Source organism: Phyllostomus discolor, chromosome 7 (genome assembly GCF_004126475.2).
Source record: "Phyllostomus discolor isolate MPI-MPIP mPhyDis1 chromosome 7, mPhyDis1.pri.v3, whole genome shotgun sequence".
Classification (NCBI taxonomy): Eukaryota; Metazoa; Chordata; class Mammalia; order Chiroptera; family Phyllostomidae; genus Phyllostomus; species Phyllostomus discolor.
In genome coordinates, this window is record NC_040909.2 from 6,697,473 (window position 1) to 6,837,061 (window position 139,589).

A 139,589-nucleotide genomic window follows, 5' to 3' on the forward strand; every position below is an offset into this window, starting at 1 on the left:
ATTCAGTCTCCACCTCTGTTCAGTCCCCCTCCTGGAATTCCTGAGCCTGCAACACCCCGATTTTTCTCAGAGAGAACAGTAATAGATGAGCAAAGCGTCCCTGCGGTGAGCCCCACGTGTAATGGGCACCATGCCAGCCAGTTCCCTCACTGTCTCCACACTGTGTCTTTCTGTGGGGACAGCAAAGAGGGCTGGGGGCCTGTGGACTGCCAGGTGTCCCAGCTGGCCCTCCTGTGCCCCTCTCAGGGTCTCCAGGTCCAGCCCCATGGCCCCTTGCATGGCTGTGCTTAGCAGCTGCCACCTTGGCCCTCAGCAGGTATACCCTCTGGTTAAGGGTTTTCCCCAAAGAGGTTGCACAAACGACAAACCCCCACCGGGTCTCTGAGCGGTGGGCAGGGCAGGTGTTACTAACGCACTGTGGCGACCAGCCTTCAAGGTGACCCCCCCCCCCCCGTCGTTCGTACCTCCTGGTATTTGCATCCTTCAACAGGTTGGCTTGGGTGACAGATAGGATGGAGCCTAGCCTCAGCAGCTGGGTCACGGATGACAGGACGGCTTCTGTCCTGCTCTCTCAGACTGCTCACTGTGGGGAGGCCAGCCGCCACGTCATGAGGACCCTCACGCTGCGCCATGGAGGGCCTCCTGCCGTTGAGCCATCTCGAAAGCAGGTCCTCCAGCCCCCATGAAGACTTCTGACGACAGCGGGCCCGGCAGACACCTTGACCTTGTCTCATGAAAGACCGTGAGCCAAAACCATGTGGTAATGAGTTGCTCCTCCATTCCTGACCCAAGGACACCGCGTGAGACAATAAATATTTATTGCTTAAGCTACTAAACTTTGAAGGAATTTTTAAAAGGGTGATCGGTCATCAATCTGCCCGTCGTACAAAAGAGAAACTGGGGTCCAGAGACGTACGGTGACGAGCCCGAAGCCGTGCGGCTAGAACCGGGAAGAGAGCCCTCGTCTTGTGAGAGCTGACTCAGACAGCACGGGTCCGTCACCGCCCGTGACTCAGCAGGCCCCCAGTCTGGCCCCAGAAGAGGGAGCAATGAGGCTGCAAGCACAGGGCAGTGACTGCGCAAGCACCCTGGCCGCGCCCAGGGCCTGGACGCACAGGGCTCCTCCCCAGGAGCCCAGGGCTGGGGAAGGTGGCTGACACCGCTGCTCCCGCTTGCGTGGGGCCTCTGTGACGAGGAGAAACGAGCCAGCACGCGGACCTTCTGACCTGGGCAGCACTCCTGCGTGCACAGGCTCACAGCGCTCCGGGCCTCGGTGCAACAACCCCCCCCCACCCCTACCACAAAGGAAGCTGCTCAGAACCACGATGCTGCAATTCTCCTGGGCTGTGGCGGACCTGTGGGTGCAGGGACTTGTGTTTAAGACCCTTGACAATGACTCAGGCACCAGCCTGGCCTCCCAGTGTCCCCACTGCTGATTCATGCATCTGTTTTAGAGAAGTCACCCCAGTGAGGGGCACTTTCAGGTCCCATGTGAATCACTGGCCATGTGATGGCCGGTCATCTGGCCACAGCCCAGACCTGTGGCCTACGTGAGCTCTCCCTAGTGACCGTGTGTGGCGGTCATGCGGTCAGCATGGGGCCAGTCCACTGCCTGCTTCTTCATCCTTCCAGCTGATGGGACTTCTTGCAGCCAGAGCTACTGCGATCCCCCCGGGGGCGAGACTGGGACTGGGGGCGGCGCATCCAGAGGGCAGTTTAAGACAAAAGGGTAAACGGTTGCCACTTGCCTTCAGGGTCTCAAGCCTGGCTGTCAGCACCCTGGAGGACGCACCAGACAGCGGCCTAACTCGGGGCTGGGGTTGGCAGCAGGAAGCAGAGAAATGCTCGAGGGGTGGGCAGAGGTTGTGGCAGAGAGCGGCCCCTGGGCCGCGCAGGCCTGTGGAAGGGAACCAGGGACAGACCTGAGGCAGCGACTTTTCTTGATGAAGGACCTTCACAGCCCAGCAGAGGGTCTCGTGCCTACGGCCTGGCGGGGTATCCAAGGACCCCCACGATGGAAGAAGAAACAGCAGGGTATAGAACGCCTGGGTGGTAATCTAAAGCCCAGATTCCCCCGCGTGGATAACCTTAGAACAGCTGTTGGCCCATGTGGGCCTCAGCTTCCTCATGAGAAAGCCACACAAATGCTGCTGTTCCCCGTGGGCCCCCTGGAGCCCGGGGGGCTCTGCAGGCCGGCCTCAGCATCTGCCATCGGGAGGGAGCCTCTGAACCCCGTGGTTTAGTGGTGCCGCCCAGTGCCGCCCGGTAGGAAGAGAGACCGAGTCACATAGGCCATGTTAAAGTGTTTTAGTAGCCGCACTTTTAACGATCTAAAAATATAAATAAGTAAAATTAATTTTAATAGCATCTTTCAACATGTCATCGATGTATTACCTTTATTAAGATCTTTCACATTCCACTTTTTGTACTAAATCGTCAGTAGCCGGTGTATAGTTTGTACTTAAGCGCATCTCCGTTCGGACCAGCCACACTTGCAGCGCCCCATGGTTCCATTTGTGTGCCTGACCCGTGAAAAGGAAGGACGAGTCAAGGCTTTAAGAGAAGACCGCCCCCTGGTGGACAACACAGGAAAGTACAGGGGAGACCAAAGGATTAGAATGAGCAAACACCGGAAAGCAAGAGAAGTAGCGGGGGTGGGGGCATGGGGTTTGGGGGTGTGGGTGGCTCAGTCCAGCCGGAGCGTGAAGGTAGAGGAAGAAGCATGACCCAAGAGGTCCTGAATTCATCTGGACTCCTCCAGCATCATGGGGTTTTCATGACACCTAGTTACCGTCTCAGTTCCTTGGTTCAGTGATCATGTATGTTGGCATTACATGTATGTATATATATGTAGTGAGGGCATTTGGGAAGAACACATGCAAATAGAGACCCAGGTCAAGGCCGAACCCCCGAGGGGTTTGGGAGAGAGATATGATGGCAGAGTCACTGCTAAGAAGAGAGTGACGTGGATTGTTCTTTCCAGACAAAGCAGGATGGGGCACAGACATGGGTATGCTGAGCAGGGAAAAACTATCTGGACAGTAATACAGGCTGAAGATCAATTGTCATGGTCAAGTCCAAGGGCTCAGAGGCATTCAAGAGGCAGAATAGCAGAGCTGGTTAGAAATAGACTCTGGAGCCTGCTCCGCTGCTTCCTGGCTGCGTGACGTGGGGCAACTTACCTCCCGTGCCTCAGTTTCCTCATCTATATAATGGGGAGAAGAGTGGTAGCTGCCCTGTGTTTGCAGCGTGAGGAGTTGTATCTGGTAATGATAGATTCTTCTTTCCTAATACCATGTGTCAAATGCTTGGAAGAAAGATAAGAAAGTCCCATAGATTAGTTACTATCATTATAGGAATGTCTTTGGAGGGGCAACATTCTCTGTGAGTGCTCGCACAGGAGTCAGCCTTTTCCCCAGTGAGCTGAAGTTCAAGTGCAATCGCATGGCAACATCTGACTATGCCCTGCTTCGAAATGACAGTATTGTTTCAACAGAGGGCAGTGGCCAGCAGCCTATTTCTCTAGCATCTTCAGACTGAAACTGACAAGGAGGCCGGCTTTTGGACCCGGGGGAGGAGACATTCAGGACCCCAAGGTTCAGCCCTGGTTTTACATTTCCCTCTTTCCCGGGGAAAATGGGAACTTGTCAGGGTTCCCGATTCTCTCTCTTAACTTTGATGCTGATGAATTCCATGATCTTGTAATTTAAAAGAAAAGAATTCAAACGGCTGCATTTTGTTGAACCACTGGTATATATATTCTATGTATATAGAGAGAGTATATAAAGAGAATGTATAAAGAATACATTCATATTCTATGGATACAGAATATGTATATGTAACATATACACCAGTTACACACCAGTTAGTCCCTGGTGGCTGCAGTCTGGAGCGGTAGCTTCTGTTTCATTCCTGATGTTAGCTATTTGTGTCTTTTCTCTCTTTTGTTGGTCTTTCCAGAAGTGCATCACTTTACTGATCTTTTCAAAGAACAAATTTTTTGCATCATTTCTCAGTCGTTTTTGCTTTCAATTGTATTTTTTCTGCTCTTCTCTTTTCTTTTTCCTTCCTTCTCCTTCCTTTGTATTTATTTTGTTTTCCCTTTCCTATGCCCTCAAGCTAGGAACTTAGACATTTATGTGATACAGTTCCTCTTCCCTGATGGAAGCATTCAGTGCTACAAATTTCCCTCCTGGCACCGCTTTCACTGTTTCCCACAAAGTCCGATGTGCTGTGTTTTATTTTATTTCATTTAATGTATTTTTATCTTCCTCTAGACTTCGTCGGTCCTTGAGTTATTTAAAAGTGTGGTGCCTAGGTTCCAATAACTCGCTTGGTGAGATTTCCAGGCACAGTAAGTTCGTTTACTAGTTCATTAGACAAGGATTCAGCTGTCGGGGTCATAGTGAGGATGTGCTACAGACAGAAGCGCGTCTTCATTGTTGAAGGAGCCTGCAGCTGTGTGGGCTAACTCTGTTGACATGGAAACATGTATGAACCACACACACATGCATGCACACACGTATGTGCCTGGCATTCTTATACCCACACTTCACCAGCAGAGCACAAACTCTCATTTTCAAACAGCAAGACCGATGGCAGACAGCACGGCAGGCAAGAAACAGGAAAAGGAAGCAAAAAAAAAGGATCAGGTCAGCACTGCACCTCTAGAGGAATTAGGCCAAACCAGAAACCTCCGGTGGAAACATCAGATATTTCCTGGTGTGGGCTGACAGTAAACAAGATGTACTTCCCGTAGGTTACCCACACCTGCCTCCGAGTCCTCTTCCTCCCCCCCTCCTCCCCCCGAGCTGCCCCGGCCCACCGAGACCGCTGCACTCATCCTACTTCGAAACGCGGAAGAAATGAAAGATACTGGATTTCGTACAACGACGGAACGGCACTTCCAGGAACTAAAGATGCAGCAAAAAGGAAGAGAGGTGTGTCCGGCAAAACCGTTCAGTGTCTGATAGGTAACTCCCTTCTCAAATGGCGTCCTAGTCAATATTGTAGTTGTGTTTATTTTCAATATATATAAACATATATTTATGAAGCCTCCCTATCCATCTGACAACTATTTCTGTCTTCTAGGTTTTATGGTTTCATTCCTTGCACTTCAACTCATCCATATGGTTACAGCTTCACGAGACATCTGCAAACCCGGCAGTGGCACTCCGAGACCGAGCCAGAGGATGCACCCTCGCACTCTGAGCTCCAGCCGTAGAGGGCAGGATCCCCCTTCACCTTCCCCATCTAAGCTAAGGGCACCCGATGGGTGCAGACCAGGGCTTTGCAACCTCCGCACCACTGCCACCACAGTCATCTCCTGTCGTGGGAGTTTGCCCTGTTTGGCTACATCCTGGGCCTCTACCTGCTGGATGTCCTTAGCATCCCCCTCAGTTGAAATAACCCAAAATTCCCCCAGACATTGCAAAATTGCCCCCACCCTCCTCCGCATGAGAGCCACTTGTTGAGACGTGTGCCTCCTCACTTCCTGCTCTGGATTCTGTAAAAGCCACAATGCTTGGAGCCATGGCAGCCATCTTGCGATCATGAGGACTGATCTACAGAGGTGCTGCGGCTCTGGTACAAGGGATAGAAAGGGCCCTGGTGCTTGATGACGTTGCCGTGTTGCTGCATCAGCCCCAGCACTTCCTTCCTCAGGGAAGCTAGCAGCCTCCCCCCGCTGAAGCCACTGTAGTCAGGTGCTTGCCGCTTGCAGCCAGGAGCACCCTGGTGAGCCTGCAGACCACCTTACCCCTCTGCTCGCAGGCCCCCACTCGTTCTCCAGGCAGGATGGATGCCAAACTCCTGAGCCGAGCACCCGAGGGCCTCTGCCTCCCCCTCCAAATCCCTCCCCAGCCCTGTCTTCTGCAGCCCTTCAGCCAGCCCCAATGTTGATATTGCGGGTCGTGTCCAAGTCACAGGCTTCCTCCTCTTCTCTCCTGCTCACTTCTACTCACCTTTCAAGACTTAGCCCGTGTCTTCTCCCCCCGGAAGTTTTCCCTGCGTCTCTACTCAGGGGCTTTGAGACACGGACCCCAAATTATTTATCACTCCTCTCACTGCGAGTGATCACTGATTCCCCGTGTGGGCATTCGGGCCTTTGTGGCTTCCTGCACACTGAACACCAAGGCAGAGCGCTAACTGACCGAGCCAGGGGGAGTGCAGTCCTTTGCACACGAGGGGACCTCTGTGGTAAGGACGTGCAGTGCGTGAGATGAGTGGCTGGAACTGAAGGTATTGGGGGGCCCAAGCCGCCCCCCACCAGCTGAGGCCGCTCAGCTTTCCAGCCTCCAGCCCTGCCAGTCCTGCCCCCTTACACGAGGCGCCTCATCCGCTCTGAGCCCCCGGGGGGCCCAGGACGTGCAATGCAGCATGGGTTTCCCCAACTCCTGGCGTTCTGCCCCCTGGGTAACTCCTATTTGCCCTTTAGGATTTTCCTGGACATCACCTCCTCCAGGAAGCTTTCCTGGCCTCCCCAAGGCTGGTGTACCTGTAGCCAGCTCCTCACAGCACACTTACTGCACTGCGTCGCCACCGTTCGCTTCCACGTCTGTGAGCCCCGAGCATCAGAGGGGCAAGGGCATGATTTATTCCTTTGGAGCCCCCCACACCTAAAACAAGGCCGGACCCGACAGAACACAGTCAGGGAGGTGGAGGCTGCCATGATCTGCAATTCATGCAGGGAGGCTGAGGCACCACAATCACATGGGCACGGAATCCTGAAGTCTGAGTCTGAACGCCAGCAGTCCAACTCCAGAGTCCGTGATGTGAAACCCTACACTGCCCGGGCCCCTCCTCCTGGACGCCCTGGACCCTTGTTGCAAAGGCAGAGCCCCGGGCCCATGGGCAGGCCTTACTTCTCTAGGCCCGGGTAGGGCCTAGGAAACTGCATCCGCCACAAGCCTCTCAGGGCACCAGCTGCCCGCTGAGGAACGGTGGCTGTGCCCTGAGAGCTCGAGGAGCATCCGGGACTCTACAAGGTCCCGCTTTGAGGTGCCCGTCTCGCTAAATCACCAACACATCCTGGACGTGCTCTTCTCCACACTCTTGTTCTCTCTGCCAAGAAGGCTGCCACCAGCGCCCCCCGCCCACCCCAGCAGTGGGGGGAGGGAGAAGAGGGGCTCTCCCCACTCAGGATGAGCTGGCACATGCTCCGGGCTGCAGGGACATCCCTACAAGGCCCCCTGCCAGAGGTCCTGGAGTGGGCTAAGAGTCCTTGAGTTTCTCAGCTGTCCGTTTAATTATGAGTGCCACCAGAAACGTCACAAGGCTCCATCCAGGAGCCTTGCTAGCACATTGCAAGCATGCCCACCAGGGTTCAGTCCTCAGACTGCCCCGCCCCATCCACGGCTGCCCTCTGACCCCTCTCCCAGGTGGTGCTGCTGATTCCAGAAGCACTTTCCTCTGCAACCTGGGGAGGAGGCCTCAGTGCGGCCAGGGACAGCCCCGGCCAGCCGCCTGCGTTGCCCCAGCTCTCAGCATGAAAACCCTCGAGCCAGATCCGTGTGTGGTACGTGGGCAGAGTGTGCTTCTCAGGAAAGGCCCTCCCCCGGAGCCGGTGAGTCTGCTGTCGCCCAAGGCTGAAGGGGCACCGTAGGAAGGTCTGGCAGGGAGCTCCCGAGCCACTCAGCCGCTGGGGCTCTGGTCTGAAGCCGGCAGCGCCCTCACTCGGGGGATTTCCCGGCTGTGTTGCAAATGGAAGCGAAGTAGACAAGGCTCCTCTCTTAAAGCCACATCAAAGCGGAGTTGCCGGAGCATTAGCAGAACCCTCGGTGATGGCAGCGTTCGCAGGTCACCCGAGAGCGTGGGACGGCCGAAAGCAGGGTGGGGGTTTCCCTAACCACTGTTACGTGGTCCGACTCTTGCTGGCTAATCAAGCACCCACAGATGGAGGCTTACCATGGGAACCGTGCTATTATTTCTTATAATTCTGTGACTCCAGAACCTGAGCGGGGCTCTGCGGGGTGATGGTGTTGTGTGCGGTATCGGCGGAGGCCCCTTAGGTGGTACTGAGCCGAGGGGTGGGCTACCCCAGGGCAGCTTCCATCAGGCGTCGGCTTTTTCGGCAGAGGAGGCTGCAGAGCCGGGGCCCGGACACTCCCCCGTGGCCTCCCCAGCAGGGCGGCCTCGTGAAGGTGGCCTTCACCAGTGGCGGTTCAGGGATCCCAGTGAGAATGTCCCGAGGGATCCCACTGAAGGCTATGGGGGCTTCCTATGACCTAGAAGTCCCAGAATGTCACTTGCCCTCATTCTATTAGTCATGCTGGTCACTAAGGCCAGCACACACCTGGGAAGAGCAGAATTAGACTCCGCCTCTCAACAGAAGGAGCAGGAAAACATTCACACGCATATTTATTCTTCCACACAAGAAGGGAGCTGGAGCCCTGGCTGGTGTAGCTCAGTGGATTGAGCTTGGGCTGCGAACCAAAGCGTCGCAGGTTCGATTCTCAGTCAGGGCACATGCCTGGGTTGCAGGCCATCACCCCCAGCAACCACACATTGGTGTTTCTCTCTCTCTCTCTCTCTCCCTTCCCTCTCTAAAAATAAATAAAATATTAAAAAAAAACAAACAAGAGAGCTGGAAAACGCTCGCTGGGCTCGTGGTGGGGACTCTTGACTCCGCGCCCGCCTGCTGGGCCCCTGGAATGGGCCAGGCCCTATCCCAGGCACCGGGACAGGCAGAGCATGGCCCCTGCCCTCATGGAGACTGCAGTCCCGACCACAGTCTAGCAGGTGGTGACACAGAGTCTGGCAGGTTAGAAGCGCTCGGTACATGCCGGCCACTGGCATTGTGGTCGGCAAACGGATCGTTATTGGTAAAGGTGTTGCCATCGGCAGACAGAGGCCCTGAAGACTGACAAGGTGCGAAAGAACCCGAGAGCCTGACGTGTTCAGGGGGTGCAGCTGGGGCCCAGGAGGAGGGGGCTGAACGAGCGGGAGGGTGGCCGGCAGAGCTTTCGGGCAGTGTGGTGGCCGAGGGGAGCGTGCAACAATCCTTTCCGCCAGCAGGACCCAAGGCTCCAGGCTCCCCAGGCCGAGGCTGCGTCTTCTGAGTCTAAGAAGCCTGTCCCAGAGGGTCCTTGGCACCCAGGAAACAAGGCATGAGAGTGGCCCTTACAGGTCACGCCAGACACCAGGCTTCAGCCCGAGGCCTCTCCACGCCGGTGCTGAAGAGCATCGAGTCAGAGAAAAAGCAGGGGGACATCTTACGTAAATGCTCACCTACGGGTGAGCTCTGCAGAGGGGGGTCTGAATAGTCCAGGGGACAGGCCGGCCCAGTCTGTGGGTGCCAGTCAGCTCTTCCTCCAGACCCTGCCCCCGCTCACTGCCCAGCGGGCTCACGAACCAAGTGTCCATGGCGGCAGGGATGGCGGTCATGCGAGGGCTCAGCCACGTGGACCCCACTCACTGAGGCCGATGTGGTTACAGTCACCACTGAGGGCCCAGTCTGCCAGCGGCAGAGGCCCACGCTGAGTCCCCAGCAGGGACGAAGCCCCGGAGGGGTCCGCCGGCTTGTTTAGTGGTAGGCGGACCCCACGGGCTGCTTCCGTCGCGGAAGGAGCAGCGTTCTGTTCTTCCTGGACTCGACACTTACTCCGCATCAGGTTGCCTTCCTCGCACGTGGTGTTCCTGCAAAAACGGCCCTCCCTGGGTTCACAGAACACTCTATCCCGCATGAGGGTATTCCACATGGCATTGCTTCTCATTAAGAAACTTCCTTCACAGCCTAAGAAGGGCAGCAATGCGCCCATGTCCATGGAATTCGCTGGTCTCATCATGTTCCCCTAAAGCTGCTGGCTTGACAGAACAATGGAAAGGCCTTTTTTAAAGACCCAGTTGTGATGCCAGCTAGCCGGCAATGCCTGGTAGCCCGGGGGCAGCCTCCTGCAAGATGCTGAAAGCCAGCATCCAGTATATGGTGCTATTCCTCCCGGGGCCAGGAGTCACCGGCCCAGGCGTCGAAGGGCAGAAGTGAGGGTGGCACCACTCACTGCTACCCCCAGTGAATCACCAGCAAAACGTTTGCCTCTTATGCCCCTAGCCCTCTGCTCGGCCCGTCTTGTGGTCTTGTTTGCAAAGGGAGGAAAGCTTCCACCAGGAGAACATTCCGTGGAAGCAGAAGTTATGACAGCCATCCGGACACTTTGGGCCCCTTCTGCCTCTGAATCAAGAGGCAAAGAAAGGAGCCGCTGTGTTGGCTGCAGAGGTCGATCCTGACTGCCCACGGAAGCTGACCGGCCACTGTGGTGGACACTGGCCAGCAGAGTTCCGCCCTGTTGTGGCTGAAAGAGAAAATAAATGCACAGGCGACAGCAATCCTGTGGAGAAAAAAAGGAACGGCACGGCTACTCTCTCAAAGGGAGAGCGAGCCTATGAGTGCCTCGGCCACTCTCGCAAGAGGAGAGCGCCCCAACCCTTGCCTGGACTGGCTTTTATTGTTTTTCTCGGGGCTCATATCAGAGAAAGATGTATTATCTATTACATAGAATATTGTTGTCTACATTTGAGGTACAATCAAGGAAATGAAAATAACGTGCAGAGGGGAATGGCGGCGAGCTGATGAGCCCTGTCTTTGGGTGAATTTACACAAGCTTTGGGAATTACCTTGAAGATAGACAATACACACTTGTTGTTTCAGACCAGGGTTTTAGCAAGAGCAAGCCATAACAACCAGTATGCATTTTCTGGGCCTGAGTCCCACGGGAAAACTCGGTTTGAAGGTCTGGCTCCTGCCCACCAGCTCGCTTCTGTAGGTTTTTCCATACAGAGCTGAGTCACATTGGCCAGATTGAAACAAACCGGTCCCCTGTGGGCCACTCCTCTCCACAGTACAAGTGTGGAAGGTCATGTCTGGAATACGGGCGATTCCTTAGGGTGTCTCTTAGGACCACCTGCTGAAGTGCTAATGATCCAGGTTCTAGGAATGAAAGCTTGGACCGCCCATCAGCCCAAGAACCACGACCAGCTAAGGTGCTTGCCCAGAGCGGTGAGCCCACGGAATGGGTGGTGGGAGAAGGTAACGACGTACCAGCTGTGGCCACCTGGTCGCGTGCAGAACTGAGCACGGTAACAGGGAGAAGTATCTTCTCCTTATTTTGTCACGAGTATGTCTACATACATATGTATTCGGCAAATAAATGTTTCTTCCCTCTTATCCTCGAACATAAAATATATTCATAACAAATAACTTCGCATTATGGATTCAAGTTACTGGATAAGCAGAAAAAATAAGTATTGCTCAAGAACTTTGCAACCTATCTGGGGAAAGGTTAGCACATTTGCAGCTGTGAGCAACACAGTTATGTCACGTTAGGCAGAAGTCTGACTCTATTCTTGTACACAGGGAACTGATTGGCGTGGAATGGCAAATGTAGCCCAGCCCTAGGGGAACGCCCACAGGTGTGTGGTGGCACGCAGGATGCCAAACCCACGGATCGGTTCTCCCGTGGGAGACCAGGCCTGCATTGTACCTAGCACTTGCTAAAGAGACTGCTTTGAGACTAGCTCTTGCTAAAACTCCTTCACCCCGAGTTGAGGCAGCAAATGCTTACTGAATATCTTTAAAGTAACTCCCTGAAGTCTATGCTAATTCTCCCAAGGACTGAAGTGTAACCAAACCAATGGTTCTTATCATTCCCTTGCATTTGCAACACTTTTTCCTTGTTAATCTGTAAGAAGGAATCAGTAGCATCCTTTCCTCTGCTATCTGTAAAAAGTAATTACTTAAAGCAAACCAAAGTATAATGAATGAAACCCTTCTTGGACGTATGCTGTTAGAAAGCCAATAAAAGCCTGTGAAGGCAAGGGTCGGGGCGCTCTCCCCTTGAGAGAGTGGCCGTGCCATCCCTTCTTCTCCACAGGACTCAGCACTCCATGTGAAGCTGTGTCGTCTCAGCCCTGGCTGGTGTAGCTCAGTGGATTGAGCACAGGCTGGGAACCAAAGTGTCCCAGGTTCGATTCCCAGCCAGGGTAGATTCCTGGGTTGCAGGCCATAACCCCCAGCAACCACACATTGATGTGTGTCTGTCTGTCTGTCTCTCTCTCTCCCTCCCTCCCTTACCTCCCTAAAAAAATAAATAAATAAAATCTTTTAAAAAAATGTTAAAAAAAAAATCTGTGTCGTCTCATCCATAATGCCGTGGACACTGTGGACAGGTGTCTGCATCAATCATAAATGTGTGCATACATGTTCTTATAAATGTATCTATAATACATATGTATATTGGTAAATGTATATATCTACAATTTATATTACATAAATCATATGTTATACATTAGATAAATGTTTACCCAATTTATAGTATATAAAATACACGGTTATATTTCTGTATAAATATGTGATTTATAATATATCTAAATATCATATACATATAATCTGTATATATTTTTAAATGCTGCTGGTTCTCTTTCTCCGGTAGAACCCTGATTTACGCACGGCCCGATAAAGCTGAACGAGAAACAAAAGTCTTGCGGGCTACGGCGGTCAGAGGTACTTGGACCTCGGTCAAGTGGAAGTGAAAGTGAGCAGGCACCTTTCCTCTTTTCTGCCAGAAGTGGGAAATGGAAGCCGCATGTTACGTAGAAGTAAAAGTGAAAGTCCTTTACCTCTTGGTCCCCAAATCTGGGAATCCGGAACCGAGATTTCCCTTCCGGAATCCACCAGCCAACCTGGCGTGCGCAGGCTGACATCGGTGGGACCGCACCCACAGGCTGTCTCTACACGACACGCCTGCGAGTGCGGGTGCCCATCGCCTTTTCCAAGCAGGGGAACGACCGGGTGCGGCGCTCAACGTCCTGCCGGCGGACGGATTTCCCCCCACCCCGTGCGTCCGGGACGTGCAGGAAAGACGCTGCAGTTCTCTCCCGCTGAGCGCTCTGGGGTGGTGTGTGTGGATCCCGCAGAGCCACCCACAAACCAGGCATGAATGTGACTCTCCTCGTCCTCTCCTCGTCCGCCTGGACTCAGGGAACTCCTCGGGAGGTCAGACGTGTGTGGGATGGGAGTGAAAAGGCAGAGCAGCAAGAGTAGGGGCCGTGGGGCTTTGGGTCACTTCCTCACCCAACTTACTTGTGCTTTCGGGGTCTGCTTGGTCCCAGTTTCATATAAAACACTTTCGGTTGATGGCGTGGTGGGACGCACAGAGGCTGCTTCTACTGGCAACTTAGGGGTTCTATACCCCCCAGCTTCCTTGGGATCCTCCCGTTAAATTCCTGTTCCAATTTTCAGGGTCTCTTTTTTTCCCAGTCAATGCCCTCACTTTGTGAGAGGACACACTGCAAGCCTGTGGATGTCATTTGCACTGTAATTCCACCACTGCAGGTTGAGAGGTGGTTTGGCTTCCAGAAATCTCAGCCTGCTGGCGACAGGACATAGGCTTTCTTGAAGGACAGACACCAAAGTTTCCATGTCATTTACACAGAGCTTGACCTCACAGTCTGAAGCCCCGAGCTCCTCCTTTTCCTTGCGTCCTTCTTCCAGGACACTGGAGGGCCACCAGCCAGTGTCACTCATTATACACCTTCAGGTGACTAATGTGTCCCACGGTATCAAATACATGGATAGTGACCTAGAACTTTGCCCTTGTAAGTATCTGGTTAAGAACACATGTCAGATGTGATGTGGCAATAGAGATACGTCGCCCAGGCAACCAGGGCTCTGATTTCTGTCACTGCAGATTAGTTTCACTTTTTCATAATGTTATATAAATGGAATCCCACCATGGATCCTCTTTCTCACTTCCCTCATCAAGAGTCATTTCGAGATCCAGCGTGTGTAGTGTGTGTTTAATAGGCTGTTCCCGCACCATTTGTTAATAAGGCTCATCTTTCCCCGCTGAGTGGTCCTGGCACCCTTGTTGAAACCACTGATAGATGGAAAAACCTATCTACATTTACAATCTTAAAGAGAAAAAAAAAAGAACAAACTTTGAGAACGCATACTCCCTGACTTCAGAACTTACTGCAAAGTTGCAGAAATCAGAACAGTGCCAAGTTGGCAGAAGGATAGGCCTGGAGAATAATGGAATCTAATTTGCATATAATTTAGAGTTCGGAGCTAAAACTGAGACGCTCTAGGCAGGCAAGATAGGTACACATCTTTGTGACTTCGAGTTGGACGACAGTTTCTAAATGGGACACCCACACCACAAGAAACAAAAACAATTTATAAATTTACCTTTACCAAAATGAAAAACTTTTGTGTGTGGCAGGACACTACCCACAAATTAAAAAGGAACCAAAACTGGAAAAGTTATTTGCAAATCACATATTTGATCAGAGACTACTGTCCAGATTACATAAAGCAACTCTTGCAGTTTAATAATAAAATTCCAGATAACCCCACATTTTAAAAGGCAAAGGCTCTGCATAGACACTTCTCAAAAAAACAAAAACAAAACAAAACCCAAATGACCAATAAGCTCATGGAAAGATATTCAACATTGTGATTTATTAAGGAAATATAAATGTAAATCATAATGAGTTACCATTTTGTACTCTACTTTTTTTAAAAAAAGAAAGGAAGAAGCCCTGGCTGGCGTAGCTCAGTGGATTGAGCACGGGCTGCGAACCAAAGTGTCGCAGGTTCGATTCCCATCAGGGTACATACCTGGGTTGCAGGCCATGATCCCCAGCAACTGCACATTGATGTTTCTCTCTCTCTATCTCCCTCCCTTCCCTCTCTAAAAATCAATAAATAAAATCTTAAAAAAAAAAAGAAAGGAAGAAAACTAACCCGTGTTGGTCAATATGGGGAGTCACTGAAACTCCTACCCAGCTGGTAGGAGAGGAAAACGGTCCCGCTCTGTGGCAAACAGTTTGTGAATTCCTCCAGGAGTTAGACATGGAGTTTCCCTACAACCCAGACAGTTTACTTCTGGGTGTGTACCCAAGAGAATTAAAAAGATACATCCACGTAAAACGTGGACATGAATGTTCCAAGCAGGATTATTCGTCATAGCCAAAAAATGAAAACAACCCAAACGTCCTTCCGCTGATGAGTGGACACATGATATGTGGTTTCACCGTATGGTGGAATCATTCAACCACATTACTTAATCAGTTATTCAGCCGTGAAAAGGAACGGAGCCCTGGCATGTGCCACAGCAGGACCGCCCCTCGCAGCACCACGCCAAGGGAAAGAAGCCGAACAGAAGAGGTCACGTGGTCTGTGATTCCATTTACATGAAATGTCCAGAGTAGACAAAACCGTGCAGACAGGAAGTAACTTAGTGCTTGCCAGGGGCTGGAGGGGGGTGTGGAGCGGGATTGATTACTAACAGGACTGGGCTTTTTCTGGGGGAGGGAGTGATGACGGGAATGCTCTGGAATTGGATTGTAATGATGACTGTACGTTATATTGTCACTATGCCAAAAAGTTCCAAATTCTACAATTTAAAACAGTACATTTTATGTTACATGAATTTTATCTCAATCTATGACAACCGCAATTATATATAACTGGTACATTAATCCAATAGAATGTTTGATAAAATAAAAATAGAAATTAAAAAAACACACCATCCTAGCCCTGGCTGGCATAGCTCAGTGGATTGCGCATGGGCTGCGAACCAAAGTGTCTCAGGTTCAATTCCCAGCCAGGGTACATGCCTGGGTTGCAGGCCATGACCCCCAGCAACCACACATTGATGTTTCTCTCTCTCTCTCTATCTCCTTCCTTTCCCTCTCTAAAAATAAATAAAATCTTTAAAAAAATACACCATCCTTTAACACCCCTTGTAACTCCAAAATTACTTGAATCTACCGTTGGTGGAACCCAGGGCTCAGATGACCCCTATGCTGTGGACCCCACCTGCCCGTGGAGCCTGACTGGGTACCAGCTCTTCTACATGTGAACAGCGAGCGCTGTAGCCAGGTGCTAACCAGAGGACTAGGAGGGCAGTAAGGGGATGTGCCGGTGGACCAAACCGGGAAGGCCGGTGGTGGGTACGACAGCCTTCCACACCTCCCCCGCCCCGCCTCCTGGCAGAGCAGGTGTTGCTGTTTGACCATAATAGGGAAGCACGACTTCTGCCTCAAGACGTGTGTAAAGAGGTGTCGATATAGGTGAGTTCCTTTTAATGTTACATTTTCCCCTAATTTTTCAAATACTAAACCAATTTCGTATTTCCAGGATACACACCACTGAGTCAAGGTGTGTTATTCCTTTTAAATGTGTGGCCGGATTTGGTGGTCGGGGGTTTCGTTTCTATGCTCATGAGGGATTTGGGTCTGTAGCTGTTGTTTTCTTGTTGCAATATCGTTCTCCGGTTTTGGGATCAGGATGGGGCTGGCCTCGTAAAACGGCTTGGGAAGGATCCCGTCTTAGAGTTCAGATCGTTTCTGGAAGATGGGTGTCATTTCTTCCGTAAAGGTGTGACAGAATTCGCTAGAAAAGCCATGTAGATCTGGAGCCTTCTTGGTGGGGAAGTTTTTCTCTAGAGTTAACGACATGTCTGTGCTAAAATGCGGGATATTTCCATTTGCCATATCATTTCAGATTAGTTTTAGGACAGTGAGAGTGCTGAAAGCTTTATTCCATTTCATTGAAGCTGTTGACTTTGCTCAGATAAAATTAAAGCACTGTTTCATCAATGCGCTATTCTGAAGTCGGTCAGCTCTGCAGCGATGGCTTCGCCTTCGTCCCGGCTGTTGACAGTTTCCATTCTCTTTTTGTTCGCGATCGGTCTGGCTGGAGTTTCAGGGCTGGGACAGATGCTTGTCAACCAGCAGTTTTTGTTCTGTACGTTTTCTCTCTTTTCTGTTTTCTGCTCCCGTGTGTCTTCTTTTTCCTTGATTTCCTTCCTTCGACTTACTCCGGGTTTAACTTGTCCTTCTCTTTCTGGTTTCCGAGTCACTCATTGTAGGTCACTGGTTTTAGACCTTTCTTCTTTCTAATTAAAGCATTGAGAGCTGGAACCTTTTCTCCAAGGGCTGTTTTAGTCGCCTCCCATTAATTTTGATATGTGCTATTTTCATTATGACCCAGTCCAAAAAAAAAAATAATGCAGGGTGTGGCACAAATAATGCCCCCCTCTTATTACAAAATCTTGCATTGCAAAATCATGAGCATGCAATTCTGTAACATAACAATATCACACTCAAGCACACCGTGTGCCATTTTAGATGAAATGTTCAAGTGGAAACGAATTTATTACACCCATATTATTACCCTCCCAATCACACTCCAGCACCGTTATTTCTGCTGGACCCTGTATTTGACAACTTGCCTTGTGATTTCTTCTTTGACTTGTAGATTTTTTTTTGGAAGTTGTACTTCCACATTATTGAGGCTTTTCTACATATCTTATTGTTATTGATTTATAATTTTGGACCTTTTACATAATTTTCTTTTTCTTCTGAAATTCCATATCTCTTCATTCATTATGAATATTTCTCCTTTCTACCTTTGAGCATTGTTATAATAGTTGCATTTTCATCCTTCCTGCAAATTCTAACACCTAGGTCTTCTCACAGTCAGTTTCTGCATTGTCTTTTGTTCTGAATATGGGCCATATTTTCCTAGTTCTTCATACACTGAGTAATTCTGTACGGTATCCTGAATTTCATAAAAGCTGTGTTGTGGAGATTGAATTCCGTTTTATTCTCTTGATAAGTATTGATTGTTTGTGTGTTGCTCATTTGTTTAGCAGACAATGAACATGGCCGACTCAAGTCTTACCTTTGACCCCCCTGAAGCAGACAGCAGCTCAAAAGTTCAGTTCTTTTTTTTTTTTTAAGATTTTATTTATTTATTTTTAGAGAGGAAAGGGAGGGAGAAAGAGAGAGAGAGAGAAACATCAATGTGTGGTTGCTGGGGGCTGTGGCCTGCAACCCAGGCACGTGCCCTGACTGGGAATCGAACCTGTGACACTTTGGTTGGCAGCCCGCGCTCAATCCACTGAGCTACGCCAGCCAGGGCCAAAAGTTCAGTTCTTTTAGCTTGCACTGGTGCGCTCATGGTGGAGTGGCCAGCCCAACATTGCTACGGCAGAGATCTGCACAGAATTCGGGGCTCTTGCTCTCTAGCCCTCTCCTAGGAGAGAGTCATGCTCCATCTCTGTCATCTCTTTAGGAGCCTGTCCCAGGAGACAGCAAGGTTTTTCAAACAATCCTGCCATCAGGACCTCAACATCGTATGGGAGGAAGAAAAGAAGGGAGTGGAGGAAGAAAAATAGGAGAAGAGAGAAGGAGGGAGGGAGGTGGCAGACATAGTAAATGCTCACTAGATATTTGTTGAATAAATTATGGCGTGACTGTGGCCTCGTTAGCTCTGTGTTAGAAATGAGGACCCGCGTTTCAGCGAGCTTCGGTGACTTGCCCAGGAACGCAGTCATGGAGCCAGAATTTGATCTCACATCTTTGAATCCAGTTCCACTTCTTTTTCCTGCACCGAGGAGACCGGTCTAGCTTAGTGCTCCTCAAATACCAATCTTCAAGGAGAAGAGGGACTTAGGATAGAATGTAAATTCATTCACCTCTTTCTTCATCAAGAAAATCTTGCTAAGCAGAAAGTGCTAAGCGTGCTAGAGTACGCTTAATGACTGCATGTTCTGGTAAAAGTTCCTAATCTTACTACAAACAATTCACCAGTCGGTAGGTAGCAGGTCCATGGACCACCCATGTCTGCAACACAAATGCTCTTGCACTCTAGCCTAACCACATGGCTTTAAACTCCATGCCTGTATCCTTTCAGATGCTCCCGGTGTCAGGATGGAGCCCTCAGGCATCCCAGAGTCCACCACTCCTGGGGATTATGAACTTGACGGCCTCATGTGCGAGCTGCAGACCTCCACCTTCGCGGCCTTTAACACCACCATCCTGTACTCGCTGGTCTTCCTCCTCAGCCTGGTGGGCAACAGCCTGGTGCTGTGGGTCCTGGTGAAGTACGAGAACCTGGAGTCCCTCACCAACGTTTTCATCCTCAACCTGTGCCTCTCAGACCTGGTGTTCGCCTGCTTGCTGCCTCTGTGGACCTTGGGCTACCACTTGGGCTGGGTGCTGGGAGACTTCTTCTGCAAGCTCTCCAACATGATGTTCTCCACCAGCCTCTTCAGCAGCATCTTCTTCCTGACGATCATGACCATGCTGCGCTACCAGTCCGTGGTGAGCCCCCTCTCGTCCCTGCGGGTGCACACCCTCTGGTGCCGTGTGTCGGTGACCGCAGCTGTGTGGGCAGCCAGCATCCTGTCCTCCATCCCTGACACCATGTTCCACAAGGTGTTTAATCTAGAAACATCATCAATATGTGAGTATTCTGAAACCAAGTGGTTCCTCGCCTCAGCCTACCAGCACATCGTCTTCTTCCTGTTCTCCATGGGGGTCATCCTGTTCTGCTACGTGGAGATCCTCAGGACCCTGTGCCGCTCCCGGTCCAAACGGCACCACCGGACAGTCAGGCTCATCCTCACCATTGTGCTGGCACACTTCGTCAGCTGGGCTCCCTACAACCTGGTCCTGTTCCTGCAGACGCTGCAGAAGCTGGAGATCATTCAGAGCTGCACGGCCATCGAGCGGCTGCATTACGCCTTGCTCATCTGCCGCAACTTGGCCTTCTCCCACTGCTGCTTCAACCCGGTGCTCTACGTCTTTGTGGGCGTCAAGTTCCGCAGACACCTCAAAAGCCTGCTCCAGACCTTCTGGCTCTGCCGGTCACAGGCGCCCAGCTCTTCCTCGCCACCTCACTCCCCACGTGCCTTCCACTCGGAGGGTGCCTCCTTCTATTAAAAGAGGGCGGTGCCGCAGGTTGAGGTGCACAGAGGAGCTGGGGTGGGAGCAAAGAGGAGTGGAGCGGGAAGGAGCATCGCAGAAGGCGCGACATGAGCAGTGCTACCGGCTGCAGGGGTGGGGACGACATATGTCACGCCGGGCCGTCCTCTATGCCCCCTCTTCTGCAGAAAAGTGGCTCACTGCCCAGAAATTGCATATTGCCCTCAAGAAAAACATTTCTTGGATTCTGAGTTTATTATTCATTCTCTTTCATTCATGTATTCATGCAGGCCTGTATTTCTTATCATTGCTGAGTTCAGAAGGTTCTGAATGAATCAAAACCATGGAAGGCTTCCCTGAAAGGAGCATTCTTCAAGACCTGATGAGGGGCTGAAACTCACTAGGAGTGATAATCGCACAAGAGAAGGCTGCCGGCAAGACGGTCTCTGCCGTTCCTGGCTGTGGGGTTGTCCCAGCTGGTTTTGGGGAGCATGGGTTCTGTCTTCCTCAGCGGCGACTGGATGAGACTGTCCGCAGGACAAAAAGTAACCCTAGTCTCACGTAAGCATAGTTGGAACGAAGTCTGGAGTCTAAAACCCCGAAGCTGGACTGGAGACGTGTTCTGTATCATGACTCCAGTTTCCAGCACAGGAACTGGCTTTGCCCATTTAGTCCATCAGTCTCTTATGGAAAGAAATGGATGCAACAAAGGCTGTCTTCTGCATGGAGCGGGTATCGGGAGGAGATAAAGATAGACAAGGTAGAGCTGCTGCTCCCCACCAGGTGCCAACAGTCCAGCTCCGAAGGCCCCGATAAGTAAGCACCCACCTCGGTGAAGGCGCCTAAGGTGCAGGTGCCTCTGGCATCTCAGTCTCTCCAGCTGGATGTTGAACAGACCCTTCGGATTCGTCACTTCCCACCTGCAATGTCCTCCTCCCGCTCTATGGCACCAGCCTCCCCTCTGGCTGCTCACCCTCCAAACCTGAGTCATCTTTGAGCCCTGCTGTCCTTTCCCATCACTCCCATGGCCAGGTTCCATTGATCCCACCTTCCCAAGGTCTCTCAGAGTTGTTCTTGCCATTGCACGCCCACAGATCCATCCCCAAATGGCCTCACTTCCTTGGTGTCTTCCTGCAGCTCATCTCTTTCCCCACCAGTGTCCTCTGCATTGAAATCAGGGTGCTCAAAACCCTCAGTGGCTCCTTATCACACAGGAAGAACGACCAAACACCTTAGCAAGTGCTCCAAGGCCCCTGCAATCCAGTGCCAGCTGACTTTTCCATTCTCATTCCACCCTAAAGCCCCACCCTCACTAGCTTGGGATCCAACTGCAAAAGACCACGGGCCCTCTTCCAGACACCCTTCTCCCAGTTTCCTCCGGGCCTCTGGCATGCTGTCACCGGGGCCTGGACACTTGTCCTTCTGCTCCCTAATGTACAAGCCCCAGCTGAAAGGCCAGCTCCTTCAGAAGGCCCTCCCCAATATTCAGATCAGGAGAGCACTCTCCGGGCTATCATGGCACTCTGCTGGTCCCTGCAAAAATATTATTCATCCTTTCTACCACATGTCATAGTTACGTGTGTGCATGGCTTATCTCCCTGCCCCAGGAGGCCGCAAACCACCTGAAGGCAGGAATTTGGTCCTACGCCCTGCCAAGCAGGGACCCTGGTGCTCTGTCACAGTGTCCTAAGTGGGAGCAAAGAATGACAGCTGTCACTCTTCTTCTAATTTGTGCTTTTTTGAGGAGCTGTGCCCTGGGGCACTTTCTACCTGCCTTGCCCCAGGCCTCTCCTTTATAGATATTAACCTTCCTTTCCTGGTCTATGCTCAGAGTTCATTGCCTAATCTTTTCCAAGGTCAAGGGGCAATGACTACACTTGATCTAGCTTTTTAGTTCATGGTACACATGCTTATCTCTTACACAGTTCCACAGCTTCACATCCAAGGACAGAAGTAAAAGCCACCCTCTAAACTTTCCCATACACACAGACCTGGTCCCAATCTGTCAACCTGATTCAGCTCCACAGCGAAGCCTTTGGAAAAGCTCCCCGGGTGACCCAGACATGCACCCTAGCCGGAAACATTTGGCTGCAACTCCTTGAAAATGGGAATTCCAGGACCTGCCACAGATCCTTGGGCAGGACTTTGCAGAGTCACTGTGGCACTCACTATATGCCTGTTGAATAAGGTAGCAATGAAGACCGCCCTGGGCTGGAGCCTAGAGAGCTTATATGGCATTTTCCCCTCCATTTCCAGCTACGATGTCAATGATCCAGTTGCCCCTGGGTGGCCAGCCATGGAGGAGTTTGACCTTGCCGGGGAAGAGTGAGGGTCTAATTTTAAGAACTAGGTCAGTAACACCTGCTGGAGAGGGCTGGGCAGTGGACCAGAGGAGGGACTAGCTAACCAGCAGGTGGGGCCGTCACTCACCGTGGATGGAAGAAACAGCAAGAGGAAGGGGACGGTGAGACGGTTTCAGGGTCAGAGCCAAGCCTGTGGGCCTCTGTCGGGCTCATCGTCTGGCACGCCTCAAATGGATAGGATTAAACTTCTGTTCAACGTTCATTTGGACGGCAGGCTGAGCCGAAGGAGCAGAAGGACAGAGGTTTCCAGCTCCCGTATCTACTTGGCCAAACCAAAGTGGGTTTTGAGCCTGTTCTTCTTAGAAGGCAGGTTTGGGAGGTCTTGTATCACCCCGGAGCATCCCCTTTAAGAGGCCTGATCCACCGTCTCCTTGCCCCACCCCATTCCTTCAGTCCCAAGATGCGTATCCAAGTATTTCCTTCAATACATACAGCCACGTCACTAAGAGCACTTTGTGAAATACGATCAGGTTCATCTCTTTACGTTTCTAGTGCTGTTTTGGCACTCCTGGTAGACCAGCTCTCAGAGAGATCTTTAACCAAGAGTCCTCCCCTAATCCAGCTCCTTGAGAATCCAAGGGGAGAGGCCTGGAGACAGAGAGGTATGAATGGGAAGGTGGAGGGACATCCTATCAGAAAGGGAGCGCGGATGAGGCCAGGGAGCACACTCTATGTTCTCTGACCACCCCCTCCACTCACCACAACCTGCTGCTTCCCCCTCCCTCCACCCACCGAAACCACTGTGCGACCTCGGCTAGACTCTTACGGGACTGTCGCTCTCCCAGCAGTTGAAAAAGGATGCCCCGGACGCTGAGCTGCAGACCTTCCCTCCTGGAGCCTAAAAAATCCCCAGTGGTACCCAAGGAAGACCCTCCCCACAGCACTTCCATCTCCACGTTCTCTCAAACAGAAGCAAGAGGAGAGGAACCCTGCCGATTGTCAAGTAGGGACGACCTCCAAGCCCAGGGCAGCCCCCAACCTCCAATGACCCCAGCCAGTGTGGAACTTCCTCGATGCACAATCTGCGTTGCATGTCTAGAACCTTCCTTGGTGCCCCGAACAATTTGTGGTTGGTGGAGTAAGTGAATAGGAGACCATCTTTTTGGTTTGTTTTGTTTTCTATTTCCATTTCCTTTTCTGATCGTTTGCTTATAGTACGTCTGCCAGTCAACTCCTGGTACCACCCACGGGCTTCCCATAATCCTCCTCTTGAGCCCGCCAGCCCAGACATCGCCTGGTGTGTTGAAGTCTTGAAGGCTTCCATTTGGGAAAGCTGGCAGAGGGACCCCCAAGGATGGGAAGCCCAGCAGACAGATTCCCAAAGTAAATGGGCTGAGCAGGCCCTTGGAATGGGAGGCCTGGGCCCAGACACCAAATCCAAGCTCTTTTACTCCCTCACTGTGACCTTGGGTGTCTCAGAGCCTCAGTAAACAGCTATCTCTTAAACTGTACAAATGTCAACAACACAAAGACAGACTGTAACCACACAAGAAAGGTGTGCTGGAGGTCATGTGTGTAAAAATACTTGCTTTGTAAAGCGTTCGGCCACAGGCTAACATGCATTCCTCTTGTGATCATCTTATGAAAACAAAGCTTCATTGTATCATATACACAAATAAATTGCTACCCAAGATCATTACATAAGACTCCTCAAACTTCTCTGCTTGCAGGGGGGGCTGGGCTAGGATTTGGAGGTGAAAGGAGGGATACGGAGGAAGCATTGGAGCTGAAGAGTGGAACAAGGCCCAGGTGCGTCAGGATGGTGGGAAACTGGCCCCATTTAGGCCTCAGAAAAAATTGTCCAGGGCCAGGTCTGCCTTGAGTGCTCTGCGGCTCAGTTTTCTGTCCCTGTCTCTCCGGTGGCCTAACACCCAGGTGTTCTGTCCCCAAGTCCGGGGCTTTTTCCTATTTCCTGATCCAGCTGTGTCTGAACAGGAACCTTCCAGAGATCAGCCCTCCCACCGGAAGGAATGATACTGCTTCCTGCTGGGGATTTCAGGCATCCTGGAGATCTGGCAGGAGATACTTCGCAGTCTGGGGAGGAGTTTGGGAAAGGGAAGTGGGATTATCCTAACTCCTCACTAAGTTATTCTGAGTACAGAGCTCGCCTCTCCACCGTGGATGGACCGGTCCAGATTTGAGGTGTGAGGTTGTTGCAGTATCCTCCCACACAACCTCCCCAGCCCCCACAAAAGGAAGTGTGGCAAGAGGGACCACAGGAAGACAAAGACAGCCCAGTTCCTTGACGTTGACCATTTCAGAAAATCAGTCTTGAGCATCGTTCATAGCTAGAAGAAATGGGCAACAGCTGGGCCTGGGGGATTGGACGATTGCAGGGATCAGAGACAAGGGAGGAGCTGGCGGGAGGAGGTGTGGACCTCGAGGTGGTTCCTGGCCTCCTCTGTGGAGGGCCCGCCAGTGCCCAGCCAGTGCGAAGCCTGTGTTGTGGGGGGAGACGGCAGAGACGAACTAACCCTACTCTCCAGCTGGTCAGCCGCTAGCTCTTCCCATTTGGAGAAAGGTTTCCATAGGACTACTGCAGTCCCAGGGAATTCCTGGCCCCTTTTCCAGACGATCCGAACGAACCCTCTGGACTAAGAGAAAACGACCTGGCCTGATTGTCCACATAGCTGGGAATACACACCTTAAACTTGTCACCAAAACTATTTCAAAGAACTTTGCAATGAACGATGGGAGTTCGGGGAAGGAAGTGCCCACCTGTATCTGTTCCCCCCACTTTGAGTACAACTGGTTCAATAGTCTGTCTCTGACCTCATCCAATAATAGAGAAAATATAAGTTAAAAAAAAACAATAACACCAAACATTGCTAATGCTTCCAAGTATCTTCTACTTATTTCAAAATTAGAGGACCCACAAATTTTGGTCCCAACAGGAAGTCACACCCACTTTTCTGGCTGGGTCCTCAAGCAAGGCACTTTTCCTCCTTCAGAGGTTTGTGTTTGTTTTTGTTTTTGTTTTTCAATTTCACTGGAGGGGTTTGAACTCAGTGATGTCAAAGATCCCTTCCCATGATTAAAAAATAAAGTCTACCCTGGCTGGTGTAGCTCAGTGGATGGAGCGCGGACTGCAAACCAAAGTGTCGCAGGTTCGATTCCCAGCCAGGGTACATGCCTGGGTTGCAGGCCATAACCCCCAGCAACAGCACATTGATGTTTCTCTCTCTCTCGCTCTCTATCTCCCTCCCTTCCCTCTCTAAGAATAAATAAATAAAATCTTTAAAAAACCTGCCTGAAATTTCTAAAAAAATAAAATAAAGTCTATGGGTCTATAATGTCACAGGTTGCATCTCCATTAGTTTAGGGCATGTTATGCGTTGAATTGTGCCTTCCTCCCAAATTCGAGTGTTCAAGCCCTAACCCCCAGCACCTCTGAACGCGACCTTAGCTGGAAACAGGGTAGTCGCATATACCATGAGTTAAGATGAAGTCTTTCTGAAAGAGGGAAAATGTGGACACAGACTTGGACCAAGGGAGAATGCCGTGTGAGGACTGGGGTTGTCCTACCAGAAGCCGGGGAACAGCAACGATTGCCAACAACCACCAAAAGCTGGAGGCGGTCGCGAAACCCATCCTCCCTCATGGCTGCAAAAGGAACCAACTCTCTCAACGCCTTGATCTCTTTGTCTGAGCAAGGTGACACGGGGCACAAGTGCCAGTGGGTGCACGGGGAATTCCAGCGCGTCTCAGACGCCCCCAGTATGGTTTCATTGTCTGCCTCGCCCACGCAGAAGGCTGCAGCTAACTGAAGATGCGTACAGGAGATTGAGAACTGGCTTCTACTGGGACCTACTCTGTGCTGGGTCCATGTATTTCCACATCTCACAGCCACCTTGCGAGGCTTCGGTCTCCCCACTTAGACCGAGCAGGACATCATGGCTCCGAGAGGTCACACTCCCACATCCAGGCCATGGCTCTCAGTTTGGGCCACATGCTAGATCCCATGGGGAGCTCAAAAAAACACTGATGATGCCTGGGTCCCACCTCCACGGATTCTGATGCAATTGCTCTGGGGTGCTGCCAGGCACCAAGATTTCGAAAAGCTCCCCAGGTGGGTCTAACGTAGAGCCAAGTTGGAGAAAACGGATCTGGCCTGTTTACTCATTCGGTCACTCACTCAATACATATTTGATGAGCAACTACTGTGTGCCAGGCATTGTGCTATGTGCCTGGCACACGTCACGTCACAGAGTCACCGTACTGTACCAGCCACTGAACATTTAGTGCACAAGACACAACAGTCATGAAAGAGGAACAGACTCGAAAGGTTAAGGTAGGAAAACCAATCAATATAGCAAAGCAGTACTACAGAGAGGGAACTTTTGTATGTGCGTGACTTCCTCAGGTCACTTCCTCAGGTGTGACCCGCAGAAGCTAAGTTTGCTTTCGGAAGAATAGCCTTTGGATTTTTTTTTTAATTCACATGACAATCTGTTTAGCCACGCATGTGGAATGGACATGTGCTTGTGGTACCCTGCCCTTTGAACTTCTTACCTTTTGTGAAGGAGAAAATATAGCAAAATCTAAAAGCATTGTTTGGCTGCCTTGCTGATTACATCCTGGTGCGCGTTAATAGAGTTCATATAATCATCATCATCATTATTATTGTTATTTTTAAGTGCACCCTGGGTACCAGGAATTTGGGGAACACTTCACACCTATTATATCATTCAGTCTTCACAACACTCTTCCTCGTTTTACTGGTGAGGAAGCAAGCAGACACCCAGAGGAAAAGAGACCTGGCCAGGGTTACACCACTGGGTGGTAGCCAAGTTGGAACCACAACTCCATCTGTTTGATGGCAAGACCTCCCACCCTAACCACACCCAAGAATGACAAAGTGTTATCTACAGCGCTTCTGGGGAATCAACAAGAAAACAAAATGATTTTGTTATTACCTTTCTCACATGCACACTATAAGAGCAGATATTATTGCAGAGAGCCATATTAATGAATGCATTTTGCTCTATCAAGTCCAGCCTCAGAGTGCTTTGCAAATTAGAAAATATAACTTGTGAATGGAAATTGGGCTGAGAGTGGGGTGGAAGTTAGGAATGCTAGTTCATACATGAACACAGTTTTAGATTTTCAGTAGGGTCCTGTGTTAAGAAGTGAGGGAGGTCAAAAGACGGGCCATTAGACCCAACAGTATGTAATGTTTATTTATTTAGTCCAACATATTAAAAATGTTATCATTTCAAAATGTAATCAATATAAAAATATTCATTTTACATTCTTTTTCGTACTAAGTCTTTGGAATTCAGATGTATTCTGTACTTAAAATGCATGCACAACTCAACTCAAACTGGCCACATTTCAAACTCTCAGAAGTCAGGCATAGACAGCTCTGCTTTCAAGAAACAAGCCCAGACCGCGGCTTGCGGACACACAGGCCTTCGAGATTGAAAGGGTTAACCGCCCGCAGGCCAGGGGGACCTGCGGAGTTGTAAACCTCAGCTCTGCGGAGCATGCTGGGAGTTGTAGTCTGCGCCCGTCCACTCCAGGGTCCGGTGGGCGTTGTAGGCCTCGGGCTTGCGGAGCATGCCGGGAATTGTAGTCCGCGCCCGCTTGTGGCGGGGTCTGCGTATCATGGCCGTCTACGCCGCGCTCTCTCAGTCTTCCGCTTGGCCCCAGAAAGTTTCGGTTCTGCCCAGCGGTGGACCCACGAGCGCGTAAGTGCCACCGGGGGACCAGCCGGACTCTGGGGTTGCGTAGGCTGCTCTCGGCTCCCCAGCGGAGAACTTCCTTCCAGGCGCGGCTGGTCACCTGTTGCCCTTCCCGGGTCTCCCACAGACCCCTCCCGGGCCCCTTGCCCAGCGGCCCGGGGAAGTAGCTCAGGCAGGTGATACTGACCCTGGAACCCAGGCTGCCACTGGTGACCAGTTAGAGAGACCCCCCAACACCTGCCCCAAGACCCCCAACGGCCGAGGGGCCGCAGAGGAACCCACCTCGTGAGGGGTCTCAGAACAAGCTGGGATGTTTTAGGCACCGGAGGACAGGTCCCCAGGTTTCTGCTTGCATTGGCCCAGGGGCTGGCCGACCTGAAGAAGCAGGTTCCAGGCTCAGCGGGGCTAGGACAGCGCGGACCTCCACTTGGCGAGACTCCACTGATGTCCCGAGGACGGTTTGTTTATCCCGGGACATGCTCAGGTCGCGGCCCGTCGCGCTTGCCCCACTGGCCCTGTGCCCAGGTGCAGGGTCTCCGGATCGCCCCCGGGCCACCTCTCCCGAAACGCCCGTGGCTTTGCGGGTTGCCTCCGGGTGGCTGCTGCGGACCTGATGGAGCCCGTGCTATTCAGAACCTAGGCTGGGGGATGTGGAGAGGGGGCTGACTTGTATTATTTTTATAAGAAATCATGTGGGGTTGACACATTAACCACGTGCTTGCATCTCCGGATGGCTTTTGCCACTCTTCACCGTTCTCATTGGCTGCCCCCTCCAGAAGAAAAAGAAAAAAGAAAAAAAAAATAGAGCACTAAGTGAAGCATGGCCTGTGGTGGCCACAGGGTCTCTGCCCCTCTGCTTGTCGGGCCGCAGCCGTTTCCTTTTCCGGCAGAGAAACGGGTCAGGGGCTCCGAGGACGGAGGATCAGGCCTTAATCTGCTCGCTGCCCTCCCGCCACCGCCAGCCTTCGGGCCCCTGCCATCTGCCTCATGCGGGTGCTGGGTGATGCGGCCGCCAGCAGAGAGGTGTCAGGCGGAAGGCTTTCTGCTTTCCGTGGCTCCCACCTTCTGCTGCGGGCCCAGGTTGAGTGAGCCGCACTCGGACCCCACCCCCCTTCCGTGACAGGACCCGTTCTTAAAGCATTGAATGCCCCGTGCCTGTCGCGGGCCATTATTGTTGTCACCCCGGAGAGCAGAGTTAATCAGCTGCCTCGGAGATGGGCTGTAGGTTCTCTGATTCAAAGGATCTGCAAGGGCTCTTGCTTGGGGAAATGGGTTTTCTGCCTCTTTCGTTTTTAAATTGCTTTCAGGATTTTATTAGGAAAACAGTTAAACACAGGATCTTTGAAAGAATCGTGTAGTGAGCATATGCCCACCTGTTAGATTCTACGAGTAATATTTTCCTTGGATGGCTTTTGTAGTTGTCTTAGAGTCAGCCCTCTGCCCGCTCCTTGGTCTCCACTCCTGGTGGCTGGTTTCCCGGGAACCAAATGGGTTCCGAAGCCACGTGCTTAGCCTGGTCCTTTTTGGGGGGCAGGATGGCTCCCACAGATGTTTGTGAGGAGAGGGACCACTTAAAACAGATGTCTGGGAGGGACAATTATTCTCTACCCTTTAAGGTTCTTCTGGCTGGACTACTAATCAAATTAACATAAGACAAACAAACAGGAGAAAAAACAAGCTAAAGTTTGATCATACGTAACCCTCCTGTATACGTGGGAGAGACCCAGCAACACTGGGCAGCTCCCCCAATGGTGGAAGCCATCACCTTAAATACCACCCTCAGCTAAAGAGGAAGGCAGGGGTTGGGGGTGGAGGGGCAGTGACGGGAGGTCACCAGGTGAGCCGGGAAACACTGGGGTGTGGTTGTCACGCAGATGTCGGCCCTGCCTGCCCCGTGGAATGCAGAAGCAGGCCCGCACAGGGAGGGGGAACACCCCCACCAGCCAATGGAGATTTCCCTTCCACGTGTGAATGTCCTTTTAGCAAGGGAAGCTTCCAGGTTTTCAGAGCTTCTCCCACATCTGCATTTTGCCCACATCTTTGAGGGAAAAATAAGGATGCGCATTATACATGGGTGGTACCTGACATACCTTGTGTCTGTCCTTGTGTTTTGTAATATCCGTTGTGTAACATTTCTTGTCCCATAATATGTTCCAGAGCAATGCTAAAATTCCTTCATAATACAAAAAAAAACCAAGTATCTAAATATAAATAAGTAAAACAATTGAATTCAAAAATTAAAACAAAAGATTTTTTTCCCTGCAAGTTTGGGCCCAAAACGTGGGTGCGCATTATACACGGCAAAATACGGTAACTGAAAATAATCGGTATCCCAAAGAGGCATCTTTTGGAGCGGTGAACTCTGCTCCCCTTCAAGAGCAAGACCAGAGCAGCTGGTGACTTTGACCCGCGTTGGTTGCTGAGGCCGTGGGCCGCTGCGTCCAGAACACACAGCCAGCACCCACGGCCGGCCCGCGACCTTCCTCCAGGGGAGAGGCTTGGCTGAAGGGTGAACTGTTTTCTGGTGATTCCAGGGCCACCTGTGGTGACTCAGGCCTGGAGAGGACGCCTTTGACTCTCGGCAGAGGAAGTGTGTTGTCTAACAGGGGGCTCCTGGTGAAAACCCCGGCTAGGAACCCAGTGGGCAGCTCCGGGCGCTGGAGCGGCCCGGGCAGCGCAGCGGGTGAGGTTCGCTAGCTGTGTGGTGTCTTGGCCGGGAGCCGCCCGGGATCAGAGATGAGTGGAGTCTGACCTTGTCAACATCGGCTCACCTGGTGGAGGAATGTCATCGTCTTGCTCAAGAGACAAACTGTATTTTCTATTTGTAATCTCAGTGCCAGTTTTTGTTTGTTTGCATGTTTGTTTTCAAGCTGTTGATTGGTGTACGAGCCTCTGTTCGAACGACTCAGCAACCCAGGGCGGTGGGCACTGAGTTGTTTCCACGAGACTGTTTAGCTTGCTGTTTTGGGATGTGTCACTGCACTGTCCCAGCAATAAGAGCTTCACTGTCAGAGCACGTGGGCTCCGTGGCTTTTGGGGGAAGGGGCGGAGCTGTGCTGCCTTGTCCAGGAGGGGAGGCGTGTCCCCCCTTCCTCATGTTGGAGCCAGTCACCCAGGTGGTTGCAGTGGCTGACCACTGGTGGTCCTTCCCGTCCCCGCAGCTCTCGGTGGCATTTGAAAGACACCAAGTGGCTCTTTGTTCCTGCTTTCAGGGACGAGGGTGTGTGTGTACATCCATGTAGTTCTGAGGACAGACAGGAGAGCTTTCGGTCCTGTGGCTCTGCGGCTGGTTCAGGGGCCAGGGGCAGGTTTGACCAACCACTTGGGGCAGGGGCCGGTAGTGCACCCTCAGCCTGGGGCAGGAAACTGTTAGGGAAGTACTTGCAATTTAGAAGAAAAACCTGAAGCAGAAAAAAGCATTCCAAGCAAGTCGTTAGCATGCAGAGGGCTAGGCCAAGAGAATCCCTAGAAGGGTCCATGAGGGGCTGGACCACTGACCCCTTAACGTGGAGCTGGAGGGAGTTTTTCCAGGGTACCCGCAGACTTGGTTAGTCAGGTCGGGGACACTTAGCAGGAGCCTCAGCCCAAGGCAGCCGCTGAGGATGCCTGCTCCTCTCTTTCCCCAGCTCCGCAGTGAAGGCAGGTCAAGGTATCCTCCCCTCATTGTACCTAAAAAACAAACAAACAACCTTCCCCCACCCCACCCCCCCCCACACACACATGCACACACACACTCACACACACAAGGTAGGAAGAGGTCAAATAACACCCTCAGGACAGAGATATTTGCTAAAATTGCCTGAAAATAGTTTGGTGAGCTAAAGACACCGTGGACCTCACCCCGTGCTGGCGTGATCTTTATTGCGTTATTCGTTGCACGATAGGTCATGGGAATTTCACATGATTAGTCTGATTCTAAATTTGAGTAGGTCCAAATTGGCGAGACTCAGCTATAGTTGATAAAGAAGACTGCTTCCTTGCCCACTGCTACAACCCCCACAGCCCTGGTTCCTGCTGCCCCTCGATCTGCCAGCATAGCCCGGCCCCTGCCCCACCCACACCTGGGTCGCTGCCCTTGTCGCCCCCGGAGCACAGCCGAGCTCAGATCCGTCCATCAGCGCCTCCCCCACCCACCCTCGTAGTGTTCCTGTTGGGGGGTTCCAGACCCGACTTCAGGAACAGAGGAGGCCGAGGGCCTTGGGCAGCGCTGGGTGAGTGGCGGCGGTGCTGGCTGGGTCAGTGCGTCCGGCCAGGTCAGTGCGTCTCAGGTCTCCATCCCCTTAAAGAAAGGGAGACGACTGGAAGCAAGGAGTGCTTGGGAGAGATGAGTCAGGCATACGGTTGGTCAACATTTTAATTATAGGTCTGAGGGTAGGGCTGCCCAAGGGGCCGTGGCTCACGTGTGCGGCAGCGTCTGCCTCCGGGCCGGCCTCCCACAGACTGAGCACTCTCCTAGGCACCTTCTTGAAGCTCTGGTGAGGGCAGCCCGCCCGCCTGCCCACCCACCCACCGACTCGGCGCCGAGCCAGCAGGACCGTGGGCCCTCAGAGCCACAGGTACCAGCCCAGAGCCTGCCCCCCCCCCCCCCCCCCGCCCACAGACGGTAACCGGGCAGTTGCTCCTGGGCGTGCTGAACCAGGCCAAGGCAGTGGACTCTTCCCGAGAGGCTTCCTGCTCTGACCTGAACTTGTTAACACCCTTCCTGGGTCTGGGTGGGATTTATAGCCGGTGTGTTCCACCTCGTTTGAGAGTGGGAGGAGCCCCACTGTACGGTGCCCTCTCCGGGTCAGTTCTCAGTTCTTGTGTTGTCACTGTCAGAACTCGTTCTGAGCAATATGACAAAGTTTGAAGGCCAGGCTGGGCTGCCTTTCATGCCCTAGATCTCCTCCTCCCCTCCTGATTTCTGGGTGCTCGGATGCTGTATTGCCCCTGCCAAAACCCATTTCTGGGCGACGAGAATATTAGTCATTCGCACCATAGTGTAAATAAGTTTATGTGAGTCAGTCTTTGTACCTTGGTTTGGCACTCAACTGCTGTGTCTATTGTCTAAGGCCTTCAGGGCTTCTCGGCAGGTCTAGGGGGAATTTCAAGGTGGGGGAAGATCCTTTACCTCTCATATAATACCTAGGCCATGGCTAGGTGTTCAGACAATAGTCCCACGTAAAACAATAGTAAAAAATGCATTTAGTCCCTTTTTCTCTTCCAGAAGGTTGGGTGTTGTCAGACACTCTGGCTAAGCTTAAACATGATTTTGAGTTGTTGGCAAGGAAACACAGTGTTCTCCCAAGTGGTTAGTGTCAGAATTGGATTGAATTGTGGGACACCAGGTGTCAGAAGTGGTTCCTGGTGTGGGAAACAGCCACGATTCGGTGTTAAGAGTGTTGTGGGTTTAAAAAAAAAAAGAAAAAGAAAAAAGAAACTTCGTTCCTCAACCAGAGGGCAAGGCTATCTGGAGACACAGGAGCTGACCACAGTGTGGAGAGAGACGGGCCCCTTTCTGTGCTCGCACTGGTCACCAGCGGCCGAGGACTAGGGAAGAAGGAGGGTGCGGTGCTGAGTCACGTCCCTTCCAGGCCCGTGGAGTCGGCGTCCCCGCGGAGGCTGTGTCTTTCAAGGAAGCCCGGCCTTCCTGAAACTGTGTGAGGAGGTGACCCGCAGCCCTGGTGGGGAGCCCCCGCGGCCTGCAGGCCCAGCAGCCAGGTTCTCGGGGCTCGGTACTTTGGTAGTGACTCAGGTGGTTTGGAAAGGCAGCTTGCGCGGTCAGCAGCTGGCACCGCTCACCCCGCGGCCCGGGAACTGGGCTTCAGCCGGGCACTGGCCGGGGTCAGGCAAAGAAGGGCTGCTGGGCTCGGGCCACACCGGGCGGCCTCACCAGAGTGCCCCAGAGTGCCAGGGAGTCTCGAAGGAGCAGGCTCGTGTCTGCGTTCGGCTCAAACTGCCAAGACGCCAGTTTGGTTTGCCCGCGTTGCTCCCTCCCGCCAGACTCCAGAGAGGGCTTCGCCCTCAGGTTTCCAGGAAACCCGGCTGTGGTACAGCCCATGCACTGTCCAGGCCGGGCCTGCCGAGCTAGCACAGAGCTCAGGGTCTGTCCTGGAAGCCGGCCGGCTCCCCACCCCTCCCACGTGCGCAGGTCTTGCCTGGGCTTCAAGTAAACACGCACGCCCAGCAGGCTTCCTTCACGCCGGCCCGTGGGTGTTAGTCAGCTTCCTCCGGGACTGGTTCTCCCAGAAGCTGCAAGGCTCTCTGTGCTGGCAGCACGCTAAAAAGAGGATCGCCGCTGGAGAAGCAGGCTCCCCGTACCCCCAGCTCCCCCACAGCCGCCCACCTCTCACCCTTTCCACCCTGAGTCCCCAAGGACCTCCTGCCCGTTTTTTTTCAGGCCCGGCCCCACCCAGCTGCCCTCACAGTGCCTACCCTCCTGTCCCTTCCCCAGGCAGAATTCGCTTTCCCCTCTCTGCGGGCCCACCGCACATGGCTTTCTAAACTCATCACAGTGCAGATGTTGTGGCTGAGATGTCATTTACAGCGTGTGAGTTTTGACAGCTCGAAATACGTTTGTCAGATACTTGTGGTCACATGACCACCACTGTAACCAAGATAGAACAGAATTGCCCCCCCCAATTTCTGCATACTCTTTTGTAGTCAAAGCCCCCCTCACCCCCAGTGCCTGGCAACCAGTGATCTGATTCCTCCTCGATGTTTTGCCTTTGCAAGAATATGCAGGTGGAATCATAAAGTACGGAGCCTTTTCAGTCTGGCTTCGTTCACACAGCGTAAAGCATTTGTTGTGTGTGTAAGTGGTCTGTTCCTTTTCACTGCTGAGTGCCCATCACCTTCTGTCCACACACCTGCATGGACCTCTTCTGTCGTATCTCAGTATCTGGATAGTTCTCTGTCTCCTTGGTGCCCAGCCGAGCTCCTAGGGCCAGGCTGGGCCTTGCCCGCCTTTGCGCCCCCAGCCCGCACACAGTAGGCAGTGGCAGCGCGTGGGGCCGGGCAGCTGTGCACTGACAGTGATGGGCCTTGGTTGTCTCGCTTGCCAGAGGGGCCGAAGTGCCTGCCCGGGCGGCAGAGCCCCTGCAGAGGTGCGGGCCAGCCTGGGCGCCAGCTCTACCCAGGGCCCTGTTCAGGCTGCGGGCAGGACTGGGTGGCCTGGCTCCTTGTAAGCACACCACCCTCCGTTTGCTGTCTGTGGAGGGCGGGGCCAGCACTTGCTGGGGAGCTCCGAAGGTTCTGGATCCCCTGACTCGCCGGGGCTCCGTGTCCTCAGTTCCTGAGAGTGTGTGTAGGATTGTGCCTGTCCCGTTCCTCCTTGCCTGGAAAGGCCTTCTTTGGGCCTTGTTTTCACTAAGTCACAGCTGCCCTGGCTTGCGAGTTATAAATAGGCCGGGCCTATCCGCCCTGTGACAGGCCCTCCGCACCCAGGCCGGCGCTGGAATGCTTGTGTAAATATTTGGAGGAGCTGGAGGCTGCTGACCATCTCTGTTCCAGGATCTTCCTGCCTGGACTCCCAGAGCAGTAAGGGGACCACGGCGGCGGCCAGGTGGGGCCAGCACGGCCCTCAGGGTAGCAGCACCACGTTTGGGAGGTGGCTGGAGGTCGGGAAGGTCCCTGGAAGCCAGTAGGAGTGGCTGACCATTCGCTGTAGTGGCGGTGGCTCAGCTGCAACACACCCACAGTGTGAAATCAGACTGCCGGGGCGTTCGAGCCGCAGCGGCTCCCTGCCAGCCTGTGGTCTTAGGGAAACTACTCAACCTCTCTGAATGCCAGTTTCTCCTCTGCACAGTGTCCGCCCGGTGCTGCTGGGGCGGCCTGGGGAATGGAAATGGCCCCGTGGGCCCAGTGCACAGTAGGTCCTCGTTCGGTGGTGGCCGCTCCTATGGCTGCCTCCAGTCTTGCCAACTGCTTTGCCAGCAAACCTTCCAACTTCCCGTGGACACCTGAGGAAAGAAGTCGGGGTTCGGGACAAGGACATGGGGGTCTCCAAGTACGCACCCAGGCCTCTTTTTGGCACTGCTCACATCTCCTCGTCTTTGTGGGGTTCGGCTGCTACAGTGTCCTTAAGTCACTTCAGCAGCTGCCCTAGTAGGATGGGTAACTCAGGACTCACCAGCCGCAAGAGGACAGTAACCGAGCTTAAAATAGAAGTGTCCCTTGACTGGTGCCAAGGGCCGCCCGGGCCCCCGAGGACAGGCTGGCGGTACCTGCCCAGCCAGGCAGAGCTGGCCTCTGGGCGCCTGGAGCTGCAGGCCTGCCCTGAGGGAGCCGCTCCCCTTGGCCCAGCACCCTGAGGGTTCATGTCCCGGTCTCTGGCCCCCCGCCCCCAGCAGTCCTCAGAGAAGGGTGTGGGGGAGTTGGGGGTCTGGAGTTGGCAGGCCGGTGGACTGGGTGGGGTTGGCCTAGTGCCGCCCTGGTTTTGAGGGAATGGGGGGGGGCCACCGGGAGGTGCTTTTAAAGGTAGAGAGTGCGGCCGAGCTGAGGGCGCAGGTTAGGAGGGGAACTCACAAAGAACGGGCCACACTGTTGGGTGTATTTTGTTTCTTTTTAAGGCCCCAGCCAGTTCCGTGTGTTTGACGGTAAGGGAGCCGGCCAGGGAAAGCCCGCAGAGCCAGGCCCACACGGGAAGGTCGAGCCCGGCCTGCTGCAGGAGGGTGCCCGGCGGGGCAGCGCTGGGCCCAGAGCGGCGCCCGTCCCCCCCCCGTCTCTGCGCCGGTCTGTGACTGCTGCTTCCTCGCCCCCTCCTCCCTCACGCAGGTGCCGGCATGGGGTCTGACTTCTGCTGACCGGACCACTGGGCAGGAGGTGCGCCGCCCCGCCAGGCGGCCTGCAGCCCGTCGCCATGGCCTCGGCCAGCGTGGAGAGCCAGCTCCAGAGGATCATCCGCGATCTGCAAGGTACGCCAGGCCGCACGGCGTGTGGGTTCGGCTTGGAGGAGCCGTCGCCGGGCTGTTGCTGTTGCCAGCCGAAGTTCAGCCCTTCCATCTGTGGCCACCCCGGGGGTAACTGGAGCCCTCGAGGCACATCATGCCACAACGTCCGGGGCTCGGGCGTCCATCCCGCAAGGCCGGGAGAGCTGCTGGCCCTCCTCGCAGGGTCCTGGAGAGGCTCTTTGTAAACAAAATCAATACTCCTTTCCCGGTCTGGGGCTGGTTTCTGTGTGTGTGCTCTTGGCTGAGTCGTGAGCCTCAGGGCTCTGATGGAGCTGGGAAGAACAGTCTCCATCCCTCGGAGCAGGAGACCGGATGCCCGTCCTTCTCACTTTGCTGTCTCACCTGCTCGCGGTGGGCAGGCGGCCTGTTCTGGACGGACTCCACCGTGGGCCTGCTGCCTCCCGGGCATCCCCTTGTGCAGCCTTGCCCGGGGAGAGAGACCGCCGTGCGGCCCCTCCCTGGAGAGAGGCGCGGCGGGAGGGTCCCTGCCAGGGGCAGCGGGGACTGCCTTCTTTGCTGGCCACAGCCCAGGGCCCGGGGTCTGCTTCTCCGGGGACGTCTCCCAAGTCTCTCTGGGGCTTCAGCACGGTGGCTGCCTCAGGCTGCAGCTCAGTGCTTCCTCCCCGTCACAGAGCGTGCAGTGACACTCTCGTGACAGACAGACCGCTCACACACAGCAGGCCCGCTGCAGGCTCCACTGCCAGGGCCCGGTGCTGTCCTTATTCTGAAGGTCACGGTCGGTGAGATAAAAATCGCTTTCTCAGGCTTATCTCCTATTTCTGTAGCTCCTCGGGCCTCTACTAGCTAACAATTCCATGGCATTTCACGTATGCCAGGCACTGTCTCGCACGTGTCTTGTGCGTGATAAATCAGAGTCCTCCCGTGCAATCCCGTGCCGTGGGACTCATCGTTATTCCCACTTCTCGGATGTGGAAGAGGACGCAAAGAGGTTCAGTGACTTGCCCAAGGTCGCACGTCCAGGCCGCAGAGTCTGGCTTGTCACACACCCGGTTCAGGAGTCCGCTCTTAACCGCACCCGTGTCCCTCCAGCTGAAGTGCTGGGTGCTTTTGAAGAATCTACACACACAGGCACGTGTGCCCAGAGGAAGTGAAATGCCAGTCTCTGCAACTGACCTTGAGAGGTTTCTCCACAGCGTGGGCAGGCTTCTCTGTTCAGTCCCGGGTTCGGGACCTGGCGCCCCTCACTGGGAGGGAGGGAGGGAGGAGCCCCAGTGGAGCCACCCCCATCCGCGGGAGGAGGGTGGGCATCAGCATTTGCTGGGTCGCCCTCGTCTACCCTGTGTTCTGGCTGCTCTGGGTGGCCCTGACGTCCCACAGCCGTCTCAGTGCCCTAGACGCGGCCCACGGAGCACTCTGGTGGGAGTTCTTAAAGGCACCACATTCTTGGGACCCTTTCTCTCCATCTGTCAGTGGCTGTCTTAACAAGCATCCAACAAGTCAGCAGCCTCTGCCGAGAGAGTGGTGCGTCCTTGGCTGAGGTGTCTCGGGGCAGCACCCAGCCCTCACCCCCCGACCCCCCCTGCAGGCAGCCCGCTTCTCCTGGGGGCGGCAGTTACTCAGGCTTTGGTGTCAGGCGGGCCTCGGGTCACCTCACGGCTCCACCTTTGAACCCTGGAAGATGTCAAATAGGTCCCCCCCCTTTCCAAGGTGTGGTTGCTTCCTTCTCATGCAGGGGAGGATGGTGATGACACCCACTCCTCGGGTGCCGGCAGGGCATACGTGCGATTCACGGGAAACCGAGATATGCACACGTATGGCGTCTGGGTTATCAGAGATTGATGCTAAAATCTTGACAGTTCTTTGAAGGAAAGGCTCTTTCAAAGTGTCAGGAGTTCCAGATCAGTTGAGGAGCGTGAACCCAGTCTGAGGGTGGAGAAGGAAGGCTGGGAGTCTTTTCACCAAGGCCAGCCACAGCCGACGCTTTGCTAGGGCACAGCTGGGCACCAGTCACTTACAGGAATCCATCCCAAGAACCTGTCTTTGCCCTGAGCTGACCTCGCCGCAGCTCAGGCCCAGCACTGGGCAGACCTGTTCTCGGCCCTGGTGCGTGAGAGCAGGCCCTGGGGCTCCTTTTCGCGTAAGACTTGTCAGAGAAGGGAAGGTAGTTTTGTCATCCAGCGCGTTCCAGCCATCTCAGCTGGGGACATTCTTCTAAGTTCTAAACCAAACCCTGCTTCTCACAGCCCCCTTGCCTCACAGCAGGGCCGAAGGTGGTTCCCCCTTTTCTGCCCTGGGAGGTCAGTTATCTTAGAAGTTACGGGGTGCACTCTGGGCAGGAAAGCCCCCGAGAAAGCTAAGGTTCCCATGTAAAATTCGATGTCGTGCTTACTCCTTTTCACCTTTTAACAGCTCTGAAGTTGGGGTGTGTTGAAATCAGTTGCACCGTAGATTTGTTGAAGTGATATTCCTGCCTCACAGGGCTGTATTAAATGAGAAGGACGTGCAAAGCCTGGCCCCTCGTAGGTGCTCAGTTACCAGAGCGGGTCCTGTCATTGTCATTCTTGGCATCTTTGTCCTTAGTGTTATTTGCACGTTCTGGGTCTCCTTGGAGCCTGCACTCCCCTGCACTGAGCAACAGGGTGGTACTGAGGAGCCGTAAACAGCGTGGCCAGGAAAAAGGAAAAGGCTCTCTGGAAGCCAGTGTCAGGGCCCTGCTGAGGGACTCGCCCGCACAGCAAAGCTCTGTTGAGCAAACGCTGCGTGCATATTAGAGGCCTGCACGGTGGGCCTGTAGGGCGGACCCAGAGTGTGCCCACCCAGTGAGCTGGTGCAGAGCACCGGGCTCTCAGGACACCTGGGCGCCTTCTGACTCGGCCTTATGTCCCCGTGGGTGTGGGCATGGTGTTTCCCGTTTCCCGTGTGCTTTGCCATCATCGACTCCCTCCTCCTCAGGCTGCCCGGGGCTTCTGCTTTTCTCTCGGAGGCGGCTCCACGTGGTTACACGTTCCTGTTTGTTGTCTTGAAGGTGCTGTGACAGAACTGAGCAAAGAATTTAAGGAAGCAGGGGAGCCCATCACAGACGACAGCACCAGCTTGCATAAGTTTTCTTACAAACTCGAGTATCTGCTCCAAGTAAGTGACTCCCGTGGTGTGTAGCCCTCTGCCCTGCCGTCTTCTGTTGTTCCCCTCGCGGCTGCCTCATCCGCACTCAGGGTGTGGCCCGGGGAGCTCGGGGCAGCCCCGAAGCTGTCCTGGTCAGACCCACGGTCCAGGCGGCTGCCATCAAGGGCGCGGGCCTCCGAGTGCCATGCTCTGGGGAATCAGAACGTCACCCCTTAGGATGACTTCGGGGATCCAGAACATTCTTTAGAGATGTAGGTCAACTTAAGGCAGGTAACAAGGTCACTGTATAGCAGATCATAGCTTTGGGGTGGTCACGTCCCCTTGTGAAAGTCTGGGGAAGCTATCGAACCTCTGCCCTAATGGATGCGCGTGTGTGTGCACAACCAGGCACACACTCCCCAGCAGCCTGCGTGCCCTCTGAGCACGGTCCGGCTTGACACCTGCTTCCGCGTCTGCTGCGCCCTAGTGCGGTCCGCAGACCGGCAGCGCCAGCGTCCCCCAGGAGCGTGTCAGGGACGTGCGCCTGGTCCCCCTCTGGCGCCCCGCGTCAGGATCTCCGCGGTCAGCCCAGGAAGGAGTTTCTGCTTTAACACGCTCACAGCAGAACGCTTGTGTGTGCTCGGTTCAGGTGCACAGGCCTAAGGAACTCTGCAGCGTGGAAAAACACAGGCAACTTGCTGCGACAGGAAGGAAGTAGACCACAGTGGTAACAGAAGTGAACCTGTAGGAGGTGGTATTAGGCATTACAATTTTTTCTTTTCTGTTTTTTTGCGGGGTTCGATCCAGATTGCCTAACCGTACATGCATGCCTTCTACAATCAGAAAAGAGTGCTGTAAAATGTTATGCTGTGTTACAGAGGGGTACCCCAACACATTTCAAACACCATTCCTCTGCGCCCTCACACCCACCGCGGTGCGCAGGGCGAGGGCCTGCCGGAGGGGCGGCCGCAGCCTGTTGCCGGGCCCCCGGCGCCTGCCTTCTCAGCTGGTTCTCTGTTTCACACCGGGAAGATGCTTACGGGCCTTTTGTTTTCTCTCATGTAAAAAAGTTCCTTTTGGTTTTGGATTTGAAATGACTCATAACCGACACCGATTTGAATGTATCGTTTATATATTAAGACGTTGACACTCAAGTAACTGGGATAAAATGTCACTAACTCGTTTCCCTGAGTTGGGACATAGTTAGTACTCTTCGTGTTGCCCTTAGGACTTTCCACTTGTATTTCTTTATCATAAGTCGCTGCGTGTCTTTATTAAAGTCGTTCATAGCAACTTTGGTGGTCTTCCATGCAGCTCTGCACAGAGGTCCCTTCAAGAGATACATCTTTTTCTTTTTTTTTTTGGTAGGGGGTGCTGTTATTCCTGAATCTTAGTAGTTGTATGACCTCAGGCTAGTTGCTTACCATCTCCTAGCCTCAGTTTCCTTATTTGTAAGTTGGGGAAATAAAAATAATGCCGGCAAAGGGCCTTACTCAGGGCCAGGCAGCTAAGCAGCTGTTGTCATTATTCATCACTTAATGAGATGAATGGCTGTGGTTGAGATCGCCCGCCTCTGTCCCATTCTCTACCCAGTTTGATCAGAAGGAGAAGGCCACCCTCCTGGGCAACAAGAAGGACTACTGGGACTACTTCTGCGCCTGCCTGGCCAAGGTGAAAGGAGCCAACGATGGGATCCGATTCGTCAAGTCCATTTCGGAGGTGAGCAGAGCAGCCGTGGGCCTCCCGTCCTGCTCTTCACCTGCCTTAAGCATCTCTCTGCAGAGACCTTTGCCGCAGACAGCCAAGTGAGGAAGTGGGCTTTACGGGTGGCAAAGAAGTGAGGAAGTCCAGCCCTGGCTGGCGTGGCTCAGTGGATTGAGCACCGGACTGTGAACCAAAGGGTCGCCGGTTCGATTCCCAGTCAGGGCACATGCCTGGGTTGTGGGCCAAGGTCCCCAGTAGGGGGCATGTGAGGGGCAGCCACACACTGATGTTTCTCTCCCTCTCTTTCTCCTTTCCTTCCCCCCTCTCTAAATAAGTAAATAAAATCTAAAGGAAAAGAAGAAGTCCAGTCCAGGGACACTCAGTGCCCACCGTTAGCTCAGGCAAGCCACCTGTGGGAGTGTTCACCAAGCCGAGAGTGGCCCAGTCCCAGCTCTGTTATTAGACCGTGACTGTGACCCACACCTCACCCAGTCTGCCCATGGTGCCCACCCCCACCGCAGGTGTACAGCATTGTGTTTTTAAAGTCAATTTCTTAGGTAGAAGTCTTAATATTTGCTAGGCTGCTGTCCCTACAGTTTTCCCAGAAGACCTGGACTTGAAAGGAAGAGAGTAATGTGAGATCCTAAGAGATGCTGAAGTGCTGGTGTGCTAAGTAGCTGCCCACGTCACGCTCCGAGTCCCTGGAGCAGAGCGCCATGGTTGGCTGCTTTACAAAACTCCGGAGCAGTCTCTCTCTTTCTCTTTCTGCCTCTCCGCCACCCCCCACTCCTGACGAATCTCCTTTTCTCTCAAAGCCTGGCCCATCTGGGAGTAAAGAACTTTACGCATTAGGGAGCAAACAACCCCCTAGATTTAGGACGGGGGTCCAAAGCATTCGAACGTTTCCCTTTCGGTGTCTTGTCTGCCCGTTTAAAGACACCCGAAGGCCCGCAGACGTGCTCCTTGGCTGGCCTCCGGCAAGGACCTCAGAGTCAGGCGCTCTGGGAAGAACTCCTGCCCGACCCAGGAGCCAGATGGGTTTCTTCTTACAGCGAGGGACAGTTGGATGGGCTGGCCCGGACGGCTGGGCACTCTCCACCAGCTGCACCCTCTGGCTCCTGAGCTGATCAGGCAGCGTCCGGCCTCGGAGGAGTCTGCTTCGCCAGTTTCCTTCATGTCCAGGCTGCACAGACGGGTCTTGGGGGATCGTGCCTGGTAGGACGCTCAGGTCTGCAGTGCAGACCGGCGTCTGACGCATCGGAAAGCTGGAGCGGGTGCTTGGTGTGCCCCCTTCTTCATGCACCTGGGAGTACCCCGCCACTCTCGTCTCTTCCACTCCTCGCAGCAGCCGAAGCCTTTGACGTCCTGCTCCCAGCAGCTGAAGCCCAGGGTTAGGAAGTGCTTACGTCCACCCTGCCCCTCTCTCGCAGTGCAGGGAAGCCCATCCAGGCCAGAGAGACTGTCCTCTAGCAGCGACAGCATGCCCTGCCTGCTCAGACGTCCTCGGGGTTTTGGTGGTGGGCACAGGCTCCACTTCCCGTAGAGCCCGGTTGTCTCACCCGTTGAGGGCTCTGCTCTCTGGGCACCACTGGGCAGAGTGGCTTGGGGTGTCGCTAGCAGGGTGGGCTGCTGGACACTCGGGCCACCTCGAATCAGTCATCAAGTGCCAGCCAGGCCAAGAAGCCAGGAGGAAGAAGTTAGTGGATAGGAAGCGCTGCTGGGCCCTGTAGGCCCCTTTGGGGTGGAGGCAGCCATTGGACCAAGGCAGTCCCAGGCTGCAGTCAGCCACTGCTGCCGGCTCACGGTGGGCTCCACCTGGACTGCGTGCCTCTCCCCGCGGGCGCAGGGGCGGAACCAGGTGCAGCCTGGCGTCGGGCTCCAGGCGCAGCGCCACAGCGTGGCCTGAGGCTCACTCAGTTCCCATGCATCTTGCAGACTTCCTGTCCTTCGCTGCTGCTGTATCGTTTCCCGGTACAGTGCATGTGAGCTGTGATTAAATGCTAAAAAAAAAAAATCAGGAATTAGGTAATGAAAGCGGACCCACGATCTCAAAAAATAGAAAGTAAAAAGGCTTGCTGTATTTTCATTTGTAGTACAAAGAAACTACTGTTTTCTTCGCTGAGGGGTGTTTTAAAGGACCTCTTAAAATAAATGGCTCCTTTTATATAAGTATGTAAAATCAGTTAGTAGGCCTGATTAAAAATACAGACTCATGTCTTCCATAAAAAAATTAAATATGCTAAATGCTGTTGCAGTGGCCATTTTGCCAACACAGACAAGCCGCCTGCTTGGGAGCTCACAGACCTGGGCTGCTCTGCGAGGCTCTCGCTCGGCCCCGTGGGGCCCCATGTGGGTGTGTGTTTGCATGACTGCCACGCTTGGCTTCACGGCCCCTGGCCCAGCTGTTCGCAGCTGCTCGTGGTTCCTGGTCGTCCCCACTGGGCACTCCGTTCTCACCCCGCTCGTCAGTGGCGAAAGCACTCAGACCCGGGAGTGGCACTGAGCTTCCCCGCTGGGCGTCTGCCCCGCCCAGCTGCCTGCAGACGTGCCTCGGTGGGCTTCTGAAGCCAGCGGCAGGCTGCCGCCCACCCCCGTTTCCAGGTATCCTGACTTTTACCGCAAACCCACAAAACTTGTGTGGAAAATATCTTACAGCATTTACAGTTTTTGGGGTTTCACACCTTTTTGTTGTTTAAAAAAACTTCGCGCTGTGGCATCATTTCCTCGAGTCAGCAGTAGGACGTCGTAAGGCTCGGAGTTGAAAGGTGTCTGATCTTGGGCTGAGGCGTGGGCAGTGTGAATCCTGATTTACAGATTGGCCTCACGTGTCTCCTGTGGCTGCCCCCTTGATGCCGTCTTTCTCGGCGGCTCAGTCTGCAGCCGGCAGACTCTCTGACCGGCAGACCCCGTGTCTGTCATAGCAGGCTTCCGTGTTCCAGCGTGGCGGGAGAGGTGTCGCCACGGGCCTGCGCCCCGGCCCTCCGTCCACCTCAGACGCCCTGAAATAGAACCATGCCTGTTTTCTCACCACCCCGGTGTGACCGGGCCACCTGGAGACTCCCCCCCGACCCCGGCTCTCACCCCCTGGGCACCTTCTGACCAGTGCAGTGAGTGGGCACAGCTGAGGAGAAGTCCCGCCAGGAAAGTTGGCAGATGCGTGGATTTCACTGATGGTCTCATGCGAACACAGAGGAGGCAGTTCCACACCTGTCGTACCTCCTTGAAGTCCCCCTTACACACTCTGCCCTTTGCCCCCTCTCCCCCCCCACACGGACTCCAGCCGAGCCCAATAGGCCTCTTCCCCTGCGCCTGCTCTCCCAGCAGCCCCCAAACGGCCCAGGCGTGAGCCACACCGAGACCAGCTGTCGCTCAGGCTCACTCTGGGGTGCCGAGCCCTTCGTTGACTTCCAGGTTTTCCTCTGGGTATCCCAAGTAAGCCGTGCCGTCCTCCTCCGACTCCACACCCAGAGGGCCCGGTGGGGCGGAGGGGGTCAGCGGCCTTGCAGCGCAGCCGCAGGTGCCGGGGAGCCTCCCGCGGGCACACCTTTCCTAGCGTGTCTGCCGGAGTCTGTAGATCGTTCTTGCACGGAGCCCGGAAGACGCCGACCCACTCCGGGCCTCGCGCTCAGGGGTGGCGTCACCCAATGTTTCAGGTCCTTCGAGGGACGTGAGTGAAGCCAGTGTGTAGGCAGGGGCGGGTGACGTGTATTACCGCCCTGTCCCTGTTTGCCGCAGGCCGTCCGTGAGGCTGGTGTCTGTGTAGACTTCGGCTAACGGTTCTTCGTTTCTGTGTAACCTTCCTCCAGCTCCGCACGTCTCTGGGGAAGGGAAGAGCATTTATCCGCTACTCCTTGGTGCACCAGCGGCTGGCCGACACCTTGCAGCAGTGCTTCATGAACACCAAAGTGACCAGGTACGGGCGGGCCAGTGCTGGGTTGGCCCCGCGCCGTGCACGGGTGGGCCGGAGTCCCCGGTCAGCAGTGACAGCTGCAGCTGCGGTGCCTGTCTGGGGCGCACCCGGCACAGCAAAGCCCTCCCGGCTCTGCCCCTCCCCTCCCAGCCGCAGCCCTCGACACCCGTGGGGCTGGAGGACCGAGTGCTTACAGGTGAGAAACACGAGGCTCAGGGAGGTGCTCAGTGCCTTCCACGAGGCCCCACCATCACCGAGTGGGTCGTAACGCAGGAGTCGGGTCCAGCTCGCTTAACTCCTGCTGCCAGGTAGTCGTCCCTGGGGGGTGGCCTGTCCTTGGTGCTGGCCCTAGTGAATGGACACGCCCCACTGGTCACCAGTGGGTTGCAGCCTTGGCCTCTCAGCAGAATTCCCTGTGGGGTTTTTAACACCACTGAGCCCGGGCCTCACCGCGGTAACTCAGGCACTGAGTTAATACCTGCCAGGCACGTCTGGGCTCCCTGGAGAGTGTGGCAGCGACCAGTTTGGGAGCCTCCGTGCCACTGGTGATGGAGCCTGCAGCGGGGTGGGGGTTGAGCTTGTGAAGCACGGGAGGGGCAGTCAGGCCGGGAGCTGCAGGCCGGGCACCTCCTCGGGTGGCCCCGCGCCCCCTTCCCACTCTGCCTCCCCTCTGCCTGGGGAGCGCCCCTCCAGGTAACCAAAGAAACCACTTCTGGACCTTTTAAAAAAGACCTGTTGGGGGAAATACTTTGTTTCATTCTGTCACCTTTAAGATGGGCTTGCATAAAGGTGTGTTTCTCATGCACGAGACATGCGACGGGCTCGGTGAATTCATGCGAGCTGCAGGAGCACACTTGATCTGCAGGTTCTTTTGTCCTGGAGGTCGGTGAAAACCACCACGGCAGCCTGGCCTCCGGGGGCCCACGGTGCACAGACTCGGCCAGGGTGCCCTTTAAACTCGTCGGTCGCCCTTTTAAATTCCTCCCGCTCACGGGAAGTGAAACACCCAACAACACACAGTGCGGGGCTCTTGTTCGTCGTCTTGTAAATGGGCGCCAAGACAGAAATCAGCAGTGAGTTCGGTGTCCCGGACTGAATTCCCCAGAAGGAATGGGAGACGGGGTTATTTACCTCTCACAAAGGAAGTGTTCTCCCCCGTGTGGCCACCCTTTCTTGGCAGGTGATTGAGGTCTAGGGTTTCTCAGATCCCTTTTGGGAGACAGCTGTGATAGAAATAATAACAAACTAGTTCATCTCGGCAGTCCCCGTGAGGAAGTGTGGCTTGTTTGAGAGCCGTGTGCTCCTGCAGTGAAAATCAGATGGGGGTGGGGGGTGTCTGTCTGTGTGTATTTAACTTCGTAACCTGAGTCAGAACCGGGCGAGGCCAGGGCATGCCGAGAGGACCCATCGAATTCACTCTTTGTGTTCCTGTGTCAGCCTGGTGATCCGCACCCTGTTGTCTCCCTGCAGCGACTGGTACTACGAAAGAAGCCCCTTTCTGAAGCCGAGGCTGAGCTCTGACATTGTGGGCCAGCTCTATGAGCTGACCGACGTTCAGTTTGACCTGGCGTCCAGAGGCTACGACTTAGATGCCGCCTGGCCAACATTCGCCAGGTATCCGGAAGCATTGCTTGGTTTGAAAGATGGGGGAGAGGTGCTTGGAGGTTTGAAGGTCGCTGCCAGTCTTCTCAGAGCACTTTTGTCTGCTCAGCAGATATGTAAAGCTTGGCAACACTGAGGCCTGATAATTGTACAGACCTTGTTAGATTGTGACTCACAGTAACACCTGAAGGCTCCAGCCTTTAGCTAACCTGACTGGCCGGGTGGTATGAATGAGTCTGGAAGCGCATGTGCAAAACCCAAGGCTTTTAAGTGTGCTAAGGGCCTTGGTGTGAAAGTCCAGAGAGGAGCACATGGGCGCTTTCCCATCCGTGTCTTAGGGAGTTATCACGGGGCCTTCCTGGCAGTAAGAGAGGGCATGAGAGCGACGGCCCACCATGTGAGGGGTGCTGGAGAGTGTGTGTTCTCCTCACACCAGGATGGCACTCCACGCGGCATCCGGCTGAATCTCCATAGCACTGCGGGAGGGAAGGAAGGAGGGAGGGAGGGAGGGGTGAGGACACAGGCTCAGAGGGGAGGGACCCGCCCCGAGTCACACAGCTGGTGGGCAGCAGGGCAGGGCACCAGACTCAAGTGCAGCATTCTCTCTTTGCTTTGCTTTCTGCTCATAAGGCTTTTAAAATTTCAGTTTTCATATTTTGTATTAGGGCATACTTTCTGTGTAGAGAATAGGACTGAATATAATGATAGCTGTGCACAATTGAATAGTTAACACTTTGCCACTTCTACATCACATGTAACTTGCTGGTTTTGAAGTCATTTCAGAATTACAGAAAAGCTACAAAAGTGGTACAGAATACTCATCTTTTCACCCCGATTTGATCCCCCAATTATCAGTAGTTTACCAGGAGCGTTTTCTTCTTCTTCCCTGTCTGCACGTTGGTTTATTCCCTAAGCCATCGGGGAGCAAGTTACAGACTTGCCTTCCCCCTACTCCAGTGCACTCCAGCGTGTGTTTCCTACAGTCAGGGGCGTGACCTCAGTACAGGCGTTAAAATCAGGAAACTGACGTCGTTACAGCACTGCTGTCTGATCTACAGGCCTTGTGTGCGTGCTAAGAACTATCCCAGTGATGTCACTTATACTGGTCACCCAGGATCACACGGTGCATTTGTCGCTGGGTCTCCAATCCGAAACAGCCCCCTTTCATTTGGAACGGTGTCTCAGCTTTCGTTTTTTGGTTTGTTTGTTTTTTTAAGATTTTATTTATTTATTTTTTAGAGAGGGAAGGGAGGGAGAAAGGGAGAGAGAGAGAGCGGAATATCAATGTGTGGTTGCTGGGGGTCATGGCCTGCAACCCAGGCATGTGCCCTGACTGGGAATCGAACCTGTGACACTTTGATTCACAGCCCGCACTCAGTCCACTGAGCTACGCCAGCCAAGGAGCTTTTGTTTTTCATAGCATACATTTGTGCGAAGTGCAGGTTGGTTACTTTATAAAATGTTCCTGAAGGAGAGTTTGCCTCTCCTCGCCTCTGCATGAGAGTGTCTCCTCCTCAGACTCAGGCTGAGCAGTCTGGCAGGAATACCTCCGAGGCTGTGTCCTTTGTGGCGGGACACCTGGAGTTGTTCTGCTCCACCGTGAGCTCAGGCAGCCGCGACAGCTCGGCTCAGGCGGTGTTTGCGGGGCCCTCCTGCAGTGACCGTCTCTCCCGTCTCGGTCAATATGCGGCTTATGGTGAGACACTCTGAGATTAGGTTACCATCCTGTTTCTTCCAGCCCTTCACCTGTTAGTTGTAGCATCCATTGAGATGATTCGGGCAAGAGTTACTTTACCACGCTTGTATTCATAAATGTTTTTTGTATATGCAGTTCAGTTTGCATGCCTTGCATCATGAGATAGCTGTCCCTTTGCAACTTGCTTTTTCTACTCCACATTGTTTTTGACGTTTTATCTGTATTGGCACACGTGGGTTTTTTTTAAAGATTTTATTTATTCATTTTTAGGGTGAGGGAAAGAGGGGGAGAAAGAGAGGAAGAGAAACACCTATTGGTTGCCTCTTGCACACCCCTAACTGGGAACCCGGCCCACAGCCATGTGCCCTGACTGGGGATCGAACCAGCAATCTTTCGGTTCGCAGGAGGACACCCAGCCCACTGAGCCACACCAGTCAGGGCTGCAGTTCTATAGATGTAGAGGGGGGTCAGCAGCTCGGCCCCATAGGGCGCTGTGTAACAACCATGGAGTCTGTAGCCGCCTTGATGCTACAGTTGGCAGAGGTGAGTTTTGACGGAGACCGTAGGCCTGCGAGCCCAGAATGCTTACACCTGGCCCTTCCCAGCAAGAGATTGCTGGCCCATGGTGCGGAGTGTTCTGCCGTGTGAATAAACCAGCTTGTCTGTTGCCCTGGTGATACAGGTTCCACCCTCTGCACCGCTGCAGACAGTGCTGCCAGGAACACCCGTGTGCCTCCCGTGCACACGTGTGTGTGACCCTCTGTAGGGCAGACCCCGAGATGCGGGATTGCTGGGCTGTGGGGACCAGCAGTTTTAAAACGCAGTGCTTGTAGGGCAAGGAGAGGACTCTGCTGAAGCGAAAAGGTGTTCAGTCCGCACCGTTCCTGCTCGACGGGGATTCTCCCACAAGTCTTTGCGTTGCCGGGCTGTCGGGCAGAGCTCTCTGCAGTGCGGGAGGGCTGTGCGTCCCCATGGCCCAGTGCACGGCCTGAGCGGGGCGCAGTCTGGGACGCGGTGGCCATGGGCGCCTGAGCACGGTGCGGCCTTCATTTACCAGGTTGGCCGCTCCTTCCTCCTCACTAGCAGACATTGAAAGTGAAGGACGATTTAAACCCGAGGTCGGGAAACATCCTGTTCACTTAGTTCTCTTGTCGCACCAGGAGGTAGGCCATCATGTTTAAACTTTGATGATAGAGTCCATTTGCTACAGACCACAGACCAACACAGATGTGCTCTTTGGTGGGAACTGTTGGGTTTGCCTTTTCACACTCTCTCTGACCGGGAAATCCCACCTGCCCCGTCTGGCTTGCATGTGCGTGTGTGTGTGTGTGTGCGTGCACGTGTGTCCTGCTCTGACACAGGTGTGTCTGTTCTGTGTCCCTGCAGGAGGACACTGTCCCCCGGCTCCTCTGCCTACATGTGGAAGCCCCCCAGCCGAAGCTCCAGCATGAGCAGCTTGGTGAGCAGCTACCTGCAGGTAATGCGGGAAGGCCGGCGGGCTCCTCGCTCTAGCGCCTGCCGGGGCGTGCTCCTCCCTTCGCAGCTCAGGGCGGTGTTGTCCGACGCCTGCTCTTCCAACCGGAATTCTTTTAGAGGCTTTAAAAATGTTTGAAGAGAAGCAGTTAACACTGCGGTTAAAAGCAACCGGACTGTCAGATCCGGACTGTTGCCTGCCACCTGTGTGCCCCCCGGGAAGGTGACGGGCACCCTGGAAGCCTCAGCCTCTCCCCCGCCCAGTGGGGAGCGTAAAGCCGCTGTCGCTGGTCGGGGGGATTGACTGAGGGAGCACGAGAACCGTGCGTGTGGGGTTGGCGCAGCGAGTGCCCGTTAAATGCTCGTGGGTGGGCTTCGCTTTGTTAGAAATGCGAACGTCCTAGCTGCGTGTGGTTTTATGGGGAAGACCACGGAAGTTAATCAACAAAACAAAATAAAAAGTAACCAGGCAGCATTACGAGTAGAAAATTGACTACCCGTTTGCCCTGTTTTGTGGTTTAATCACAGTGGGAGTTGCGGGTACCGTGCAATGGTGAACAATGGTTGAAACATAACGAGTTATTTAAGAGCTGACATCCATTATGCTACCAGAGCTGCTGGAGGCTCAGTGGCGAGTGCGATTCTGAGTGTCAGGGGAGCTCGTGAGTGGCGTTGGGTCTTCAGGGTGCGCTGCACCTGGCAGGTCCTGTGAGCAAAGGGCTTTTCTTTGAACAGCTTGATGGACTAACCTAAGATCATATAATCGCTCTGTTTTTCCTTCTGTTCCCATTAAACTCTAAAGCTTTTCCAAATAACCATGCCGTTTCATCCCAAAGCCCCTTGTTTCTTGCTTTTCCTCCCCAGACTCAGGATATGGCCTCCAGCTTTGACCTGAGCAGCACCTTGAACAACGAGGCCCTGGAGGGGTTCGATGAGATGCGGGTGGAGCTGGACCAGCTGGAGATGCGGGAGAAGCAGCTGCAGGAGCGCATACAGCAGCTGGACAGAGAGAACCAGGAGCTGAGGGCAGCCGTCAGCTCAAAGGAAGAGCAGCTGCAAGTGGAGAGGGAGAAGGGTCGCTGTGCTGCCCAGGAGAGCGTTCGCCTCACACACATGGTGGCCGGGCTCCAGAAGCAGCTGGAGATCACCCAGGCCACGCAGAACACCGTGACGGAGCTGCAGGCGTGCCTGCAGGCCCTGGAGCTGGGCGCTACGGAGAAGAAGGATGAGGACCACCACTCGGACCTGCAGCGACTGGAGCCCATGCTGCAGCTGCTGGCACAGGAGCTCGAGGCCACCCGGGCCTCGCTGGGCAGGAAGAACCAGATTTTAGCCAGTGTCCCAGATCCGCCGGGCACAGCTGAGCAGAAGGCCGATGTGGCACTGGACACAGAGGGGCAGCAGCAGCAGCTCATCCCCAGTGCCTCGGCCCGGGAGATCCAGGAGCTGGGGGAGAAGCTTCAAGCTCTAGAACGAGAGCGCACCGAGGCCCAGGAGCTCAACAGGCAGCAGAGTGCCCGGCTGGAGCAGCTGGCCAACGAGCTGCAGCTGAAGGAGGAGGCCCGGGCGGGCCTGGAGCGCCTCGTCGGGGAGACGGCCTCACTCCAGGAGGAGCTGTCCGGGAAGCGGAAGGAGGCAGCCGAGCTCCAGCAACGGCTGCAGGAGGCACTCGCCCACCTGAACTCCGCGGAGGAAGAGCTGGCAGAGCTGAGGCAGGAGGAGAAGCGGCATGGACAGGAGAAGGAGCTGCTGCAGCGGGAGGCCAAGTCCCTGGTATGGCAGCTGCAGCTCCTGGAGACGCAGCTGGCACAGGTGAGCCAGCATGTGAGTAACCTGGAGGAGGAGAAGAAGCAGCTCATCCGGGACAAGGACCACCTCAGCGAGAAGGTGGGGACACTCGAGCGGCTTGCTGGGCAGCCGAGCCCAGGCCCGCCTGTGGTAGGTGAGGAGAGCGAGGCTCTGGATTCCACCCCTCAGGACTCTGCCCCACAGCCAGCCTCGGAGATGCCGGGGGAGCAGGGAGGCCTGCAGGAGGGACCGACAGGCGATACCAAAATGCAAGGGAGCAGCCAGGAGGAGGAGCTGCAGCAGGCCAACAGGGAGCTGGAGAAGGAGCTGCAGAGTGTGGTAGCACGCAACCAGCTCCTGGAGGACAAGCTGCAGGCCCTGCAGGCTGATTACCAGGCACTACAGCAGCGGGAGGCGGCCATCCAGGGCTCCCTGGCTTCCCTGGAGTCCGAGCAAGCCAGCATCCGGCACATGGGTGACCAGATGGAGGCCAGCCTCCTGGCTGTGAAGAAGGCCAAGGAGACCATGAGGGCCCACGTAGCAGAGAAGGAGGCTGCCCTGCAGAGCAAGGAGGCTGAGTGCCAGCAGCTGCGGGAGCAGATAGAGCATGGCCGGCAGCTGGCAGAAGCCCGGGAAGGGGAGCTTAAGGCTCTGGAGAGCCAGTGCCAGCAGCAGGCCCAGCTGATTAAGACCCTCACAGCAGAAAAAGGCCAAGGGGAGCTCAGCTCACCTCAAGAAAATGCATCTCAGGAGCTAGCTGCCCAGCTGGTCCTATCTCAGGCGCAGCTGGAGGTCTACCAGGGAGAGGCTCAGCGAGTGCAGGCGGAGGTGGTGGACCTCCGGGCGAAGCTGCAGGCAGCACTGGGCGACCAAGAGAAGGTGCAGAGCCAGCTGAGCGTGACCGAGGCAGCTCTGCAGGAGCACAAGGCCCTTGTGCAGCAACTGAAGGAACAGAACGAAGCCCTCAACAGAGCCCACATCCAGGAGCTGCTGCAGTGCTCAGAGCAGGAAGGGGCCCTGCAGAAGCAGAGGGCCCATGAGTTCCATCTGAAGATGGAGGAGCTGTCTCAGGCCAAATGCAGCTCCCAGGAAGCCCAGCTGGAACACGCCGAGCTGCAGGAGCAGCTGCACCGCGCCAACACGGACACCGCCGAGCTTGGCATCCAGGTCTGCGCGCTGACTGCTGAGAAAGAGCGGATGGAGGGCGTACTGGCTCGCACCATCCAGGAGCTCCAGGATGCCAAAGAGGCGGCCTCCAGGGAGCGAGAGGACCTGCAACGCCAGGTGGCGGGCCTGCAGCGAGAGAAGGAGGGCTTGCAGGAGAAGCTGAAGGTGGCCGAGGAGGCAGCTAGCTTACTGCCTCGCCTGCAGGACCAGCTGGCCCAGGCCGAGCAGCGGGCCCAGAGCCTCCAGGAGACTGCGCACCAGGAGCTCGATACCCTCAAGTTCCAGATGAGCACCGAGATCATGGACTACCAGAGCAAACTTAAGGTACCCCTAGCCTTGACCCCCGGGATGCTCCTGCCTCCTGCGGCGGGACCTGCTGGGTGCAGGAGGGCATAGGTTGCATGCTCAGCCATGTGGCACACGAGGGCCCAAGAAAGTCCTGAAGGCCAAGGCAAATGTGCTCCCGTTCCGCTGTCAGCATCGCCCTGCAGGAGACGCTAGGGGCGTGATGCCGAGGAGTGATGCCTTAGCCCGGAAGTCTAAACTCTAGGCCATCGCAGACAGGTTTGGCCCACACAGAATACTTTTTCTGGTTAGTAGTCAACATTTAAAGAGCAAGATGTTTACAAATTCAGTTTGGGTGCTTCTTTTGAAATCTTGAGAGACCTTAAAGCCTGTGCCCTCAACCCCACAGGGCAGCGGTGGGCAGGAGCAGGGTGGGGGCTGCCCACATCAAGGGACAGGCGTCCTCGGCATTTTCCTTGCAGTCCTTTATGCAGCTTCCCAGCCCTTTCGGGCACGTGAGTTTGAGAGCCCTGCTGTAGCCTGGGACCCACTGCAGAATGCCAGCAGTTCCTGGCTGCCTGGAGCCCTGCCTCTGCTTCTCTGTCCCTTCAGGTGCCGTTCTGGTAGCAGGTGCGGTTGGAGGGAACTGAGTCAATTAGTTATCGCAAGGCCCTTGGCACAGATGAGAACAGCAATTACCACGCGCCTTTGATACTGCACAAAGGGAAGGGGTCAGGGGTCAGGACGGCTCTGGTTTCCAGTGCCGTCTGTGTCCAGGTCCGTGCCCTCTCAGGTCGCTCCCACGCTCCGCTCCGAGGCAGCTGTGGCCTTTGTTTCCGCAGGTGTGCCTCCTGCCCTGTCAGCCCGTCCCGTGCAGCTCCATGTGGCTCAGAGGCCGCTTTTCCCCTTGTAGAAATGCAATTCTAAGTTTGGGGACCAAGCCACGTCTCTTAGTAGGCTAGAAAAGATTTTGTTACCGATGAAGCCCGACGCTTACTGAGTTTGGGGCAAAAAGAGAGCGGTAGCTTGGTTTTCACCCTTTTGGGGGATGTGGCTAAGGGAGTCTCAGAGCAAGGGCCCCACGTCTGCGATCCCTGTCTCGTCCTCTGCAGACTGCCAGTGAAGAGTGCAGGAGCCTCCAGGGCCAGCTGGAGGAGCGAGGCCGGCAGCTGCAGGCCACCGAGGAGGCGGTGGGGAAGCTGGAGGTAGGCCTGGCCCAGGGGAGTGCCCTTCCGGGAGCCCGGTCTGCAGCTGGCCGCCTGGGTGGGGGGGGGCCGGTGCGGTGGCCTCTGCCCGGTCATTTCCACCCCCAGTGTGGGCGCCCCTCGGGGTGGAGGGGACCTGGTTAGGTTTTCACTGGGCCATCGAATGGCCCCCTGTAGGGCTTCCGGTCCTGAGCTGAAGCTGTCATCAGTTCACTTTTGCAGACACCCTGAGTTTTGTATCATGGTCCTTTTCCACTCCCTGGACGCCAGCCAAACATGTTTTTCACGCGGCCTCGTGGGAGGGAAACCAGTGGCCTGTGGCAGCCACCCCTGCAGACAATCTCTAGGGCAGTGGCTCTGAGCTGCGCAGTAACGGGCGGCGCTGAAACCACAGTCCTCAGGGCAGTGGCTCGTCTAACTGAACCCTGCTCCCTACCACCCACCCCACCCCCACCCCCACCCCCACCCTGGAGATTCCGATACCTGCCGCCCCTCCAGCCACCACAGCCAGTTGCAGCTGCTGCTTAAGGGACATAACTACAAATTGGAGCGCGTCACAAATAGAGACGCCACAGACAGAGACACAGACCCTTGGCCTCTCGAGCTGAGAGACAGACAGACAGACAGACAAATAAGAGCCCCTCCGGTGGGAAGTGGCCCAGCCAGACGGGGTAGAGCGCACGGCAGTCGCTCTGCGGTGTCTGGCGTGCACTTTTGCGAGCCCGTGTCTTCTCCGTGGTGCCCGTTGCCAGGCCGCCCGGGCAGGTGTGGGAGAGGAGCTGAGCCGCACCAGCGCGCATCTCTCGGAGTGCCAGGCCGCCGTGCTGACGAAGGACCAGGAGGGGGCCGCCCTGCGTGAGAACTTGGACAGGTCAGTCGACAGTCCGTCCGCGCGGCCAGCGGTGGTCTTCGGGGAAGGGGTGCTGGGTGCAGGCACTTAGAAAGTCAGCCACTCATATGAAGGCAAGGAGGTCCTTTTTCGAGAGAAGCCACAGACTCGGAAAGTGCTTACGCCGGAAGCGTGGCACAGAGAGCCCGGCCATCTCCCCATCACAGCCCTGTAGGCAGCGCGGCCTCCCTCCTCCCACTTCCTCGCCTCTGGTGGGCCGTGTTTCAGTTCACTAGTGTCGTGTTGTGGAAAAACTCACAGGAAGTAAAAATTGGGAGGTAGTAGTGGTGATAATAACAAGCAAAAAATGCCCAAAGTGGAACAGGCACCATTTTTAAGTTCTTTGCGTCTAGCTGCCCTTGAGCCTGCCCACAGTCCGATGAGGATGGTCTATTATCCCCACGTCAGAGGGGGGGGACGTGGCTCAGAAGGGCCGAGCTGCCCCCCCCAGCGTCGGACAGCGTGTAAGCCACGGGAGCAGGGCTGGAGCCCAGAGCATCTGGCCCCAGACTCCGTTTTCTCAGCGACTGCCCTGAAAAAGTCAGACAGATCGTGTCGTGTTCTGCTTTACCGTGGGGTACTGCTGTGTGTGTGTGTGTGTGCATGTGCATGCGTATGCCTTCCTGCTGCGGACGTGACTCCAGCCCCCCCTCATTTCCGCTGTGTTAGGTGTGGGTCCCCCCCAGCGCGTCCCGAGCGTGAGTGAGTGTGCCGGGGCCCCGGACCAGCCTGTGTTCCTGCAGCCCGTCTGGAGCTGGGTCTGTGGAGAGCACCTCCCGCTGTCACCCTTTCGTCTTGACTTTGTAACCTTACACTGCGGGCCTCTGTGCGGCCAGCCCCCGGGCCTCCCGCGCCGCCTCGTCGTCAGACTTGGGGGCCACCTGGAGTCCTGAGCACCAGCCCCCCATGTCCTGATGGAGCCAAGCTAGCCCTGCTGGGGCCTGGTTAAAACAGGTTTAGCAGGAGATGCTGGGACTGAGTTGCTTGTGTGCCCCCCACAAAGGCAGGCACCCGGAATCATGCCAAGGGTTTCACTTTTCTACCCACCCCTCATCCCCCGGCACCCTCCTTCAAGGCCTGGGCCCCAGCCCCGCAGGACGTCCAGCGCACGTTGGACGTGCAATCACCTGGACGTGCATTTCTTCTCCTCCGGCCCTCCCTGGCTGCCATTAGCCAGGTTCCGTGTGCATGGCAGTTTACGTAGACCTTTCTCGGTTGGTGATGTGTTTTTTAAAATGCTGTAACAGTGGTTGTTTGTGAGGTCTCAAAGCCCTTGTTTTAGCTGCTCAGAGTTGCACAATCTCTCTGTCCAAGATTGGATTTTATGTCACACTTGTGTGAATAAACCGTGGTGGTGTGTGCGTGCCCATGAGATCACTCCGGTGAGCGGCGTCTAGGAAACAGCCTCCTGACAGCATTGTACTGGATGAGATACACCTTCGTCTCTGCAGAGACGTCTGTTTACGGGAGCATTTATAAGCATCTTGCTGGGCCTTGGGCTTGATGGAGACCTTGGAAAGGCACTGCCTTGGGGGATAGCCGAGCTGAAGGTGGATGGGCAGGGGCTGGAAGACAGCGGCTTGGCCGGCACCCTCTGTGGGCCCTCAGGTCGCACAGCTGGCGGCGCAGCTGGGAGTGCCCGCCGTGTGCCCAGCACTGTGCCCCGTGTGTAGAGTTACAGAGACACGTGCAAGACTCCTGCATGTGGTCACCTCTAGAAAGCTGTGCCCCTCTGTCCTTCCAGTCCTGACTCCTTTTCCTCTTGCAAATACCCGCCATCAGTAGCCCCTGAGCTTTGCCCTACGGGCTCCTCTCATAGCCTCGGTGCCTGCCCAGAGTTCCCTTCAACCCAGGGTGCTCCGAGTGACCTGAGTGAGGTTAGCTGCTTTCCCAGGATGCCCCTGGTGTTTTGTGTGTTGGGGAGGGTGAAGAGTTCGGGTGTGCGAGGGGGGTCTTCAAGGCTAGCAGGGTGCATCAACTGCCGAGACAGGGGAAAGGCTGGGAGGGCAGCGGGGCCTCTTCTGAGAGGCCTGGCTGAGCCCAGAGGCACAGGGGAAGCAGGAGGGGCTGGTCATCAGGAAAACGGGCCCTCCCCCTCCAGGACCCAGAAGGAACTCGAAAAGGCCACAGCAGAAATCCAAGAGTATCGCAGCAAACTCTGCCAGGAGGTGACAGACCGGAAGAAGAGTGACCAGAAGCTGCTGGCTGACCTGGACGACCTGTCTAGAACCAAGAAGTACCTGGAGGAGCGGCTGATAGAGCTGCTCAGGTGAGTGCAGGGATTAACCTCGGCTGGCTGGCTGGCGTTGTCCCCCAAGCCCGGTTTTTCTTCAGAGAAATACAGCTGTTCTTGAAAGGACTCTTCAGGGGGAAATGCCCCCTCCCCAGCCCCAGCTGTTGCATTCTGGTGTTAGGGTCCCCCATCCCCCCACCCCCCAGAACACACACACACCCTGAAGTACAAGTTCCGCTCAGGCCCTAGGCAAACGTTAAGAGTGGATTTCAGTGTTCCAGCAAGTGCTCAGCAGGTTGGTGTTTTCACGTTGCTCTGTGATGTTTTCAGAGTCTCTGTGTGCTCAGCCTCAAGCGACAGTTAGTGATGTTTCATGTTTTACGGAATTTCTGCCTTCCCTTGCCCTATCCCGTGGGCCCTTTTCTCCTTCCCCATCACACTTCCCCAGTACCAGGGTCCGCAAACCGCAGTGCAAGGAGCAGGCAGCAAGTACAGGGTGTGAACCGGGCCAGGAGGGGACCGTGAGAAGGGAGGCTGTGATGTGTTCCCTCCTGCCGATTGTTGTCGCACTGGCATCCAGCCTGGAAGAGCCACCTTAGTTCTTAGAAGCTGGAAATCTTGATTTTTATGTGAAATTGTCCTAACTTTTAAATCCTGGCAAGTCATTAAAAAAACTTTTTAAAGATTTTATTATTTATTTTAGAGAGAGGGGAAGGAAGGGAGAGAGGGAGAGAAACATCAATGTGTGGTTGCCTCTCTTACGCCCCCATGTGGGGACCTGGTTCGAAGCCCAGGCATGTGCCCTGACTGGGAATCGAACCGGCAACCCTTTGGTTTGCACGCCAGGGCTCAGTCCACTGAGCCACACCAGCTGGGGCAGAGTCATTAATTTTTTTTTTAATTTTCATATGGAGATGTTTAAATATACAGAAATGGAATGGCATCATCCACCCCAGCCTGTGTGTTACCCAGCTCCCACAGTGCTCTCAGTTCATGACCCACCTCGTTTCATCCTGCGTCCCCCCAACCCCACACACATCCCCCGCCTCTCCGGATTATTTTGAAGCAAATCCCAGGTACCATTTCACCCTCCACCATTTCAGTGCCTGTCCCTCCCTCTGAAACAGCCCTCATGTCGTCGCCACACGTAACAATTAACTACACTCCTAATAGTGCCACGTTTCTCAGTCAGTTCTGGTTGTTCTTCAGTTGCCTTATAAGTTTTTCTAGGCAGGATCTAAACCAGATCCCTACATTGTGTGATGATGTTTTTCTTAGATCTCTTTAGCCTGTGGGTTTCCCCACCCTCTTCCTTAACTACTTTTTCGTTGCCATTTACTCTGGAAAGAGCCAGGCTGTTTGTCTGGTAGAGCTGCGCATGGCCCGGATTTTGCTGATCACATCCCCGTGGTGTCGTCTGACATGTTCTTCCAGCCTTTGTGTTCCCCGTAAATGGACACGGCGGCACACCGGAATCATGGGGGGCACTATTAAAAGAATATATACGGCCAGGTCCTGCCCAGACAACCAAAGTGGAATTTCCGGGAATGGGCTCCAGACACCAGTGAGCAAAGGTCGAAATTAATCGATCTGATTAACCCTTTCTTTGAGTGTGAGCAGCCCATGGATAAGCAATGCTAGACATAATAATTTATCCAGGGTTGCATAATGGTGACACTAAAGTGCAAGTTTAAAAGTGTGGCCCCCATGTCATCAGTCTGCAGACTTGGGACTCAGGCCCTTGACCTCTGAGCGCAGGCATCTCCCTGAGGTCCTCGGCGTTCCTGAGTTCCCAGGGTGGGGTGCCTGGCCTCCTGGGGCAGACGAGACAAGTCGTGCGCCAGCTGGGAGGAGCGCTGGTCCAGAGAATGAGCCTCCCCCCTTCCTGACAGTTTCACGTGTGCTTCAAAAGCCATTCGATCCCGTGTTCTGGCTTTTGGATTCAGGGGACTGCTCTGGGGTCGATGCGGAGTCCCGGGCTGGTGACGGAACTAGTTTCCCTCAGGACCTAAGTGGCGCTGGTGATGGCCCTCAGGGGCTGAGGTGCTGCTGGGCCGCTGTCACCCTCAGGGTGTGGCCGGGGTTCCCCCTGGGAAAGAATCAAACCTTCCCACATCGGAAGCCCGAAACCCCAAACGTGACCAGTAGCAGCAGTAAGGAAGCCTCCATACCCACCTCCTCTGGTGTATTGGCATATGTGGGTGCCACCAGGCCTTTCCCGAGAGCCCCCACTTCTCTCGACTCGCTTCCTGGGGGGGTCCTCACCTCTCAGAGGAGCCGGTGGGGATAGGCATCCCGTCAGATCTTCAGGCTGGGGGACCTTTGCTCTCCGGCAGTGATGAGTGCTCCCTGGAACCGTAAACCATAGACACACAAAGGCCCCGAGCACACTGAAGACCTGAGTGGGTCGTGCACGCGTGGTCCTTGGGCTCACAGCACACAGACTGGCCTGCAATCTGACAGCACGTTGTAGCTTAAACTCCCAGTGGCCTTGTGCGCTGCCACTGAGGTCCCTGAGCAGTGTGTCACCCTTATCCATGCCGGCCACTCTTTAAGGTTGTCAGAGCCACTTACTTACACTGTAGGCCACCTCTCTGCCTTCACGTGTACTGTCAGGTAAGGGCCTGCGTGTTGGGAGGGTCCTCCTGAGTCCAGGACTGATGTGAGGTGACAGAGGGGACCTAGAGTGGGACACGTTTCCAGGGTAACAGTGAGTTCTCCTCCTGTGTCTTGGGCATTTCGGCGTTGGTCTTTTGAAATGAATTGGGGGTGATTCTATTGTTTTCATGGACTCTTTCTTTTTTTCTGACGCGGCTGCGTCCCCCAGGGACAAGGACGCCCTCTGGCAGAAGTCCGACGCCCTGGAGTTCCAGCAGAAGCTCAGTGCCGAGGAGAAGCTGCTCGGGGACGCAGAGGCCAGCCACTGCCTCGACTGCAAGCGGGAGTTCAGCTGGATGGTGCGGCGGCACCACTGCAGGTCAGCGGCGGCCCGCCGGCCGGCGCCACCCCCACCAGGGCCCGGGGCCAGAGCAGGCGGCCATGGCAGGCGCTGGCACTGGGCCTGCCTGTCTGTGAAGAGCACAGGGCTCTTTGGTTGTAAGGGACCTGGGCGAGGCGGGTGTGTCAGGCAGGGTATTAGCAGGGCACTCGGGGATCCCTGAAGGGGAGGAGACTTGAATCCTGATGTGTGGGTGGAGTTGAGGGGACCCACGGGATGTGGGGCACCCAGAGACCGGCAGCCCCGGGCTCTCCCCCAGCCTGCAGGGACCAGAAGGGAAATGGCGTCACTCGACCCCAAGGAGAACAGGGTCTGAGGCTTCCCTGGAGGAACCCAGGGAACAGGACCCCAAGGGCCCAGAAGGGTAGGCTACAAAGAATCTCGGATTGTGGCCAGAGCAGAGGGCAGGGCTCTTGTCTCTCGGGCCTCGGTCCTGCCCGAGGCCTTGTGTCAGGGAGGTGGTCTGGCCTCCCACGGCCTGGGAGACAAAACGTTCTCCCACCCAGCTCTCCAGGGTGGCTTTATTGGAGCCTCACCACATGGGCCTTAAGGCCACTCCCCGAGGTGGGGGCAGAGCCCGGTGTGACGAGAGCCACGTGGCATTGAGGACCCAGCGCAGAGCCCCATTCCGGCACCGTGCAGGTCTCAGGAGGCCTCACCGCCCGTGCGTTTCGGTCCCCAGGGCCTGCGGCCGCGGTTTCTGTTACTACTGCTGCAGCAACTACGCCGTGACCAAGGCCGGGGGCAAGAAGGAGCGCTGCTGCCGGGCCTGCTTCCAGAAGCTCGGCGGGGGCCGGGCCTCCCCGGACAGCACCAGCTCAGGCGCCAGCCAGGGGCAGCCCAGCCCCACCCCGTCACCAGCCCAGGCTGGGCTCCAGGCCACCGGAGGCCAAGGTCAGGCTCCTGCCGCCGCCCTCAGGGTCCTATAGGTGCCGCCCCCCGCCCCCCCCCACACACACACGCGCGCGCGCGCACACACACACACACACACACACACACACACACACACGCCGCTGCCCCATCTCGGCTAGTTCCCGGCAACAAGCTCGGAGTCAGTGTTCCCAAACCCAGGCTTGCCTGAAGGAGGCGCTAGAGTGCCGCCAGTTCGAGACCGCCTTTTCGGAGCAATTAGTCATCGGGGTCTGCTCAGGCGAGACGTGAAGATGGCTTACCTCCTCCTGGTGCGGCTCAGTGTCACGGGCAGGAGGTCTGTGTCCCTGTGAGCTCACATGCTACCCGGGACCGCACCCCACGCTTGGGAGGTGCCCGACATGCCGCCCCTCCCGAGTGACCGCAGGCCGGGCGCTGTGTCTGGGGACGACCGCCTCCCCCCCTCCAACACGCCCCCCATGGCCCACATCCTCGCTCCGTGGCCGAGGAGGGCGTGTTCTCCTCATGCCCTTTCACCTGGCGCGGGGAAGGGAAGCGGTGCTGGGCGCCTGCCGCTCCCGCTCCCCGCACGGCCCCGCTGACCCGCCCGGGCTGCCCCCTCAGGAACCGGCCGGCGGGCGTACCTGGGAGGCAGCGCTGACGCGGCGAGGGCAGAAGTGAGTCTCGTCTCCGCCCAGGCGGCACTGCCCCCGCGCTGGTCCCTGGGGACCCCCTTGCCTCTGCCTGGACCCAGGGCAGCTGGCCATCGGAATAGTCAGGTCCTTCTCCAGTAGACTGGACCGCCAAGGGGCTGGTGGGCTGCGTCACCCGTATCAGGCGCAAAGAACCGCTCGGGGTGGGAGTGTGCTTTGCCCAGCTTCAGTATTTCTTCACATCTTTTGCCCATTTAGAATTTTTTTAGTTACTGAATTTTGAGAGTCCTTCATATATTCTGGATACAAGTTATTTACAGGTAATGTGTTTTACAAACATTTTATCCCAGTCTACAACCTGTCTGTTCATTTTCTGTCAAAGAGCGGACGTTTATCATTTTGATGAAATCCAATCCATTCTTTTTCATGGATTGATTTTTTTTTTTCTTTGTGTAGTCTATGTCTCTTTGCCTAACCCAAGGACTTAAAGATTTTTCAGTTTTTCCTAGATGTTTTATAGTTTTAGGTTGCAGTTTGGGGTCCATGACCCTTTTTTTAAAAAAGATTTTATTATTTTTAGAGGAGACAGGAAGGAGAAAGAGAGGGAGAGAAACATCGGTGTGAGAGAGAAGCATCGATCGGTTGCCTCTCACACATGTCCTATCCGGGGATCGAACCCACCACCCAGGCACGTGCCCTGACGGAGAATTGAAGTGGCCGTCTTTTGCTTTGTGATATGACACCCCCAACCCACTGAGCCACACTGGTCAGGGCTATGATCCACTTTGAGCTCACTTTTTTATATGGTGTGAACTATTAATGGAGATTCTTTTCTTTTTTCTTTTTCTTTTTTTTTTTTTTTTTGCATATTGTTGTCTAGTTGTTTTACTACCATTGGTTGGAAGGTGTCCCCTTTTCCTAAAGAACTGCCTTTGCAGCGCTGTCGGAAGTCAGCCGAGCCTCCCACCCGTGAGTGTAGAACCGTGCTCCAGTAGTTACGGCCCTTTTCTGGGTTCCCTCGGTGCACCTCAGTGTGGATTCCTGGTGCTCGCCTGTGGCTGGGCCTGTGCAAAGCAACCAACCCGGTCCCTTCTCAGCCTGTGCCCCTACCCCTTCATCACGTAGACTTCAGGCGAGAGGAAGAAGCTTCCTTCTAGAGCACAGCCCGTCCCCGCAGCCTTGTGGCAGGCCAGCTGGGAACTCGCGGCTCGCGAAGTGGGATCCTCCCCTCACCCTCCCTGGCTCAGCGGCGCACCTTCTCGTGACAGCAGGGCACAGCAAGGGGCCAGAGCGCCGAGGGCACTAGTTTCGATTTCTGATATGCCCCGTCTCCTCTTTTGTCTGCCTGCCTTCCCCTCTCCCTGTCATTCTTTCTTTCCTCTCACCTCAGCCCGGCTGTCACATTTTCCGTGACACACGCGCGAGAGTGCCTGTGGGCGGGTGGCGGGCGCAGGAGCGTGCAGACAGCATCCTTCCTGCCGGGCGGCCCGCGGAGCCGAACACAAGTGCCCCACTCAGGAACACAGTGGCTGCTGCCACTCCTTGCGAGGAGGGAGGGTGTTTCCCCCACCCAGCCCACCCCACCCCAGGGGGCCGGGTGGACATGCAGGTCAGACCGAAGCCCGATTTCACGGAGGTGTGAACAGGGAGTGTCAGGGGCGAGGCCTCAGCACCACAGAGGGGTGTTCAGGTGTCTGCAGGGCCTTCCCTGGTAAGGCTTTGCCGCTCCTCGCCTTCTAAGCCGGGGGCCGCGGGTGAGGGCTGGAAACCTCTCTAAGGCCCCGGCTCGAGAGAAGTCTCTCAAGCTGGCATTCCGTCACATCTGTGGTCCCCACTCTGCCCCTGGCGTGTCCCGGCAGCCAGTCCTCACGCACCGACAGAGAGCTGTCGGCGGGGTGAGCCCTTGGTGTGTCCTGGTGGCTCGTCCTGCGTGGCTGCACCCCCTCACTTCCCCGAGGCGCCCCCCACCCACCCCGTGCACAACCAACTGTGTTTCTGTTCCCTCCCGGCCTGCCTCTGCGGTCCAGGCGCGCACATGGACCTCCGGCCCCCGGACGACACCATGTTCGACATCATCACGGATGAGGAGCTGTGCCAGATCCAGGAGTCCGGCTCCTCCCTGCCTGAGACACCCACTGAGACCGATTCTCTGGACCCCAGCATGGCGGAACAGTGAGTAGATGTCATCTCCGTCTCCTGAGCGCTCACTGGATGCCTGGCCCTTGTGCTTTCCTGCCAAAGTGGCCAGGGAAGTTCGGGAGCAGGGCTGGCTGCCCCCGCTCGAGGGAGGGTGCCTCGGAACAGGGCTGGGGTAGGAAGGCCCTGGACGAGCACCAGGGCTCGGGGTGGGCGGTGGGAGCCTCATCAGAGACCCCCGGGACGTCCGTGGTCTGCCGATTTCAGCGTGCATTAGGGCCTCTCTTGGCGTGGGCCGCTATGTTCACCTGCTTGGACGCCAGAAACGTGTCTTCCCATAGTTCTACAGGCTGGAATCCGGTCGGCAGCTCGGTTTCTCCCGGGGCCTCTGTGCTGGGCGTGCAGACTGCGGCCGTGCTCCCCCGTGGTTGTCTGTGCACATGCGCCCTGCCGTCTGCGTCCCGTCTCCTCCTCCCCCAGGACCCGGGACACCACCCGGATTGGACGGGCCCGCCCTCTCGGCCTCATTCTCACTGAGCTCTGTCAAGGCCTCGCCCCCCCAATTCAGTCGTGTTCAGACATGCTGGGGGTTGGGACGTCCCGCGAATGTGGGAGGGACGCTCTCAGCCCGTAGGAGCAGCCCCCGCTCTGCCGCCCCCCGCCGGGCCCAGCATGCTGCGCCGCTCTCCAGCAGCTCCCTTCACCCTTCGGGACCACGGCTCCGACTGGACGCCCCGGCCGTGGGGAAGGAAGCTGGGGCTTCTGCCCCTTGTCGTGGGGAGGCAGGCGGGCCCTCCCAGAAGCCCCGCTAGCTCCTGAGGAGCCGCTCGGGGCCCAGCGTTCTACGGGCAGCAAACACACGGGCGGCCCATCAGCCCGCACTGGGCAGCGCCAGGGACCCTCCAGTCCCCCAGCCTGGGCCAGGGCTTCCCCGCTGTCCCCGCTGCTCGTGGTCAGGGACCGGACCCCCAGACGGCTCCCACGCTGCAGAGGACAGCTGATGACCCCACGGGACACCCCTGGGCACTACTTCTCTGTGACCCTGCCCCCACCCCACCCCCCCAGTTTTCTGGGCTAGCTGTTCTCCAATGTGGCTCGTGAGGAGAGTTTTGCCAGTTTCTAAGTATATGTAGTAACTGCACCAAGCGCCACCATATTAAATGTCAAGAGTTTGTGCCGTGTGACCTGTAGGAAAAGGTCAGGCCCCCCTCTGTGGCGGCGTCCATGCGGTTCCCCCGGCAAAGCACTGGCTGTTCAGAAGCGCAACAAAAAGTGGACCTGGCTCCCAGGGCCAGTGCCTCGTGACGCAGCTCCCGTCCAGCCAGGGAGCTGCGTGGCGCTCTGGCTGACCTGCCGAGCCCTCTGTTCCTCTCTTCCTGCCCAGCACTGAGAGGCGGCTAGACGTGACCTGTCATGTCTGTCACCCAGGATTTCTGCTGCAGTGTGGGCGGTGATGCACGTCATCTCCATGGGGCTCTCGACACCGGGGGTTTGGGCTTAGGTGTCCCTCCATGTCCTGTGTCCTCTTACTGGAGAGTGACCACACTGACGGTGGCCCCACGGGGAAAGCCACCCTGACCGCTCCCCCAGGGAAGCCCCTGCTCACCGTCACTCCTGTGGCTCTGGGCCTTTTCTCTCCCTTCTGGAAACCCCCACCTCGGAATTCCTGCCAGACCACATCGGTCTGCAGTGACCTCCCCCGCCCCTGTGGCCCAGTGGTCCCCAGGGCATGTTCCATCCATTAGCACCAAGTCCCCCTGCTGTCACCGCCGGGCAGCTCTTCCCTGCCAGCGCCTGGACTCCCAGGCAGCTGGAGGTGCGGGCAGCAGGGCTGAGCTGCAGGGCCCAGGAGGGCAGCCTGGGGAGGCAGCCTGTGGGGGCAGCCTGCATGAGAAAGTGGCGCCCCTGCCACCCTCTTTCCCTCACCGCCTCGTTCCCCAGTGGGAGCACAATCAGAAGGGGTTCTCACGGCCAACACGTGTGTGTGTGTGTGTTGGTCATGGGAAATCAGGGCGTGTCCAAAGAAACTGCCAGCGTGCTGGCCTGCGGGGTAGATCCGCAGCGGACCAGCAGAACCTGCTTGGGGGTGAAGAGCCAGCCCTCTGCACCAGTTAGGGGCCTGCCTCATCACACACCCTTTCGGTGCGTTAGCTAGGGACTGACCCAGGCCTCTGTGGGAGCTTTTCCCCATATTCCCTTTCTTCCCAAGTTTCAGACCAGTCAGAAACACCAGGAGTCCCAAGAAACCATGGGAGTGTAGAGTCCAGAATGTGAGTAAGCATCCCTGATGCTAGGAAACTGTGAGAAAGAAATCGGCAAGTCCAGAGTCAGAAGTGGTCCCGGGGGGCGGGGGGTGAAGGGCTGCCTGGGAGCTCAGTGGCGGAAGGCCACTCCACCGAGCACTATCCCTGGGCCAGCAGCGTCGTTGACATTTGGCTTCGCCTGGTCCCCGCCCAGCCCTGCACAGACTGGGGTCGTGATCCCCATTTCACTTCAGGTGAAGGCGCCGAAGCCTCAGGAGGCCAGATAACTTGCTCCCTGCAGTCCCCAGCTGGAGGTCGGTCCACCTTAAAGAATGCGGCCCTCTTGGCCAGGCCCCCCTTTCCTCACTGCACAGCAAACACCTGCCCACCCCCTTGCCCCCGTGGCCACGCCTCCCCCCACACAGATTGTGGGGAGCTGACAAACTGTCCGTCTCGCCCCTCCTGGTAGTGATGGGACAGGAAGAGGTCCCCAGATCCAGACTCCCAGGGACACCTGGCAGGATGCCACCGCCTCTCGGAGCGGCCTCCCAGTGTCCTTCTCTCTGCACACAGCTCAGAGCTGGAGAGGTGGCGTGAGGCAGGGACATGCTCTGTCCTTGGATAAAAGGATGATGCCTTCAGAATCCGCCAGTCGTGGCCGTATACCCTCCCCACAGTCACCCCCCTGCCCCCGCCAGGCCCACCCTCTGCCACCTCCCTGGCTGCTCTCAGGGCTGAGGTGGCCGGCAGAGGAGGAAAGAATACTCTGTCGGGCTGGGCCTTGGACCCCTTGGCCTCTGCTCAGCTTCCACCCACGCGTGGCGTCCTGGAGGCCTGGCCTGATGACCAGACAAACGGACCGCATGGCGATGAAGGGCCTAGGCTCCAGAGTCAGACACCCCTGGCCAGGTCCCAGTCTGCCTCCTGCAGGTTCCGTGGCTTCGGGCACCGGGCCCCTGAACTCAGATCCCTCCCCCGTACAGAAGGGACGGGCCAGCACCCGCCCCTAGGGTTCTTAGGGTCAGAGAGGAGTGGGGTGTACAAAGCCCTGAGCCCAGAGCCCGCACCCAAGGAGCCTTCCCTGGGGCCGCGCTGGGTGGTGGTGTTCCGCCTGCATCGTGCGCGTAGAGCCGAGCTGTGCGAGGCTGCCGCTGTGCGCCCGTCCTGGCACCGCGCCCGCCGGTCTTCTCCAGGGACACCGCTCCGGATGCCCGGATGATACTGAGCTTAAACTCACCCACAGGCTGTCTCTACCCCCAGAGTACCTATGCTAGTGATTTCTTTAGAACTGATGCTTCGTGGTCAAATGCTTTTGGGAGCTGTGGTGGGCTTGTTACCAGCCGGGACACCTGACACCTGGTGTGTCATAAACAAAATGAGAACAGGATATGGTGACGATGGTTAGGGCCAGAAAGCCGCTCTGTGCTTAGGTCAACCCGCTGAAGGCGCAGGCTTCAGCGAGTGAGTGGGACTGGCAGGCACCGGCGGCCGCAGAGCTGTGACACCTCTAACCAGCATTGGGGGCAGAGGAAGGGGCTCTTCACGGGGTCCCAGCCTGGGGCTGCTGTGTGAGCTTTGGCACCCGGTAGTCTGTCTGAACCAGCTTCCTCGTTTGCAGAGTGGTGCGGGCTGTTCCGTGAACTATTGTCTGGGCACGCGGAAGGGGGTGTCGCCTTGAGAGCCCCTCGCGGGAGAAGGCTGGAAGGAGCGCCCTGACTGCTCGGGGGGGCCTCGTGTTCTTTGCTCTGCCTCCGCCCCTCCAGCAGGGGCAGCTTGGGGCTTTTCCTCCCACAGCTCCATTCCCTCCGTCCAGAACGCTCATGGGGATCACCTGGGCTTCTCCCAGGTGGCCTGTGTGTCCAGAAGGGGCAGTGTGTCCACCCCTGGGCTCTGCCAAGTGTTGGAAACACAGTCAGGGAGAGGCCACACCTAAGACAAACTGGACTCAACCAGGGTCCCCGCCCAGACTGCCCCCGCCTCCCTCGCCACCAGGCCTCTTACGTGATGCACTTGTGTGCGTGGGCCAAGGGGAGGGTTGCAGGGGGGAGAAGAGCAGGTCTGAGGGCAGGAACGTAGACCTCACGGGCTGTTGTGTGCATGGAGTGAAGTCAAGACACAAAAGCCCGTGACCTGCGTGGGCTGTGCAGTGTCACCAGTGATGCACGGTGTGCACCCAGGCGGGAGTGGGAGAGTCATGTCTGCTCTCAGGTGTCGCAGGTAAGGAAGGGCCCAGAGCCTGGCGGACCAGCGAGCGACTGATGAGTCAGGAAGGTGGAGGGAGATTCAGCGGCGGTGCTGTTCCTGGGGACAGGCGGGCAGGTCTCCTAAGCTGTGGCGCCCAGAGCGAGCGCGTAGAGCATAGGCCGGGGGTGGGGTACAGACCGGCAGGTGCCTGGTCAGAGAGAAGCGGGGGTCCCAGCAGTTGCCCCCGTGTTGCGGTGGCCCGGCAGCCTCAGCATTGGCCCCCAGAGACCCTCGTGCCTCACCTGCCCTCCTGGAGGGAGCACTGTCCACGGCGCCAGCGGTGCGGGCGGCGGAACGGGCCTGGGAGGCCACGTGCTTTCCCAGGGGTGCACAGAGGTGGAGCTGCCACTGAGCCCGTGCCTGAGAGACCCGAGCCCTGCTTCTCCCGTCACACCGCACTGCGTCCCCCGTGGGACCCTGTGGAGAGGCTGCAGGGGCCCGGACGCCCGACTCCTCACCGTGTGTCCCCAGGTAGGAGGGCCTCTGCCTCCGGGGCTGGGCCCCTGCCAGGGAGTCGGCCGGTGGCCCCTCCGTTGCAAGTGCTCCACGTGCAGGCGAACAAAGGGAGGTGACGGAACTCCCCCACTGAAGCAAACTCACAGGAGACGGAAGTCAGCCTTGCGATCAGGAAGAGGGCGGATTTTGTTGTTTGACGGTGGGCTCTGTTGTCCACGGGGCCCGAGTGCAGTCAAGTAACCCTCCTCGTGGGTGCAGGTGGGCACGCTCCCGACGCAGTAGGCGGGGTCACGTGGGCCCTGCAGGGCCCGACCCGCGTGTGGCGACCAGAGTGCACGTGGCGTGCCATGCCCCCCCCCCCAGGGAGGGAAGTGCGCCGCCGTGCCTCACCAACTCGGGTGGCCTCCATGTTGTGGTGTTGGTTCTCTGCTCTTGTTTCGAAAACTTACTCAGGGACGTGGGTTTATGAGATGATGTGTTTTAAGCATGTGGTTCTGCAGCGCGTCATCTGCGTGCTGCACTGCGTGCCATCACCCAGAGTCTGGTCTCCTTCCGTCACCACGTGTTTGACCCCGCACCCTCCCCAACCCCTCCCCACACGCCTTAGCCTCTGCCGACACCATCCTGCTGTTTGTGTCAGTGGATGTTTTATTACTCCTTTTTTTAATCCCCACCTGAGGATATATTTATTGATTTCAGAGAAAGAGGAAAGGGGAGAGAGAGAGAAAAAAAAAACAGTGTGAGAGAAACATCGATCAGTTGCCTCCTGCACGTGCCCCAACTGGAGACCCTAAGCACAGCCTAGTTGTGCACCCTGACTGGGGATCGAACCTGCGACCTTTCGGTGTGCAGGACGATGCTCCAACCAACTGGGCCACCCAGCCAGGGCTTGTGTGTTCCTTTCGTTTGTTCATTTGTTGCTTTCTGTTCTGTATCCCACCTCATGAGTGAAATCATGGTCCTTGGCCTTTTGCATCTCACTCACTTCACTTAGTAAGCGTAATTCTCAAGATCCATTCAAATTGCAGTGTTTCACCTTTTCTTGTGGCCGAATAGGTTTGCTAGTCTGGTGAGAGAGAACCATAACTTCTGCCGTTTTGGAGTAACCCCCTGCCCCCCCCCGCCCCCGCCCATGAGACCAAACTGTGCTAAGTGTTCTGCGTGCATCACCTCGAGTCCGCACGCCAGCGCCGAGAGGTCAGACTTGTGTCATTGTCCCCGTTTCACCAAAACGAAAGAGGTGACGAGACTACCGGCTGGCCTTACCACCTCCTAGGGGACGGCGCTGGGATTGAACTCTGGTCTGTCTTAAACCTCAGAACCACGCCGTCCAAGCCCGCTCTGACCCACGTCCCCTGTTGTCAGCTGGTCCTGATTTTGGCGAGGGACGAGTGACCCATGAACCGAAAAGACCACTTGAAGCCTGTGGAGCAGATAGGATCTAATAAACAGGCCCCGGTGTCTGACATTTAAAACTCTGCCTCGTCCTGTCGCCGCATCACGGAGACGAGCAAGGGCGCCCGCAGTCTAGGGGGAGGCTGGAAACCACAGCGAAGGCGCTGGCTGTGTGCCCTGATGTGTTCCACTTCCTTGGGGGAGCGGCGCCCTGAAAGTTTGCACCTTTTAACTTGTTTCTTGTGCCCTGAGCCCCCAAAATAACCTCTTTTGATGTATTCCAGACATACCACATTAAAGTAGAAGGTACCCCAGGGATAAAAGTAGTTTGGAGACTTAAAAAGCTTTATTTCTTCCTCATGAGAATTATGTGCTCTGTGGTATATGTGTGTAAGAATCATACGTACGTGCATACATAAAGGGTTTGTGCGCGCATGTGTGGGAGAGGCGTGGGATAATTCAGTTTTAAAATGAGCAGACCCACCGAAGAGTCCGTTTCAGAAACGCTCCTCAGACGCACGGTAGCCTTGAACTCCGCCGTGCACGGTTGTCCGGCCTCCTGGGGACCCCTGGAGAGCTCAGCCAGGCAACTCATTTGGGCCCATTCATGGTTGCTGGTGGTAGTCCCTCAAGGATCAATCACGGAGAAATGAAAACACCTCCCTCCCTATGTAGAAGCCAGACCCTGCAGAACCTGATCTCACTTGCAGGGTGGCCGAGGCCTGAGCCCCGAGGGCCGGCGCCTGTTTCCCCGGCTGCCTTCATCTCCCCCGCCTCCCAGGAGCCAGAGGAACCTCCTGAACGTGGGAGCTCAGCGTGTCCCCTGCTTCTGCAGCTCCGTGGGCCACGCCCCCTCTCCAGCCTCCAGTCCAGGCTCCGTGAAGGGGGACCCGAGGGTTTTAGAGTCATGCGTCATTCCCTTTGGTGTCAGGACTCTTGGGGATGGAGGAAGGAGATTCCTTCCAGTTTGTAGACCCCGCTTTGAGCTCCAGGCCTGGGTGTTTGAGGAGAGAACAGGTGTGTCCGTGCCTGAGAAGCAGCATTCCACACCAGCTGTAGCATTTGCTTACGTGTCCGTGAAAACCTACACCCTGTGAACTCGGCCTTCCTCTTCCCGTCCCGGGGACGCAGCCCCGCTCCCGCCAGCTCCCAGGCCGCCCCTCCGAGCCCCGCAGGGCCTACAGCTGGAACATGCTGGTGGCCTCCGCGTGGTGGGTAGTCGAGCCCGTCTTGGAAGTATTCTCTGAAAAATTCTGCCTCGAGACTCCCAGGTAAGGGAGGCAGCCAGTGTCCTTCATGAGCTTCCAGAAGTTCTTCTGAAACTTCAGGCCCACGAAGGCGTAGAGCACAGGGTTGAGGCAGACCCGCAGGTAGGCGATGGCCTCGGTCACCACGACGGCGTACTGGAAGCTGGTCCTGCTGTGGTACTCCCAGCTCTGGCTGCGGATGATCTTCACGACGTTGAAGGGCGTCTGGGTCACCAGGAACAGAGCCACCACCAGGAAGATGATCTTGAGAGACTTGTGTCTGTGGAAGCCTCGGGCGTGAAGCAGGTTCTTGATTATGACCGAGTAGCAGACGACCATGACAGGCAGCGGCAGGAAGAACCCCATGGTCATCTGGATGGCAAGGACCACGGTGGAAATCTCCTCATTGTGGGAGCTGCAGACGAGCTTGTCCAACTCACGGGTGTCGCCGTGGATGATCTGAGGCAAGGAGACCAGCAGGGAGACCACCCAGGTGGACAGGCAGATGGCCTTGGCCCAGCTCATCCGCTTTGCCTTCTCGTTGTAGGCCTTGGTGGCCTGAACCACCGCCATGAAGCGGTCCACGGTGATGCAGACGAGGGTGAGCATGGACGTGTAGAAGTTGGAAGTGTAGATGCCCAGCAGGACTTTGCACGCGATCCTGCCGAAGACCCACCCGTGGATGCTCGCATAGGCCCAGAAGGGCAGAGTGCAGACGAACACCAGGTCGGCCAGGGGCAGGTTCATCAGGAACACGTCCGTCAGGCTCCTCAGCTTCTGGTAGAAGACGTATATGACCAGCACGAGGGAGTTCCCCACCAGGCCGCAGACGAACACCGCCACGTACACGCAGGGCAGGAAGACCTGGTGGAAGCGCAGGAAGCGTTGGTGCTCCTGGCTGCTGCCGCTGCCACCGCCGCTGTCGGAGGTGTTGAAGAGCCCGTAGTCGTCGTAGTCGTCGTCCGCCATGGTGTCCGCTCTGACGAACGCCTGAGAGGCAGAGCACAGGGACTGTGTCTGGGGCTGAGGGTCCCCGCCGCCTGTCCCCCCCCGGACCAGCCGTTGCCCACATTTAGGGGCAGGTGGTCCCCTCCTAAACCCACCCCTGCTCAGCCCCCTACCAGCGCCGTCTAGTACACGGGAGACAGCGAGTCCAACAGGGAAACTGCCCGATGGGACAAGGAGTTCTTCATCAGCCCCAAAATCCCGAGGGTGTCCGCCGTCTGGGACACCACGCACCTTCCGTGAATCACACGCTGACTCTGCAGCCGCAGGTGCCTGTGGTGACAGCGGGGCGGCGTCCTCCGGAGGAGGAGCAGCGCCCGTCTCCACCTGCCGGTGCCTCGCAGCCGTGCCCGCCCACCCTGCACCCCGTTTGTTCTTAGGTTAGACCCCAAACCACTCGTGAAGGCTAAGGCCTATATTCCCCTTCCAGGGGGTCCACCGTCAAGGAGACCGGAGACCAGGAGGTGTATGGGGGGTGGCCGGGACTCCTCTGCCCAGGTGGCCCGTCTGTCCTGTCCTTGCTCTCAACTGCACACATTTTAAAAGACAACCGACAGAAAATCAAGGTGCGGAAAAGCACGTGGGCCCAGCACTTTGGCCGAACTGACCCCCCGCCAGGGCCTGGGGGGTTCTCCTCACAGCCCAACCCCAGCGTCCTCTCCCACCGCCTGTCACAGTCACCACGTGCCACCATCGAAGCCTGTTTCCTGAAGACGTCCTGGCCTTCAGGCATCTCTTTCTTTTTAAGATTTTATTTAATTATTTTTAGAGAGAGAGGAGGGGAGAGAGAGAAATATTGATTGGTTGCCTCTGGCCCGCAACCTGGGCCTATGCCCTGACCTAGAATCAAACGAGTGACCTCTCAGTTTGCAGGCCCATGCCCACTGCACTGAGCCACACCAGCCATGGCGTCAGGCATCTCTTAAAAGGTGGGTCTCCCCCGAAGGGAGCATGGCTTTAGCCTTAATGACTAGCAGTTTGGGCCACGGGGCCTCCTATAGCAGGTGGAAGGCCTGGTCAAAATGGGACGCCAGCTGGGCGGGTGGCCAGAGGCCTGGGCCAGCCCTGCAGTGAGGCTTGTAGCAAAGCCCAGGTAGCTGCCCTTCTCCCCTTGGGCCCCAGCCCTTCAGGCCTGGCCCTTCCCTTTGACCCTTCTGTCTTTGACCCGTGACTCTACTGAGGACCACAGGCAGGACGTAGAGGTGATGTGGCCCGTGGCATGGGCATGGGGCCCTGGCCTAGAGTCACCACACACAGCGGCTCGTTTCTGGGGACCTGGTGCTGTGGCTGCTGGTATCTCAAGAACTTTAGTTTTTGTGTTTTTTTTAACTGAAACAGACATTCTTTATCGCACATTTCAAAGTTGGAAGGAGGAGGCCGAAGAGTCAAAACACCGACTGACCAGACAAGGGCCCGTGAAAGGAGGCATCATCGGTCCTCCCCGATCTCTCGGAGACTCTCCCCGAGTGGAGGCGCGTCAGCCCCGGTGCTGCCCCCTCGGTCTTTCCTGGGAGCAGAGTGCCTTTCTCTGCCAGGAAGGACCTTGCCTTTGAAGGGCGAGGCGACTCGGCAGAAAGTCCCTGCCCCCGGACCACAGACGCTCATTCTCGGAGTGCAACCGGCCCGCGGCAGGCGGCAGGCGCCGCTGGCTCCCCGGGCTCCGGGGGCAGGCAGGGCAGGCGGCGGGTGTGTGTGACTGCTTCACGAGCGGCCAAAATTCCCTCGCTGTTTAGAGCATGAAACAGGAAGCTCTGCTTTTCTTAAGAGTAACGTCAGATCTCCACAACAGCTCAGCTTTCTTTTGAATCCTGTCAAGGCTGTTGCTGGGTCCTGGCTCTAGCGTCACGCAGCCCCCCAAAGGGCCCGAGCAGATTCATCCGTGACAGTCCGTGCACTTTGGTGGTGTGTCACCTGGCCGGGACTGCGTGTTCTGTGCAGACAGTGCATTAAAAATTCCTTTGCTAGAAACGTGAAGACCATGCATTTATCTCCTCTACCCAAACTTACATGTTGATTTCCAAACATTTTTTAAAAATAGTAATATATGCAACTTTGGGAACAGTGTAAATGTCTGACCATAAAAATATAAGTTAGAATTCAGAAAAAGTATAATTAATGTTTAGGAAGTACTTTAATACTTCGAAAAATTGAATACATTTAAATTGCTCAGAAGAATGTAAGCACAAAATTAACATCAGCTGTTCCTGTTACAATGAACAGGTGAAAAAGGAATATAAAATCGATCGTGGTTCTTAACCTTTGATCATAAACCCCTCCAGGAGCTGCTTCCCATGAGCTGCGGACCTTGCCTTTGGAGACATGCACACACACCCCCCTGCAGTTCTGGGGGGTTGTGAACCCTCAAACTCTGCCATACATTCAGTGACTACATTTTTTCAAACAGAGAAATGACCAGATTTTAATCAGCAGTGCGCTTCCAGCTGGTGAAAGTAGGGCCACTTATTTCCCTTACATTTTCCAAAATTTCTATATACAGCACTGTGTTGTGACAAGAAAGCAAACCGTACTCTGACATAGCAGCCTGCCATTAAACGTGAAAGAAACAAAACCAGAAAGGTTATTCAGCGAACAGGCAGACGGTGACTCTCCATCCCCCGGGGATTAGGTCTTCGCCCCACAGAACCACGAGCCAGCAGGCACTTACTGCGAGCCCTGCACCACGTTAAGTCATTTCCACGGCCCTCCAACCCTCGGCGGCACACGGCGGAGACGGAACGCGAACCCAGAGCAGCTGCGCTGTGCACGCGTGAGCCCGTGCATCTTCAGCAGAACCTGGGGCCCTGGCATTTACCTATAAAGACGACGAGGAATGACTCACCAGCCGAGGTGCTCTGTCAGATGGTTCCAGAGATGAGCTCTGCTCCACAGCAGGGGCTACCTCTGCCCCTCTGTGATGTGGTCCATGTTTCCGCCGAAAAGCTTTTAACTCTTGGTGATTGGAAGAGACCTCACCCATCAGCTAGATCAGAATCCACATGACCAGCCTGCACCCATGCAATTTCGGGTCAAAGATAGGAAGCTGTGGTTCTGCTACTGTGAACTCCCTGCCCCCAGGCTGGCAGCTGTTCTGTGGGGAACTGAGAGAGGTGTGACTTGTAAGCCGAAGGGGAGCAGCGGGGACTCCTGGCTCGGGCGGCCCGCTGAAGGTGGCGTCCGCGCCTCCAGGTCATTTCGCTCACTAGTCACGCGTCTCCTGGGAACAGTGTGACTCTGGACATTTAAGTCCACGCTCCGGCCTGGGCCGTGCGTGTGTGCGTGCAGCTCCGACAGGGGAGCCGCCGCCGCCGATGCACAGCAGCTCTGCAGAGTGTGTCCCTGTGTCACAGGGGAGGGTGTGCAGGCTGCACCCGCGACAACGGTCCCGTGTGCATGCAGCCGGCACTTCCAGGAGCAGACCCAGCTCTCCGTCATTGCCAGGCCAACAGGCCGATGTCTCTCGGGCTGTGGTCTGAGGCAGCCCTGCCTCCCGAACCCGTGCCGCCTGGGCCCTGCAGCCCGCAGCACTCACCCGCCCGGCGTGTGCTGGCTCAGCTGGTTTCCTGAGGCTGCCCTCTCCGCTCCCGGAACTCCCCGGATAGCGAGCACCCTGACTCTGTCTGCTCCAGTTGGTCTCCGTGGTCCGAAAATGCTGGCGCTTCTGGGAAGTAACACTCAGGAGGCAGGACTTGGAGGAATGGTGCCTGGGTCACGTTCCCCCGTGACCCCCCCCCTCCGTGGGAAGGATACCAGGTAGAGATGTGGACTCCACTGCTTTTTTCCCAGAAGCAGCCACCCTCTTGCTCCCCCTGCTGAATGCACCCTCTCCTGTGGCTCTTCCTGAGGGCAGCGTGTCAGGCTTTGGGACCAGTGACTAGTCGCAGCCTTGGGGTCTGGAGACCAAATGCCCAGTCCCACCAGGATGTGGGCCCTGACCTGGGTGCTCCTGTGTGCGGCCGTCCAGTCCCAGTCACTTGCCAGTGAGGAAGCGGGTTAGAGAGGTTAGAGGTCAGCTTGCTGGCCCGAGAACACACCTGCAAGATGCTTTTGAATGAAGTAGGTCAGACTGTTCTTTCCCCAAGCCGGTACACACAAAGTGTTCCCCAAGGGCGGGAACCCTGGCGAGGTGTGGATTGTGTGCCCCTGGACCGACGGGCAGGGGGACGGCCGGGTAGGTGCGCAGACCCAGGACAGGCCAGCAAATGGACAAGCCAAGCCGAACACTGGAGGGGGCGCGGGCCAAAGCACCCGTCCTTCCAAAGGACGCCCTCTGGGGTGAAACAGCCCGTTGGAGACAGCCAGCCTGTCGTTTTAGAATCTGTGAGCTTTGGGAGATGAGCTTTCTCCCCAGGGACAAGCCAACCACGTCGTTTAGGATCGGTCCGTGAGGCGGGGTTGAAGGGCCGGAGCCTTGCCAACACGTGCTCGGCCGTGCCCTCCTCCCTCAGTCATCGCTGGTATCCGTGGGGACGAGCAGGCCCCCACCTGCTGCCCGCCACCCCTGTGTGCTCCAGCATGGGGGGCGGAGAGGGGGGTGTGTACATGAGAGAACGTAGAGGCATTTGTCATAACTGTTCTCCACGGGACGTTCTCCAGTGAAAAACCTGCAGCTCAATTGGAGGAACGAAGCCACTCACCATGTGGGGGCCAGAATTTTATTTCAGCCACTTCACAAAGTGCCTTCTGTTAACTGCCAGTTTGTAGTGTTCGCTGTTTCGAGGGTGTTCACTTTTCTTTGAAAGAAAACTCCAAAGGCAAAGACCCACTCCTGTGTGCTGGGTTTCCCCGGAACACTGAAACATTTTCTAAGCAGAACGGAGGGAAGAGTACAAGGGAAGCGGCAGCCGCGCCTGCTGCAGAGTTCCCTCGGACGCCAGGCTGTGTTGACCTGCGCGCTCACCCCGAACACCTGGCGTGCTCGGCCAGAACCGTCAGGGTCGGGGACGAGCCAGCTACTGCTGCCGGCAGGAGAGGCCAGCTGCAAGGCATCGGCGGGTGAGGGGGCTGTGGAGGGTGAGTTCAAAATCATCCTCTGAAAAGTAGCCCCGCACCAGAAGGCAGCAGCAAGGGAGTTGGGTGTGGCTTGCTCGGCGGCGCCCCCTGGTGTTGGTTGTGAGGATGGGCTTGCTGGTGTGCCTGTTGTGTCAGGCCATAGTTATTTACCAAGTAATGGGAACTCAGAGTTCCAGAAGTGCTCTTCTTTGCTTGTTTTTCAGGCAAAAAGAAAAACCAATAACTGAAAGAGAAAGCACTAGGAATTTACTTTAATAGTAAAATAAAAGGGCACCCCCGATCCGTAGTGAAGGCGACACATGAAATGACTCAGCACAGCCTCCCGGACCGAGCTGGTCGGCAGAGCCTCAGTGACGGGCACGGCCTGCGTCCCTGCTGCCCGGCGCGGTGACCACCAGCCTGCATGGCCACTGAGCGCTCAAAGTGTGGCTGGTGCAACGAAGGAAACAAAATATTTTTTTCTAATCTTGATAAATTTGAGTTGAAATAGCCACATGAGGCCAGCGGCTACTGTACTGGACAGTGCGTTTGTAAACCAGAGACTCTGTAGTCCACAGGAGGCGGGTCGCAGCTCGGGGCCGCGCGGGGGGCTGCAGGGCTGTGTCATCAGCCGCAGCACCGCTCCCGGCTACTCCGGGCTCGGCCGGGCAGAGAGCAGATAGATGCGACCTCCGGGAGAGAGCGTCAGCAGGACGCTCCAGCCACGGGGGCCTTCTAGGCGGCTGGCCCTTCCCCAGCCAATCTGATCAAGCAGGGACTCCGCTCCCTGGGTAGGCTGTAGAGCTGAGGTTGTACAGCAATCAATTTAAAAAGAGACGGAGGCGCTTTGATTTGTGAGAAGGAAGTACAATAGATGCCAGCTGCAGAGACCAAGCTGCAGGAACCCCACCTGTCCCTCGTCCGTCATCCATCATCCAGGTGGGCTGGCGCCCTGGGCCATGTTCCCAGAAAGTGCCCCAGTGTCCTTCTCATCTGTGGTCACCACGTCACCCTGACTTGGTTCCAAAGTGGAGCCTTGGCCCTGTCCTCCGTCGCAGGCATCTGACGCGGAAAACCGCCTTCGCCCGAGGCACGTAACTAGACATTTATCGGGCAGAGGCTGTGTGCAAGGCAGGTGGCCACCCTCAGGGTGGAGCGGGATGACACAGAGGTGCGTGCCTCAGGACAGGTTCGGCCGGACCGGCCATCCGGGAACTCAGCAGGGACAGGTGACACGCCGCCGTCCTCCGTCTGAGGCCCCCAGAGCTGGCAGTGAGCTCCCATGGCCGGAGCCACGGGAGGAGGAGGTCACCTCTGGGCAGCGAGTTTGTCTCACCCTTCCCAGCAAAGCACCTCGGGGACAGCAGAAGGCAATGGGTCTGGTAGGGACAGGCTGCCCCCTAGTGGCCATGCTTTTCTCTTACAGTTTCTCATCCTTGGACACCTCCTAAGGGTCGTTCAGACATCCTCCACCGTGCCCCGTAGGGACGGCAGAAAGTCACCTCCATCACACCTGCTGCCTAGGTGTGGGCGTGGGGAGACGTAAAGTCAAAACAAGAGCCTCGCAAAGCAATACCGACCCTCTCGATGTACATGGATCATTTCTGTTCTGTGCTTTAATGTTGGCCATAACTTACTTCAGTTGATTCACAACCCCCTAAATGGGTGGTGACTCACAGTCTGATAATCTGTTGAAAAGGACCCTGCCTCTAGTCTTTGCCTTCCAGGCTGCAGGGCCCGCCTGGGGAACGCTCCCAGCCCCGCCCCCGCCCACCTCACTCGGCCGCCTCCTGCGGGGCCTCCGCCTGGGTTGGCAGGGGTCGGGGCCCTCTCTGGGAGTCACCGACTCAGGGTCTCCTCCACGGGTCTGCCCCCAGGTCGTTCTTGTCCATAGGGGTTAAAGATACTCCGTGGTCAAGTAAATACAGAAACACTAGATTGAAAATGTAATGGATAACTTTGATGCAGGGCTTCTCCGAGCCTCGAATTTACTGTGACTTTTTAAAGTGTGCTGTGACTGCCCTGACCGGCGTGGCCCGGCTTTGTGGGCATCCCACAAAGCAAAAGGTCGCAGGTTCGATTCCTGGTCAGGGCATATGCCTGGGTTGCAAGTTTGGTCCCCAGTTGGGGGCGAGTTCAAGAAGCAACTGGTCGATGTATCTCTCACACATCGATGCTTCTCTCCCTCTCTTTCTCCCTCCCTTCCCCTCTAAACTAAAGAAAATCTCTAAATAAAGTAAAGTATGCTGTGACTTCCTAAGAGAGTGTGAGCTGTCCCCCTCCCCCAGCACGGCGTCCCACCAGACACACTCTGGGAACCACAGATGTCCCTGCGGCCAGGTGGCCCTCGCTGCTGGCCCTGCCCCACAGCCTTCCTCTCAGCCCCATCAGCCCTGGGCGCCGGTCTCGTTCCCAGAGATGGACCAGCACAGGCTCGTCTGGTCGCGGCCTGGCGCTGAGAAGGCGGGGTCCGTGCCACTGCTGCCCCGTCCCGTGGCTGCAGCCTGCGGGGTGCAATGAGGGGCGGTCCTTTATCATAGGGTCTTCCCCTGGGGAAGCTGTCATCAGGGGAGTCACTGCCGCCCTGGTGTCCTTTCCCCGTTCAGTGGCCCTCAGCCCACAGAGTGTGCCAGGCCCCTCTCCTGGCCTCCAGGACTGAAGGATTTCCCACGACGTTTGAGGTTGGCTTCGTGACTCCCAGGAAGAGCGCCTAAGGGTGTGTGACCCTGCATTCTCGTTCGTGCCATTTCAGGGACGCCACGTCCAGCTCGCTGACCCCGGAGGACTCCGAGGACATGCTGCTGGGGCAGGACACGGAGATCCGCCTGCTGCGGTCCGGAGAGCTGATGTGAGTGCCGGGCGCAGGGCGCCGCTCCCCAGGGTGGTGTTTGGGGGGCAGAGGGACTGTCCCTTCCGGTGTGGGGGCTGGAAGGCACCCTCCCGTGGCTCTGACTCGGCACCAGTGGTAGCTTCCAGGTGACATGTTTTTAAGATATAACTTACATACAGTGGAACCCCCTTCACAGCGTGTAGCGCTTGGACTTGGACAAACGGGAGGGTGCGTCATCACCAGTCACCCTGCTCAGGGTCACAGCCAGCCCTGCTCCCCACCCCTGCCCCGGGGAAGCCGAGGTCTAGGAACGAGAGCTGACCGGCCCCAAGGGACCAGTCTTGATGAAGACACAGCCCAGATCCCTCGCCTCGAAGTTCCCCGCGCCCCTGGGTGTCCATCCCTGTCCCACAGGCATGCCCTGCAGTCTGCTCTTCTTGAAAATAACTTTCTTTTCTTGTCGTGGAAGCAACACACTTTCAATGCAGAAAGTTAGGGAAGTAAGGATAAGTACATGCATGGTTTTTACCATAAATAATCTACGTTGTACCTTGCAGTCCTTTCAAACTCAGTATTGCGTGAGTATTTCCCCGTAGCAGCCGTTTTCTCCAGCGTTGTTTGTGTCCGGCGGCTGCACAGCTGCCGAACAGCCGCCGAACAGGCCCAGCACCCAGTCTCCGGTGTTCCTCCCGCACCTCCCGCACCTCCCGGGTGCAGCTGCTGCCCGAAGCCCTTAGATTGAGAGCACGTCCGTGAGCCACACGGAAACAGACCCTGCCCTCAGGCTCAGCGCCGAGTCTGGGGGGCTCGGCCCACAGTGAAGGTGGGAAAGGGCGTCATGCACGCGACGCTGGAGGGCAGTGCTCGCCCTGACAGGGAAACAGAGAGCAGGGTGGGCGGCGGGGGAGTCTGCCGTTTCCAGCAGAGCGACCCCAAAGAGGTGAGACGCGGAGGAGCCGCACATCACTCCGGACCCTGCTGGCCGTGGTGAGGACTTTGGTTTTTGACTGAGGGAAAGCGAGCCCCCGAGTTAGGTGTGAGCAGAAGGGCAACTCCCTCCAGTTTACAGCTGGAAGAGGCCCGCTCCCGCTGCTGGGGAGCGTGGCTGAGGGGGGGGGTCAGGGGCAGAGGAGGGAGACCAGCAGCGTTTGCATCTACAGCGCGAGAACTGTGGGCGCTGGCTTTTGTTTCAGATTATTATTGGAGCAGTGGTAGCAAACCCCTGATTTGTTGTTATTAGCGTCTCCTCTCGGGGGACTGGGTGTTGTTCTTTACTGAAAATGTGGTGTCTAGAAAGGTTAAAAAGACTAAAGGCTCAACCCAAGTAATGATGCAAGGGGAAGATTCTGGAAGGCATGACCCAAGTCATGATGCAAGGGGAAGATTCTAGAACTCGAAATTACAAGGTGACCCAGCCTGGGCGGGGCGTCCCGCCAACCAGTGACCGCGTGCACAGTGATGCGTTAGCATTCCGTGTTCCAAGGCCTCTCTTCCACGGCGAGCCTCTCTAGTTTCTCTGCCAAGTGTAAATGTTGGAAAAGGCCTTTCATACATAGTTAGAAATAACGCCCCAACTCATGTGGCTCAGGGGATTGAGGTCGCCGGTTCGATTCCTGGTCAGGGCACATGCCTGGGCTGTGGGCCGGGTCCGCAGCTGAGGGTGTGCGAGAGGCAGCCCATAATTAGAAATAAAGCTTAACACATGGAAAAATGTTTTGTGGAATTAAGTTTTCACAAAGGTGAATGACTTCGGTCAGAGCTGTTCTTTAGAGCATTTGGGTTTTGAAATCATTGATTAGTCAGTCCTCTCATTAGCACAGCTTCAGGGAGTATTTCCGTCCCTCCCTGCAGCTGCGCAGACAGACAGACCTCAGGCGCCGCTGCCAGCTGCCTCACAGCCGGGGGCAAGTTACCCGATCCCTCCGTCTGTAGTCTCCACCCCCAGGTCAGGAGGACGGTGATAGATCGTCTCCAGGAAACGCCCCCTGGAGCCGCTAAGACTGGCCACCACCCAGGGGCAGCCCCCAGCCAGCGCGCCGCCTCTGGAGTTGCCGGGCCACTCCGTCACTCAGGCCGCGTCACGGAGACCCCCCACTGGCCTTAGGTTCATCCTCCTCGTTCCACACCAGCCAGGGGGCGGGCGTGCTTGCTTCTGTGTGCGAACGAGCCCACGGGGGCCGAGCGAGGGTCCGCCCTGTGGCAGTGAGCGCGAGGCAGGTGCCAGGCCCAGGCCCCTCTGGCTCCAAGCCTCAGTCACCCCACCGCGTCTGGGTCCCGCAGAGGCCCCGTGCTCAGAGGGCCCCTCCCGGAAGAGGCCGTTCCCCACCTCTTGGGGGTTAGACCCAGGAGCACCGCCCCGAGGCCATCGTGCCAGCCCTCGTGAGAGAGAGTCTGGGGACGGGGCCCAAGGTGGCGGTGGGCTGGGTGGGAACCGCACTCACGTGCTCCCAGGCCCAAACTGGAGTTGTAACCAAAATACAGAACACTCGGCCTGAACAACCCGCTGGCGACTAGCTTAGCGACAGTCTTGAAACCAAGCCCGTCAAGAGGGACGGCGCAGAGACGGGGAGAGGGCTGGCCCTTCTCTCCAGAGGGGTGTCTCAGCTGCGGAGCCCCCCCCCAGGAGTGAGGGGTCTCCACCCTACTCCGGGCCCCCAGCCCAGAGCACCAGAGCAGCAGAGCCGGGAGAGGCGCCCACATGGCATCTGGCTGTGGAACTCAGTGGGGACTCTGCCCGCCAGGCAGAGACAGGCTTCTGCTAGGAACCCGGGCGCCCCCTCGAAGGTCCAGCGCACCGAGTCCCGTCCGCAGACACTTACCCCGGGCTCCGGTGGAGGCGAGGCGGAGGAGCGGGTCCTGGGAGAGAGCCTGGGTTAGCGGGTCAAGGGAGCGAGCCGAAGGCCAGCCGCCAGGGTCCCCGTGCTGAGTCCCTCTGTTGCACCACAGTGCTGTCTGTCCTGAGTGGGGCCCTCCCCTGGGACCGCAGCCCCGGGGCGGAAACAGCCCCACCCTGCAGAGGTCCGCGGAGCAGAGGAGTCATCTGACTGGGAGTTGTGTGGCTCTGGGACAGAGGTAACTCCCCCTCGCCGTCCCCCCAGCCTCCCCCTCACCGGAGAGGAAGAATCCTGGACAGACTCCATTGCATAGTTTTAGGACATGGTCCGTTTTTCCTTATATGCCTAACTGGTGCAGAGCCCTCCCTTTGCACGGCCAAAACTTGGTCTGTTTGGGCCTGGCTAACTCTGCCGGCCTCGCTCTGATGACTCCCTGAGACCCCACACCACCACAGAGGTTGACGGGTGCCTGGCAGGTGGCGGCTAGCCTTGGTGTGCCCTGGGACTCTGGCCTCAGACCCAGCACTGCCGCCAGTCTGGTAATCACCGCTCACCCCTCCCGGTGGCTCACTGAGAACCTGCCTCCTGAAACCTGAGGATCACCAGAAACAGGTAGCCAGAAGGCAGAGGCAGATCCCAGAGTGCCCCGGGCTTCACCGACCTGCCCCCGGCCCCGGCGCACAGCCTGGTCCTTCGTGCACACACCCAGGCCCAGCAGAGGCAGCCCCAGCCTACAAAATCATGTGATCATATCAGCAGATGCAGAAAAGGCGCTTTTTAAAAATATTTATTTATTTTTAGAGAGAGAGGAAGGGAGGGAGAAGGACAGGGAGAGAAATACTGACCTGTGAGAGAAACATCCATCGGCTGCCTCTCGCATGCCCCCATCCGGGGACTTGGCCTGCTACCCAGGCACGTGCCCTGACCACGAATCGAACCGGCAACCCTTAGCTTTGCAGGATGATGCTCAACCAACTGAGTCATGCTGGCCAGGGCCAGGAAAAGCTTTTGACAAAATCCAGCACCCATTCGTGACAAAACCTGTCACAGTGGGAATGGAGGGAACATATCCCAACATGCTAAAGGCGTATGTGGCAATGCCAGCATCACACTCACTGGGGAAAAGCTGTTGGGTTGGCCCAGAAGTCCATTTAGTGGACTTAGTGGACTTCAGTTCTATAAAATAAAAGACGTGTTTTTTATTTTCACTAGTAACTTTATTGGTCTGGATATTTTGAGTGTGTTGGCTCTCTCCTGCTATTGGCTTCTACTGGATAGAGGCCAGGGGTGCTCCTCAACATCTTCCAGTGCAGGAGACAGCCCCGCAGCAAAGGATTATTTGGCAAAAATGTCAATAGTAACAAGAAACTTTGCAAACCACTTTTGACACGTTTGTTCAGTCACAGCACTTTTTTCATACACTGCACAAATCTATTTTTGCATTTCATTTGCATTTTTACCTTCCTGGAAATAATAAAGCATAATACACTGAACAAGTTGTATATCTTTTTCCATCTTCAGTATTAAAATGGCTGCATCTAAATTTGCCCATTTTGATAATTTTTTTAAATGCATGCTGATATGACAGCTGTCACAATACAATCTAACAAAATTGTTTCAAATAAAGCTAAAGACAACTAAGTACTACTAAAGCCATCATACAGAAAAAACTAAATGAACCTTTTGGCCAACCCAATAAAAGCATTTCCCTTACGGTCAGGAACAAGACAGGGATGTCCACTCCCACCGCTCTTAGTCAACACAGCAGCGGAAGGCCTGGCCACGGCAGTCAGACAAGAAGAGGAAATAAAAGGCATTCAAATTGGAATGGAAAAAGGAAAACTTATTATTTGCAGATTACATGATACTGTACGTAGAGAGCCCCACAGATTCCACCAAGAAACTACTGGAACTAATAAATCAGTAAAGTAGCAGGATGCAAAATCTCCAGAAGTCAGTTGCATTTTTATGCACCAATAATGAACTATTAGAAAGGGAAATTAAAAAAACAATCCCATTTACAGTTGCATCAAAAATTTAAATACCTAGGAATAGATTTAACCAAGGAGGCAAAAGACCTGTACTCAGAGAATTATAAGACACTGAAGAAAGAAATTGAAGCAGATACAAACAAATGGAAGCACATACCGTGTTCTCAGGCAGAAAAAATTAACATTGTTAAACTGTCCGTACTCTCCGAAGCAACCTATAGACTCTGGGCAATTCCTGTCAAGACACTGGGGGTGTATTTCACGGAATTAGAACAAATAATCCAAATATTTATGTGGATCCACAAAAGACCCCAAATAGCCACGGCAATCTGGAGAAAGAAGAACAAAGTTGGAGGAGTCCATGCTACCTGATATCAAACTATACCGGAAGGCTGTAGTAATCAAAACAGCATGGCACTCCATAGAAACAAACTTATAGGTCAGTGCAACAGAACAGAGAGCTCTGAAATAAACCCACACTTACATGGTCAGTTAATATTTGACAGAGGAGGCAAGAACATACGATGGGATAAAAATAGTTTATTCAATAACCGGTGTTGGGAAAATTGGACAGATACATGCAAACAAAAATGAAACTAGGTCACCTTCTCACACCACACACAAGCATAAACACAGCATGGATCAAAGACTTAAATATAAGACTCAACACCACAAAAAATCCTAGAAGAAAACATAGTAAAATCTAGGACATTTCTCTTACTAATATTTTGTGTCTCCTCAGGCAGGGGAAGCAAAAAAACAAATGGGACCACATCAAACTAAAAGGTTTTTACACAGCTAAGAAAACCTGCAACAAAATGAAAAGACAACCCAGTGAGTGGGAGAATGTATTCTCCAATGATACATCAGATAGGGGGTTAATAACCAAAATTTGTGAAGAACTTATACAACTCAACACCAAAAAACAACCCAATTTAAAAATGGGCAAAAGACCTGAATAGACACTTCCAAAGAGGACATACAGACGGCCAACAGACCCATGAAAACATGCTCAGCATTGCTAGTCATCAGAGAAATGGAAATCAAAACCACGGCAAGGTATCCCCTCACACCTGCCATCAATGCGATGACAGGTGAGGGTGCGGAGAGAGGGAACCCTCGTGCACTGTTGGTGGGAATGCAGACTGGTGCAGCCACATGGAAAACGGTATGGAGTCCCCTCAAAAATTAAGAATGGAACTGTGTTATATGACCCAGTGATTCCACTTCTGGGGATACGTGCAAAGAAACCCAAAATGTTAATTTGGAAGAATAAAAGTATACGCACCCCTCTGTTCATAGCAGCGTTATTTACAATCGCTAAGCTCTGGAGGCAGCCCGAGTGCCCAGCAGCAGACGAGCAGAGTAGAAAACGGAACACTGCTCTTCCATAAACGCAGTGAGGCCTTCGCATTTGCAGCAGTGTTGATGGGCCCAGAGGGTATTATGCTGAGTGAAATCATGTCAGTCGGAGAAAGGCAAGTGCCACATGCTTTCACTTACACGGGGATCTAGAGAACAGTATAAACAAACAGTATGGAAACAGACTCCGATACAGGGAACAGACTGACAGTTGCCAACGGACAGGGGGTTTGGGGGACTGGGAGAAAGGCGGAGGGATTGGGAGCAAACGGGCAGTTACAAAGCAGTCATGGGAATGTACAGAACAGCACGGGGTGGGGTGTATTCAGTGCTAATGCAGTAACTCCCCTGACCAGTGTGGCTCGGCTGCTTGGGTGTCGTCCCCCAAAGCAAAGGTTCCCTGGTTTGATCCCGTCGGGGCACGTGCCTAAGTGGCAGGTTCGGTCCCCAGTCAGGGAGCGTGTGAGGCAGCTGGTCAGTGTCTCTCTCCCTCCCTCCCTCCCCCCCTCTCTAAAAATAAATAAATAAAGTCTTTTAAAAATAACATAATAGCTTCATGGTGCCGGGTGGGTACTAGAAATATCAGGGGGAGCACTCTGTGAAGTCTGTGATTGTCTCACCACTGTGCTGTACAACTGTAACTAATACAAAATAAATGCAAACTATAACTGGAAAAAAATTTTTCAATTAAAAAAAGAAAACCTGGGGTATTTGCATGTAAGAAAAGTCAGGGTGTCCACTCGGAGGTTTCTGATGAGGGGCATGCTTTCTGCTGGTGGTGGTTAGAGGTTAGATAGGGGGCGGCAGGGAATGGGAGGGAGCTGGGCGCAGCTGAGGGGCGGGCTGCAGAGGGCGGGGCCTCAGCACTGGCCTCCCGCCCTGGAGGGCACCGGACGGCTCCAGCGGGGACTGTCTGTGTTTGTTACCTGTGTGTCCCCGGTGCCTAGTACCGTGGCAGGTGCGTAGTAGGTGCTTGGAAGATGCCTGTTGGCGTGAGTTTCACTTTAAACTTTCTCTTCCGTATTAAGCCCATGGTCAAGGACACCCAGAGCTGATCCTCCCGAGAGCTTCGGGTTTCTGGCCGCCTCGGAGCCACAGCCCGCCTCACCTGCCAGGGCAGCTTTTACCCACTTCGGTCAGGCCCCTCCCTGCATCCGTTTGTTTGTTTGTGTTTAGGATAAAAGTGCCCTTCACAGTGGAAGAGATCGCCAGCTTCGGGGAGGGCAGCCGGGAGCTGTTTGTGCGGTCCAGCACCTACAGCCTCATCCCCATCACCGTGGCCGAGGCGGGCCTCACCATCAGCTGGGTCTTCTCCTCCGACCCCAAGAGCATCTCCTTCAGCGTGGTCTTCCAGGAGGCCGAGGACGCGCCGCTGGAACAGTGCAAGGTGAGGCCGGCTCCCTGCCGGCGGGCCCTGCTCGCACGCCAGGACGCCTGGGCAGGCCCTTCCCGCCGCAGGGCCGGGGCTGGTCCGTCTTCTGCCGGGCAGGCCTCTCTTGAAACGTTCTGGGCCCCAGCCGAGAGAAACAAGGGTAGGAGAGCACCTGGGGAGTTTTCCTTTCTGACCTGGGCTGGTTCACCCCTCCTTAGGCAGCCTGGTGGCCCCCCGCTCCCAGGAAGTCACCGTATTGTTGCTGAACTTAGTGCGGACCCCGACCCGCATAGCGCACCACATACAGCTCAGCACGCCTGGGCTCACGCAACCTGAGCAGCTGGGACCTCAGGCACGCTACGCCCCAGACCGCTGCATCAGAACCTCAGGGTGGCGGGGGGCGCAGACACCCCTAGGCGACCCAGGGGGCAGCCATGGATGGGAACCACGGCTGGGGTGAAGGAAGGAAGTCAGTGTGCAGGGGTCGGGCAGAATCCAGAACAAAGGCGGGCAAACGGGACCCGTGGTGGCTGATTGAGTGCGGGGTGAGGAAGAGCGGCAGAATCCACACCTGCTCCTCCGCAGGGGGAGAGAGGGTGCAGGGGACAGTGGGTGAGAGCCGGTGTGGGTGGACACCCGAGCTCCATTTGAGTCACTGAGCGGAGGGGACAGTGAGAACGGTGAGAACAGTCAGACGCCGGACGGGAGCTTAGGGAGGAGCCCAGGCCCTTAAGGTGGCCGCCCGAATCGCCATTTTCCAAAAAGACCGGAGTCAGGATAGCGGAATGCAATTTGAGGTCGTGTGAAACAAGGTAATATCCCTTTACCCTCGTGCACGAGGCCCACGGGTGCCTGAGGGGCTCAGGGGAGGGTGGGAAGGCCCCGAGCTGAAGGCGCCCCAGGCCGCTGCTCCTGAGCTCTGCGCCCCGTGGAGGAACATCTGGGCTCGCCCTCCCGCCGTCCCTGCCCGGCGCATTGCGGACGTTGCTGGTCATTTCTGTGCTCTGAGTCACTCCTGAGATGTCATCCTAGCCTCCCTGAGTCTCACGTTCTTCCTTATCTGAACACTGCTCTGCCCTCTCGTCCTTCCGGGGCTGACAGCAGCGCCACCTACCTACCTGGCTTCGGGGCCCTTCCTTCCTGAGGGGCTGTGAACCCCTGGCCGCGAGCCCCTCGGGCGTGAGGCCTGAGAGTGGACTCGGGGTCACCTGCTGTTGTGCATGAGGGGGGGTGACGTCACTCTGTGGGCAGGTCTTTGTCCGGTTTGCAGATGAGGAAACTGAGACTCGGAGTGACTCACCGGGGCTGTTATCGGTGAGCCTGTCAGCCCCGCCCTGACCCCGCCGCACTGCCAGGAACTCTCTCTGGCGCCTCTGCTGCTCGCCCTGCTGTTCCCAAGGCCCACCAGACCCCCAGCGCTGCGTCCACCAGATTAGACACTGGTGGGGATCGTGGCCAGCAGGGCGGGTGGGATGGAGGGGGTGAGTAGAGCAGGTGCCCAGGCCTTTGCCATTCCACCTGCCCATGCGTGGCTGAGCCGTGGGTCGTTCCCCTTGCTCAGTCACTCACCTGCCAAATCCTCCTGGCCCCGGGAGCCAAGAGTTGGGGGGTCGTGACCACGTTGTCTTCCCCACAGTGGACGCCAGGGGGCGGAAGGAGCCCATCTGCAGGGCGAGTGAGCCACCAGGTGTTCAGAGGCTCCTCTGCCTCCACAGGCCACTGTCTCCAGCCAGCTGTGGGCAGAGACGGTTATTTCTGCCTGAAGCGCCCAACCATGCCAGCCCGGGAAGCCTATTCCCAACACCCCTCTGTCCTGGGGACTTCCCACGTGAGCCCCTGACCAGCTGGGTCTTACCAGAAACAGCGGGATGCAGTGATGACGGAGGCGCGGACTCGGGAACTGGGCTGCGGACCCGCAGTCTGTTCCCAGCCGTTTCCTGAGCCTCTGCTGTGCACTGGGCTCCGTAGCACCCCCTGGGGACATAGAGAGAAGGGGAACATGGGGCCTGCCCCAGAGGAGCTCATGATATAACCAGAGACCCTTGTAAGTAGGCAGCTGTGATTCCACGTGGTGAGTGTCACGGTCAGCCTGGCCTGCAGGCCGGCCAGTGAGCAGGGCAGGAGACCCCTGGGCCGAAGCAGGAGACGCATGTGGGGACCTGGGTTAGAGAAGCGATCGGTCAGGGGCGTAGCACAGCAGAAGGCCAGCCCATTTCTGGTGGCACCTGTCAGACACTGCCCCCCGGCCACCCTCCCGCCAGAGTGCCTTCCTCCGGGCCTGACCCCAAGCTTAGAGATTGTGCGGTCAGGAAGGCACCTGATAAAAGAAACAGCACACCAGCGACTTGAGGCCATCCGTGCGCAGGACACAGGCCCTGCTCTGTCTGGCCCGGGGACTCGTGTTTGGCCGGAGAAACTCAGTGGCTGCCTGGGGCCACAGAGAGGTGGGGAGGAAGCAGGGCTGGGAGCAAGGACCTTCAGCTTTTTACTTTGTAAATAGTTTCACTGAGCCGTAGTTCAGCCATCTAAAATGTACAAGGCATTGCTACTTTTAGCAGGCCCACGGAGCTGTGCTAAAAGTCTCCACCGTGTACTTGTAGATCATTTTCCTCATCCCCCCCAGAACCTCGGAGTCATCAGCAGTCTCCTCCCCCCACCCCCCACTCCTACCACGAGCGACCACCAGCCTACTTTCTGTCGTCGAGGACTCACCTGCTCTGGGTATGGCATGTGCACTGAAGCCAGCAGGATGTGGCCTTGGTGACTGGCTGGTCCCATTCGGCACAGAACCCGTGCTTTGTACCTGGACCCCGAGCCACTAGAGCCCATGGAGAGATCAGTGAGGCCACGTGGACTGTTGTGCAGACACTCGGCGTGAGTCAGGGCACGGCCACTTGGGCATGGAGGTCCCGGGGAGAGGTTCCCAGGGGGCACCGCCAAGTCCAGTCTCTCAGGTGCGTGCCGGTCACCTCAGTGGCACGAGCTCTGGACACCAGAGTTAGTGTCCCCTGGACACTTCTGGTTTTTTATTTAAAGTAATGAGAGAACTTTACACATTTGACCATGGCAGGAAAACAGCAGCTGAAAAGCCCGAAAATTCTATAGAAGAGGATGTTTGGAAGCAATGAAGAGTATTGTTCCAAACACAGCCTCTCCAGAGGACCCGTGTTAACGAGCTCCTGGGCGCTGCTTCGGAACCAGGGCAGTGGCTGCTGCAGGAGGGGCCCTGCTCCCCAGCGGCCCCTCCTGCCCGTGCCTGCCGGAGAGCCTCTGGCCGGGCCCAGAAGCCTGAGCTCATGGGCCGCTCCGCTCCCAGGACCCTCAGCCCCGGTGGAGTTAGAGTGGCATCAAGCATCACTGGGCTGGGGGAGATAACGTGCAGGAGTGGCTGCCACGGAGCTCACGCAGAGCAGGCCCCGTGCCTCCTGGCCCTCCAGGCGTATCTGGGGCCCGTGTTCCTCCCGCACCGCCTCCAGCTCCCAGCCAGAGCGGGCGTGCTGCGGGGCCAGGGACGCACCCCGTGCACTCGCGCGCTCCCTCCCGTGCCTTTGGGACCCCCCTTGGGGTTCTTCTCTGCCCCATGTTATTTAGAAGGGCGTGATTTAGTTTCCAAATCCGTGAGGATATTGTAGAGCCCTGCTCTTTATTTTTACTTTAATTCCATCGTCAGAAGACACACTGTGCGTAACTTGAATCCTCTGAAACGTGTGCCGTCGTTGCCTCGAACAGCCTGGCAGAGTGTGAGCTGCCTGGTGCGGGGCCACGTGCCGTAGAAGCGCCTGCGTGTCCTGCGGCAGTCGGACGCGGTGCTCCGTGCCTGCGGACCGGAGCGGGCTAGCTGGTGCAGGCGCTCACGTCTTGCGTTTCCTTACGAGTTCCTGTCCGCCGTTCCCTCGGTCGCTGGGAGATGCCGAAGCACCCAGCTGCGACTGTGGCTGTGCTCCGTTTCTCCGTGTAGCCGTTTTCGCTTCGTGTGTTTCGGGGCTCTGTCACCAGGAGCGTAAATGTGTAGGATCGCTGTCCTGTCGGAGAACCGACACCTTCGTCATTATGAAGCTACCCTGGGTCGTCTTCTTTGATGGAATATTTCCTTTGGTACTAACGTAGTCGGTCCAGCCTTCTTCCGACTAGTGGTAGTAGCATGGACATCGTGTTGTATCCCTGTACTTCAAACCTATTTGTGTCTTCACACTGAAGCTGCACTTTTCATGGGTACGCTGGGCACGGGCCTCCCTTTTCTCCAGCCCGGTGAGCTCCGCTGTGTCACTGGCATGTTCAGACTGTTCACGTTCAGTGTGATCATCGGGGTGGCGAGGTTTGACGTAGCGGTTTCCCGTTTGGCCCCGTGTGTCCCGCCTGGTGGCCGTTCCCTCCGCCCCCCAGAGCAGTGCGAGCTGCGGCAGCCGTCAGCCTCCCCTGTTCTCCCCGAGATCGCCGTCCTTCGTCACGCCACGTCAGTGTTTTGGAAACTGTGGTGTTGTATAAAGCTGGGGCCAGCAGGAAGCAGCCGGGCAGATGGGTTTCACCTAGAGTGAGCCCCAGCTTCCTAAAGCCGCAAAGGTACCGGTGCTCCAGCCGGCGGGGCGTTCCGGCACTGGCCACGGTTACAGGAGGCCGGGGACCACTCTTGTGGGGTGGCGACTAGTTACTGATTGTGGGTGAAACTTGTTCCTACCCCCGCTGCAAGCTGTCAACAAACCCAGGCACCCCAGCCCTCCTGGGGGCTGGCCCCAGCCCCAGCCCAGGTCAGCGTTGCCCCCAGGCAGGGCACCCGGCCTCCCTGGGCCTCCGTCTCCTCCCCCAGAACAAAGGTCCCCCCGGGGGATCCCGGGGCCCTGTCAGCCTCCGTGACGCCTCTTCTCACCCGCCTCTCCTCCCAGGTCCTCATCCCCACGACCCGCTGCAGCTCGCACAAGGAGAGCATCCGGGGCCAGCTCAAGGTGCGCGCGCCGGGCGTCTACATGCTCATCTTCGACAACACCTTCTCCAGGTAGGGGAGGGGCCCCTCGTCCCGCAGCGCCCCCAGGCCGCCCGCCGCTGGTCCGGGGGACAGAGGCGGACGTTACAAATAGATGACTTAATTATCATCAATTTATTACTAGGGGTCTCTGATTGCAGACCCCGATACTGTGGGATTCCAGTGTCTGTTATCCGCCTTAGAACACACACACGCAAGCTGACCCTTGCGGGCTCAGTGTGTGCCGGCCGGGTTCCCAGCCCTCCGCACGCAGTAGGTCACTTAAGCCCCACGGCGCCCCCTGCAGTGGGGACTGTCTTTCTCCTCACGTTACTGCCAAGGGACGGACAACCAGAGGGGTGAAAGCTTGGCTCCCCCAAGCTGCACACCCAGTGCCGGGGCCAGATTTGAACACGGGCAACCCAGCTCCGGACTCCGGACTCCACCCGCATACTCCCCTGCCTCTCCGATGCCTGGGCTCCCACTGTCCGGCCCAGAGAAAGGCTCGTACACGCAGTGGCAGGGTCCATGGGGAGGGGCGGGGGTGGGGGGGGGGTGGGGGGGGGGGCGGACAGGCTGGTGAATGAGAGAGCGGGGAATAATAAAAGAAGGAAGGCTAAAGCCAGAGGCAAGCAGGACCAGGCCTGCGAGATGAAGCTCCCGGCTCCCCCTGTCAGGGAGCTGCAGCAACGTGCACTGGCTGCAGGTGGCACTGTTAAGGCACCGGACGGCCCAGCAGCGGAGGGCTTGGGGGCGGGAGGGCAGGAAGGAGGGGACACCACACCAGGCTGGAGGGGCGGCCAGGGGAGGAAGTGGGAGAGAGGCAGTGTTGGGTGTGCACCGACCATCAGCCGGGGCTCCCGGGGACACGAGACAGGGGACCCTTGAGGTTACTGGCACCTGTCCCTTTGATGTCTTCCGGCTTCGGCATGAGCCCTTCGTTGGGGCTGCCTCTTTTATGAGCCCTGCCTCACCGGCACCCAGCCGCATCCTGAGTGGTGCCCCAAGCTAGCGGCCACATCCCCCCACATGGGCATCCTTGCCAGTCCCCTGGGGCTTTCAGCAGAAGGACTCTGTAGGGCACCCGAGGTGAGGAGGCTGTGCTATCCCCGCACTGCCACCAGGCCTTGAACTCCCGGGGCGGTGGCCAAGGGCGTCCACCCACAGGGAGGCTGGGAGGGCGAGACTCCCGCCCTGCCCGGCTCCTACACGCCCCCATGAACAGGAACACACCTTGAGTCAGCAGGACTCAAGGGCACGGGTCTGGCGTGTCCTGGGACCCCTCAGAGGGCAGGGGTCAGCCAGGCCCAGGCTCCGCTCTTCCCTCCGTGGGCCTGCCTGGAGCCCCCGTTCCCTCTGCCGGGACCGTGAGCCTTGCCACTGCGTCACTGAGCCCCACTGGCAGCTGACGGGCCAAGGCGGGGCAGGTTGGGGGCAGAGCGCAGCTCCGAGCCCCATCGGCTCCCGGTTGAAATTGGAGGTGACGGTGGTGCCGTGGCCAGCTCTGGCCTTCGCCTGCTGAGTCTGTGTGCAGAGATGGGCGGCCAGGCAGACCGGACGCCCGGTCAGAATGGAGTCCACACTCACCTCGCCTCTCAAGCCCTGCTCCGCCCACTCTCCGCTCGCTGTGCAGTACAGACCCCCAGGCCCCTGAGCCCCCCCCCCCACCCCGGGGCCTTTCCAGAGCAGTAGAGCGGGAGGGAGCGGCGCACAGCGTGGTGCCAAGTGGGCGTTTCCGCACCCGGGCCCCGGGAGAGCCCGTGGTGATGTCCCCCGACCCCTGCTCCTCTGCAGGAAGAGGACTGCGCTGGACAGGCAGGAAATGGGGTGAGGGGCCCGGGCCACTGCGGCCTCGGCCTCTCGGCGCTCGGGGTGACTCCCCCCCTTTTCCATTTCTGTTCCCCCAGGTTTGTCTCCAAGAAAGTGTTTTATCACTTGACAGTTGACCGGCCGGTGATCTATGATGGAAGTGACTTCCTGTAGCCCCGGGCACCTGGGTTTTCGGTTTCACTTTAGCCACAAGAAACGCTACTTTTCTCACCTGTCACATAAAACACTAAAACAAAAACAAACAACAAACAGCCAGCCCCTCCAGGGCTGATCAGCTATGCAACTTGGGGCTGCAGGCCCTCACTGCCCCCACAGCCTCTCTGGGCATTGGCTCGCTGGGCCCAGGCTGCAGGGGCTCCGGCAGCGTTTCCCTCGGTGGGGGGCCTGGCCGGCTCACAGCCGGAGGGGTGCTCTGCCGAAGGAAGGGTTCCACCGCCCCTGCAACCCGCTGCCCCCGCCCCCCAGGACACAGTTGATTCCAAGGCTGCTGCAGAGAGGTTCACAGGCCAGCCAGCGGTGACACCAGCGTCTGCCCGTGGAGCGAGCTGCCCTGCTCTGCCCCGCCTGGGCCCAGGCATCCTGAGTGGCCATGAGCCGGGTGCCCAGGGGCCCTTCTGAGGTCTGAGCCAGCCTCTTCCTGTCATGCTCCTGTCCCTCCCTGCCCCGGTGAGTCGGGGTTGCCCCCAGACCCAGCATTTCAGGAGGGCCCCCAGCTGCGCCATCCCCCTGGCCCTCCTGTCGGCACGCTTCTGTGCTAAGGCAGAGGCCCTCACCCCCACCCCGGCCTCCCGTCTGTTCAGAACGTCACCCTGACAACGAGAACCGAGGACACATCTGGAAACAGAACCCGTCACACTCAGGGCCTGCAGCGGCTGGCTGTGTACAGCTGGCTGAAGCCCAGTGCTGGCCAAGGTCAATGCCACGACGAAGTAGGGTCAGGCCGTGGCCTTGAGGTCCCACTTCTCAGCTGACAACCTTTGTTTACACAAGCGAGGGCCCCGGCTTTACGTGCAGACGCGTGTACTAATGATCATAGGGCGAGAACCACTTTCAAACCAGCCAGTCTGCGGTGACTCGCGTGTCAGCAGGTGTGGTTCGTGAATCTGCCCTCTGCTCACCTTTTGGCCTCAGCTCCCCGCCGGCCAGGTTCCTGCACTGCACCTGCCCACTTCCTGCGGCTCAGCCCGTGCCTGGCAACCAGGGACCCCCCTCCGCCGCAGACAGATCAGCCCTGAGCCCTGCTTCCTCTATACAGACAAGAAGGAAATAATCTTTCTGTTCTCCTGCCCTTTCTCTGCCGCAGAAAGCCGCCTTTGATGGCCTCCCTGTGCCCTTTCTGGGGTGGGGGGGGGCAAGTGCTGGGCCCCGGGCCGTCCTCTAGGTCGCCTGGTGACCAGGGCAAGTCACGGCACCTCAGGGCTTCGTTCTGTCGTCTGCCAGTCTCATCGGGCTGGTTCTGAGGGCTTAGGACAGGCTGGGGGCCCAGGCTGAGTCCAGCAGGGACCCCGCGTGCCCTGGGCCCCAGCAGCGTGCTCTCCTGGGGGCCGGGGTGGGAGGAGATGACCTTTGCAATGGACTCAGACCCTCATTTAAACAGGAGACTTGGGTGCCTCCAGTTCATTTAAATGGGGACTGGTGCACAGAACCTTCCAGAGAAAAGGTGGGCCTGGTGCTCTCTTTGGAGCAGCCTCTGGCAGAAAGCCAGCAGAGTCTCTGCCCTCTCCTGCTGGCCCAGGGCCTGCTGGCGCTCAGCACCAAGAGAGGAAATGGCCAGGCCCCCAGGGCCCTTGGCCCCATGCTGGCCCTCAAGGGCGTGCGGCAGCGTGAGGTGGGTTGTTTCGGAGCACCTGCCCTGCCTTCCAATGCAGCCGCCCTGCAGGAGAGGGAAGCGGGGAGTAGCAGGTTCACCGTTTGCAGGGAAACGACAGTTAGAAGAGAACCCTAAGCAGCCTGGCGTCTCGTGAGTACTGAGCTTTCCCCGGACATGAGGCAGTCCGAGCTGATGGCCCTCCCCTGGTGTCGCCACCATCCACAGGCAGAACCAACATCTAGCAGATGCTGATCTGCTTCCTGCAAAAGTCTGGGATACTCCAGTGGAGTGGGTACATTCCTGCTGCAGCTTAAAAAACTGTGTGGCTCTTCGACCCAGAGCCACCCTGGAGAGCAGGGGCCCATGGTGAGCACCCTGCACCGTCAGCTGCAGTTTACCGGGCTCAGAGGACCGCCCGATCGCTGGTGGCCGCGGCCTGCCTGTGCAGCCTGTTTGTGTTTTGTGCCGGACGGACCCCTGTCCTTGGTTGTTTCGCTGTGCGAGCTCGAGTTCGCTGTGCACTCTGCGGCTGGAGAACATCTTGCCCTATTTAAGTGGCTTGTACAAATAGCTTTATTATTTTTAAACAGGCTCCCAGCTTTACTGAGGCTCTGGGTTTGGGGTACCTTTTAAAAATGCAAATGACAACGAACTACTGAAGGCGGTAGCCCGGGCAGTAGACGAAATTACACTAGAAATCAGCAAAGAGGAGGCGTCCCTGGGACCCCAGATCACGCACACACACCCGCCCAGCAGCCCCTCCGTGGCCCACAGCTCTCTAACAGCCACTTGTTTTTAGTGCTGACACTGGCTGTCCCCACGGCCTCAGCCACTGAACCTCCCTGAGCACGTGGCCTCCGGGCGCACACTCGTCCACGAGGAAGTGTGTGGGAGAAAGCGTGACCTCTGCGGAGCACTCTGGCTGGAGCCCACGGGCCAGCAAGCCGGCTGAACAAGAGCAGACGCGTCTCATGCAGGGTTCTGGGAGTGAAACCCCCCACCCCGGGGTTGGGAGAGTGGGAATAAAAAGCCATGTAACGTAACTCCGAAGTACAGGGGGTGGCTTTTCCGGGCAGTTGTCACCCACCCACGGTGGCAAAGCCACTCCAGGCTCACGTGAACGGAAGTCCCCCATTTGGGGGTGAAGGCTCAGAGTCCTGGTGCTGGCAGACGCCCCCTGAGACAGTGTCACGGGGGTTCCATCTCATGAGTGTCCCTGGCCCAGCACGCTGGGGGTTCGAGCAGAGAAGCCGTGCTCGGTGCTTGGAGCCCAGGGCCGCCCGCAGGGGGACCGCCGCGCCAGCCCTCCACCATGAGAGACACGCAAAAGGCACTTTTTAGGGGAAACTTGGGCAAGTTTTTCTCATTGTGGTTCTTTCAAGGAAATGGGACAGACTGAATAGAGCTTTTTCCCCCTTATTCACTTTTTTTAAATGATGAAGTAGACCTTTGAATTTTGGGAGGCATCCCCGATAAGAACGCTCCCTCCCGTGGAACTTTATGACGGGTCGTCCGGAGACGCGCCTGCCTCCGGCGGCTGCCACACCGGGGCCTCTGCTGCTCAGCCTCCGACTGGAATTGCACTTGAACTGACTAGTCCTCAATTCTCGCGGCCTTAGGGGACAGCGGGTCTGGGGACCCAGTCCCTCCTTATCTGCCAAAGAATTACCCAGAAGCACATCAGATGCCAACGCCCCACCTGCCCGGCGGGGGTGAGAAACTCTGTACCCCAAACATTTCTTTATAGCACCTGCTGCATCATTTGGAAATGTGTTTTTAACCTCAGGATTTAAATAAACACTATGACATTGGGAGTGGCATCATCTTTCATTCCCTTGGGATGTAAGGCTCGGATGAGTTGCCCAGACCGGAGTTGGAGTCGGGCTGCCTTCCTGGGGGATGAAGGGCCCCAGTGGGCCAGCGGGTGTCCCGAGCCGTGGCCGCCTGGCCTGATACCTGGGTACTTCCTGCCCCAGTCTGAGGCGGGTGTTCAGACCTCCCTGAGCCAACACGCCGTGCCAACCCCCCCCCCCAGCCAGGCGAGCTGCCCTCAACCCAGATCTCGCCAGCCCTTCCGTGGCACCCCAAGGGCACTATGAGCAAGGGGCAAACCCGATGTACCGGAACCCTGGGGCTGGGAGAAGGTTGTGGACCGCGTGACCCCACGACTAGTCCACCTGGGGTACCCTCGCTGGGCGAGAGCGCCGGGCCGGGCAGCTGGAGAGGGCGGGGTTCGTCGCCCGCCATGACTCACGGGGCTCTTGCTGGGGCAGGCCCGGAGCGGCGCCTCCCACTCCCTCCCAGACTGGTCAGACTGAGGCCAGGCTGGGCAGTCCGTCACACCTTAGGCCCACCCCTGGGGTGCCAGAGCTCCTTCCCCTGAGGCCCCCGTGCCACACGGAACACCTCCCGGCCCCTTCCCTCCACCCCCCTCCTCCAGGCCCCTCGTGCCCCCAATCCTCGTGTGGCCTCGTCTTTAATCAATCATTCTGGAATAAGTCACCCTTCCTGCACCTGTGCTCTCCCTGGCTTCGTTCATTGCCATCTCCCTCCTTCCCCTCAGCCTCACAGCGTCGGGCGCCGTGCCGGCCACGAGAGTGATCCACGGTGACCGAGTCTGTAAGGATGCAGGTCGGGTGCCAATGCCTTGGTCAGCTGTAGGCCCGCAGCAACCCCTCCCGCCAGCTTGGCCAGGGACAGAAGTTCCTGGACCTCCCTGGGCAGGGAAGGGCCCAGGGCGAGCCTGAGGGAGGTCTGAGGAAGATGGGGTGCACTGAGCAGTCTCTGGCTGCGCCCCCTGTACCCCCTCTTGTCAGCGATGCCCTCAACCCAAGCCCCGCACTGTCCAGCGACCAGCTAGAAGTAACCGAAGATCGGTTCGTCCAAACACCCAAAACAGCACACAGAAAGATTCCTGTGTTGATAGAACAGCCACTCCAAGGGCTTGGTGGCTTTGGTCCAAGAACCAAGACACAGATGCGCCTGCTGCGTGTGGGGCTGGGGTCTGGGGGCCTCCGTGTCAGACCCCCCACCCCACCTCCCCCGCCTGCTAAACCACTGAGTTGCCCAGGATGACCGAGGTCTGCTCCAGGCTCTCCAAGCCCCGTCCTCTGTCCCAGGCTCCTGGCCCCATGCACTGCCGCCTGCTCCGTGGCCCTGGGGGGACCGTGCCTCTTCAGGCCCCACAGGCCCCTTGGTGCTGGAGGATGTCGCGGTCCCCCGGATGACTCAGAAGCGGGCTTCCAGCAGGGTGAGCCCTTTCGGTCTGAAGGTGCATGGGAAAGCTCCGGCGAGGGGAGCTCGCCCACATGACTGATAAGCAAATAATTGGTGAGACCGGTTGCCCGAGATGAGAAAACCGGGTTTTTTTTGGGGGGGAGCAGCTGAAGCTGAAGCAATGAAGCACTAGGGGAGGGCAGAGCTATTATGAAAGCGGCTCACAGCGGTCTAGGGTTGAAAGAAAGTTCAACCCTTTTACTTTTCCCACGCCCCACTGGCTTCTGGGGAAAGACGGTGAGGCTGCGAGGCCGATCAGAAGTACAAGGCCCAGCTCTGGCCTTTGATGTGCGTCCCCGCCTCCCCCTCCTCCGGGCCCCGTAGGGGGCCTGAAACTGTGGTTTCCTCCCACCTCCCGTCTGGAAAGCATGAGGTTATGTCAAGGTGGGCAGCCCCACCTGGAGCCTGGAATCAATGGCCCCTTAGCTAAAAAGGGAGGTTGGAGACAGGCCTCCCCAGGCCTGAGATGCCCGAGTGTCCTTACTGAGAAGAAGGCCTCATTTCCTGGCCCCGGGAGGGCCCGTGGCTCCAGGGACCCGGGAGAGACAAGGTGATTTCAGGAGGGCCTCCCCAGCTTGCTGCTCCCAGCGGGCCTGGCTGGGCCATGAGAGAGGAGGAAGCCGTGCCCGTGGACCTGAACCTCTGTCTGCCAGGCCGGCGGGACCGTCTTTTCCCCGGCAGGCGAGGGAGAAGGGGGTGACGCCGCAAGGATGGGGGAGCAAAGAAGGGGTGCAGAAAGCAGGATAAAAGGGAAGGGCCTTCCCCAAGGCTGCTTTCCCGGGGAGCTGGACTGCAGGCTAAGATAGCAGAAGTGGCCTTTCTCCTTGGAAGAATGGAAGCGGGGGTGCAGAGGGGAGGGCGGAGCTGGTGTGGCCAAAACCAGCCACCCCATTCAGTGGACGCAGCACGTCAGGGGAATGAAGGCCCGGACCGCTTACCAAGCAGACAGCGAAGGCAGAGACCGCAGGTGTGGGAGAGATCATCGGCTTGCCGCGCTGGCGCCGAAGCTGGCTCCGAGGCCTTGCACGCCCTCACGGAAAGCCACAGGGAAAGGGCAGTGCCGCCAGTCCCCCCAAGACGCCTCGGGACAGGAGACGGGGTCCACGTGCGGAACCAAAGTCTGTGTCAGGACAGCCCTCCCCGCAGCAAGGGCCCCAACTGGGCAGCTGGGTGTGTTCAGAAAGGGGACTGCATGTTGGTGCCCCGAGACGTGGAGAGGGGGCAGGGACACGGGCCTGGGGCCTCTCGGAACGCCGAGGGTGCAGACGTCAGGCCACCCGCTGGGAGACACCCGGGACAGACCCAGGGCTCAGCTTTGCTCTGGAGTCCAGCTGTTCACTGAGGGTAAGTGTAAGGCACGTACCAAAGAGTTTCTGCAAAGAGAGTTCTCCCATTTCGGTTACCTGGCGGCCCAGGAAAATGCAGATTCACGGGCACCGCCCTGGTCTAGTCTGGCTTCTTGGGTCTGGTTCTTCCACCAGCCCGCCAGGGGATGCTGGCGGAGGTGACCCGTGGACATGTCAAGCAGGGCCTTGGGGATGGCCGCTGTGCCACCGCTTTGGTTGGAACTTGAGGACTTTGGGTAAAATGAGCGGATGGGTCCTTTTCCTGATTTAATTCCACCAGCGACCATTCAGCCTTGGGCCCACGGGGATGCCATGATGGAAACTTCACTCTCGGAGAGGCAGACCCTTCTAGACAGATCCCCTGGGGGAAAGCACGCCACAGGTAAAATCTTCCTACAGCCACTTGTTTTTCATGGCTGGTGTTTACATTCGAGGGGCATGTCGCTACCTGGCAGTTCGCTGGTCAGTGGAAACAGCCCCTTTCCCCAAACCCAAAATAGTCCAATTCACGCCCAAAATGTGAGGATCGGAGGCAGAAACAGGAGTCTGATGCCCATGGGTGTGTGTGGGGGGGCGCAGGGTCAGGCTAAACACGGCTCCTGAATTCTGACCCCCGCACAGAACTCAGAAGCTCTGAGCTTGGACGGTGGGCTGGCATTGCTCCCCTAACTTCTAACTGAAACGTAGGTCTCCCCTCAGTGAGGAGCATAGACAATCTTAGCAAGATCTGCGACTTGGTCACCGGGGGACATGACAGATGCCTTCGTATCATGTGACAGCTGAGAAGACTCTCGAATGTCATTCAGGCTCATCCCCACTCAGACGTGAAGGGTGTCCTTGCCCCTGCTGGTGGCGTTCAGGTAATACCCCCGTACAGAGGCGCCTGTATTCCTGGTTCATGAATGTGCTTTGGTATTTAGAGGATTACGTTTACTACAGTTGGTTTCCTCTGGGTTCCTGTCTGCCTCGCTCACTCTAAAGCACTCTGAGAAGGGAGCCGTGGGCTCTGTCAGCTTGCCGAAAGGTGCACGAGACACGCACGGGAGGGGCACTGGTTTTTGTGGGAGATGAGAGGAGGACCCCCTCACTGCAGCACGGCTCACGAGTGGCAGTAATAGCATATACGACTTAACGGGCTCTTGCCATGAGTCAGCGGCTATTGCTAATGAGGAGACCGAGGCAGGGGGAGCAGTTAGTCTGAGCCCTTCCAAGAAGATGCTCCTCCCACGGCTCCCACTGAGATGGTCTGGGAACCACCCTCCTGCCCCTGGAACCTTCCTCATCCGACGGCCTTCCTAAGTCTTCTGTGGGCCAGGAATCGCCGGGCCGGGATGGGGCAGGTCCTCTTGGCTTTGCCCGGGCTCTGACCTTGGCTCTGAGCGAAGCTCCAGCAAAGGAGGCTCAGGTTTGGAAGGCCAAGCACGCCCGTGCAAAGATCACACACACAGCACACGTGTGACAGCTTCGAATTCGTCGGCTCAGAAAGCCGCCGGGAGAGTCCAGAGCTCTCCTCCTTCCCCGCAGCCTCTGCTGCGCATTTCAGCCCGTCACGGACACAGGTGACCGCACCCTCGGTGGTGGCGGCGGCCCCCGGGGAAGGGTGGCCGGGTAACAACGGCAGGCGCTCACTGGGGCTGGCTGCTCCCTCACACAGGACTGTTTTAACAACCACCGAGGGCCAGTGGAGGGGATTATGACCACACACTGTCCCATAGGAGGTGGCTGGTGGCCGTCTGAGCCCCTTGCCAGGCCATGGCGGGGGGTGCTGCGGCCGGCCCCTCTCGCCAGCCCGCCCTGGACAGCCGGCTCCCCTCAGCTGCCTGCAGGTAACAAGATGCCGTTACTGCCCAAAGGACGTCAAGGTCGTCTTGATTTTTTCACACTTTTCCGGCAGCTGATTTCTGCCACCTGAAGTACAAATCGGACACAATAACTTGATTTAAAAATTTTAACACGTTTATTAGTTCAACAACACGCTGTGTCTACTATATACAAAGCATCGCGTGGGGGCCGAGCGTGTTCGGCACGGACACCAGGTCACGAGCGCTCCCGGAGCTGCTTGTCCGAGGGCTGACCCACGGAGCTGCCGTGGGAGCCGCCCGCCCGTCTGCAGGCCGCGGATAAGCGGGGGAGGCCACCAGTCCTGGCTTCTCGGCCAAGGGTGTCAGTTGGCAGAGCTTCCCACTCCGGTCTCCGCTCTCTCGGCCACGTGACCCTCGGCTTGTCCGTGTTGCCGGGGGTAAGGACTGAGGGAAAGGACGATTATTTCCCATTCTAACCTCCTCGAGCAGGACGCTTCGCAGTGCACACACGAGTGTTTGCAGAATGAATGAGTGAGCATTCCGTAGGCCTGGAAGGCAGTTCCCAAAGGCCAGATTTCAAGCTGGATACTTCAAAACAATACCCCCCACTTGAATATGCGTGTTATGCAATGTGTTGCCTTAAAATCTGTTTTTTTAAAAAATATATATATTTAGTAAAAAGGCTACTTTTTGGTCATGAAAACATATTTAGTTTCCTCATTTTCCTGATGTCAGACTTCTAGTGCAATGTAATGACACACTATAATCCCTTTTTCTCTTTCTTTCAAAAAGTACTCAACACAGCGTATTTTCTAGAAATGTTGGATGGCTCGCAACTTCCTCACGGATTTCCCTGTGCTGACTCTTCCCACGTTCTTATCTTTAAGGTAAATCCCTCACTGAGACCTAGCTGGAATGGAATGTAAAACAGTCCCATGCATGCAATCACTTAAACACTAAGACAATTTGCCAACAACGAACACTTAAAACCCTTCAAACGCAGTGCGGCTAATCCTGCCCTGAGGCTGAGATAGGACCCGGGCAGTCCAGCAGTGAGAGTCCGGTCCCTTTGGAGCCGGGAGTGATGGAGTGCGTTAGGATGCAACGCAGGGTTCACAGTCCTTGTGGTGTCCCCACGTCTTTCTTAAAAGTCGAAGGGGGGGAAGGCAGACCTCCTGGCACTGTTGCTCCAACTCACGAGCATTGGCCAAAGTCTCACTTACCTGCAAACCCCCACTAAGTCTCCGTCACGGTGCCCCTGGAGTAACTCCAGACCCAAAGCAGACTCCACAAGCACAGTCTCGCCCCCTCCTTCCTCTTCCCCGCCCTCCCCCCACTCCGCAGCTGCCCTGGGGGCCCCGTGACACACCGCACCAGAACCACGGCACCAGAGGGCGTGGAATGGAGAAGCCAGACTCCGCTGCGTTCTTTCCACCTAACTGCGCAGTGTCCTTCCCATCCGGCCCGTGCTTATTCCTAGTCTTCCACGTTTCTCAGACGACATCCGGGTCTTCTAGAAACGGTGGCCACACAGACGGCTCTGTGCGTGGACTGGCCTTGGGTGCGTCCTCTCCCCTTGACCGTGTTTGTCAGACTGGATCCCAGGTGGACGTGCTGGGCCAAGGTAAGGGAGTATTTGCCACCGGCTGCCCCCCCATGGGGTGGGGTAGCAATGGGTTGTGCCCCCCCTCTTGCTCTCCCTCGTGGCTGCCCGCTTTCTGCTCACCGTCTCACTAACACGTGGTTTAGAGCGGGCAGGCGACAGAGGACAAGGTGGAGGAGTCCAATACTTCTGTGTCCCTTTGGAAGGCATGGCCCCGGGACTGGAGCCGCAGCAGTTTGCAGCACTCGGGGAAATCAGACGCGCCCTCTAGACTCACGGCGGAGCTGACGGTTTACCTGGGACACGGCACTGGACCCACTGGGAGCCACTGGGTGTGGCCCAGGGAGAGGGGGCCAGCCAGGACAGTCTCCAGGTGTCCTGGAGATTTTACTTCCTTCTCTCAGTCTCCTCCTCCCCACGCGCTTCACGTGGCCGTTCGAGCTGTAATGCGCATTTGAAATGTAGATACAGGGGGAAGACAGTGACTGGTAACAGATATTCTTAATGGACGTTAAAAAATTCTTGTCTAGTATACCTAAAACTATTATTATATCATATGTCAACTGCAATGAAAAAATACACTTAAAAAGTGTTAAGCACTTTTCTAATATATGAAATGTAATGCATTTGCCGATGAGCTTAAAGAAAAACATAAAGAACAAAAAGGGGAAAAAGAAGAGTTACATGACTTTGTTTTCAGCCTGATCTCTCGTTTGGAAGCCCGAGGACCCGCCAGCGATGTACAGCCAGAGGAGAAGCGTGGAGGTGAGCGCACCCTCCCAGCAGCCTCAGCCACGGGGCAGATGGGTCAGGCCCAGTTCACCGGGAGCGGTCGGGTCTTCACAAAGGCCACTCGGTGGAGCAAGCCCACAGCCAAGCCGGGCCGGTCCTGCAAACTCTGGTTCCCGGGGTCCCTGCGCACGCTGAGGAGACCACTCCCACGACACTGGTGGACAAGTGGCATGCTTGCCCACATCAAGCCTGCAGGCCGGCGTGGCACCCCGGAGCCCCCGGCAGGACGTGGAAGTGGGGTGGAAGCCGGCCGACTCCACGTGCCGGACTGATAGGGTGAGTTGCCTGGGGACTCACTGGCCCGTCCTGCAGAGAGTCTCCAAAGAGGAACGAGGACCCTCCCCCCGCCACCTGCCGCCGGCCCAGAACATGTCAAGGAGACCAAAGGGGAATCAGATCTGAGGGTGTTCGGGAAGATTCTAGGTTAAGGCTCTGTAAGACCTGGCATAGGTATTGGCCTCAAAACCAGGGCAGAAACTCCCCAAAGTTGGAAGTTGGAGAGCCCAGTCCCCTGGGCTCTCGGGGACTACGTACAGCGGCCACGGCTTCTGTGTTTCCTTTGGAAGGGGAGAAGGGGAGGGCTTGGGACCGAAACCGCGGCCGTGCGCACGCGCAGAGAAACTCGGCCGCCGCCGCCGCGGGCCAGGGGCGCCCGGGTGGTCTGCCCCGCCGCCGGCCGGTTCGTTCGCTTTTGAAAACTGCAGGTGGCGCCACCGGGGATGGCCAGTCCGTTCTGAAAACCCTGCCTCGGCAAATTCTGACTCAAAGGAATCATTTTCCGATTCACTCCTTTCGGAGTTTTCTCTTCCTCGCTTCCTTTTCCTTCGTTGGTGTCCCTCTGGTCCCACTGGGGGGCGGGGGGAGAGCAGGGGGGAGCCGCATCCGTATCGATCGTTCTACTCCCAAAAGCACGAGCCCCCTCGGAGAGAAGACCCCTCAGAAGGAGAGGGGCCCTGAGGTGGTCTCCAGCACCATGGAGGACAGCTTCAGGCTGCCCTCCTTCCTCGTGAAGGAGGCCCACTGCGCCTGGCTGAGGCAGCCCAGGTTCTTCAGGGTTCTCATGAGGTCCCGGCGGAAGCGCTCGCCCACGAAGACGTAGAGCACGGGGTTCAGGCAGCTGTGGAAAAAGGCGACGGTCTGGCAGACCTGGAGGCAGATGTCGATGCGGTTGGATACGGCGCAGTCCCAGATGAACTTGGTGTGGATGTTGGCGGTCTGCACCAGCAGGACGCTGTTGTAGGGCAGCTGGGACACGAAGAAGACGGTGAGGACGGTGACGGTCACCTTCAGGGCCTTGTGCTTGGACGACTTCTTGGCGTGGATGAGAGTGTGGATGATGAGGGTGTAGCAGCAGGCCATGACCACGAAGGGAAGGAAGAACCCCAGGATCACCTTCAGGGTCAAGACCACCGACTTCACCCTGGCGCTCTTGTCGTGAGGGTACACCATGGTGCAGAGGGTGACGCCGGACTCCTCCTTGGTCTGGCTGTACAGGATCTCTGGGGTGCAGAGGGCGACGGCCGTCACCCAGACGGTGACGCACACCACCTTGCTGTACAGAAGCCTTTTCTGCCGCCAGGTCTGCGCTCTCGTGGCCTGAGCGATGGCGATGTACCTGTCCACGCTGATGCACATGATGAGCAGCACGCAGCTGTAGAAGTTCATCTTGTACATGCTGTTGACCACTTTGCACATGAAGGTCTGGAATTTCCACTGGTCAGCGGCGGCGATGGCCCAGAAGGGAAGAGTGAGGAGAAAGAGGAGGTCGGCGATGGCCAAGTTCAGCAGGAACATGTCCGTCATGGTCTTCACCCTCGTGCAGTACCAGTAGACGAGGATGACCAGGCTGTTGCCCACGGTGCCCACGAGGAACACGAGCCAGTACAAGGGTGGGAGGAAGTGGCTTGCAAACTGCCTGACGTTGTTTTTCTTACAGAAGAAGTTTGTGAAGTTTAAGGTCACATAGTCGTCATCTGAGGGGTCATATATGTAGTCAGCAGACATATTAGGGACGAGGCTCTGCAAGGAGACACAAGAGAGCACCGGGTCAAGGACAACGTTTCGGAGGTTCTGTCCGCCGGCAGAGGCACGGACCACTCGACCTTTCCAATCCCAGAAGTCTGTGATGAGACAAAAGAAATGTGTGTGCAGGGAGCAGGGGTTCCAAGAGCATCTGCTTGGGTCGTAACAGATTCATTTACTCAACAACTGTTTATGGAGCAGCTACAATACGCCATACCCTCTGTCCATGCTGAAGATACGGTGCTGGGTGAGTCCGACATGGAACTGACCCACCTGTGGAAGGTGCGTGCAAGGAGCGAGCCATCATGGGACACGTGACAGGTGCTGTGTCGGGGACGGGTCCCCCCGGACCACTGATGGGCACAGACTCATCAACCTCTGTGAACGATTCTGATTGTCCCTCCTCCTCTCTGTCCCATCCTCCCCAGTAGGTCCCCAGAGGCTCTTAAACTTTTCCAGGTCCAGCTCCCTCTGAGTCTCCAGAACGCTGTGGGTCCTCTGCTCCAGAAGCCTCCACACACACCGTGCACACGCGTTTATACACCCTCACATACATGCCCGTACACCAGCATCAAGACAAGCTATAGAATTTTCAGGGTCTCTTGCTCAGAATCTGTTAAGAATCCCAAGGCAGCAGAGCATTAAATCAAGCAAGTGGTGCTTCTAAGTACACGGCCCCATGCAACTGTGCAGGGCAGATGCCCGTGAAGCTGGCCATCCCAGGCACACAGACACACACACATGCACACACAATCATGCGCAGATTTGCACATACACTCACGTATGCACAAGTGTGCCTCCATGCATACTCACATGCACACAGGTACATGCACACACACTCACACATACACATATATGTGCATACCGTTGAGCCCCCACAATGCACACTCACACATATGCACACAACCCATGGGAATGTGCACACACATGCCCCCATTACAGTTTCGGCGGGTTCCTGGCCCAGGGCCAGCCCAGAACACCTGCTAAGGGAAGTGGGAATAAGGGCCGGTGATCAGAACCCTGAGACGCGAGCCCTTGCGTCTGGAGGAAAGGGGGAGGAAGAGCCGCAGGGATGGAGGAGGGACGCAGCCTCGCATCTGCCAGAACCTCAGACACTCTCACTTCCCACCGGCACCCCTGGGACTCCCGGCAAGGCTCCCACGTTCCACCGGAACCGGAACCTCAGCTCTGGCTGCCTCACCCCCACCGCAGCCCTTGCCAAATTGCCTCTCCACCTATAACTGCACGTTATAACTGAATCAAGTCCCTGCGAAGTCCTTCAGATCCGGGGATTTTGCAGAGCAGTGCTCCCTAAACTTACTGGAGCACGGAACCCGCGTGTGTGTCTGCTGCGTGCTCTTTAAAATATCAGGACACGCCAGGTTGGCGGATAAAGGGCAGGAGGTGTCAGGAGGCTGTTGTCTCCTGGGTTCAGAAGCCCGCACCGAGAGCAGAAGGGGCACGTCCACTCTGTTAGGGCCCTGGGTGGCAGAGAGAACCAGGAGGACCTAGGGAGGACACCCACGGTAACTTGGACTACACCTAGGAAAATGGGGAGTCTAGTCCTGACTCTACCTCTGGTGTGTGACCAAGACAAAGTCCCAGTGCAAAAAGGGAGACCCCGGGCGACGGATCCTGGAGACGGCTCAGCAGGGCGGGCAGCCAGGAAGGGCCCGCCCACTGTGGGAGGGGCTGAGGGCACCGCCTGCCCCTGTTTCCCATGTGCTTTGTCCCCAGGCCCGACTGATCCATCCTCGGTCTACCTGCAACCATTTCCTTTGCTGTCTGGAAAGCCAGCCTCGTGGGTGACACATATTTGAGTGAAGATCTGGGGAGGATGAAATTTTTGGAGGAAAGGCAGTCAAACCACACAAGTGACAAGTGTCAACGGTGAGTCCCCATGATGAAGCATGAAACTGCTTTCAGAGAGGGCTTTTTTTGTTTTGTTTTTACACTCTTTGGGTCAAACAGACTCCCACAGGAACCCGAGCTGATGCTGGGAGGCAGGGCGGCACACAGCGTCCCCACTCCCAGATGCAGCCCAGGGGGTCTTGTAGGGGGGACCCCCAGCAGTCCTGGTGTCCCAGGGGACCCCGCATTCTCCACTGCCCAGCGAGGGGCCTGTGCCCGCCACTCTCCAAGATGAGTCCCAGAGAGAGGCCCCTGCATCCCGCTCAAAGCACAACGTGTGTGTTTCCTTCCTGGGTGAGGGTCGGAGGCCCAGTGCTTGGGTGCAGAACTACATGGAGTCAAGGACTCCCAGGGTGCCTTTTTTTCTTTAATAATTTTTTATTTCTCAATTACAGTTGACATACAATATTGTATTAGTCCCAGGTGTGTCATGCAGTGATCAGAGGTTTACGTGACTCACCAGGTGGTCACTCAGGTAAGCCTGGTACCCACCCGGCACCACACAGTTACTGCGACATTACTGACTATATTCCCTGTGCTGTACGTTACATCCCCGTGACTGTTCGGTGACGAGCAGTTTGTAATTCTTAATCCCTCCCCCTTGTCACCCTGCTCCCCAACACCCCCCCATCTGGTGGCCATCAAAGTGGTTTCTGTACCTACGAGTTTGCTTCTGTTGTGTTTGTTCATTTTTTTTAGATTCCACATATAAGCGAAGTCACGTGGCATTTGTCTTTCTCTGTCTGACTTACGTCACTCGGCACGCACAGTGCTCTCCTGGTCCATCCATGCTGTGGCAGATGGCGAGGCCTCCTTCTTCTCTGGCTGAGTTACGTACCGTCATATATGGGCACCGCTCCCTCTCAGCCCCTCCGTCTCCCGACGGATGCCTAGGTTGCTTTCCTACCTTGGCTCTTGTGACTAATGCTGCAAGGAACATAACGCATGTGTCTTCTTTTCCAATTAGTGTTTTAGGTTACTTTGGATAAATACCCAGGAGCGGGTCTTTCTTTGTTTTAAAGTCTATTTGTCTGGTCCAAGTATTACTACTCCAGCTTTTTCTGTTTCCTTACATTTTCATGAGATATCCTTACCCATCCCTTTCCTTTCAGTCTGCGTGTGTCTTTCATTCTAAGGCGTGTCTCTTGTAGCTGCACATAGGGGGGTCTTTTCTGTTATCTAGTCAGTCACTGAATGTGTTTTGATTGGAGTATGTAACCAATTTACACTTGAAGTAATTGTTGAAAGATATGTATTTGTTGCTATTTTATTATTCATATTTCTTCTTCTTCTTCTTCTTCTTCTTTTCCTTCAACATCTCTTACAGTGCTGTCTTGGTGGTAATGAACTTCTTTACCTCTTTCTTGTCTGGGAAGCTCTTTATCTTTTCTATGATTCTAAATGACAGCTTTGCTGGGTAGAGTAGCCTTGGCCGTAGGTCCTTGCTTTCATCACTTTGAATATTTTGTGCCAATCTCTTCTGGCCTGCAAAAACTTTGTTGAATAATCAGCTGAGAGTCTTATGGGAGCTCCCTTGTAGGTAACTAACTGCTTTTCTCTTGCTGCTTTTAAGATTCTTTGTTTTTCATCTTTTCCATTTTAATTATGATGTGTCTTGATGTGGATCTCTTTGGGTTCATCTTGTTTGAGACTCTCTGTGCTTCCTGGACTTGTATGTCTATTGCCTTCACCAGCTTAGAGAATTTTCTGTCATTATTACTTTAAGTAGGTTTTCAAATCCTTGCTCTCTCTCTCTTCCTCCTGGTACCCCGTGATGTGAATGTTGGTACACTTGATATTGTCCCAGAGGCCCCTTAAATGATCTTCATTTTTTTTGTTTTTCTTTTTTCTGTCCCAATTGGGTGTTCTCTGCTCCCTTATCTTCCAAATTGCTGATTCAGTTGCTCAGGTATATTTTAAAAGTGATTCAGTTCACCCACACACATACACGCACAACCCTGGATATGTATACATTTTGTCATGACCATATTTGTTGTGAAGGTAAGCCTACATCATCCTTCCAAGTTCAAAGCTCTGGTCATCTTTATGAGTGTAACAGAACGATCATTCACAACCCAGGCTTAACAAAGGTGTCTTGCTGTCTCAGGACTACACCAATGGCTGTGTACATTCCAGATGGGTGGACATCCTTTGGATCATAGACACAGGATGCTTTGAAAATCCTCACAACAAGTCCGTGTCAATATTTACGAACATATTGATTCATTATCACTGAAGCGTGCCAGACCCGGTGCTGAGCACAGTCATGCATGTATTTTATCCTGAAGCTTCCAGGCAGGGGCAGGCCCCTCTTTCAATGAGGGGCTCCAGGCTCCCATGAGGAATTCTGAGCGAAGTTATTACTCCATCCTTCCTGTTTGGAGTCGTGGGCTAGAGCCACTGTTCTGGAGAAGCTGCCCACAGAGGCTGCTCTCAAAGCCTGGGTCAGGCAGACAAGGATCTTGAGAGAGGATTCGTGGAAAGGCCTGAAATCCACACATTTTTCACCCCGCATCCCATCCAAGAGCACATGGCAGAACCTTCTAGAATGACTTCCCCCCCGCCACTCTAACTTTATTCCCAGGGTCTGCATTAAGGGAGCTCCCCATGTAACTCACTGTCTCCACTGAGAGGGGGTCCTCCCGGGGCTTGTTGGTGTATCTCTGCATCCTACTCACTGAGATCTACTCTAGACATTGGGCACTGAAACACACAAGATCAGTGAAGACAGGCTGCGTCGCTCCTGAAGAACACAGGAGGGTTTTTATTCTCACGAAACATAGGAATTTTATGACTGATCGGGATTCTCTTTTAATTGGGCAGCTCAGCCAAACTCGTAGCCCAGTTATAGTAACCATACAGGGTCTTTGAGGCCGGCGCTGTACGATGAAAACATGAGACAAACCACAGGTCAAGTTTGCATTGTCTAGAAGCCACATTAAAGTAAAAAGAAACAGGGGGGATTCATTTCAATGTGTTTTATGGAAAACAGACGTGCCTAAAATATTATCATTGCATTATGTCAACAATCTAAAACCTATTGAGGGATTTTACGTCCTGCGGGGGAAACTGTTTTCGGCCTGAGTATGTTTTACACTCACAGGCCATCTTGGCTGGGTCGGCCACATTTCAAGGGCCCCACGGTCCCACGTGGCTTGTGGCCACCTCAGCGCACAGCACAGCTTCAGGCTAAAAACACAAACTCCAACTCCTCTTGGTCTTTTCTACCTATTCTATCAACTTCCTCTGACCCCGTTTTAGTTTATGTTCTTTTTTCCCCCTATTCTGATGCATGTATATTTGTGAAATGCCCACATTAGTTATGGGACACGAGGCGGGCGGGGGTGGTGTTAGAAAGGGCTTATTCGCAGTAAACGTCCCAGCCCTGCTTGTTGAAGGGCTTGACCAGCTCTCTTTCGCATCTTATTAAAATGTCTACAAATACTCTTACCAAAGGTTTCTCTTCCTGTATTTCTTAGCCAACGACGTCGTTCTCAGAGCCTCTTGAAAAAGCGCGGTGTCTACGGAAGCTAGACTTCTCTTGCAGCTTGCTGTGCCAGTGAGCTGACGTCCAAGCTAGTTCTGGATGCTTCCGCCGCGACGAGAGGTGATTGGGGAGCACGCCAGGGGCCCAGACCCGGAGGACAGCGTTTTGGTGAAGGCGGGACTGAGAAAGGGGCGGGACCGAGAAAGGGGCGGGACCGAGAAAGGGGCGGGACTGAGAAAGGGGCGGGCCGTCCCGGGCTTGCGAAGCCTTGGCGCTTCGTGTCTCATTCACGGGCAGTGAGGAATGGAGTCTGTTCCCTCGTTCAACAGGTGTTTCCTGGGCACCGTCCACACGCAGGCAAGGAAACGATTTCCGGAGAGCACCATCCAGCTCGATGATGGAAGTGAGAATGGAGCGAGACATCAGAAACTTCCGCAGCTCCAAAGCCAGGCCCGCACGCAGCTGGGCGGGGCGGGGCGGGGCGGGGCAAGGCGGATGGGGTGGGGCCCCGGCAGCAGCTGCGCGGCGCAGACGTGGGCCTTTTGGGACAGTTGGGTTGCTCCGAAGGGGCTGCTCATTTAGGGATTTGTATCATTTGGTTCAGGTGAATTTTAGCATTTCGATCAAGAAGAGGAAGGGCGTGGCAGCCGTCCATCTCCGTGAACGGGAGAGTGCGTGCGGCGTTCTCGGGGGCACCCAGCGCTCAGCGGAGGGGCTGCCCTCCTCTCCTGTGCGTTTCTGTTTCTACTCTAGAAAAACCCTGCGGGACCCCGGCAGGTTTGGGGGTGATTTTGAGATCCTAGAGACGACTGGGCCTGACCCCTTCGTCTCAGAGAGGAGGAGACAGACAGGAGAAATGGCAGGTTCTGCCCCCAGCCCTCAGCCACCAGCGGAGGGTCATGGCCAGAGGCAGCCCCCAGCCCCAAGCTTTAATCCCCACCCCCACCCAAAGCCTTGCTCTCCACATTCTGATGTCAAAACGACCACGACAAATCTGAGCCACGGAGACAGGGAGCGCCCCACCCCCACCCCGCCGCCATCTGCCTAGCACCACAGGCTGCCTTGTGGCCAGCTCGGCTGAGAGCAGCACAGACCCGCCCTGGGCCGGGGACCGACCTCCGCACACAGGAAGGTCAAGGGGTTGGCCCGCCTGTGCCCCCCCCCACACAAGGCATTCACCGCAAGCCCAGGTCTCCACCCCCCGCCCCCGCAGATGTGTCCTCCTCCCCTCTGCCCCAGGCCAAGGGCTGTGCAGGGGAAGAGGCCTCCAGAGCTTGCTGAGGCCTCCCCCGCCGACGCGTTTTCTCTGGAAACCCTCCACCGACTCCAGGCCCCTCCGCACCTCCTCCAGGGGGCAGACCGGATGCAAGGCAAAGACAGTGTCCTTCGAGGCTCTGTCCCCCATGGTCCCTTAGCGCCAAGACGAGCATCTGGGAAAGTGGGAGGGTGGGGCGATGGGGAGAGGATGGAAGGAGGGGACATGAATTCGTCCCCAGCAGTGGAAGTTGGCGGGCATCCCTGCCAGGCATGCTGTCCCCACACCCGGGGAAGACAGACACCCAAGCAGGGACACTTGACCTCCGCCCACAGGGAGCGGCCCAGGGCAGCGGAGGGTGCCCCCCAGGGGGTCCCCCTGCAATTCTCCGTGAGACCTTGAGCCCTCAGTCTACTATCTCGGCTTCAGTCCCACATCTGTAAAGGGGGGTCTGTCTCTCCTGTGAGCAGGAAGGACTGCGGTGTCCTGGACAGTGACCAATGTGCCGGGCCTCCTCAGGAGAGTGGCATCACGGCGGCTTCCCGATGAACCCGGGCATTGGGGCCGCAGCCGTCCCGTCCTTCCCCCACCTGGGTGGTGCTGGCCACGCCAGGTCACGTTGGGGTGCATTTTCTTCCCATCTGGGGCTGACTTGCTGGATTTGGACATTTTCCAAGATCCCGGGTGGGAAAACCGAATGACAGTCCCCAAAGCAGCCCCCCCCCCTTAGCTCTGCTCCTGCTGCATCGGGGTGACGGGCCAACTCTAACCAGAGGAGAAACCAGAGGGTCTAATTCTGGCCGGAAAAACAGAGACACGCCTCACCCCTTCACCAGGTCCAGATTAATCACCTCTTGCTGTTGTCACAAATGCGTGGTGACACATACACAGCGCTAAGCGTCATTAGCATAGCATAAACGGCCCACCTGACGTCAGCGACTGAACCGCAGCTCTACAAAGACCGACCAAGGAAACCTACCGTCCTCTGTGGGGTCTGTTTGTCAGCTGCACTACAAAGGCCCGATTTCAAATATCTGCCTGTGAAGACCCAGGCTTGCCCTTTGAGAAAGCCCTCAGAGGCCTTTGCAAGATGTTTATGAAAACAACAAAAGCATGGGAATTTAATTTGATTCTGTCATTGATCGCATTTGGCTGTCAGATCATAAAGGAGTCCCTGGGTAAGGACTTCCTGGCTTTTGTTAGCTTCCTTATCCCTTTCTGAGACGTCCGCCCCACTGTGGGTTTTTCTGAAAACCCCCACTGTGCTGTGGGAGAAATGACGATCAGTGTGCCTACCGGGGTGGGGGGGGGCTCCTGTGAAAACAAAGTCAGGGGATCCGCCCTTGCCCTCTTTTGTCTGCGTTTCAGAAGAGACACGTGGCATGAAGCCCACCCTAGTGAAAGGTCATAAAACCCCTTACCTATCAATAAAATCGGAAAGAGCATCTTCCTCTGTCTTCACAACATACCCAGAGGGCTTCTGGCCCTTCCTGTTGGCAGAGTCCCTCTGCAGTGGCTGTCCACCGCCTCTATGGGGCGCTGCTCAGCAGAGCTCTTACCCCAGGAAACCTGGCAGACAAGCCCCTCCCCCACAATGGACTCTGCCCCACACCCCCACAGAGGTGAGACGGGAGTGCGCTTCCAGGAGCCCGGGGAGTGCGGCTGTACTCACCATGAACTCCGTGGGTGTCATGGCGGGCCAGATGCAAGCTTGCTTCTAGAAAGAGGGAAAAAGAGAAAAGAGGACTCGTCAACAAACCGCAATAAACACCTAAAGATGCAGGTGAGATGTTAAATCTGTTTTTCTCACGACGGCGCAAACCTCAAGCAAGGGTTGGAGTCCACAGGATGCGGACGTCAAGTCAAACCGTCCAGATTTCAGAACCAGCCTGGCTGTCTGCACAGAAACGAGAGAATCCTCTCCCCTGAGAGCCCTCTGGGGCTTTAGCCTCCCAGCCCGTCCTTTTCCCATGAGCCCGTTTTCTCCGGACTCAGCTCTGTCCGCATTTGCTTTGCTAAATTCCGCTGTCCGGTTCTATCAGCCTGAAGATCACAGGATGTGGGGAGGCCGTGACCCAGACTCCGCAGGGAAAGGGTCTCGGGGTAACCCGGTAGCAAGAACGAGAAAGTTGGGTGGCATCCCCCAGCATTGAGCGCCCTCTCCCGGAGCCCGGCACCCTGGCCCCTGCCCGCACGCTCCGCGTACAAGCCCAGGGAAGGATAGCGGGCCCTCCTCTCTCCGCGCCCTGACTCCAGCAGGCAGAGGGAGTCCTGGGCTTGTCCACCAAAGGACAGACAGCTCCCTGATGCGCACGGCCTCTGAGCCGATGAAACCAGTCTCTGCTCTTGTTCCCATGTACTTTGAATCTCCGGGAAACCCAGACCCCCCGAGGGACCCTTGGAACAACAGTGGGACCCCCTCCAAGGCAGAGGGCTGTGCCTGAGTGGGCGTTTCCTTTTCTGCCTGCCGTATCCAGCACTGCACCCCAATGTTCTGGAAGACAACATGTGCCTTCGTCAGTTCAAGCCTAACCTTCATCAATTTCCTTTTGTTACACAACATCGTGGCTCATCTCGCTTTTCTGAAAGTCCAGCCGTTTTCAGTGCACCCCGAGGTATGGCACAGCCACTTTGGGAAACCGTCTGTCAGTTTCTCAGAAAGCGAACCATCCCTACACTCGCCCTGTGACCTGCCCGCCCGCTGCTAAGGGTTCGCCTAAGAAAGGTGCGAGCATGTGCCCCCCAAAGACGGATCTTCGAATGTTCACAGCGGCTTTATTGGTAACAGCCCACTGCCGGAAACAGCCCAGGTGTCCGTCCGGCGGAGTGAACGGGTAAGTAAAATGTGGGCTGTCCCTACGAGGTGAGCCTCAGACACACACGGCAGCGTGGGCGGGTCGCCAATAATTGCGCTAAGAGGCAAGACCAAAACACGTGCACCTGGTGTAACTCCACCCCTATAAAATTCTAGAAAAGCAAGTTCATCTGTCATGACAGAAAGCAGACCAGTGGTCTCCTGGTCAGCGGGGCGGAGGGCGGGGCAGGGCAGGGCAGGGCGAAGGTGCCGGAGGAAGCCTTGGGAGGGGGTGACCGCCGCTCCGTCCGCGCTCTTGACCGTGGGATGAGCTCGCGGGTCCGAACTTGCATTCCGCCCTCTGAAGACTTGCCGTGGACTGCAGGTGGACCACACTGGCTGCACTGACTGCGGTGCTTGGAGTGAAGGAATGAGGAAAAGCAAGATCTGATGAAAACGCCTGGTTTTCTTCACGCGTCCGTCGCTCTGGCCGTTAGCAGGGAGGGGGAAAGGCGGCCAGAACTTTTCCCTTCCAGCAGCCTCTCACAGCAGCCTTGCTCTGTCCCCAGGGGGGCTGTGGGGGCTGAGGCCTCGGTGCAAGCTCAAGTCTTTAAAAACTGGAGGATTAGATTAGATATTAGAGAGATCGTTTGTGTGTTTGTGCATTTGTGTTTCACATGCCTGTCCCCTGGTTCTGGCTGCTGAGAAGCCCTGAAAGCTGCCCCACACAACAGAATGAGCATCTCGTGCCCCAATCTTGGGTTCTAAATCCTTTTCTGCACCAACAGGGACCGGGGCTCCTTGGAGACAGGGATGAGTCCAGAGCTGGGGCGGGGAAGCACCAAGGTGAGCCCGGAACTGCTTTTTGTGCCCAAAAGCAAGGACGTGTTCCGTGGACCACAAGAACTCATCCAAAGGACGTAGGAGCCAGTCCGATGGGGTCCCCCCTTGCCACATCTGAGGCGATCTGAGCATCTAATTAAATGATGAGAGCAACTGAATGAGGATCCGTGAATCCATACTGACGAACAATAGGAGCAAACAAATAAGGGAGCAACAAGTTGTCACGGCGCCAACCAACACATCTAGAAGGAATAATGGAAACGGAAAATCCCCAGGAGATGTTGAAATGGGTGGGTGAACGTTTCGTGAGGAATTAGATCTTCACCTCGTCTCAAAGGGTCTCCTCCAAAATTGCACGTTGCCCACCAGCTTTACCATTCTCCACCCCCACCCCATCCCTTTGCTGAATCATGCTCAATAAAAAAAAATGCAGTGTCGCAGGTTCAATTCCCAGTCAGGGTACATGCCTGGGTTGCAGGCTGTGACCCCCAGCAACCGCACATTGATGTTTCTCTCTCTCTTTCTCCCTCCCTTCCCTCTCTAAAAATAAATAAATAAAATCTTTAAAATAAATAAATAAATAAAATCTTTTTAAAAAATGCTCACTTAAGTTTGGAAGATCCCCACTCAGCCAATTTAACTTCCTTGCAGTTTGGGGAACAGGAAGATTGGTTTGGGGGACATCGTTAGGAAACCCTTCATAGATATTTCTAGTAGCCGTGGCTAACCTCACGTCCTTTGAAACTGCATGAAGAGACCGAATATTAATCAGATAATACCCGAGGACACAAATTTCCAGAACAAAAAGCAGCCACACAAAGAACAGAGAGAGGCTGGGGCGGCGGTTCATGGTGGCGAGTTTCAGGGTGAATACAGGGATTGACGAGGAGGATGGTATCCTTATCTGCTGTGGGTACGAGTGTGGGGTGAAGAGTTTACCGCTGCAGGGGTAAGGATGAATCTGGGTCATCTTTTTTGGAAGGTGAAGCCCTGTTTGTCGAAATTACAAAGTACAGCGGCTCTGACTCAGCAGTTCATCTGCTGGGAACACAGCCTACCGGCATTTTCACCACAAAACATAAAGGGACGTGCACAGGGACGTATGTTGCAGCATTTTTTTCCAAAACAAACAAAAAAAATACTAGAAACAACCTGCATCTCCAGAAGTGAGTAATACCCTGATACGCCTGTTCAGTAAAGCACCTGTAGCCAATAAATAGAATAAAATCGACCTCACACGGATGCCAGGAGGTCAGTGAGATTACTGGGTAAAAACGCCAGGTGTTGGAGGCTGTGTTGCATAGTAAGACTGTTGCATGATCTTTTAAAAAAACATGTAAGGGGTCGCCCCCCTCACTGCCGACTGGTACTGAGACATTTTCTGGAAGGAGCTTGAACGACGAGAGCCAGCGAAAGTGAGACTTCCACTATTTCCTTCCATTGTGTAAACTATTTAAATGTTTTACTTTGTGCATGCAATTTTATTTTAAGAGCGATCATAAAGATAATCCGTCATCTTTTTACAAAATAACAAAGAAGAAGAAGAAGAAGAAGGCCCGGTGTTCTTCTGAGCCATGGCCTGTTTGCAGAGCTGGGCCGAAGGAAGACCTCACAGCCCGCTCCAGCCGGGCTGCAGCCCACAGCCCACAGGGGCGAGTGTCGTCGTTAAATTCGGCAAGGCTGCTCTTTGTGACTTTGAAATCCTGCCCTAGCTTTTTTTGTTTTTTTTTTAAATCCTCACCCAGGGATAGGTTTATTGATTTCAGAGAGAGAGAGGAGAGGGAGGGAGGGAACTGTGGGGGGGGGGGAGAGAAATATCAGTCGGTTGCCTCTCACAAGTACCACCCAAGCATCGGACCCACAACCCTTTGGTGTTGGGATGATGCTCCAACCAGCTGAGCCGCCGCCCAGCCAGGTCTCTGCACTAGCTCTTTACAACGGTTCATCTTTCTCCCACAATAAAGGTGTTTCTCGCTCAGAAAATGTGGAGAGAACCAAAGAGTAAAAAGGAACCACTTTCCGCCCGAGACCTAAGGACACCGCCGACGGCCTTTCTCTCTGTTCCCCTCTGCTCTTCCTCAGAATGTTTGCTCCATGAACTGCAGAGCCTCAGAGCTTGCTTTCATTTTCTTTTCACCCCCCGAGAAGGAGGGAAAAACAGAGGGGGGAAAACCCGCCTAAGATGAAACAGAGCAAAAGGGTTGGGAGCGCCCTGGCAGTTGCTCAGCGCAGGCCAACCCTCGCCCCTCGCTGCTGGGTTCTCTTCACAGGCTCCCTGCTGCCTCGAACTGGAAAGCCTGCCCTGCCTGCCGCACCGTGCAGGTGTGGGGAGCCCAGTGCACCAGGCGTGCAAGACCCCCATCTGCCCCTTGGTCCATCCTTTCTGCCTGTGGGACCTCGGCAAGGAGTGACACACCCTCCCTGAGCCGAGACCTCCTCCCACGGGCCCATCGGGAGGGTGCAGAGCAAGGCTGTGCGTGAATGCAGAGTGAGAGCAAGGGGACGTTCTCCATCCCCCCAGCCACTGAACATGCCCTGACACCTGGCACGCTTGCTTGGCGTCAACAGCTGTAAGACGTGATCGGCATCCTCGCAGCTCACGTTCAAGTACCGTGGATACGTCACGGCTGCAAATGCCAACAATGGTAAATGCTAGGGAATGCTTGGGGAAGGGGGAGAAGGTGGGCATGTTCTGCAGCCCTGGAAAAACCCAGGAGGCTTCCCAGAGGAGGTGATATTCTTGCTGGCCCCTGAAGGCTGGAGAGCATGGGGACATGCACCGAGGCGGGGAGAACCTTGCTGCGCGCGGGGCAGGGAAACACACCAACAAAGGCCTGAAAGCCAGGACGCCTAAGAGGCTCGCAGGGCCTTCGAGGCACAGAAAAGCAAGAGGCTGTTGAGTCTCTAAAAGCGGGAAGTGCCTGTTAGAAAAGTTAGTCTGATATCGGTTACTACCCAACCATTACTCTTCTCATTGTCTCCTGTCCTCAAGTAACCAACACGAAAGTCACCAGAGAGCCGCTGTAGACACGGCCACTCCTCATGTCCACGGCTCACAGTCACCCAGTGAAGCGAACCCTAACATGAGTCAGAAACGCAGATGCTGACTTTGATCTTCGTCCAGTTTGCTACAGGGTCAGGTGCCCACCCAGCCCCCACCCCCATCAGCCCCGACCTCTGGGACCTGGGCCCCAGGGAGCTCCCAGGGCGAGCCTGTGAGGGGTCTTCTGTGCAGAGAGACAGATTTTGGGAGAGAGAGACAAGTGGCTCGTTAGCTTTGGTTTGTTGCACGAGGGAGGAGAGGGGCTCTCGCAAACGGTGGCCCTCTGGCAGCGGAGCGCCAGCTCGTTAGGAGCTAAACCAGGGGTGGGGGCGGGCATGTTTGAAAGGACACAACAGTCTTCACTGATGAGTCATTTAAAATAAAGTAGCTTGGCTGTCATCTGATTATAAAGGAGGGTTTTCACAGCTCACCAAGAAAATCCCCTCAAAGCAAACATGCATAATGAAGAAAATAAAACCACAAACACCGCTTTCCTAGTGTAGCCGCTGGTTTAGCGCACTTTCTGAGATACCTTCTTTTAGACTTTCCTTTGTAACACCCATACACACACACAGGGGAGGAGGAGGAGGAGGACAGGTGATACTCACCGCGGAGGGCAGCGGGACAGGCTGTAGGAGAAGGCAGCCCACTAGCCGGTCCTGCAAGGGACCGGCTTCCTGCCTGCCTGGGATGAGAGGCGAGCCTTCTATGAGTTCTGAGCGGGCAGTGACTGGCTCAAAACACCAGAAAGGAAGCCAGGCCACCGCTCTCTGTGTTGTCACTGGTGGGGTGGCCCGGGAGGGTGGGGAGTGGGGTGTCAGCAGCTGCAGCTTTCAGCAGTGAGGACTCGATGATTTACAACCGGAAATGAAAAGCCAAGAACTGCTGGGCTCAGGGAAGCGCTCTGCCCCGAAGACACATGCACAGGCTGCTCCTGTCAGAACACCTTTTCCTAGACAGCATAGCTGAAGGCAGGGAAGAGGGAAGTGGAGAGTCTCGGCGAGACTCTTTATATCGGTAAATAAAATAATGTCTATTTAAAATGTTTTAAATATGTTTTATTAATTATGTGACTACAGTTCGCCCATCTTTTTTCTCCCCTTTATTCCCCTCTGCCCTTTATCCCCCTCCCACGATCACTCCCCGCTTTAGTTCATGTCCATGGGTCATACATACAAGTGCATTGGCTTCTCCATTTCCCATACTCTTCTGAACCTCCCCCGGCCTATTTTTCACCTACCATTTATGCTTCTTATTCCCTGTACCTTCCCCCCCACTCTCTCTCCACTGATAGCCCTCCATGTGATCTCCATTTCTGTGATTCTGTTCTTGTTCTAGTTGTTGGCTTAGTTCATTTTTGTTTCTGCTTTTGTTTTCTAGGTTCAGTTGTTGACTGTTGTGAGTTTGTTGTCATTTTACTGTTCGTGTTTCTTATCTTCTTTTCCTTGGATAAGTCCCTTTAACATTTCATATAATAAGGGCTTGGTGATGATGAACTCTTTTAACTTGACCTTATCTGAGAAGCACTTTATCTGCCCTTCCATTCTAAATGATAAGTTTGCTGGATAGAGTCATCTTGGATGTAGGTCCTTGCCTTTCATGACTTGGAATACTTCTTTCCAGTCCCTTCTTGCCTGTAAGTTTTCTTTGGAGAAATCAGCTGACAGTCTTATGGGAACTCCTTTGTAGGTAATGTCTCCTTTTTCTCTTGCTGCTTTTAAGATTCTCTCTTTATCTTTCATCTTGGCTAATGTAATTATGATGTGCCTTGGTGTGTGCTTCCTTGTGTCCAACTTCTCTGGGACTCTCTGAGCTTCCTGGACATCCTAGAAGTCTATTTCCTTTGCCAGATTGGGGAAGTTCTCCTTCATTATTCCAAATAAGTTTTCCATTTTTTGTTCTTCCTCTTCTCCTTCTGGCACCCCTATGATTCTGATGTTGGAACATTTAAAGATGTCCTGGAGGTTCCTAAGCTTCTCCTCATATTTTTGAATTCTTGTTTCTTCATTTTGTTCCTGTTGAATGTTTACTTCTCCCTTCTGCTCCAAACCTTTGATTTGAGTCCCAGTTTCTTTCCCTTCACTGTTGGTTCCCTGTGCATTTTCCTTTATTTCACTTTTCATAGCCTTCACCTTTTCCTCTATTTTGTGACCATACTCAACATTTTCTGTGAGCATCCTGATTACCAGTGTTTTGAACTCGGCATCTGATAGATTGGCTATTCTCTTCATTTGCTTAGTTGTATTTTTTCTGGAGCTTTGATCTGTTCTTTCATTTGGGCCATTTTTTTTTCTCAGCACACCTGTTACATAGTGAGGGGAGGAGCCTTAGGTATTTTCCAGGGCGGGGCAATCCATAGGCTACATTGTGGTGCTGTGTGTGGGGGAGGGGTCTGAGAGGGAACAATGCCCTTTGCTCAGCGGGCTTTCAGTCACTTCCCCCACCCCCCACAAGCAAACTGGGCCCTTGTGGTGCTGACTCCCTGGTGGGTGGGTTTGTATACATTCTAGGACCCTGTGGGTCTCTCCAATGAACTCTCCTGTGAGGCTGGGAGTTTCTCCTGCTCTTGCAACCCCACAGGTTTTTTTGGTCAGAGGTTTTGAGGCTTTATTTCCCCGCACTGGAACCCTGGGTTGCATGTCTGTCTCGCTCCCCAGTTGTTCCTCCTGGTTTATCCGGTTGCAAATGTGGGGCCACCCCCTCTACCAGCTGCCACAAGTCCTCTCCACCTCAGCTGCCTGTCTCTGCCCCTCCTACCAGTCTGGATGAATGTTTCTTCTTTAACTCCTTGGTTGTGGGACTCCCACACAGTTCAATTTTCTGGCAGTTCTGGTTATTTTTTGTTTTTAACTTTGTTGTTGTCCTTTTGGTTGTGCGAGGAGGAAGAATGTATCTACCTATGCCTCCATCTTGGCCAGAAGTATATAACTCCTTTTTTAAATCCTCACTTGAAGACATGTTTGTTGATTTGAGAGACAGAGAGAGGCATTGATTGGCTGACTCTCTCCCAGGCCCTACCCCAGGAACTACCCATGCCGTAGGTATGAACCCTGAGTGGGAATCAAACGCCTGACCTTTCCGTTCGTTTACAGGACAACGCTCCAACCACGCCACCTGGCCATTATATCTTTCAATGAAGCTCACAGGGCACATCTTCCCAGCCACAGCCACAATGGGGCTTTGGATCACCACACAGTTGTACCCCCTCTGGGCACACAGAAAAGGCCCATGTTGACCCCTGGCTGTGATTGTGACAGACTCCCCTTTTGTGTTTCTTCTGGGGAGAACCTCAGCCACAGCTCCGTGAGGGCCGAGCTCCTCTCTAGCGCCCGGTGGGCTCCGTGGGACTCTCCAGCGGAGCGGCCCGTCCATGACCGTCCATTTGGACAGAACACGCTGATGCGTAAGATGCAGCTAGATTGATTATCTGAATAGGGAAGGCCAAGGATCAGTCCCCTGAAGGGTACTGACTGTGACCAGTAAGAGCGAAAGCAACAGTTGATTCAGCAGCCTTGTGGGAGCCATGAGGTCCTTCCCTCGTCCCACCATCATTGAGCGTGGTATCTGAAACGCTGCATGACTGAGAGCCAGCCTTTTACTTCTCCCCCCGCACGGGCCACTATCTGCAGGAAAGGACGGGGCCGGAGTGGGAAGAAAAGGCTCCCCTAACCGACTTTCCAGCTGTCTTTGGGCAGGGCTTCTCCCCGGGACCCAGCAAGGCTTCTGGAAGACTGAGACACGTGCTCACTGTGGGTGCAGGAAGATGCTGGGCTTCCCACCGTCTCCCGGCTCAGGCCGCTTCTTCCCCAGGTAAGAGCATGCGCACAGACGCTTCTGGCCCACCAGCTTGTGGGGTGAGACCTCGGGAGGAAGGGAGGTGGGGATGATGGAAGAAGAGAAGGATTAAATGCCCCATCGGGGGCACGCTCCCTCCCCCGTGGGCCTCCCGTGGTCCAGGTGAGGCAGGGACACTGAGGTAGCATCCAGTCCCGGAAGAGGTGCTTTAGCACCCCCAGGTCCCCCTCCCCTGCGGGGCAGAAAGGAGGCCGGGGAGGCAGGAGGCCGCGTGAAAGGGGGAGCGAGAACTGACTCGTTTCTCGGAGCAGCCTGGGACAAGGCTGAGTCTGCTGTTGGCCGTCGTCCCATTTAGGTTTGTTCCTCGGAGGAAAAGCCTGTTCCTTCGTTTTCTTCGCTGTGGCTTTCCCTCTGCAGGTGGGACTCAGAGCTGGCTGGCTCTAAGAGGTTGCAGGCTCCCTTGGGCAAAGGGCGTTGCCCTCTTTGCCCTCTCGCCCTGTGGAAGGCGGGCTCCAGAGGGTGGGCAGGGCGTGCGTCCCCCCCCAGGCCCTCCGAGCCAGTGCCGTGTCTGGAGTTGATGGGCATTTAGGGACTGACTGTGGAGTGGCAGCTGCAGTCCGTCACCTCCGCTGTCCAGAAAGAGAGATGACCCAGTGGACTTCGCTGGAGGAGCCAGCGGGGTGCCAGGCCCGGGTTCACACTCCTCCACCCCCACACTCTGAGCGTCTAACCCAGTCTGGCTGCAAACCTCTGCTTTCCAAGGTCTCCAAGTTTGAACTAGACCCACAACCCTGCCCTCCTCCCAAGCCTCCCACACACCCTGGGAGCGGGATGATGCCAGGTCTCCACTCTTCCTCGATGAAGGTTTTACCTGAACTCGGGGACTCCAAAGTGTCTGTGAGAGGTTAACCGGGGTCTGGGGGTGAGGGTCTGACCCATGCAGCGACAAGGGGTCCCAGGGACAAACTCCTAAGGAATAAAACACACAAGAACTCTTCCTTTGCCCACTAGCTGGCTGACACCGGCAACCCTGGGGCCTTGGCCAGGGTTGCAGCCCAGCAGTGAATTCTGGGGATTTATTAATTCTCCTTTGATCGCATTAATGAAAAAAAGGAACCTCCTGTAAGTTCTGGGACTTGAGCTTTCTGCCGGACCGCTATCGGTGCTGTTGCACGCGCGGCCACGAACCACACGGAGCAACAGACACGGACTGCGGTTAGGGGACAGAGAACCTGTTTTGTTACATTTTAGTTTATTACAGCCAGTTTCAATTTAAATGTAAACAGCTACATACAATGGGGAGGGACCAAAAAATACCCAGAATGTATTTATGAAATATTGTGTATCTCCTCTTCACTGTTTAAACTTCAATCACCTTCACGGTACTCTCTCCCTTCTGCCTCAGGCAGTGGCTGTGAGCAGCCCTGGGAAGCCTCGAGGCCGGCTGGGAGGCAGGAGCGGAGACAGAGAGGGAGGGGATGGGTGAGAGGCTGCCCACGCCGCCGCCGCAGCAGCAGGAAGGAGAGGGATGGGAAGGCACAGCCCAGAGGCCCGCGGGAGCTGGCACGGGTCGGATTATTGCAGGATGGGGAGGCTGGGACCACTTGGAGGCTCTGGAAAGACTTGGGGGCCCTTCACAGAGAGGGGACTCGAGAGGAGATGGGGGGGTGGGCAGGCAGAGACACAGTTAGCTTTGGATGTGATACGGTCGCGGTGCCCAGGTCTGGAGCTCAGAGGCTGGCGGGCGGGGGGGGGGGGGGGGGGGGGGGGGGGGGGGGGGGGGGGGTTCATTGTGCAGCTGCCAAGCTCTGGCGGAACGGGAGCAATTTAGGAGGGAAGTAAAGGTCATCCTCACCCCCCATGGCTTGGTCCTTGGAGCTCATGCAACGTGAGCCTGCTTGCAGGGTTGTGGTTGCACGTGCCGCAGTTCTTGACGCTGGAACTCGCCCTTGCGTCCCGACGCCCCGTGCCGCCCTGGAAGAGCTCCTGCGAGCCCTTCGCCCGCCGTCTGTGTGCCGAGTTCCCACTAGGGGCCAGCTCTGATCTGAGAGGCGGGGGTGAGGCAGTCAATGTTCACCTGAACGACAGAATTGAAGCAGAGGCAGGAGTGAGTGGCCGAGGGGCTTAGGGAGGGCTCACTAAAGAGGAGATCCCTAGAAGGTGAGGATGGGGCAGACCACCCCCTGCAGAGGGAGCCGGCGGCGGGACAAGAAGACCTGCGTGCTAGGAGGCGAGAGCGGCAGCGGGAGAAACGGTAGGGCCTGGCCCTGGGGGGACCGGGGCCCGGGTCTGCGGCTTTGATCAGATGGAGGTGTGAGGTTCACTGGACATGAAGGGAGTCACGCAGACAATGACACGAGCTGACTTCCACGTCTGGCAGCTCGCACGCCACCGCGTGGGAGACTTCAAAGGAAGCGGCAGAGGCGCACGGTCTCCCTGCAGGCTCTCAGCGTGGGGCCCGCCTGCAGGGCCAAGCCGACTGGTGGCAGCTCCGGCTGAGCTGGGCCCCGCGGGAGCCAGACCCCTGGGCTCCGCCGGCCGGCCCCTGAGCCTCCTCCCGCTTCCGACTCTAGGAGGCGTCAGCCTGAATCCAGGGGAACTCTCATATCCCCCGCCCCCACCAACCCCCAGCCTGAGGGAGGGCGCCCTGCCGACTGCAGTTAACCTTTGCAGGGATGATGACAAGGACATGACGAGGTGGCTTTTTTTTTTTTTTTTTATCAATAGGCTTTATTTTTTAGAGCCGTTTTAGGTTCACAGCAAATTTCAGCAGAAGGTACAGAGTTCCCAATACCCTCTGCGGCCACATCCGGGCAGCCTCCTCCTCCATCGGCACCCCCACCGGAACGAATGATTCATGGGTCACGACAGATGAGCCCGCACTGACACACCCTCACCGCCCAGAGTCCACAGTCCGCACGAGGGGCCACTCTCCGTGGTGCCCGTTCTGTGGGTTCGGACAAATGGGTGATGACCTGACCCACCAGGAGGGTACCACATGGAGCAGTCCCACCACCGCCCCCCAAATTCTCTGCTCTGCTCATGCATTCCCCTCCCCCCCAGCCCTTGGCAACCTCTGATCTTTCCACCATCTCCATGGTTTGCCTTTTCCAGAACATCGTGTATGAGAGGGGACCGCCCCCAAACTGGAATTTATTTATCAAAAAATTGTCTTTGTATTTTTTTTTAAATAAGATAAGCTCATTTTATTAGACTAGCATTGCCCTAGTGTGTATTTTTCAGGACACTGTTATTTTTTTTAAGATTTTTATTTTTAGAGAGGGAAGGCAGGGAGAAAGAGAGAGAGAGAGGAACATCAATGTGCAGTTGCTGGGGGTCATGGCCTGCAACCCAGGCATGTGCCCCGACTGGGAATCAAACCTGCGATGCTTTGATTTGCAGCCCACATTCAATCCACTGAGCTACACCAGCCAGGGCTTTATGTATTCTTAAATGTTGAAACTTCAGGCACCTTCAAGAATTCTCCATTTGATGCAGTACATCTGTCGAGACTTTTTTTTCCACTGCTCAAAACAGTTTGAACTCATCCATTTTCATGCCTTTTAGTGCTTCTGCTGTTTTTTATTGCACCTCTTCCACATGGGCAAAATATTTCCCTTTGAGGACTTTTTTCATCAGGGAAACAAAAAAAAAAAAAGCACCACTCAGGGTGAGATCGGGTGAGTAAGGAGGGTGGGGCACGGGAGTCATGCGGTTTTAGGTCGAACACTCAGCGCGGTGTGGGCGGGTGCGCTCATCAATCACCCATCGTGAAATGGGCAAACTCGTTGAAAGAGTTCAAAAAAATCCACAGAAGCTGAACGCAGCCTCTCACAGCGACACCAGCTGGCGCACTGATCCCGTCGGGTCTCTAGAATACTCACCTAACGAAGGAAGCCTGTACCGCAAGGATCCGCACTCCTGAATGTAATTCTGGGGTTTTGGGGGGTCCCCTCTCCTAGTTGGACTCATACAGCACGCAGCCTTTGCAGATCAGCTCCTTTCAGTCACATACGTTTAAGGGTCCCCCACCTCTTCTCATGACTGCACAGCTCCTGCCCTTTAGTCTTGAATAATGGTCCATGGTCTGGACGGACCTCGGTTCATTTATCCATTTACCCACTGCAGGACATCTTGGTTGCTTCCCAGTTTTAGCAATTATGATCAAAGTTGCTCTAAGTGCTCACAGGTAGGTCTTTGTGTGGACAGAAGTTGTAAACACATCTGGGGAAATCCCAAGGAGCATGGTTGCTGGACCCTGTGATAAGAGGACATCTGCTTCGTAAGACACTGCCCACCTGTCTTCCAAAGTGGCACACCATTTGGCATCCCCACCCGCAGTGGGTGAGAGGGCTCCCGTTGCCCCCCATCCCCACCGGCGTTTGGTGGTGTCAGTGGGCTGGATTTTGGCCATTGCAATAGTTGTGTTGGGGTACCTCGTTGTTTTAATTTGCATTTCCCTGTTGACATAAACGTGGAACATATTTATCATCTGTAGATCTTTTTTTTGGTGCAGTATCTGTTAAGATCTTTGGCCCATTTTTAATTCAGGTTGTTTGTTTTCTTCTTGGTGAGTTGTAAAGAGTTCTTTATGTATTTTGGAGAACAGTCCTTTATCAGCTGTGTCTTTTACAAATATTTTCTCCCAGTCTGTGGCTTATTTTCTCATTCTCTGGACATTATCTATTGCAGAGCGAAAGTCTTAAACTTTAATGAAGTTTAGCTTCTCGATGCTTTCTTTCCTGGACTGTGCCTTTTGCGTTTTATCTAAAAAGCCACTGCCACGCTCAAGGTCACTTAGGGCTACCCCTATGTGATCTGCTAAAAGTTTTCTAGTTTTGTGTTTTACATTCAGGTCTGCCACCCATTCAGGTCATTTTTGTAAAAGGTGTGAGGTCTGTGTCCAGCTTCGTTGTTCTGTGTGTGGGTGTCCAGTCAGCCCGGCACCGTTTGTTGAAGAAACTGCCTTTGCTCCATCGAACCACCTCTGCTCCTTCGTCAAACACCAGCTGCCTATGTTCGTGGGGGTCCATTTCTGGGGGTCTGCTCTGTTTCATCGGTCTGTCTGTCTTTCACTAGCTCCACGCTGCCTTGACTACTGACAGGACTGGTGTGTTGGTTGGTTGGTTGGTTTTAAACTTGGGGGCTTTGTGTGAGCCTACAATCAGACCATGGAACTTTTAACTCTTCTTTTCCTGTACGAAATGCCAATTAAAAATGGACGCCCGCCCAGAGCCTCGCCCTACCCCCCCAGTCCTGTCCAGGATTTTGGCCCTCTGACCCCACGCGACATGGACACTTGGTAACTTCTTCAAAAGCTAAAAGTTCAGTGGCTGGCATTTTTAAAACTCAGAAATTGTCCACAGCATTAAGATAACTGTGTCAAAAAATGTCCTTAGTTTTTAAAATGGCCACGTCAGAAGGACCACATCAAAGGTCAGGTCCCCGTGGCGGAGGGTCTGAGAAGAGCCCCCCGATGGTCAGCAGCTGCCCCGAGGCCTCTGGGCTCCTGTTTCCCGCTGGTGTCGCCCACCTGAGTGCTGGATGTGGGGAAACATGAATTCAGACCCCACCCTAAGCTTCGGATGGCTCCCCGGATGTCACTTGAGAAATGACTGGTTATTTTTCAATATTAACCACATTTAGAAAAATACACCCCCAAACGACACAGAGCAGCCTTCCTCAGCCGAGTCCTATGGCCCAGAGATAGTCCATCCATCTCCGGCTGTAGAGTCGGACCCCCAGGTATACCAGTTGGCTATTGCCGTGTAACAAACCAGTCCACAATTGAGTGACTTAAAACAATGATTATTCTTTAGCTCATGGTTCCGTATGTTATCATTTAAGCTGGGCTTAGCTGGGCAGTCCTTCAGGTCTCCACCAACCTCAGCTGACCTCAGCTGGGCCCGCTAATGCGTCTGTGTCGGCGAGCAAGCTGGCCAGGGCCGGCTGGCTAGGATGGCCTCGACCCCCGTGCACGTGGTCTCCCGTCCTGCCCGGCATTGTGCTCACGCCGACGGTAAGGCTCCGAGAGAGTAGCTGTGCACAAGGCTTCTCAAGGCCTGGGCTCACAGCTGGCGTGTCATCACTTCTGCCACATTCTGTTGATCAAAGCAGGTCCCGAGGTCAGCCCAGACTCAGCAGTGGAAAACTAGACTTCACCTCTTGATGAGAAAAGCTGCAAAGTTCACTTCAAAGAGTGTGGGCAGCCAAGACTGTTGACTGGGGGCATCAATGGAGTTAACCCACCACACAGGGGGATGTGACCCAGGGTGGCTGGGTGGTGGGAAAGGAGGAGGCTGAGGCTACTTCAGATGGGGGGTTGGGGGGGGCAGAGGGCCTCTCTGAGAAGGTGCTTTTATGCTCAGAGCTGAAGCATGAAAAGGAACAACATCTCCAAGACAGAGGAAAGAGCATTCCCAAAGGGGTTATTATAAATGATGCAGCCCCCGGGGGAAGGGGGAATGTCCATGTCCAGCAGGCAGACCTGCTGCGTGAATACATATTAAAAATAAAGGACTGGATGGCAGGCAGACAGGAGAACAGCCCAGCATCCACCCAGCACCACAGTGCTCGTCCCCGAACCCCCCCGCACCCACAAAGGGCTGCTGAGAGCCTGAAGGTGGTTTCAATGACTGTTATTTTCATGACATGGTTTTGGTTCCTTAGAGAAATGTGCCGCCTTAAATTAGGGATGTGGGGGAAAGGAGGAAGTAAAAGCAGTGTTAATGAAGACGGAAGACAGGAGAGGATGACAGCAAGAAAGGGGGAAGGAGAGAGAGAGGGGGGTAGGAGAACCTCAGCCACGTGGGAAGTGCAACCCATGAGCGGAGGGGGTCACTATCGACGGCATGAGATAAAGCAAATATCAGAGAGTTAAGACAGAATTTTAAAAAACATTATGATGTCAGCATACATATATATTATATACATATGGGCCTGTGTGTGTGCACACACGTGTGTGCACACACATGTGGAGGAATGAGGGAGTTACAGGCAAGCAGAGGGAGGCATGTGCACTGAGGGGAGTGGAGGAGCTAGCTGGCTGCGGAAGGTCGTGTTGGGATCTGAGCCATGAATAACGCTTCGGCAGGTTGCATGGGAGTCCGTGGGGAGAGGGCGGTGTTCTAGGAGGAGCAAATGGCTTGAGGAAGGCTCACAGGCAGGAAGGCTTTGTTTCTGTTAGAATTCGGGGAAGGACTCAAGTGAGAGGGGGGTAGGGAGGTCTCCCAGAGAAGAGGGCACTTCAGCCAATACCTCTCTGGTGAGCTTTTGGAGGAGACACAGAGGATTCTTATGACCAAGGAGAAAAGAAAGGCAACTCAAGACCCCAGGAAAAACAGAAGGCTGCGTAAGAAATGCAATGTAATAACAGGTCACTGCGTGGATCTGCCACGAACAATAATACACAGTCACTATAATATGAACACAGTTCTTAAACATGGACACAAGCACTAAGCAAAATGATACGGTAACTATGGGAAGGTTTCTGAGGCTGGTGTAGGAATGGACGCCGCATCTATTATTGCAAGATATAAATGAATAATGTCTAAAGGTGATCGCCAAAACACACAGCTAAGAGAATGATTTAAAACCTTCCAACAGGAAGCGTGGCCCACAAACCAACATCACATCACCTGGGAGCTTGTCAGAAATGCGGGACTCAGGCCCTGCCCCGGACCCACTGGGTCAAGTCTGCACTTAGCAAGAGCCCCAGGGGACTTGTGGATTCTGCATAGTTTGAGAAGTGCCAAGAAGTTGCTTTGGGGAATCGGATGGGGCATGGGGAAAAAAGAGAATAAAGAATAGGAAGTTTCTGTCTTAAGCCTTCAAAGTATTATTTGACCTTTATTTAGCTACATGCATGTTATTTATGACTTTAATTTTACAGGTTTTTAATGGTCAAAGACATAAATGCCTGGGTAGAATGGGGTTCCTCTCTTGTCTTTATTCTTTGTCCCAGTTTAAGCTCATCCTGGCCCTGGCCCTCCGCTTTGCCTGGGCGACCTTGCTAAGGAAGCCACAGCCCCTCAGGCGGGGATCAGCCAGGACTTCAGCCTCCCTGGGCCTTGGAAGCTCCTGGGGCAGATGTGACCCCTCGTCCGCCACCTGCGGACTTTGCCATGGGCCCTCCTGTGTCTCCTCCGACCCCCTGCCCTCCCTTCTGCAGCAGCCCAGGGAGCCACCACAGCCACACACCGTCTGCACCACCTCCCAGCACCTGTCTTCTCCTTGTTATCTGCTGTTTGCTCAGGGGTTCTAGGCGTGCTCCCCAGACTGCCAGCAAGAGCGTGGTCACTGGCTAGAGCCGTGGGGTGCTGCGGCCCCACCGGAATCCAAGACTGGGGCTGGGCCAGCAGCCGGTGCTTTAGCAAGCCCTGGGGGTCCCACTGCTGCCTGCACCATCCCCACCCCCCCACCCCTGTTCTCTTGCTGGGTTTGTTTCTCACAAATCTCCCCTGGGCTCCCCCAGGAGCCCCTCCCCCGTGATAGCTTCAGCTGCCCGGCCACTTGCCACAAAAAATGGAGACACAGCCTCCTGAGCCTGCTCTCGAACAAAGGCTGGAGCCTCTCGCTATGGAATCTTTTGAAAGAATACGTTAAAACGGGGTGACGGGGATAGTGTAACGTGCACTCCCTTACTCCACGCCACGCCCCCACCCTTTGGAGCCCATCCTTGTATTCGTTCCCTGACCTCCTCCGCGCACATCAGAACCAACGACAGGAAGCGTGGATCTCCTGCCCCCCCCCCATACACACACACACACACACTTCGGTCCCCTCCCCTCCAGCCCCCAGACTCTGGCTGTCGGGCAGGAAGATGCCCCGTGCAGATAAGTTCCCTGCGGTTGAGGGTGAGTCAAGGAGGCTGGGCCTGCCACTCCTTGCTGTCACCGCTTTCTCGTCTGTCTGTCCCCGTCAGGAGCGATGAGCCCCTCAGATAACCCCAGTCGGGGGCCACACACTGACATCACTTCCTTAGGTGGGCAACTGGCAAGCAGGGGCCCAGATCCTTAAGCTCCCCACGTCTCCGGGGAAGAGCAGGGACCTGGGATGGCAGAGCAGGCCTCCCGCAGAGCAGAAAGCCAGATTTCCGCCCTCGGCTGGAAATGACCTTTCTTGTTATTAGGTTTCTCTTTGCCTTTTATGTTTGCTGTTGAGATCTTCAGGGCTTCGCTCTGCGTGCTGCAGGCGCGTGGGTGTTAAAGTCGAAGTCACGCTACGGAAAACATGCACGTGCGCGCACACTCACCACAGGCTTTGTTTTTCTCCAGGCAGGCAGGTGTTTTCACAAAAACTGTTACAACTTCACTTTGTGCGATTTCTCTTCTAAGAGAACGTCTGATCCATCAAAACCCGTAAGAAAAATAGTAACAAATAGCCCCAGTCTTGAAATATACGAAAGGATGAAAGGGCGGTTCCCAGTTGCGGGAAGAAAAACTTTGGAAAAGATGCTCTATTGGACAGGTAGCCAGGGAAAGGCACGTGACATAATAACAACAGCAATATGTTTGCCCTGCAAGCAGACAAAACTTCGTGAGTTTCATACTGAGCGGCGGGGTGGGGGTGTTGGGGGGCAGAGCAAGAACTAGGTACTCCCCAACTCCTGAGGGTGCGTGAACTGATTCAGCCACACTGGGGAGGGGGCACCGTGGCAGGGATGTGTCCTGATGTCCCAGCAATTCCACAGCGGCCCTCCCCCTTACAGAATATCCATGCCAGCTTGCCACGTTGTTTTGGTGACATTGGAGAACAACCTACATGTCCACCCAGAAGACGATGATTTCATCAAGGACGGTGTATCCACGCTAGGGACTGCCACACGGCAGTTAAAAGGAATGAGGTGGAGCTGTATGTACTAACGTCGGAAGATCCCCAGGGTGTGTTTCTGAGCGAACACAGCAGCTCGTAGATATGTTCAGTGCAGTGACCTTTCTGACGAAAACAAAACGAAACCCCGAGATGACATTATCTGTATGTCTAGGAACCTATGCATGTTTATGATTGCAGAGAGAAAACTCTGGAAGGAGTCATACCCAGACGGCCCCACTGCTTACCTCCGGGAAGAAGCTGGGGGTTGGCAGGAGGTGGGCCAGGAGGCGGCTAGCTTTGTCTGCAGTCATTGACTATTTTACCACGAGGGGGTATTCGGGAATCAGTTGCATCGCTGTGTAATTAACCTTAAATATTTTAGGGTCTTAAGTGTTTCTACCTTTCAACTAGCACACAGAAAAACTGTAACTTCTCCTCAGTGTTAAGTAAACTTTGTATGTGGGCAAATACATGATTACATCTCACTCGCAAGTTATAAAATCATGCCATTTGTCAACTGCTCTCATGGTTCCTCTGACAGTTAAGAGCAAAGATAGGTTCTCTGGGCTCAACCACACACACACACACACACACACACAGTCACTCATCCTGGGCACAGCATTTCCACCCCATGCCACAGCGAGCTAACCTTCAGGATGCCTAAACCACATGCAAGCCGACCCTCTCTGATTAGCCGATAACTCTGTTTCCAGGCTGCCGTGCCATCTGATTGTCAACTCATAATTTCAGAGCTGCCAAAAACCAAGAGACACCTGGCTTGGCGGTGCTGCCGGGGGCTGGGGTGCAGCCTGGCCGCCACGCACCTGGTTTCCTGACTCCAAACCACGCGGCTCCCTCTGGGGGCCCTGCGAGCCCCCTTGCAGCGAGCTGCCCTGTCCCTCCCACCAGCTGCGCTTCAGAGTCCGTGGCGCCGGGGAGAGGGTGACAGACCCACAAGCCATCTCAAGGATGCCCTTGCCCCGGCGTCCTCACCTTTGCCCCTCTAATGAGGCAGGGTCATTGGGTGGAAAGACACGGAGGCTCGGAGGAAAACGGAAAGGCGGGTGTCTCGGGGGCTGGCGCACCGTCGCGGGGGCTGGCGCACCTTCGCTGGCACAACCACTCTCCCCGCGGGCAGGCCCACTGAAGAGGCCGGGTACACGCCTAGGCAAACGGTCTGGGACCAGAGGTCAGAAGACGAGGTAGATACCCTCTTCGACTCCCCCAGACTCTGGGGTGACCTCTGCTTTCTGGACCAGACATACTCAAAAAAAATTTTTTTAATTTCAAGGACTTGGGGATTTTAGGACACCAAAAATCAAAGTTTTCACCCTACCCAGTGTGGCTCAGTTGGTTGAGCATCGCCAGTTTGATCCCCGGTCAGGGCACATGCCTGGGTTGTGGGTTCGGTCCCCGGTCGGGGCCTGTATGAGAGGCAACCCATCGATGTTTCTCTCTCACATCGATGTATCTCTCCTTCTCTGTCCCCCCTGCCGGACCAGCCTGTTTCAGCCCAAACCTGCTTTCTTTAGCTCCTCAGTGGATGTCCCCCAAGGCCTGCTGGGCTGGGGGACATGATCTCTATTTCTTCCTAGTGACTGTGTGTGTCTCCGCTCTGCCCACGGTGTGCATGGTTGGGTGGCTGCCATGACAGAGTCCTTGCAAACTGTCACGTGCTGACAAGTCACCTGGGGATTTTGTTAAAATACAGATTCTGAGTCAGCGGGTCTGGATGGAGCGTGTGACTCTGCGTCTCTAACCAGCTCCCGGGCAGCTGGGCCAGAATCCCGCTCCAAGCAGCAGATGTCACGTTTGGGAGACGTGGGGAGAAGCCATGCATCACAGTGGCCGCCCGAACAGAGAAGGGGAGTCGGGGCCTGAAGGACCTTGTAAGCTGTGGCGTGCAGGGAAACCGCCGGCCGCTAGGGCTAGTCCGTATTATATAAACTATGTGCTTACCTTGGATTCAGGGAGAGCTGGGGTTATCCCTCTCACCGCTTCCTGAGTGGGGGATGGAGCAAGTCCCCAGTCTTAAGTTTTCTTAGGGATAGAAAGGGAGTTTGTCATTTAAATAAAGATAGGGTTGCAGCATTCCAAGTCTATACATGTTCTATGCATATATATGTTCATCTTAATCTAAATGAGCAAATGGTGTGTGTGTGTGTATGTGTGTGTGTGTAACTCACTACACATTTCTGCTAAACGCTGAGACGCAAGAACCGGAACTGGCTAAATATCCAACACTGTTAAAGCAAACGGCTCTCCTGGGGCTCATCTGTTTCCGATGGTTTAAGGGCTTCTTAGGGAGCCCAGCATGATTTACGGTTTGCCGCCGCAGCTCCACAAAGCTGGTGGCTGCAGCAGAGCTTCAGTTACACAACCCTGAGGTTCAGGCAGAAAGCTGGGGGAAATCCACTCCCAAGAAAATTGCTCCCCTGAACCCCCTAGATCGAGGGAGCTATCCAGCGCCGGAACGTGGAGTCCATTCCACTGGGGCCAGTATTTCTCTTTGCTGAGATGAGTTTTCTAAAACGGTGCTAAGCTGCAATGATGTAACCTGCAGATCTTATCACCCGATCCCAGCCTACCCAAAACATTCTTCCAGCCCGGCTGACAGACGCACTCAGAATGGCGGCTCCCAGGCAAAACTTTGAATGGAAAGAATTTACATGGAAAGGCGGGCCATTCGGACACAAACATGGCCCGGAAGAGCCTGTGCCCACAGTGTTCTCTCTGCCCAGTGTTGTCACAGCTCCGTTGTTGCATCGACTCCTCTAGCCCTCGCAGCCACCTTGAGAGGCGGACACCACGGTCCCTTCCATGGCGCAAAAGAGGAAACGCAGGGAGAGAGCAGTTCATTGGCAAGTGAGTTTTAAAGATGGAAAATTTAACCGTCTTATTCTTATCTGCACCATGTGAAATGAAGTTGTGAACTTGATTAATTGCTCCGTGAATTGTCTGGGAACCGCCCGTGATATAGTCAAGGACGCACCCACAAAGCTGAACATCACAGCGCCACTGATGACGCTGAAAAATCGTTAACAACTCAAGTCTCAAACCAATTCCTGCAGACGTATCCAGGCAGTCTAGGAACTGCCCCACTCGGAAGGGTGCACGGACGTAAATGTGTGTTCAAAGGATTTTTAGCGACATGAAAAAGCTCTAGTGACATGCTAGGACGTGGAGCGGGCAGGGCGTTTCCACATCCGCGTATTCATTCCCCGTAGTTGGCGGACACTCGCTTTTCCGGCGTCACGCTGGGGCCGCAGCTGTGCCTCGCGCAGACCGGCGCTTGCAGAGTTCTGAGTCCGGTGCCTGTGAAAACTCCTTAGAGAAAGAAAAGGCTCCAAAACGTTAGCAGTTGTCTTCTTAAGGGAGTGCGGGCGCTATTTCTTTTTCCTCTTTATTTTTACGCGATTTCCACATTTTTTAAAAGATTTTATTTATTTATTTTTTTAGAGAGGGAAGGGAGGGAGAAAGAGAGAGAGAGAGAAACATCAGTGTGCGGTTGCTGGGGGTCATGGCCTGCAACCCAGGCATGTGCCCTGACTGGGAATCGAACCTGCGATGCTTTGGTTCGCAGCCTGAGCTCAATCCACTGAGCTACACCAGCCAGGGCAATTTCCACATTTTTTTATATTAAGCGTGGGTTTTATTTTTCAGGATTCATTGAGGTCTAATTGTCACACAGTAAACCACAGCTATTTCAAGTGTACGATTGGCTAAATTTTGATACATATGCACCCCGGAGGCCACCGCCACAGAGCAGGAGGCAAGCGTAGTGTGTCTCAGCCACCCCCCCTCTCCCCCCTCCCCACCCCCACCCCCCATTCAGCCACCAGCCTGCTTTCTGTCACTGTGATTTGGTTTGCATTTCTAGAATTTTATACAAATTGGAATATATTGTAGGTACTCTTTTTGGGGGGGGGGGGGGGGCAGGGCCTGGCTTCTTTCACTAGCGGCGTTATTCTGCGAGTCACCCAAGCTCTGTGCGCATCCATACTTGTTCCTTACTGCTGCCGACGGGAGTTCAATTACGCAGCTTCACCACAGCCTGCTATCCATCCACCGGGCAGTGGACACCGGTGGCTGCCGGCCTCTGCCTATTACAAACGATGCGTCCATGGACGTTCACGTCCTCATGCACGCGCACGCATTTCTTTCCCCCACCGGAAAACACCTTGAGCTGAGATGGCCGGGCCACGTGGTAACTCTGTTTCATTTTGGAGGAACCGCCAAACTGTTTTCCAGTGACTGCACCATGTTTACATTTCCGTCAGGAGTGAATGAGCCCATCATTCCTTCTTCCTAAAAATTTACATAAGAAATAAATGAATATCTGTTACTGTAGAAAAGAAAATTTCAGGAATGTATAGAATATGAAAAGTTTAAGTCCCTTGACTCCATTCCTTTTCTAATTCATCATTCGTATTTATTATTACAGATCTGGTGTGTGTTCATCCAGAGCCTTTGCTTTGCATGTGCATGCATGTGTGTGCACATGCACACGTGCATATGTGTTTTGTCTGCTCGTGCATGTATTTGTGTGTGTGTTTGCCTGTGTGCGTGCATGTACATGCATGTTTCGTGGGTGCTGGTGTGTGGGTGGGGCTGCATGTGTGTGCACAAGCATAGATGTGTGTTTGTATGTTTGCCTGTGTGCCTGTGTGGACATGTGTCTGCATGTGCATGCGTGCATGTGGGGGTGAGTGTAGTTCTTAGATGGCCGTCGCCCTGGCTTCACTCGCTGCACAGTGAGGCCCAGAGTTCCCTCCTTGTCGTTGTTTCCGGCTCTCCCTCACTCTGTTGAATGGTTGCCGGGTATCCTGCTTCAGTAACCAGGAAGGTGTGTCTTTTAACACGGTTAGAGTTTCATTTGC

At 55.7% G+C, this 139,589-nt stretch overlaps 4 protein-coding genes across 5 annotated transcripts; 2 read left to right on the plus strand and 2 right to left on the minus strand.

The window, feature by feature from the left end:
- The first annotated feature begins 18,011 nt into the window (after positions 1-18,011).
- XCR1 (X-C motif chemokine receptor 1) lies at positions 18,012-23,715 on the plus strand. The gene has a single exon (XM_036030430.1). It carries the CDS (start codon positions 18,718-18,720, stop codon positions 19,729-19,731), a length of 1,014 nt encoding a protein of 337 aa, XP_035886323.1. The 5' UTR covers positions 18,012-18,717; the 3' UTR covers positions 19,732-23,715.
- Positions 23,716-27,306: 3,591 nt separating this feature from the next.
- On the plus strand, positions 27,307-98,738 carry FYCO1 (FYVE and coiled-coil domain autophagy adaptor 1). Of its 2 annotated transcripts, none has more exons than XM_028518701.2 (18): positions 27,307-27,766; positions 36,515-36,654; positions 39,677-39,783; positions 41,347-41,472; positions 45,264-45,370; positions 46,838-46,981; positions 50,052-50,142; positions 51,003-53,417; positions 54,491-54,583; positions 55,336-55,454; positions 57,574-57,741; positions 60,533-60,682; positions 61,386-61,597; positions 64,254-64,398; positions 80,694-80,789; positions 88,135-88,345; positions 93,211-93,320; positions 95,195-98,738. In XM_028518701.2, exons 2-18 carry the CDS (start codon positions 36,600-36,602, stop codon positions 95,268-95,270), a joined length of 4,425 nt encoding a protein of 1,474 aa, XP_028374502.1. In that variant the 5' UTR covers positions 27,307-27,766; positions 36,515-36,599; the 3' UTR covers positions 95,271-98,738. The 2 variants fall into 2 exon arrangements, with proteins under 2 accessions (XP_028374502.1, XP_035886324.1); XM_036030431.1 differs by lacking the exon at positions 27,307-27,766 and adding an exon at positions 35,986-36,053.
- CXCR6 (C-X-C motif chemokine receptor 6) lies at positions 71,671-75,943 on the minus strand. Its single transcript, XM_028518702.2, has 2 exons — positions 75,792-75,943; positions 71,671-72,937 (listed from the first exon to the last, which is right to left on the minus strand). Exons 1-2 carry the CDS (start codon positions 75,927-75,929, stop codon positions 71,879-71,881), a joined length of 1,197 nt encoding a protein of 398 aa, XP_028374503.2. The 5' UTR covers positions 75,930-75,943; the 3' UTR covers positions 71,671-71,878.
- Positions 98,739-106,649: 7,911 nt separating the features above from the next.
- CCR9 (C-C motif chemokine receptor 9) lies at positions 106,650-107,936 on the minus strand. The gene has a single exon (XM_028518855.2). The coding sequence runs from the start codon at positions 107,748-107,750 to the stop codon at positions 106,683-106,685; it is 1,068 nt and encodes a 355-aa protein (XP_028374656.2). The 5' UTR covers positions 107,751-107,936; the 3' UTR covers positions 106,650-106,682.
- Positions 107,937-139,589: the final 31,653 nt, after the last annotated feature.

Bases quoted from the DNA above. Each gene is read 5' to 3' on its own strand.
- XCR1 (XM_036030430.1), top strand. From the start codon at position 18,718: ATGGAGCCCTCAGGCATCCCAGAGTCCACCACTCCTGGGGATTATGAA.
- FYCO1 (XM_028518701.2), top strand. From the start codon at position 36,600: ATGGCCTCGGCCAGCGTGGAGAGCCAGCTCCAGAGGATCATCCGCGAT. The intron at 80,790-88,134 runs GTGAGTGCCGGG...GTTTGTGTTTAG, and splicing joins CTGCGGTCCGGAGAGCTGAT to GATAAAAGTGCCCTTCACAG. The intron at 88,346-93,210 runs GTGAGGCCGGCT...CTCTCCTCCCAG, and splicing joins CGCCGCTGGAACAGTGCAAG to GTCCTCATCCCCACGACCCG.
- CXCR6 (XM_028518702.2), bottom strand. From the start codon at position 75,929: ATGGGTGAGGTCTCTTCCAATCACCAAGAGTTAAAAGCTTTTCGGCGG. The intron at 72,938-75,791 runs GTGAGTCATTCC...TCTGCCTCTCAG, and splicing joins CTGACAGAGCACCTCGGCTG to GCGTTCGTCAGAGCGGACAC.
- CCR9 (XM_028518855.2), bottom strand. From the start codon at position 107,750: ATGTCTGCTGACTACATATATGACCCCTCAGATGACGACTATGTGACC.